The sequence below is a fragment of the Halichoerus grypus genome, chromosome 3, assembly GCF_964656455.1.
Source record: "Halichoerus grypus chromosome 3, mHalGry1.hap1.1, whole genome shotgun sequence".
Taxonomy (NCBI): domain Eukaryota; kingdom Metazoa; phylum Chordata; class Mammalia; order Carnivora; family Phocidae; genus Halichoerus; species Halichoerus grypus.
Window position 1 is genome coordinate 26,627,295 of NC_135714.1, and position 144,179 is coordinate 26,771,473.

Genomic DNA, 144,179 nt, shown 5'->3' on the forward strand with positions numbered 1-144,179 from the left:
GTGATCTACCCCCCAGTCTACTGAAATTACTACTCTTCTTTCCTATGTACATTGTTCTATCTCTTCTCAAAGCTTTTGAAATTGCTATTTATGCTAACTAGAAAGTTATTTCTCTCAAAACTTTATATAGCTTACTTCACATTGTAGTTTGTATTCTCTGGGAAGCAGGCTTGGAGGCAGAATAAATAATATGCAGGTTCAGCACTTGTGGAACAGAAAGGAAGACACAAAATTGGGCAGAGAGAGAGGTTGAGACTATCACAGTCTCAACAAATGCTTCATCTAACCTCATGGAGAGTTCAGAAACAGGAAGGGTCATTGAACAATCCCCCATGTTGGCCAGTCTTTGGATGCCCCCTTTGAAGGGTATGTGACCTTGGGTGAGACCACTCACTTCAGTTGAGTTACATCCAAAGAGACACAGGTGCCAGTGCTCCCAGGATCTGGCAAAATAAGTCCATCAGTCCTAAAGGGAGATCCAGGAGACACAGCCCAGCACCCACTACCCTCCATCACATCATAGTGTCTGCTCAAATGCTTCCTTTCAGAAAAGTACACCATTACCACAGTGGGTTTTATTTTATCTTACCTTGAGTTTTATTATAGCACTTATCACTACCAGACTGTCTAAAATGTATTTTTTTTTAATTTTTGCATTATATGTTTCTCCCTTATAATGTAATCCCCCAGGGGTTGACACTTTGTCTATAATATTTATTGCATTAGTTGCATTGCCAAAATTGTGCCTACTGAAAATATAACCAACCAGGTCTTTGTTTTGTTTTGTTTTTTAAGTACTAAAATAATGGTTTCGTTATTTGCATCATTCTTGCAAACATACACACTGAAGTATACTTTTTTAAAACCTATTTAATTAGTTATTTGAGACAAAACAGTCTGATTATTTTACTAACATAATTTTTTCATAAGTCTATCTGTTTTAAAATATCACATCAATTAACTATTAGTATTCCAGTATATAGTCAAAAATAATTACATAATATTCCTAAGCATTTTCCCTTCACATGCTGAATTATGTTTCTAATATGTTCTGAACCTTGTAAAAAGAAAACCATATGGATATTATAACAAGTATTTTTCATTATTTAGAAATCTTAGAAATATAATTCAATATATACCACCTTCAAAAAAAACAACCAGGGAAAAGTTGAAAATAGAGCAGAAGATTAATTGGTTACATACAGTTATTAAGGACATTCTTATTAGCAATTTCAGAAATATCAAAAATAATAACACTAGCTTGTTTATTAGAACAAGCAATAGCATGATTCAGGAGTTAATTTTTTTAATGTTTTTGGGGGATTTGTCAGTTTGCAAACAATGAATGATTGTGTACATGTGAAAGTATGGTAGGTGGACAAAGATGGGGTAAGAAATCAGAGAATTAAGGGCTAAATTCTAGGAAATTAAATTGTTATCTAAATTTGAAACACTCATTACTTGTTCTTGACTCTTTTTTTTTTATTCCACAAGTAGCTTTTTCACCACAGTTATGAAATTAATAAAAATAAAATGTATTTATTAAATTCAAAAATGCCAATTGTCTGGGTATTTGCTTATAATGTCTTTCTTTTCACAATTCCAAAGTATGGTGTCAGAAAAGAACAAGCATTAAAATAGAGCCAATTATTTCACATAAAATGTAAGGTGATATTTCTCTTTTAACAACCTATAGAACTTACATTTACAAGAAAAGCTTATATGACTTGTTTGACAGCATGTTAAATATGATATACACAATGCTAAGAACTAGTTTTTCAGACATTCAATAATAAAATAATTTCCAATAAATTTTGACTTTATAAAGACCAAACAAATGGTTACTTGATTGAGGTTTTTATTTTAAACCAGTGATTGTCTTAATATGCAGCAGCCTTAGCAAACTTGTTTCTGTACAGAGTGACATTGTAAATATTTGGGAGTTTACAGGCTGTGCAAAAACCAAGCATAAAAGCAACCACAACCATTACAGAAACAAAAGACTTGGCTGGGCTCCAATAATCTTTATTTACAAAAACAGGCAGAGACAAACCTTGACCTAATATCATTCTCCAATAAAAGGAGTGGAAGGTTTTCAGAGAAATGACTGATCTTAAGACCAGGTAGAAAATCTATAAAAGGAGCCTAGCGCATTATGCTACACTCGAAACTAAAGAACTGGTAAACACACACACACACACACACACACACACAAATGGGAATATGTCAAGAAACTAAGGAACCAACTAAAGAGCACCCCATAGGCAAAGCTGATAAAATTTGAGCAACAAAATAAAGTGGCATTAGATGATACTTCACAATATAAAATAAATATTCATAAGCTTATATTACTATAAAAATGCTTGACTCAGTAAATAAATGATGGGGAAAAACAAATCCCCCATAAAGAATCCTAAAAATTCGGGGCACCTGGGTGGCTCAGTCGTTGGGCATCTGCCTTCAGCTCAGGTCACAATCCCAGGGTCCTGGGATGGAGCCCCACATCGGGCTCCCTGCTCTGTGGGAAGCCTGCTTCTCCCTCTCCCACTCCCCCTGCTTGTGTTCCCTCTTTTGCTGTGTTTCTCTCTGTCAAATAAATAAAATCTTAAAAAAAAAAAAAAAAAAAAGAATCCTAAAAATTTATGTAGATACTGTAACCTCAAGGAGGCAGAGAGTTTAACTCCCTAACACTTAGTATGGACTGCAAATAGTGACCTTGTTCCATTCCTTCTTGTTTTTCTCAAGTAGGAGCTAAGATACAGGTCGTATCTAAAGAGAATTATCAGTCATTTATCTATTCAAATGCCCCATTTTATTTTTTAGAATATATGTATTGACTTTTTACACCCTTCTTAAAAAATAAAACCACTGTAATATAATTAATGGACTGTGAATATTATGGTATTTTTATTTTTCTCAAATCAAAATTAATTGCTACTATTACTAAATCTACATATATTCCCTAATGTTGGTTTTTAAATTTACATATTTATTTTTGGTGCCAGTCAGAGGTTTTGGTTTAAAAAATGATAAAATCACACTAAAAAATGATAAAATCACACTAAAAAAATGATAAAATCACACAGGCCATTTCCTTATATCATCTTACTTTCCACGTTTATTTTTTAATGGGATCATAAATTGTATTATAAAATTATCTAAGCACAATATATTTGCATATTGTTAAAAGATATGTTGGAATCCATATTATCAACTTTATCTTACAGCACTTTATATTTTATTATAATTAGAATGCACTTATACACTATTTACATTTTTTTTCAATTTTGCAATTTGAAACATATATTTTGAATTTAATTGTATATTGTAGGCCATATTAATGCTTTTTTCTGAAGCCATCATAATTCCAGGTATTTTGACATAATTTTGTGATGTATATTTGGATTTATGTAATGACCTTTTGAATGTTACAGTCTTTGTTTAATTCCATAATCTGAGATTATATCTTCCAATTTAAGGCTATTGAATAATAAGCATAATTGAAAGATTCATTTGTTAATGAAATATCTTAGCAGTGTCAAATCTAATTTTTGTATTAATATTTTGATTAATATTTTAGTATCTTTTCTTAAAATCTATTTGTTTAGCTTTAAATGTCAAATAAATTTCTTTCCAAAAGTGCTTTCACAGGAAGTAACAATTAAAACGAAGTTAATATTAAAATTATGTATGTCTTTTTATGATCATTCAAAATATATCACATTAAAAATTTTAAGCTCCTTAACTTGTACAAGAATAGCACTACTTATCTATGTGAATGTGTTTATTTTATATACTTTACTACTCACTATGTGAATACACATACATTCACCATGTGAATGTGTTTATTTTATATGCTTTACAATTAAATATAACTTCCATTGTATTTAGTAAGCTTTTAGACATATTGAAATTTAAGTTCAAATATTTAAGATTAATATCCTTTTGTTCCATATAGTTATCAGTCTAGTGCACTGCTGTAAAAAAAGATGTAGTAAACAATTTAGAAAAATCTAATATATCTTCCAAGAAGTTATGAATAATGGGTTTATTGAAATTAAAATTAGCAGTGACACTCTTAAGCTTTTTATATATCTATCTTGATGTAGAACTTCTCCAATATTACCTATAAAGGCTGTGATAGAATTCCAGAAATCAGCATTGTAATCATATTAAGGCAATTATAAATAATATCCTTCATAACAAAACAATTGGAAAGAGATATACAAAGAGAATGGATAATACTACATATATTTAGAAGGTTAAATTGCATTAGATTTTGAGGGACACTTAGCAGCAAGAGAAGACAAGAGTAAGAACTGCGGGCATATCTTTGGGTTCCTAAAAAGCAAAATAATTTTCTTACACCATGTAAAATCAGCTCAAATTATAAATGTTTTCTAAACAAGGCTCTAGACCAATTGAATGTCAAAATTACAAATTAAATTAAAGTTAAAAAATGTTCGATTATAGAGTTACGTTAAGTTCTACCCAAGAATTAAGGTCAATTGTGTTAACAATGATAATGTCACTGTGGTACTGTAAACAAATAACGAAGAGGGAGCATTGTATGTTAGAAATGCTTGCAGAGATGAGTGTGTGAGATGATATAATAGCTTGGACTTTAAAAAAAATCATGCAACAAAAAAGGGAAAAAAAGGGAAAAAAAACAAGTAAAAAGGAATTTGCTGAAATTTATATTCCCAAGAGCTAGTCTCTTAGATGGAGATTAGTATTTGTAATGTTTATTGTGTGCACTCTTGGGATCAGCAAATGCCCAGATAATAAAAGCATCTTATACTTTGAGACCATGGAAAAGTAATTGCATACTACCATTTTCTTTTTTGTCTAAAACATCAAAATGAATTTGTTTTATTTCTTTATTTTAAGTATTTGGTATTGAGTGTTGAATGCCTTGAAATATAAAAATGAATTCAGAAAAACTTACATGGGCTGTCTGTAAACTCTTCAGATTATTCAGAATCTACTTTTTAAATAATTTTTTATTGCTAAGCACTATTAATACCTTAATTAACTTGTTAATACTCATATGGCCATTTCTGTCATTATTTGCAATTTGAAAATGATTAGATCTTAAACAGTTTGCTAGGTTTAATGATTTCTTACTTGGTCTATTATTTTCAGTCATGAACCAAACTCATTCCTGACCCTTACTTAAGAAATGGTCCATCAACATAACTCAATCACCACCACTTCAGAGTGAACTAAAAATGTAGGATAGACCTCGGTACCATGTCATAATTTTTAAATGAGGAAATTCTATACTTTAAAAAAGAAGAAGGAGGAGAAGGAGGAGAAATAAAACAAGGGGGGAGGGATAAAAAATGTTGAAAAGAGAAGAGGAAAGGAGGAGAAAATGTAGAAGACACTTTGATGAAGGAGTCACAGTGTTAATATCGCAGTATTGTTTTTGTATGAGGCTTCTGGCTCTCAGCTGACATTTAGGCATGCTTAGGTTCATAGAACCACCAAACCCAGATGTGTATATCTATAGAGATACATATATACATTTCTATATACCTGACTTGATTTCAATGAGGAAAGAGATGTATGTAAAGGACAGCGGGAAGGAAGGCATGTAGCATTTATCACCAGCTCCATGAAGGTTATCTGTGGGAATACTGGTTCACTGAAATAATGTAGCAGGCATCAGAGTCAACAAAAGTTGGGTATAAAACATAATGTGATTTTATTTTTACCTACATGCTAATGAAGCTTAAAGTAAATTAGTTTTCATATATTCTCAAGATATGATAGCATGTTGAATCATTTTACTATGTTTATTAAAGAAAGGAATATAATTAACTTGCCCTTAAATCTTGGGCTTTTCGTATTTTCATATTTTGCATCTAAAGATATTTCCAAGTAAGAGAGCATTCTTAACATGTGCCCACATAGGATGTAGTCTTGACAGTTATTTAAGTAAGATACCAAAAATTTATTTCAAACATGTCATTAAAATTTCAATATAAAGAATGTCATCAACAATCGTAAAATATGAATATTATTTACAGAATTTTACACTGTTTTTTGGTACAAAAAGTACTTTTCCTTGATGTTAAATTATATTTTTTCATCCAGTATGCAGAAATTAATGATGTTATTATAAATGGTTTATATACATTTAAGTTCCATTTACTTTGTTTCTCTTGTCCTAAATTGAGTTGACCTTTTATTATATTTCCAAGAACCTTAATTTTGTCTTTTTTTCTATTACTGGCTATTTTTTCTATAACTGGATAAACCATGTTATCCACTCTGTAATAAAACTATTTTCAAGATGTTTTAAGTACTGTGAACATTATTTGGGTAACTATCTAAGCATATACTTTTCTCTCAACAAAGGAAGCACAGAGATAATTTTAAAAGATAATTTAAAAAATTGATATGTACTTATTTTTGATTTATGAAAACAAATAGAACCAATATACAATTTATATTAACAATAATATAGAGGGATTTACAATGTTTCATATACTAAAAGAAGTGTATATAAAGTTTAATTCCTGTAGTTTAACAACTGCTGAATTTCCAAATGTTCTTTTTCAAAGAGCATATTGTTTTGTTCAAGTAATTGTGACTTTTATTTCTCTACCACATTTGTAAAACTCCACACATATATATATACATATACATATCTTTTTCATTAATTAAATACAGCATTTTCATACAACAGGTTCATACAAAAAACATTTATGAACTCTAATTCAAGAATTAAGCGTGTAGTCTGCTATTTTAATGACATGATCGAAACAGAAATCTTGAATAGTAAGACCTAATAACGGGAAATAAAATAAATGTTTTTGGAATTGGGAGTCATAGTAATGAGGTTTAAATTCAGTCCTGGTCAAGCCACTTACCAGATGTGTGGCCTTAAACAAGTTCTTTATTCTATCAGCACATTAGTTTACTTATCTGCCAGATGGGTTAATAATATTTAGCTCAGAATGTAGTTGTAGTATTAGATCATAAAATAAAGCACTTAGAAAAATGACTAAACCTTTGTATTGATAAAAAATACTATTTCTTAACAATTTACTACAGTTAATATTATTTGACTAATATGGAATCCAGAAATACAGAGGACCCAAACTCAAATCCAGTATCGATTATGCCCTATAGCCACCTGTTATTCTTGCATTTAATCAGTCAGCAATGTTTATTGAGAAACATCTGTGTGATGAACTCTGGGTCAGTTGTTGAAATATAAGAACAGAAAGAAGCACACATCCTTGGTATACCTACAGCCTGACTAGTTAACTCCCCATGACTGCAGTTTTTTTTTACGTAAAACAAGCAGTTTCATAAGCCTACGGGTTCATCAGTTCAAAGGTTCAGGTTTCCAGCCAATAACAATAATGAGTAAAGCTGCGCATGTGCAGACTTGGGAAAACCAATCACAATAGTGAGTAAAGCTGCGCATGTGCGAATTTAGGAAAACCCGGACAAAGTGCAGGGCACAGGCCTATTCCAAACAGGGTGCATGAAGTTGGCACATGAAGGGCGGAAAGGAAGGGTTGATGGATGAAAATCTTATCAGACACTTGGCTCTATCTGCTACTTGTATATTCTTGGGCAAGTTAGTTCTCTTTGATCTTCAGGAGATAAAGATTATCCGAACCTGATATAATCGCGGTAAAGATTAAAAGAAACAATATCTATAATGGTTTTGGCATCAGGCTGTGAAAAATAGAAGTACTCTGGAAGTGATAGTTATGAGGAGGAAGGGACATGGATCCGGCAGTGCCATAGTTTCATATTATCCAGGACAATTCATTAGGATAACAGTTTCTCTATAAAATGTCCTCATTTTTGGGCGCCTGGGTGGCTCAGTTGGTTAGGCGACTGCCTTCGGCTCAGGTCATGATCCTGGAGTCCCTGGATCGAGTCCCACATCGGGCTCCCTGCTCGGCAGGGAGTCTGCTTCTCCCTCTGACCCTCCCCCCCTCTCATGTGCTCTCTCTCATTCTCTCTCTCTCAAATAAATAAATAAAATCTTTAAAAAAAAAAAAATGTCCTCATTTTTAACATTGATCACGAACACTGAATGTGAAAAAAAAAAAAAAAAAATGTTTGCTATGACCGGTTCTCCGCCAGTTAGTGACCTGCTCATTAGGTAACTGTAATGGCCTTTCAGTTCAAACACTCTGTCTTCATATGGTATTCAGCTGGAGTGAAAACAAAAATGCATTTATCAATAAATCATTGTGGAACGGAATCAAGTTGCTTAGGAAACTCAATGAAAAGAACCCCACCTCCTTTGAAAGAATAACAAAATCACATGCTGACTTTCTTCAAATGACCTACATATTTATTCAAATACCTCCGTTCAGTTTTTTACGGTGGATTGAAAATAGGAGACAGTATACGTGTGTACAACTGTCCCTGATAGCGGTCCTAGGTCATTCAAGTACTGCTCTCAATTTTGACAATTCCGTGGCATTTTCTTACAAGTTTAGCCTAGATCCAGTGACCCTAATTCACCCAATCATTCTGTAAGAAACAAACATTGCTTGATAAATATTTTCCATTGTCCGAAATTAATGATTTATATACTGCTTACTACTTTGTCTCATCTAAAAAAGTAAATATTATTTCTTCATTTTGATAATATTTCTGTACATGAATATTCTTTATTTCTTTCTGTGCCTGAATATTCTTTAAACAGATTTTGCATTATACCATAAATTTAGTCTAGTCCAGAATGTAGTATAACATATAAAAGGCATACTTTATAGTATAGAAAAATCATACTGAAACATCTTCCCTCATTAAAAAAAAATTCAGTTTGAATAACAGTACTGCTAAACGAAAATAGATTGATATTTAAATCCATTTAGAGCCAGTGTTTTTCCTGTGTTTATTCCAATTGCATCCATGAAAGAAGATTATCAATTTGGGGCATTAAAATAAATTTTACTTTTCTATGCTGAAATGGTTAGTACTAAAGTAATATAGCACAGCACTTAGGTACTGTAATAGTAAGGTTAGTGAACTGTAGGGGGAAAAATACCAAAGTAAAAGCACTCCCTTCAACACAACAACATTGAGAGAAATGGTTTGAGATGGTAAAATGAGTGTTTTTGACAGTAACACAAAAAGGTTGAAAATGGAGAGATTTTTCATTGTAATAATATTGGCTTAGTAACTTTGCACGTGTGTGTGTGTGTTTAATAATACAATTTTTATTAGTTTATTGCACTATGCTTTTAAAGCATATATGCATATTGCACTATGCTTTTAAAGCAATATACATATCTCATATATTTGTCAGAACAAATGCACACATAGAATATTCATTCCATTTTACAGAGAGGTAGACTAAAGCTCAAAAAGCAGTTGGTTGATTGCTGTACATATATTTAATTGTGCTTCTGCCTTTTTCCTCCCAGTCTGTTACTATTTTTATTGGACAAATTTTTAGCTATATTTATTTCTGGAGCAATGGCTTTTGGAGCATATAGAAATATGTGTACACATATAAATAAATATTTATAATATATAAACAACTATATATTATGTATTTACATACACATGTGTGTGTACTATCTATATCTATTACCTAGCTAACGAGAGAGACAGACACAGAGAGAGACTTATAGAGATGAGGCAGAGTGCAATTATTAATATTCACATATTAAACAAGATTTTTTTTCTTAGAAGTCAGTATCTGGCACATAATAGGTTCGTACTCAATAAACAGATACTTACATATCTACAAAAATAAACATATAATTTAAAATGAATATCTGTCCATAGCAGTTATGATAAGAATAGACTTCTTTTATGTTAATTTACTTGTTATTTTGCTTTAACATGAGTACGTATAGAAATTTATGTGAGGGAAGCATCACTGTGGCCAGGGTTAAAAAAGAAAAGTTTTAGAGATGAGGAAGGTTTGGACTTACGTGAAGGCATAATTTGAAAGAAAATAAATGGTATTATTTTTAAGGCGTGATGATTGAATGGAGCCAAATAGGTGGAAAAGTTCAAGGTTTTTTCTAAAGAAAGTTAACAAGTCATTGTTTTTTCAGCATGGACGCACTGAGAGATATAAGACAAGGCTCAAGCATAGTTTTGAAAGGTCATTAATCCAAGTTAAAGAGTTTATTTCACCGCAATGAAGAATCATTACGGGGAAGGAAAGGGCAACTCCAAAGCAGTGTTTAAGCTGGCTGCCCTGTGAAGGATGTGTAAGCTAGCCATTATAGAAGTGTTGGTGAAACACAAAAGCCTGCATGAGGAATTTAGATATATATTTTTGTGTATATTTTTTTCTGTGTATGTATGTGTGTGTGTGTGTGTTCATTAATGATCTACTAATTTTCCAAAATCACAGTATTTCCTAGAATTACGCCAAACAGTCACCAGTCTGTTTGTTAAGATGGGTGCCTTTTTTGTTTGTTTGTTTGCTTTTACTGTTATTTACTTTTTCTTTTTCTATTCATTCCCCCCCCCACCCCATTTCATGAGTTTGTGGATTGTGCAGAAGAAAGGAGTCATGCCCTCTATAAGTTATGGACGTAGATGATCTATAAAACAACTTAGCAACATGGAGTGACTTCAGCACAAAGGCACCATTTTTTCCCTTAGTTTTAGTGATTTAATTTTAATTTCTTTTTTTGTAGTTTCAAGTTTTTATTTAGATTCCAGTTAGTTGGGTGCCTGGGTGGCTCATTCATTAAGCATCTGCCTTCGGCTCAGGTCATGATCCCAGGGTCCTGGGATCAAGCCCCGCATCGGGCTCCCTGCTCTGGAGCTTCTCCCTCTCCCACTCCCCCTGCTTGTGTTCCCTCTCTCGCTGTCTCAATCTCTGTCAAATAAATAAAATCTTAAATAAATAAATTCCAGCTAGTTAACACACAGTGTAATATTAGTTTCAGAAGTAGAATTCAGTGATTCATCACTTCCATACAACACCCAGTGCTCATCGCAAGTGCCCTCCTTAATGCCCATCACCCATTTAGCTCATCCCCTGAGCCACCTCCCTCTGACAACACTCAGTTTGTTCTCAATAGTTAAGAGTCTCTTTTATGGTTTGCTTCTCTCTCTCTCTCTCTTTTTTTTTTTTTTTTGTCCCTTATGTTCATCTGTTTTGTGTCTTAAATTCCACATATGAGTGAAATCATATGGTATTTGTCTTTCTCTGCCTGACTTATTTTGCCTAGCATAATACACTGTAGCTCCATTCATAAGATTGCAAATAGCAAGATTTCATTCTTTTGTATGGCTGAGTAGTATTCCATTGGATATATATACCACTTCTTTATCCATTCATCAGCCGATGGATATTTGGGCTTTTCTATAATTTGTCTATCATTGTTATGTTGCTATGAGCATTGGGGTGCATGTGTCCCTTCAAATCAGTATTTTTATATCCTTTGTGTAAATACCTAGTAGGGCTGGGTCGTATAGTAGCTCTATTTTTAACTTTTTGAGGAACCTCCAAACTGTTCTCCGGAGTAGCTGCATCGGTTGCATTCCCACCAACAGTGTAAGAGGGTTCTACTTTCTCCACATCCTCTCCAACATCCATTGCTCATTTAGGTCTTTCATCCATTTTGAATTTAGTTTTGTGTATGGTATAAGAAAGTGGTCCAGTTTTATTCTTTTGCATGTTGCTATCCAGTTTTCCAACACCATTTATTGAAGACACTGTTTTTTTTCCCATTGGATATTCTTTCCTGCTTTGTTGAGGATTAGTTGACCATAGAGTCGAAGGTGATATATGTGTCTGTTTTTGTGCCAGTATCATACTGTCTTGATCACTACAGGTTTGTAATATAACTTCAAGTCTGGAACTGTGATGCCTCCAGCTTTGGTATTCTTTTTTAAGATTGCTTTGGCTACTCAGGGTCTTTTGTGGTTCCATACAAATTTTAAGATTGTTCGTTCTAGTTCTTTGAAAAATGCTGATGGTATTTTGATAGGGATTGCGTTACATGTGTGAATTGCTTTAGGTACTATAGACATTTTAACAATATGTGTTCTTCCAATCCATGAGCATGGAAAATTTTTCCATTTCTTTGTGTCATCTTCAATTTATTTCATAAGTGTTCTATAGTTTTCAGAGTACAGATCTTTTACATCTTTTGTTAGGTTTATTCCTAGGTATCTTATGGTTTTGGGTGCAATTATAAATGGGATTGATTCCTTGATTTCTCTTCCCCCTACTTCATTATTGGTGTATAGAAATGCAACAGGTTTTTGTACATTGATTTTGTATCCTGTGACTTTACTAAATTCATGTATCAGTTCTAGCAATTTTTTGATGGATTTTTTGGGGGTTTCTGCATGGAGTATCATGCCATCTGCAAATAGTGAAAGTTTGACTTCTTCCTTAACAATTTGGATGCCTTTTATTTCTTTTTGTTTTCTGATTGCTGAGGCTAGGACTTAACAGTACTACGCTGAACAGCAGTGGTGGGAGTGGACATCCCTGTCTTGTTCCTGAGCTTAGAGGAAAAGCTCTCAATTTTTCCCTATTGAGAATGATATTCGTTGTGGGTCTTTTGTATATGGCCTTTATGATGTTGAGGTATGTTCCTTCTATCCCTGCTTGGTTGAGGGTTTTTATTAAGAATGGATGCTGTATTTTGTCAAATGCTTTTTCTGCATCTATTGAGAGGATCATATTGTTCTTATCCTTTCTTTTATTAATATGGTATATCATATTGATTGCCTTGCAAATATTGAACCACCCCTGAAGCCCAGGAATAAATCCCACTTGATCATGATGAATAATTCCTTTAATGTACTGTTGAATTATATTTGGTAATATTTTATTGAGAATTTTTGCATCCATGTTCATCAGGGATATTGACCCATAATTCTCCTTTTTAGTGGGGTCTTTGTCTGGTTTTGGAATCAAGGTACTTATGCTGACTTTGTAGAATGAGCTTGGAAGTTTTCCTTCCATCTCTATTTTTTGGAACAGTGTGAGGAGAATAGGTATTAACTCTCTTTTAAATGATCTGGTAGAATTCCCCTGAGAATCCATCTGGCCCTGGACTTTTGTTTGTTGGAGATTTTTGATTACTGATTCAATTTCTTGGCTGGTTATGGGTCTGTTCATATAATTCTTATCCTTTCTTTTATTAATGTGGTGCATCATGTTGATTTCTTTGTGGATATTGAACCACCTTTTCAACCCAGGAATAAATCCCACTTGACATGGTGAATGATCCTTTTAATGTACTATTGGATTCAATTTGCTAGTATTTTGTTGAGAATTTTTGCATCTATGTTCACCAGCGATATTGGCCTGTAATTCTTTTTTAGTGGGATCTTTGTCTGGTTATGAAATCAAGGTAACGCTGGCCTCATAGAATGAGTTTGGAAGTTTTCCTTCCATGTTGGGGTTAATGTGGAGCATGAAATCATCCATAATACCTGGCTTGCTAAAATGAACACAGAGGCTGCTGGGGGTGAGGGAAGGTTTCAGAGAAGGACGTAGGCCTTTGGAATGGCGGGGCCTGCGTGACCACTCTGCCCTATGAATGTGGTGGGGAGTTGCCTTCCCGAAGCTTTCTTAGCCCAAACAGCCACCCTGTGATCTAAGAGATGTATGCATTGTCCCTTAGGCTATGTTTAGCAGAACTTGTAGAACATGCAGATTAGCATATTGTATCTTTCCCGTAAACAGATCCTCCTAGTTCCAATAAGACCGCTTGTCACCTATCTTGTGCTTGAGAAACAGTGATAAGGATTTGTGATTTTCCTAAAGGACCAATAAAAGCAGGAGCAAGGAGAGCAAAGGGTCTTCATCTCTGAGTGTTGACCCCCTTGCCTTCTCCTCTCTTTCACAGCAAAGTTTGGAGTTGTCTTTCATCCGTCAGTACAGAGATTGCTGGACATTCCCGGCAATTCCATTTCTATTTTTTGGAAAAGCTTGAGAAAAATAGGTATTAACTCTTCTTTAAATGTTTGTTAGAATTCCTCTGGGAAGCCATCTGGCCCTGGACTTTGGTTTGATGGGAGAATTTTGATTACTAATTCATTTATTTTTGTTGTTGTTAGTTATGGGTTTATTCAAATTTTTGTATTCCTTCCTATTTCAGTTTTTAGTAGTTTACATGTTTCTAGGAATTTATCCATTTCCTCCAGATTGCCCTGTTTATTGGCATATAATTTTTCAAAATATTCTCTCATAATTGTTTGTATTTCTGTGGTATTGGTTGTGATCTCTCCTCTCTCATTTGTGATTTTATTTATTTGGGTTCTTTTTTCTTTTTGATGAGTATGGTTAGGGGTTTATCAATTTTATTAATTTTTTTTTCAAAGAACCAGTTCCTGGTTTCATTGATCTGTTCTACTGGTTTTTGTTGTTGTTGTTTCTGTATCATTTATTTCTGCTCTCATCTATATTATTTCCTTTTTTTGCTGGCTTTAGGCTTCATTTGCTGTTCTTTTTCTAGCTGCTTCATATGTTAGTTTGCATATTTGAGACTTTTCTTGCTTCTTGAGGTGGGCCTGTATTCCCTCTTATGATGGCTGTTGCTGATTTCAAAGGTTTTGGACTATCATGTTTTCATTTTTATTTCTTTCCATGTACTTTTTATTTCTTTGTTAATTTCCTGGCTGGCCCATTCATTTTTTTTAGTAGGATGTTCTTTAACCTTCATGTATTTGTGGTCTTTCCAAATTTTTTTCTTGTGGTTGACCTCAAGTTTCACAGCGTTGTGGTCTGAACATATGTATGGTATGATCGCAATCTTTTTGTACTTGTTGAGGGCTGATCTGTGACTCAGTATGTGGTCTATTCTGGAGAATGTTCCCTATGTATTCAAAGAGAATGTGGATTCTGCTGCTTTAGGATGAAATGTTCTGAATATATCTGTTAAGTCCATCTGGTCCAGTGTATCAGTCAAAGCCATTGATTCTTTGTTGATTTTCTGCTTAGATGACCTGTCCAGTGATGGAAGTGGGACATTAAGGTCAGCCCCCTACTCTTGTATTATTATCAGTGAGTTTCTTTATGTTTGTTATTAATTACTTTATGTATCTGGGTGCTCCCAAGTTGGGGGCATACATATTTACAATTGTTAGATCTTTTTGTTGGATAGATCCATTTATTATGATAAAGTGCCCTTCTCTATCTCTTCTTATAGTCTTCGGTTTAAAATCTAGTTTGTCTGCTATAAGTATGACTACTCTGGCTTTCTTTGGATGTCCATTTGCATAATAAATTGTCCTCCATCCCCTCACTTTCAATCTGCAGTTGTCTTTAGGTCTAAAAATGAATCTCTTGTAGACAGCATATAGATGGGTCTTGCTTTTTTTTTAATCCATTCTGATAACCTATATCTTTTGATTGGAGCATTTAGTCCATTTACATTCAGAGTAATTATTGATATGAATTTAGTGTCATTTTATTACTTGTATTTTTAATGTTTCTGGAGATTGTCTGTGTTCCTTTCTAGTCTTTGTCACTTTTGGTCTTTCTTTCTCACTCAAAGAGTTCCCTTTACTATTTCTTGCAGGGCTGATTTAGTGGTCATGAACTCCTTTAGTTTCGCTTGTCTGGGAAACTCTTTATCTTTCCTTCTATTCTGAATGACAGCCTTGCTGGATGGAATACTCTTGGATGCAGATTTTTCCCTTTCATCACATTGAATATATCATGATGCTCCTCTCTGGCCTGCCAGGTTTCTGTGGAGAGATCTGCTGCTAACCTTATTTGTCTTCCCTTATAAATTAGGGACTTCTTTTGTCCTGCTGCTTTTAGGACTTTTTCTTTATTTCTATATTTTGCAAATTTAACTATGACATGTCTTGGTGTTGGCCTGTTTTTGTTTATTTTGATGGGAGTTCTCTGTGCCTTCTGGACTTGGAAGTCTGTTTCCTTCCCCAAATTTGGGAAGTTTGCAGGTATAATTTCCTCAAATAAACCTTCTGCCCTCTTTACTCTCTCCTTTTCTCCTGGGACTCCTATGATATGAATGTTTTTACATTTCATGGAGTCACTGGGTTCCCTAAGTCTTCTTTCATGATCCAAGATTTTCTTTCCCTCTCTTGATCAACTTCATTACTTCACATAATTCTATCTTCTATATCACTTATGCGTTCCTCTGCTTCTTCCATCCGTGTGGTCATTGTATCCGGTCAGTTTGAATTCAGTTTTTTCATTATTCATTTTGGCCTGATTGGCTTTAAGCTCTTTTATCTCTGCAGTAAGGGTCTCCCTGATATCTTCTATGCTTTTCTCTACCCCAGCTAGTGTCTTTGTGAGTGTTGCTTTAAATTCTGGATCAGGCATATTACTTATATCTGTTTTAATTAGAACACTGGCCGTGATATTTTCTTTTTCTTTCATTTGAGATGAATTCCTCCATCTTGGCATTTTGTCTTCTTCTGTGTGTTAGGAAACCCTGTTATGCTTCCTGCTCCTGAGAGTAATGGCTTTATGAAGAAGAGGTCATAAAGTGTCCAGGGCCTGATGCTTTAGGAAGTGTTCGTGGTGTGTGCTACATGCACTCTGCTGCTGTGTTATGGCTGATTTATCCCTCAGGTCAGTCGTCTGCAGAGTTTCTCCTGGCCTGCAATGGGGAGTGTTTGGATCTTGGCCAGAGTATGGCAAGTTTTAACTAGGTGTGTTCTGTCTGCTTGTTAAAAGATACCTGATGCTATTTCCAGTAGAGCTGAAACTTACAGAACTTTATGGTCAATAGCTATGGTGTGGTATGTGTTTGTGCTGGTCTTCTGGGGGAGGACTCACTGTGTTGCTTCTCATGCACAGTTGCCAGAGAAAAGCAGTACCAGCAGAGTGCAGGGATTCAGAACTTGATGTAAGCAGGTAGGCTGCCAGTGTCTGCCCTGTGCTGTTTACTGATGCTAGTTTATCCTGAGGGGCAGGAGAAGGAAATGGTGCCAGCCAGCATCTTTGTCCCCTGAGACATGCTTGCTGCTATCAGGGAAGCCCTCCCAGAAGAGCAAATAATTTCCCCTCCTGCATCCTAGGCATTTTTCAGATCACTGCTACACACTGTCTGTGTCTGAGTTTCTTGCCTACCTGGAGTAGCACAGTGCACTTTGGGTTCTATCCCACCCAGGCTGACTGTTTTAAAACTCCAAACTTTAAGGACCTGGTATTGCAGGGATCTTCACTGGTCTTCCAGGGGATGGTCTCACCGCACTGGGATTAGTGCAGGTTTGACCCAGAAGGACAGTTGCGTCAGAGCACAGGAAATTTGGGTTTGGAGCTAAGCACACAAAGGAGCCAGTGTCCAGGTTAGCTGCCCTCAGCAGGTGTCTCTGCACCTATGCTGAGGGGTGGTGAAGGGTAAGGCACACTCCAGCTTCTTTGTCCACAGAGAGACAATGCCACTGCTCTCAGATGTGCTCCAAGAAGGGGGAATGGTTTTCCCAATGCAACTCAGGTTATCCTCAGATTGTGTTGTGTGCCCCCAGGTTACCTGACTGCCTCCTCTTTAGGAACACTGCAGTGCCCTCAGGACTCCATATCAGCCACACCACAGACCTCTAAAACTCCAGTCTTCAAGCCCCACTGGTTGCAAAAACACAAAAATCAGCCCCACTTGTTTTCTCAGTCAGTGGCTTTAGGAAGTGTTTTCCTTGTATGATCCCCTTTGCACTCTTTTCTCTCTCTCACCTTTTTCTGTGACCAGTGCTCCCTCCCCTCTGCAGCACCCATGATCTGTTTCTCCCCCAAACCACATCTCCACACCTTCTACCTTCCATGATATGACCTCCTCTTTTCCTCTAATTGTGCAGTTTGTTCTGAGTCCTCAGATCAATTTCTTGGGTATTCAGAATGATTTGATATTTATCTAACTGTGTTCAAGGGAGGAGGCAAGCCTAGGGTCTTCCTACTACCCACCATCTTAGCTCCTCCTACCCTCATCCTTCTCTTTTAAGGAGGCTAAGGAGGAGGCAGTGGTTAAGAGTGGTTAAAAATGAATTTTGTATTTTTTTTTAATGGCCTGATATCACACCTAGTTGGTGTTGCATAAGGAACAAGTAAATAGCCCATTTTTGCTTTTAAACATCTGGTGATAATGGACATGAGTTTTGTAGACACGGAGGTCTGGATTTGAATTAAGTCATTCTTATCAGAGTGACCTGGAGCAAGTTATTCAATCTTGCTAAGAATTGTTTCTTCATCACCACCTCTCCTGATGATAAGATTCATATAGTAATAATATATATGTATGCTTTGTAGAAAGCCTGGGACATAGTAATTTTGCATTTAAGAAGAGGCAATGATTGTTAGTAAGCTTGGCAAGTTCAAATCTATAGCCAGAAGTGGCTAATGATATTCAGGTATTTCTGCAATTCCTCAGAGGAATTCATAACCTGTAACACCTTGTTGGAAAATTTCCACCAAGTAAGAAAAATCACATGTATGGCGGCATGCATACTGGCAAAAGCATGATATAAAACAAGAATCAGAAGTAGAATTAAAGCCTAAGGAATCTAAAAGATGATAGATATGATGGATAACAAATCATAGTGATTCTTATACACTACGTAAGGAATTTGTATTTTATGATGTGTATACTGAGAAACACTTGAGTGCAGGCAAGAGAAGTGATAACAGGAAATTACTAAAAACCATGTAAGAGTGGATGAGAAAAAAGTTAAACATATTTAAGAAAGTAGGAGCAATAATATTCAGTAATCCCTTAGGTGTATAATCCACTGAACATATTGTAGTCCATTATTTTTCTCAGCATCTCAGCAGTACTTATTATAGCTACCAATCCTTCCTTTTTTGAAAACTTAAAAGTCTAGACTTCCAAGATACTATACTCCTCTGTTTTCTCCTTTATAGGGTGTTTCATGTTAGTTCTCTTTGCTATTGCCATCTCTTTTAATTTTTAAATGCTGAAAGAGCTCAAGATTTGGTTCCAAGCTCTTTTTTCTCTTAATCTATTTCTCCTTCTCTATGAAATAGTTCATTTTCAGGCCATTAATAGTTAACAAACAATTTATTAAAAAGAAACTCATGCTGTGGTGCCTGGCTGGTTCAGTCAGTAGACCATGTGACTCTTGATCTCAGGGTTGTGAATTTGTGCTCACATTGAGTGTAGAGATTACTTAAAAAAAAAAAACTTTAAAAAAAGGAAAAAAAAACAAAGCTCATGTTGTCCATAGCATTATAAAATTCTGACTCAGAATATTCCAGTTAATGTCACAATATACCTTTTCACACTCAGTTTAAAAAAAATAAAAAATAAAAATAATAATAGATAGATAGATAAACCTGACAATGCCAAACATTAGTAGGGATGTAGATAAAAGAAGACTTTTGACACTATTACTGGGTGTAAACCGATTCAACCATGGTTTGTAAGTTTCATGAAATCAAAGACATTTTTCTTATTGTTTACAGCTATATGCCTAGAATCATGATACATGCCTGCTTAGCACATAGTAAATGTTCAATGCATATTTATTGAATAATCTAAAATAAGTACAAGCAATTTGAACATATCTAGTTAATTAAAGTTATGTATTTCTTATCTAGCAATTCAAATCCTTGGTGAATTCCTGAAGGACACTACAAATCATATGCCCAAGGAGATTAGGTCTATCATATTCATTGCAACATTGTTGTAATGGCAAAAAATTGAAAGCACAGAAACATAGAAAAAGTAATAAATACATCATTGATCTTTGGCAAGATACAAAAGAAATTGGGATGGGGAGGGACACATAAAATTTTGAATTGTATCTGTAATATTTTACTACTATGGAAACAATTCAAAGGAATTATGACAAAATATTAAGATGTAACTAAGCCTGATGATGGGTAGGTTTTAATTTTATCATTTCCTATAATTTTCCTCTGTAGTTGAAATATATCATAATTACAAAGGTGAGAAAGGCACACTGAACTGACAAGCAAGAGCCCTTATGTTATAGTCCCAATTCTGCTACATTCTGGGCCAATTTATATACAAGGTCAATGCTAGAAAACATTTTATTAACATAGTATGCTTTTTTTTAATCAAGAAAAAATCTGAGTGGTTTTCTTATTCATAATTCTCCATACATTTAAGGGAAGCAATAAAAACATTTTTCTTCATTTTCTGCTTTTCTTCATCTGTGCCTCATCTATTATCACTCTCTAATTTTACATATCATGTATTCTTTCCTCTGTCCTTGCTTCTTTAGTCTATTTTTTTTGGTAATTACACCTTATTTAATAAGTTGGTGACAAAATCTGTAGATGCTGTCAACTTATTTTTATCTCTATCATAATAATAAATGATGAGATAAATACAAGAAAAATGGGTACAAAATTTATTTTCTTATGTGTTCTATCACAGTAGAGGTCATGTAATAAGGCAGAATCTTACCAAGACCTCAAAGTACAACTGTAAGGTCTATTTGCTAAGTGGTAGCTGCTCAATGAATATTGGTGGGAGTTTTGAGAAAATGAATGAATTCACCAAAAAGTTACAAAAATCTTAAATTTGGGTGCCTGGGTGGCTCAGTCATTAAGCGTCTGCCTTAGTCTCAGGTCATGATTTCAGGGTCCTGGGATCGAGCCCCACATTGGGCTCCCTGCTCCCTGGGAAGCCTGCTTCTCCCTCTCACACTCCCGTTGCTTGTGTTCCCTCTCTCACTGTGTGTCTTTCTGTCAAATAAATGAAATCTTTTTAAAAAAATCTTATATTTGTGTAGTTCAATAGTTCAAGATTATCATGGAATAGTGTAAGTGGGATTTGAATTCACTTTAAGTTTTCCCATAAGGATAACCAAGTGTAACATCTATCTCAAGTTATCGCATCGTCACCTTTCATCACCACTAAATGTGTGGTTAGACATCCCTTCATACCAGCAATACAACAATACAATTTCCTGAAATGTATCAATAAACTAAACTAGTCTGAGTCTATCTAAAATGTTAGTTTGCCTCCAGAAAAACAGAATGACCTAAAATGCCATCCTTAATGAGACAGACTTTATCAGAGGCTCTTTAATTTATCCACTCTTAGAATTTTTACCAAGTCTAAAATGCAGTCAATTTACCTCTTAATGCTCATATATGTTCAAGTTTTGCAGAAAGGAATAAGAATGGCTTCTTATCCCTTACATCTTGCCTCCTGTCTAATCAAAGCATTTTCTAATTCAGATTGCATTAAGTAGTGCACATCAGATGAGTTCATCTAGTCATTGAATGAGGAAAGCATCCCACTGAGGGCTGAGCCGAGGAATCACTTAAAGCATTTAACTATCAAGCTGTTTTCAACCTATTTATTTTCCATGACATCAATTATCATTTTCACAAGACTGGTTTCTCAATACTTTCTTTTCCTGGTGAGGTAGCATAAAAGATAAAAAAAAAAAAAAAAAAAGGGTAATCTTTTTCAATTGCATAAATCTTAATACCTAACTCCCATCACATTTCCAAACAACTAGCTTACCTAAATTCACTCACATATAATATTACAAAATACAATACTCCAATTGAAGTAGACTTTTAAAGTTTTGCTTCCTTTATGAGTAAAATGTTGGTGATGCAAGGAGGCTTTGTTTGAGGACACAGAGGGGTCCCGTATTTCCAGCCAAGAGGGTCCTTTGCTTTGCACAGGATGGAAATCAAACATGAGCCAGCAGGAAGTGAGAGCAGAATTTTTCGAAGATATAGAGAGCAGATACAGACAGAACATCTGGGACACTCAAAAAGGAAAAAAAAGAGTGAGTCTCATCTTTGCTAGGAATCTGGGATTTTTACTGAGGATGGTATTCTGGTGTACATGTCTTCTTGGGTATCCAGGAACTGATCAAACAAGGACAAATGCTCAGGTGTCCTCCATAAATCACTTATACTCTGGAGCCTGGGGTCTTGGCATCAAGGTGTCTGGAGTCAGTAGTCTTGGAAAACATACGTGCAGACCTTGCCTGCTCTCTGCTTAGATGTTATCTATTGTGCTGGAATACTCCAAAGAAATCGTTAACTCCTTGACCTTGACAAAGAGGACATACATTAAGACATGGATAAGGTGGGGGTGCAGGTCCTAACAAAAAGAGAAGCAGGAAAAGGAGCCTAGGGAAAAAAAAAAAAAAACAGCTTTCTTTTATGGGTTCTCTTCGGTTTCCCTGTTTCACTGGGACTTGTTCAGCTAGATACAAATAAAGTCAGATCATATTAGAATGTAATCATTCACAGTGTGTTTTGACTACAATCATTCATTTAATAATTAGAGGACCAAAATCTTAAGACCTGTTTCTGCTTAATTCCTTGATATCAGGCCATTTCTTAGTATACATTTTTTTTTTCTAATTGATTACAGTAGCCTAAAAATCAGTCTACGACAATTGTCTATTTCTCAGGAATTTATTAAAAATAAAAGTTACATTAAAGAAAAACCCAGTGCAATTTTAAATTAGAATCTGAAGAAATATTTCACAAACATTTCACCAGTTTCCCCAGATATGCACAATTCAAAGCTGCATGACTTCTGGTAGAAATTCTTTAATGATATTTAAAACAATTTTTAAAAAATCACATTTTTGTTCTAACTAAACTTAAAGTACACACCTTTATTAGGGAAATTACCCTCTGCATAACCATGCCAGCAGGTCTCAGGAATTTTTATTTATACTGTATGATATTGCTATCCTCTCAATGAATGCATGAATAGGAGATGAACATCTGAACAAGTGTTAAAAGACTAACTATTCTTTCTTGACAATCTGGAATTTTGGTGATGAAATTGAAAGATGATTTCTACATGGGACTGAAGCTGAGGCATAGAGATGTGCAATCACCTGATTATGAGGACTAGAGAAGCAGGAAGCTATTCTGCCACAACATTGAATAAAGCTGATGCTTGGAAAGAGGCACAGACTAGAGAAAAGAACCCTAATTTCTTGATAATGTCCACAAGAATTCAGACCTCATCAACATAATTCTTTTTTTTTTTTTAAGATTTTATTTATTTATTTGAGAGAGAGAGAGAATGAGAGACAGAGAGCATGAGAGGGAGGAGGGTCAGAGGGAGAAGCAGACTCCCTGCCGAGCAGGGAGCCTGATGCGGGACTCGATCCTGGGACTCCAGGATCATGACCTGAGCCGAAGGCAGTCGCTTAACCAACTGAGCCACCCAGGCGCCCAACATAATTCTTATAAGAGAAAGATCAGTGGTTAAAATGCAAACAACATCTGTGTGAATGTGTGTGATTTATTGACAGACATTAATTGAAAAAAAATTTGACTGATTAAAAGGTCTCAGTGAAAAGAAATCAAAGTTATTATTTTTGAAAAAATTTCAGGTAAGAAGGAGAAATAGGTACTGTATATATTATTGTAATATTATGATAAGGGTATTACAAAGATTTTATGATAATATAAAAGAAGCCTAAAACCGGCTGGTTAATATCAGAAGGTAATAGAGAGGTTTTATTTTATTTATTTATTTATTTATTTATTTTAATTTTTTTAAGATTTTATTTCTTTATTTGAGAGAGAATGAAAGAGAGAGCGAGCATGAGGGACGGAGGGTCAGAGGGAGAAGCAGACTCCCCGCTGAGCAGGGAGCCTGATGCAGGACTCCATCCCAGGACTCCAGGATAATGACCTGAGCTGAAGGCAGTCGCTTAACCAACTGAGCCACGCAGGCCCCCAAAAGAGAGGTTTTAATCAAGAAGATGGACTTCATGGGGCGCCTGGGTGCCTCAGTTGTTAAGCATCTGCCTTCAGCTCATGTCATGATCTCAGGATCCTGGGATTGAGCCCTACATCGGCTCCCTGCTCAGAGGGAAGCCTGCTTCTCCCTCTCCCACTCTCCCTGCTTGTGTCCCCTCTCTCACTGTGTCTCTCTCTGTTAAGAAAGAAAGAAAGAAGAAAGAAAGAAAGAAAGAAAGAAAGAAAGAAAGAAAGAAAGAAAGAAAGAAAGAAAGAAGAAAGAAAGAAAGAAAGAAAGAAAGAAAGAAGAAGATGGACTTCAAAGTGAATGACAAATAATTAAATCAAAATAAGGAATCTGTATATACTTTACTCAATGTGATGGGATTATGTTCAATATTTCCATCTATGGATCCAGTTAATTATTAATCATTTTCTAATTACTAAATACCTGAAAAGACTATCTTTTCCCCATTGAGTGGCCTTGGTACTTTAGTCAAAAATCATTTGACTAGGGGCTCCTGCTTGGCTCAGTCGATTAAGTGAATGCCTTTGGCTCAGGTCATGATCCCAGGGTCCTAGGATTGAGCCCTGCTTTGGGCTCCCTGCTTGGCAGAGAGCCTGCTTCTCCCTCTCTCTCTGGCTGCCGCTCCCCCTGCTTGTGCTCTCTATCTCTCTGTCAAATAAATAAAATCTTTTAAAAAAAATGTTCTGGGAATAAATAATGGTGATGGTTGCAAAACAATATGAATATATTTATTGACACTGAAGTATACACTTAAAAATTAAAATTATTGAAATGTTAAGTTTTATGTTATGTATCTTTTATGGCAATAAGAAGAAAGTTTAACAAAATACCTCTACTGAGGTTTTTACTTTCTTTTCAAGTTCTCTGAGTTGTGAAATCCAGTTACTTCCCAAGTCCCCTTTCTCCAAGGACATTTTTAAAGGTTGCCCTCCCTCTCTACATCACTGCAGAAAACAACAAATAACTCTTGTGCAGATGCACAGACATGATATAAATTAAAAGAGAAGCATACTTTTAGATATTCCTGGATTTTTTAGTAGAAAAAAATGAATAGAATTATTTAGAACTATTTATAGTTGATAAAGACTTTATACTTAAAAGTTTGATCTTTGAACAAATGCAAAAAGAGAAAAATCACTAGCAAGATAATGTATTATGGCCTGTATATTTTCAAGAGTGTCACTCTTATACAAAATATGTTTGAATACAAGGAAATATGCCATTGTTCTGTGATTTTTCTATAAGAGTATACAATAGTACTCACAAAGAAGACGATATATTTGAATTATGCAGTCCTATAAAGTGGTGGCCTAATGTAAACCAAAACAAGTTCTAACAAAAGATGTGGAGGAGAGCTGAAAAGTTTCACATTTGAGAAATATATGAAAGGTCTAAGTTTGAATAAATAGCAAATGTTAAGAATAGTCCAATTCACAATAATGGGCAATAAAAAATGAATACATGGAAAAATTAATATCATGTGATTACACGTAAATCAAGATGAGAATCAGCATTTGGGATAAGAAATGTGTAAGGATCGTATAATTTTGATTGTGGAATAACATGACATGTTCTACTCTCCATTCTTTTTTTTTTTTTTTTTTTTTTTTTTTTGAGAGAAAGAGAATGAGAGAGAGCAAGCACATGAGAGGGAGGAAGGTCAGAGGGAGAAGCAGACTCCCCGCTGAGCAGGGAGCCCAATGCGGGACTCGATCCAGGGACTCCAGGATCATGACCTGAGCCGAAGGCAGTCGCTTAACCAACTGAGCCACCCAGGCGCCCTCTACTCTCCATTCTTGTCTAATTCCATGTGATGCTTTCACTTCAGCCCCACCAAATTTGTTTCAGTACATCTAATACACTCTTTCTCTCCTGTAATTCATGGCAGTAAATCAAAAATTTTCATATTGAATGGCTTTTTCAGAGGAAAAAGTAATGAAATCTTTTATTTTAAGTAACTTTCTAAATCTGAAATGTATTAATTGTGATGTCATGACTACAGCTAATTTTCAAAAAGTTATGGTTATGTGCCACAAGGACTACATTAGGTAAGTTAATTAAACATTCTGTTAGCAAGATAATGTATCATGGCCTGTATATTTTCAAGTGATATGTCCATTATTGTTTCAGTGTGTTGAATGTAGTATACATATCTTATGTTTTTATGGATACTTTTTTTTTTCTATTAAAATTTCAATGCCTATGTCTGGGAGGAAAGGGGTCTAAGTTGATTGTTTCAAACATAAAATAAATCTAAAACACCTGATCCTGATTTTATTGTAGATGTGAATCTAAATGTACAAAGACAAGACAATTCACAAGTATGATGATTTGCACAAACAGCTGAAATGGAGTATGATAATGAATATACTAACAATTGAACTAGTGACCCAATGATTCTTAGTTTGGTTTCCATTATGAAGTATCATCAAATGGTCTTATCTAGTTATTGATTGAATCACATTATGTTCAACAAAAGCACAGTAACCACTATGAAAAACCAATAAGGATGTTCTGAAACAAGTACTTTGTGAAACATAATTAAGAGGTGTAATATGTGTGGGAAAACAAGAATGCGTTATCTTGTTACTGGGATTCTTATAAATCCAGTTAAAATATTGATAACAATATGCCCACGAAGAAAGCAGAAACCATAAATACAGAGAACAAACTGATGGTTGCCAGAGGGAAGAGGGGTGGGGGAATGGGCAAAATGGGTGAAAGGGAGTGGGAGATACTGGCTTTTAGTTAAGGAGTGAACAAATCATTAGGAATAAAAGGTACAGCATAGGAAATATAGTCAGTGGTATTTTAATAGTATTGCATGGTGGGGCTCCTGGGTGTCTCAGTGGGTTAAGCATCTTCAGCTCAGGTCATGATCTCCAGGTACTCGGATCAAACCCCGAGGCTGGTTCCCTTCTCAGCTGGGAATCTGCTTCTTCCTCTCCCTCTCCCTCTCTCTCTGCCCCACCACCGACTCATGCTCTCTCACTCTCTCAAATAAATACATAAAATCTTTAAAAAAAAATAGTGTTGCATGGTGACAGATGGTAGTTACACTTGTGGTGAGGGTACCATAACATACAGAGATAATGAATCACTATGTTGTATACCTGAAACTAATGTAACATTATGTGTCAACTACATTTAAAAAAAAAAACGCAAGAGCAACAATAGGAAATTTATCTAATTAAACAAAACATATCAATGACTTCTAATATTGAAAAACAATAGCATGGCCTTTGTGCAGGATATTAGATGCCCTTTTTACAACAGGGTAGAAATATTGACAAATGTGTACAAATCTATACTTAGCTTCTATGTATTATATATTCAAAAAAGATTTTTCTTTGCTAAACTAAAAATTATTTTGTGAGTTTTGATGATGACTAGAAAAGATAAATAATACCTGCATGCCAATCCATCTTCAATCCATTCAAAGAGAATTGTAGAGATTAAAAATAACTATGTAATTTTGATTTGGTATTGAAGTAAATTTTGAAAACTTTAATATGAATAACTGCTTTGTATAATTTTTCAACAACCAAACACACAAAAAAATGGACAAGAACCACAAGACTTGGCATTTCCATTCTAAGTTTAACTGTATTAGGACAAAATGAGACAAAAGGCTATGATTTTCTTTGTTTTAAGTAAGGGTATGAAAAATATTTCTTCACAAAACTGGAAATGTCAGAAAAGACTACATCTGTGACTATAAAATCTTTATCAAGAGAACACAATGGAAATGTTTTTCAATATCTTTAATAGCCCTTAATTAACAGTCATAACATCATATTTGTATGTAGAAAGATAAATTTTTCAAAATAAATTTGAATATTTAGTACAAGGTAATAGGTCTTTTTTTTTTTTTTTTTTTTTTAGATTTTATTTATTTATTTGACAGAGAGAGACACAGCGACAGAGGGAACACAAGCAGGGGGAGTGGCGGAGGGAGAAGCAGGCTTCCCGCGGAGCAGGGAGCCCGATGCGGGGCTCCATCCCAGGATCCTGGGATCATGACCTGAGCCGAAGGCAGACACTTAACGACTGAGCCACCCAGGCGCCCCGGTAATAGGTCTTTAATGATAATAACTGGCAAATGCACAGCCTTGGAATGTGTTATGCCTCTGTTCCTAGTGAGTAATTTAACCTTAATCCTTAAGAAGGACTAAATCCATAATTCCTCATTGTATAATTCATCTCCCATATCAAATCGTTTCTGCTATTTTTGGATATTTATAGTTCTTTGATGGGAATTTTTAATTTACTCCAGATAAAGCATAAGAAAAACTCAGGGCACCTGGGTGGCTCAGTCGGTTAAGCATCTGACTTTGGCTTAGGTCATCATTTCAGGGACCTGGGATCTAGTCCCGCATCTGCCTCCCTAATCAGCTGAGAGTCTGCTTGTCCCTCTGCATCCCTCTCCCCATTCATGCTCTCTCTCCCAAATAAATATATAAAATCTTAAAAAAAAAAAAAAGAATAAGAAAAACTTAACTGTTGGTATATGTAACCTGATTGACGACTTCAGCCATTTACTGTGGAACAAGTAATTTGTGCTAAGGTGGAAAACTACAAATCTTGCCATTTCTTACAGTGTTATTAAAAAAAAAAAACAGTATTTTTAAAAATGATGATTTTATTTCAGTTATTAACATTTCTGAGTATTCAAGATGTAATTTAAATTATATTTGGTGGGCTAATGTGTAGCAATGTTGGTAATTTGAAAACTTTCCTCTATGATAACATGTCTATTCTCCTTCTGGGAGGATGAATGGCTATATGAGGAAACACCAGTGTGTTTATGTGCTCAATCTTATATCTTAAAATATTTCTTTGAAATACCTTAAAATATTTATTTGAAATGGCAATATTTGATCCATTAATTTGATGTTTGAGATAGATTTTAACTCTATATGTATATCTGAAATGTGTGATAAATTTTATTTACAAACAAAGTGAAAATTTTGTGTCTTCAATATTTTAAAAATCAGGATTAACTGGATGCATCAGGACCTTACATAATTCATAGAAGACTATGAATCACCAGTATTATTTTCTTAGAAGCCCTTGACTTCTAGGAAGTTGACTGGTTCAGGGATTTATTGGCCCTCTAATAATGTCAGAACAATTTCTGACATTCACTTAGAGGGGAAGTTGCTCAGAAAAAGATGCTTTCTGAGATTTGAACATTATGACTTTCTCTAATGCACTCCCACTCTTTTACCTAAGTATTTTCTCTGTATTATTTCAGAGATGAAATTAGTGTTATTGTCAAGAGTTCATAATTGAAGTGCCATTGTTATTCAGTGTTTATATTATACCTAAAACAATGATGAAAGATTAACTAAAGGTCAAGGCATAGTAGTTTGGAAAACATACACACACATACACACCTGGCTATTAAAGTTAGAAGCACATAATAAGTGGCAAAATTCCTTCTTCCTGATGAAGTATATACTGCAACTGAATGTAAAAATCAAAAGCAATAGTGACAGAAATTAATTTTGTTTATATCATGAGCATTTATAGTAAACACAGCACCAGGAAAGTTCATAGAGTCACAAAAACTGAAAACACAAAAGACTTTTTAAAGCCCAAGTTCATCTCATACCCGGGGAAAGTTTGTTTAGAGCAAGAATGATGGATGGTTCTTGTTCTCAATCTTCTCTAGTTTAGAATATTTTGAGAAGCAAGGCTTTTGTTCTTCCTCATTTCAATTCATTACAATCTCAACCTAACACATCACTTTCATCACAAACATGTTCCACGTGTATCTTAGGGCTCTACAAAAAAAAATTGCCCTCCCTCAAGCATAGTCAGTCTTGTCTTTTTGTGTGCATGTGCCTTTGCATAGCTTTTCACACAGTTGCCATGGCCTCCCCATATTTTCCATAGCAGGTCCTCCAATTTTTCTAGATCATCACTCAGGCCATCACTTTCATGAAGCCTTTCCTCATCTCGATTTTTATCATTTTATTTTTAATTTTAACTATTATTTAATCTAATTTTAGAAATAGAAAAGTTACAAAATGGTAAAAAACAAAACAAAACTTCTTTTATATCTTTGTCCCCCGTTTTCTCCAGTCATAATGTTTTGATTAGCCATAGTACAATTATCAAAAGTAGGAAATTAATATCATGACAATACTATTTAAAAACAGCAGATTATTCAATTGTTGCTAGTTTTTCCCACTATTGTCCTTGTGTTGAATGCCAGTAGCTAGATATATGACACTGGAATTTTGAAGGACATCATGAAGGAAGTGAGTCCAGATAGAAAATAAGATATTGAAATATTAAATACTGGGGTGATGGGTATTAAGGAGAGCACCTGTTATGTTGGGATGCTATATATAAGTGATGAATCACTAAATTCAACTCCCAAAATCAATATTATATGATATGTTAACTAACTAGAATTTAAATACAAACCTGATAAAAAAAAGAAAAAATAAACACTAACTACAACTATTGGAGCATCCATCATTTAGAAACTGGGAAGATGGAAATTCTCCAGAGACAGAAAAGAGACAGCACTCTCATGAGTGCTGGTGTTAACATATCAGATATACAGAGAAATATTGATGATTCAGGAAAGGACTGTTAATTGAGAGAAAGAGGTCCCTAAATAGGATATGTGTTATTTGATCTTATTTATACAAAGTATAACTAGAATGTTTAATTTTTTTAAAAAAAGAAAAAGTTGTGTTTAAGGGTACAGACCCAAAAATGTCAGTAAATAATAGTTTTAGTAATGTGAACATAGAAATTCTCTTCTGTTAGCTTTTATTTTTTCACAGCAAAATAAAAAAATAAGATTATCAACTGAGAGTACTGGGAAGGAGGTTGTGAAAATAAAGATATTTAATACAAGCAATTTTAATGATCACACTCTAATCTCAGAGGCTTAATAAAGGGAAAGGGCTTTTTTTTTTTTTTTTTTTTTTACCGGTTGTCTGGATAGTCTTGTTTAAACTAATCTACTGGGTGGATCTCTTCCAAATGGCTCTTGGATCTAGCTGCCTAATACTTAGCTCCATAGACTTCAACAGGAGGCTTCATCTAGATTGTAGGAAGAGTCCACAGAGAGAGTGTAGAGAAGGAATTTAAGTTCTTAACTGCCTTAATCCTCAAGGGATTCATAATCCTAATCACATTTCATTGTCAAGAATGAGTCATTTGGAATGTCTCCACTGGACTGTGACAAAGCCAAGCAATATAGTTTAGGTCTATAACCTAGACCTATGGGAAATGGCTTTTGTGAGCAAGTAGCTTATCTCTGCTAGGATAGAGTTGAAGGGTTGAGGAGAAAAAAAAAGTGTAATATACAAATTTAAGTCATTAGGAAAAAAAAACTGCTGAGCAGAACTAAAGTCTTCCTTGAGATTTATAGTTTTAAAGTGAAAATTTTTAATACAGTTTGATATTAGTTCTTAAAATTATGTTTCATGGTTTTGAAGTTAGAGTAGCAGTATGATTGCAATATTTTGGCCTTGGGGGAATAGGAAGAGAGTTGGATGTGATCATATTAGAGTTTTGCTTCAAAGTTTCTAGTGATGGAGGAAAAAAAAAATTGAAGGAATATGTAAAGGACTGATTATAAAAGTGATCATGGAATTCAAGGAAATAATGTAAGAATAGAATCTGTGACAACAAAAATATTGTAGAGTTGACAGATTGATGGTACCATTGTGATTAAAAAAAAAAAAAAAAAAAAGTTTGAAATAGAGACCAGAGGCAATGAGATAGAAATGCACTTGTGGTCAAGTAGTGATTATAATTAGATAATGAGAAGGCGTTCAAGGAGAGGATCATCAGAAGTGAAGATATTGGAAATGTTTCTACAAGAATATTGGAACAGTATGAATTATGACAGGAGAAATAGAGTGGTAGTGATATGGGGGGTCAAAATCTTCAAGTTATGAAGAGAAATAGACTGGGGACTGGAGATAACCCTGATTTTCAAAGGAGTTTGGAGTTTTATACACTAGAGGGGGTCATCCAGCAGTGACAAAAATGGTGAGGAAGATGTCTATTCCACTCCTAAGTAGTGATATGTTTGAGGGGAAAAACAGCTACCATCAGAGACTGCAAGGAAAGCCCAGTCTCAGGGCATAGTAACAATTTTGTTTACAAGATGGTGAAAGTACACTGTAAATAAGAAATTTTCTGATGAAAAAGCATGAAGTTCAATGGACAAATGAAAGATTCATTATTGCTCAGAGGAGTTAAATTGGGTCAGATGAGGGGATTTGCAGAGTTATTTCAGGATGAGAGCCTTGTTGATGAGGGATGGATATTAGGGAGGTAATTAATTCTAGCAGCTTTAATCAGTTGATTGTTATTTTATTATTTTTTTTTACCAACTATCCCTGGAGCACAATCCCTTTCATTAGACAATGGTTTAACCTCACAAAGCTACACACATAGTCAAACACACACACACACAAACACACACACACACACACACACACACGAAGAAACAAAGGAGATATGCCCTGAGATATAAATTACATGTTTAATACTTGAGAGACCACAATGTAAGTCAATAAAAATACCAAGTGCATCATAAAGGCCAAAATATTTTAATAATCAACGGGAAGAAATTTAATTTATATAAGTATTAGAGGATCTTTGTGTGTGTGTGTTTTTATTTTTGTCAATGGTCTTATTGTGAAGGAGGATAAATTATTATCTAAAATCAAGTGAGTCCTTTTCTTGTGATTATAATCATCAGTATTTGGAAATACTAAGGGATCTTCACAGTGATTCAAAACTTAGGAAATTATCATAGTCCTGTTAAATTTACTAACTGCTATCATAGCCAAGAGGAGACAACTATGGTTCAAATAAATGAAGGACTGGTATCACGGATATACAACCAGGGCTTTAATTAATGTTTGTGCTACTTGATCTTTACTAATTGAGATGATGAAATATTGTGTGGTAATTAGATAGAATATGAATAAAAATATATACATATTTTGACACGATTTAAATGTGTTGTAGGCTTTATGGTACTAATCATGGCCTGTTCTCTTTCCAGGTATAATTGGTTGTGCTAAAATGTTTGTTTAAAATGCAAGTGGTTCCAACTTGATTGATATAGTAAGGAACTGTTTGGCTGCTGGGCTATGAGCAAGCATTAGTAACAGGTTACTCGTGGGACAAAGTATAGAATTGCAAGCAAGCAACTCTCCAACTGTCTCTTATCCCCCCTCATCAACATGAGAAGTAAAGTGTTCCGGACAGTGCAGCTGCAGGAGGGTGGACTCTGTCAATGACATCATTTTGTCTCTGCATGAAGGCCATTTTCTTTCAAGAAATTTTGGGACAGCATCAGTCTTTATATGAAAGAAAAATAAGCATTTATAATGTAAGGCACTGAGATTTTGAGCTCATCTCTTATTGAAGCATAACTATAGTGTTTTGACTTTTACAGAAGTAAAAATCAATTGCATGAGCTTCATGTGTAGAATGTTTCACCATAGGCTTATTTAGAAGTTTTTAATATTTGTTTATTAATTTTATCTTGAATGTGTATGAGGTGCTCTGTATCAGAGGTGTTCTGTCATTCTTAATAAAAACATCACAGTAAATATTAAGCATTTCCCCATCCTGCCCTTCTTAGCTCTAGTCCTTACTCTTAAATAAGCACTAAATGAGAACAAGATCAGGCATCCTGTGCAAATCACTGGACATCTTATAGGTGAGGAATGAGGAAAATTATTTTATTTTGTTTATAAAGAAAAAGAAGCAGCTGTCCCTCTCCCTTCCTGAAAATCTACTCCTCACTCCAGCTCCTTGGTAGAAAAATAAAATCTCACCAGAAGCCAGATAGCCTCTAGTTCCCCTGCTTTCATCACCTAGCAAGGTCTCTAACTTCCCTGACTTCATTCCTCCTTGAAATACAAATACCCAGAAGGATAGCAGTTCCACTCTTCCTGGCACTTTGGAAGTTTAACCTAGGTGCCTCCTCTGAGATGTAAACATGGTCCCTCTCCTAGAGATAAGAGAAGTTTTATTATCCTTTTGGATAAAAGCAATTAACTAGACAAATGGCTACAGAGAGAATTCTCATGGTTTGTGAAGTATCTTAGGAGGTTGAGGCTTTTTACAGAAAACACAGAAATCCAGGAATTTTTTTTTATTTCCTCATACTTATTAATGCAGCAAAGAGTGTTATCTCCTTTTTTTATTGCTTGTTAACAGATTGCTACAATTAATTTTAGGGTCCAAATTGACTTTTATAGTTGCTTCTGATAAAGTTGACAAATACGTTTTTACTAAGATGAAGTTAATAATTTTGTGCTCCAGAGGAAAGCAAACACTACCAAGGAATTGCTTCTAAATTTTCAAAGAATAACTTCTGGTTTATGAATTAATATTAGTATACATAGCTAACACATTTCAGACATGAACTTTGGGGCAGGTGCTGTTGTAAATGTTATATTAACTCCTTTATTTCCCAAAACCCAATAAGGTAAGTACGGTTAACAGCCTTATTTTACATGTAAGGAAACTGAGGTACAGAGAAGTCAAGAAATTTTCCCAAGGAGACACAGCAGGTAATGTAGTTGCAATCTGATCCTAAGTCTAAATCTAAGACTCCATTCTCTTAATTATCATACTCAACCACTCTTATTATAGTGTGGTAGTGTGCACCACTTATTCTCTCCCATGGCCATCCAATGCACAAGGTTTCATTGAAATGAGATGGATATTAATAGATTAGTTCAGTTAACAACAATTTTGAGAGTGGCAAATAAAAACAATTATATAAAGGTATAATAGTTGCAAAATAAACTTAATGAATGGATTCAAGAGCAAGACGAATACAGGGTGAAAAAAATAAATCAGTGAGTTAGAATATAAGCCTAGGAATTCAATCAGAAAGCATTAAGAGTCCACGAAGAGAAGATGTTAATGTAAAGTAAGGTGACTATGGAGGATAGAAATAAAAGTATTCATTTACATGTAAAACAAGTTCAGAACAAAAGAAAAATAAAATATATGCTCAGGCACATATATTTGAAAAAAATCATGGCATGTTATTGCCAGAAAAGGAGAAAGGTACAAGTCTTCATATTGAAAAGGTTGAAGACATGCCAATGAGTGTAGATAAGAAAAAATTCATGGCTAAAAATAATAGAAGCCAAATTAGAAAATATAAAATATATATATATATATCAAAGGCAAGGAGTAAAAACTATAAATAATAAGAATTATATGACACTTCTCAGCAAGAACACTGAATATACAAGGATAATGGAATAATATTTCCAAAATGTCAAAGGAAAATAACTTAAGCCTAGACTTTTATATCCAGTAAAATCATAATTTAAATAGGAGGAAAAGATGAATATAGTGAGTATTAAGGATCTAGAAATTTAACCAAAGAATCTTTTTTGAAAATACACTTCAAGAAAATATCTTAACAGAAGAGGGAAAAAATGCATAAGGATATTATAAAATATAGGTAGTGAGGGTGACTAAGTAGCTAATCAAATTTGCTATTATATGAATAAGCAGTCATAAAAAATAATATAGGTGTATTAATGTTATTCAGAGAAACAGAACCAATAGGATATATATTACATATTAAATAGGATATATATTATATATATATTAGATGATAGATGAAAGATAGATAGATAGATTATATAAAACAAGGTATTGGCTCACATGATTATAGAAATTGATGTTCAGCTCAAGTCACCAGGCAGAACAAGTGAATTGTCCCTTTTTGTTCTATTAAGTCATCAGTGGATTGGATGACGACGACCCACATTGAGGTCTACAATTTCAATAAATTCTGTTCTTGGAATACCCTCCTTCACAGACACATCAAAAAATAAATTTATACAGACTTCAGGGCATCCCATGATCCAGTCAACTTGACACATAAAATTCACTATCATAATAAATACAAAAATACTGAAGATAGATTTTATGTGATAACAACATAACGAGTTTGGGGTTTGTCTTAGCCCATTTGGGCTGTAATAACAAAATGCCACAGTCTTGGTGGTTTAAACGAAAGTTATTGCTCACAGTGCTGGACGCTGGGAAGTCCAAGACTTAGGTGCTAGCAGATTTAGTGTCTGGTGAGATCCCTCTTCCTGGTATGCAGACAGTCACTTTCCTTCTGTATCCTCTTATGACAGAAGGAGAGGGGGCTCTGCTCTCTCCCCTCTTCTTATAAGGACACTAATCCCATCATGAGGTCTCTACTCTCATAACCACATCTAAACCTTCCTAAGAAACCCATCTCCAAATACCATCACTGGGGCTGAGGGGTTCAACATACGACTTTTGGGTGGGTCACAAACACTTGGTTCATAACAAGGTTAGAGTTGGTATAGGGAGGGAAGAATATGATCACATAACATGCTTATGGAGCAAATGTAAATTAATATAGGATAATTACAAATTAACTTTAATTCCTATTTAAGAAATTAAGAAGTAAATTAAAAATCAATATGTATATAAAAATAAATATATAATGCCAACTTAATCACATCTCAAGAATAAAATTTAAATATATTGATATGAAACAAGCAAATAAAAAACTAAGAAAGACACAAAAATAAATTACAGCAATACTTTTAATAATAATAGTGATAGAAAACATGACTTCAGATGGATGAAATCTCTGACCAAAGTATTCAATATAATAAATGTAAATGTTTTAAACTCATTGTTAAAAAAAGAGAGACTCAAAGCTTGGGATGTATCAAACAAGACCCAATAATAGGATTTCCATAAGAGACTAATTTAAAAACAAAGGATTCATAAATTATGGAAAATGTATCAGGTAAATATTATGGCAAAAATGCTGTGGTGGAATTTTAAATTAAAAAAATCTAGACTCTAAAAAAAGCCCCCAAAATGGGCAAAAAGAGACCCTATTTACCATCAATAGGAAAAATAAGTTAAGAAGGTATAATCACCATGAAAATAAATATACCAAATAAGATATCTTCTAAATATATCAAGCAACAATTGAACAATCATAGGGAGAAGCAGACAAATGTAACTGCAAATTTTAGCATAGCACTCTCAGTAAGAAATATAGGAAGCAGGCAAAACCAAGCAATTAAAAAGATTTGAAAAATAGGAGTAATTTGAAGTTCTTCTCTAAGTCTGTCTATGGTATGTCTGTGTGTGTGTATTCTTTTCAATAAGAAATAATCATGACAGATTTTTCTACCAATAACATTGCTCCTAAGCGAAGTTCATCTAAAGTGTTACCTTCTTATAACTAGGGAACTCTTAATGATTTACGTATGTGAGATCTTAAGAAACAGTGGTGATATTTTTACTTTCAAGTCAATCTAATTAATCACAATGAAAGAAATCAGGTAAAGGCTTTGAAGCAAAGGACATGTATTATGTACCTAAGACAACCAAAGTAACAAGAAAGAACGTCAAAATACTTGAGAATGATATACAGCTCCTCCGAATCTGATGATTAATTCTTTAATGTATCTGGTCCTGAAATGCCTGAGTATAAAATTATATATTTTTATTTAAAGTGTTAATTTTGTTAGAGTGTTTCAAACTCTCTCAAATAAAAAGATATATAAAAATAACAACTGGCAATATAAATTTTAATTTCAAGGGATTTGGGGACATTTTATCCCTCCACAAAATATAAATAAACAAAGATTTTACTTTTAGCATAAAAAATGTGGCTTGGCATCCGTAGTTTTAAAAACTGTCATTGTTTATAAGTATGACAATAGATAGGACCCATGTTTCTTCCTTATTTTTGACTTCTTTTTGACTTGGCTCCAGTTAACCTTTGCAACTTGTTCAATGAGAAACTCCAGTGAACTGTATCACCATACACAATTAATGGTTGAGAGGTCTATAATAAATGAAAATGCCATCACTACTTAGCAATTAGCTTATGGATCATCTCCAACCACTTAGAACCTCTTCTGTCTGCCCCATTTAAACATGCTGGGTGATTTACATTATACTTAAAGCGAGCAGCAATATTCAATTACCAGTGGGTTCATTGTGTGGAATTGTCACCATTATGATTAACAGCCCTTATGAAAAACAATTAATTTGGTGTCTTGTTGCTAGGTCAACTATAAAAGCTAATTCCCTTGAGGAAAAAATTATGTTTATCAGTTACATACCCTTTTATAATGCTTTGATCTAAAACATTAAAATGATCCCTTTAAGGAGAAGTTGCAGAACTTAAATGTGAAAATGTATCTTCAACATTAAGTTAGGGGGAAGAAAAACTTAGTCATTTATTTTTCTTGTTAAAAGAACATAGTGACAGGTGAAAGGAAACAAAAGCTTCAATTTACACAGAAATTAGGTATATTCTCTCATATTTTAAATCTATCTTTGGGAACTCAATTACTCACATTCAAAGGAGGAATGGCAACTAGACAAAGGCATTTGACTTCTTATAAAAGAGTTCAAGTACCAAGGAGATATGTTTCATTTCAAATGCAGTACAAAAAAAAAAAACAAAAAACAAAAAACAAATAACGATCTCATCCGACTAAACCACCGAGTTAAAAAGATAACAAGAAACAAAACAACCAGCCTTTTTCAGCAAATGTTTTCAATAGGTAATATAAAATAACTGTTCTTGACTTCTTTATAATCTCTTGGATGAGCTGAGAGAAAACACCACTGTGTTCTTCAAAAAAATCACTGTTAGTATTTACACTCTTCCCTGAAAGATGTAGGATTTAATACCATTCTGTTCTATGAAGCCCTTGGAATAAAGCCAATGAATCATATGGATTTATAGTGGTTGTATTTGTTATATTTATATGTGTACTTATTTTTTTTGAAGGCAATTATATCTACATGCAATCTCAATGGGTCTATTTGGGCAATGTCTTAACCTCCTTTCTAGTGTTATTTTCCAAAATTATTGTCTAATCTTGTTACTTAACCCTTTATGGTATATCTCCATCATGACTAATTTTTCTTTTTCCATTAATTAAATTCTTTATTTGGGTCTTTGCAAAAGTTTCATACATCGTGAATTGTTATTGGTCTGGGTTTCTTATGTATCTTAATAAAAAAGGAAAGATAATTTAAAAATTCATAAAACTACCAAATTGGAAGGAAAGTTGAAGGACATTGGGTTTATGCATTACATAAGTGACTATCTAATACCACTTTGGGGAAATTTTGTGATGTAATTTCACATGGCAATTTGTTGTCTGTCTTGAACTTATTGAGCAATCTAATCATGAACAAGCCAGTCTTCACCATATATATATAAGTGTATATTTTGCCTTTCCACATTGCATTGTAATTATATCTATGAGTGACTCTGCATTCCATTAGGAGAACTTAAGTAATTGTTTTTATTTATTTATTTATTTGTTTGTTTGTTTGTTTGTTTGTTTCAAGTTTTTGTTTAAAATCTAGTTAGTTAACAGATGGTATAATCTTGGTTTCAGGAGTAGAATTTAGTGATTCATCACTTATATATAGTGCTCATCACAAGTGCCCTCCTAAATACCCATCACTCATTTAGCTCATTCCCCACCTCCATCTTCTCCATCAACCCTCAGCTTGTTCTCTATAGTTGAGTCTCTTATGGTTTGCCTCCCTTGCTTTTTTTTCTTTCCCCTATGTTCATCCGTTTTGTTTCTTAAATTCCACATATAAGTGAATCATATGGCACAAAGCTGTAGCCAACAAGACAGTATGGTATCGGCACACACACACACACACACACACACACACACACACAGATCAGTGGAACAGAATAGAAAACCCAGAAATGGACCAACTCTATGGTCAATTAATCTTTGACAAAGCAGGAAAGAATATCCAATGGAAAAAAGACAGTCTCTTCAATAAATGGTGTTGGGAAACCTGGACAGCAACATGCAGAAGAATGAAACTGGATCACTTTCTTACATCATCCACAAAAATAAACTCAAAATGGATGAAAGACCCAAATGTGAGACAGGAAACCATCAAAATCCTAGAGGAGAAAACAGGCAGCAACCTCTATGACATTGGCCATAGCAACTTCTTAATAAACACATCTCCAGAGGCAAGGGAAACAAATGTAAAAATGAACTATTGGGACCTACCTCATAAAGATAAAAAGCTTCTGGGGGCATCTGGCTAGCTCAGTGGGTTAAGCATCTGCCTTTGCCTCAGGTCATGATCCCAGGGTCCTGGGACTGAGCCCAGGGTCGTGTCAGGCTCCCTGCTGAGTGAGGAGTCTACTTCTCCCTCTCCCTCTGCTCCTCCCCACCATTTGTGCTCTCTCTCACTCACTCTCTCTCCCTCTCTCTCAAATAAATAAATAAATAAATAAATAAATAAATAAAATCTTAAAAAAAAATGATGAAAAGCTTCTGCACAGCAAAGGAAAAAAAAATCAACAAAACTAAAAAGCAACCTATGGAATGGGAGAAGATATTTGCAAATGACATATCTGATAAAAGGTTAGTATCCAAAATCTATAAAGAACTTACCAAACTCAACACCCATGAAACAAATAATCCAGTTAAGAAATGGGCAGAAGACATGAACAGACATTTTTCAAAAGAAATAACTGTATTTATATTTCCTATTTTTATATAGTATATGGCCTACAAATATTTGCTAAATGAATCAATGAGTGAATTCATAACTGTTATTCATTTTATTCAGCGAATGTATTGAGAACAGAATTGTTCCATGAGATGTACACACAGTGATAAACTTAAAATATCATGGTTCAATAATACTGCACGATAACACTTTCTACTGATAATACTAGGATATCTGAAAATCCAAATCAGTATGACATAATAAGACTCCAAAGCCACATGGCTTTCTCATAGACCAATTAGTCTGACCAAAATCCAAAAATAGATTCTCAGGTATTTGTGGATGTAAATCAGTCAGAGATAGCACTAAGTAGGTTACTAAAAATATAAAAAGCTCAAGAAAAAAAAAAAAAAACTACCCCTTTCTCTAATCTATATAGAACAATATGGTTTATATAATATATGTGGGAATGATATTTTTTTGATGCTCAGAACTTTATAAAAATAGTTTGGTTTGTTATACCTGGTTTACAGTCAAAGAAAGTAATTCTCAAAAATTTAAGGGACTTCCACAATATAGTACAGAAACTTGAACCAAGAAAATTCTACAGCCTTGTCAAAGGCTGGACCAGTGACATCAATTAGCATTATCTGGGACCTTATTGGAAATGCAGAATCTGGACCTTAGACATATAGAATCAAAATCTGCCTTGGGGCGCCTGGGTGGCTCAGTTGTTTAAGCGGCTGCCTTCGGCTCAGGTCATGATCCCAGGGTCCTGGGATCGAGTCCCACATCGGGCTCCTTGCTCAGCAGGGAGCCTGCTTCTCCCTCTGCCTGCCTCTCTCCCTGCTTGTGTTCTGTCTCTCTCTCTGACAAATAAATAAATAAAATCTTTAAAAAAAAAAAAAAAGAATCAAAATCTGCCTTTAAATATGTTTCTCAGGTGATAAATATAAATGTATAATGTAACATTTGAGAAGCACTGGCTTAGTTCTCTTTGTATTATATCATGCCTACCATTACATCAACTTATTAAATATTATATAAAATACTGTGACATATCTAGAAATAGCAGAGACTGAGGGGTAAAATGCAAATCTGCACACATACAGCCTGGTGAGCAGAAGTTATTTGGGAATGATTGTTTTACCAGTTTTACAAAGAAAGACGTTTTGGGGTGGAATAAGAGGCTCAAAATGAGTGACAAAAAATAATGCAGGGGAAAGTTAAGGTTCAGTGTTTTGATGAATTGAGTATATAAAACTAAGACAAGGATTATAAGCTTAGGTGATTTGTGAACTCTTTAAAGATGCTGAATGCAGCTTCCTTTCTGTCATTATATACATTCAGACATTTATAGCAAGTATTATATTTGTTTGAAGAGAATTTGCTAATTGTGGCAATTAATTAAAAAGACAAAAATGAGTGTCAGAGAATATCATTCTGTAGCATTCATTAGAAATTGTAATGTACACGATTGCCAGATTGCATTAGAATTTTTGTGTCACACCAAAGATAGAATACACTGAAGTGCAAGGCCATTTATGAGGCTTTTTTTTTGTTGTTCTATTTATTTTGTCATTTATGTTGATTATTTTTTCTTTCCCATGCTGATTCTTAATGTCAATATCGTATAACATCTCAGGAGAATATTTTACATAAGAAAATATAAATAGGGGCGCCTGGGTGGCTCAGTCGTTAAGCGTCTGCCTTCGGCTCAGGTCATGGTCCCAGGGTCCTGGGATCGAGCCCCGCATCGGGCTCCCTGCTCTGCGGGAAGCCTGCTTCTCCCTCTCCCACTCACCCTGCTTGTGTTCCCTCTCTCGCTGTGTCTCTCTCTGTCAAATAAATAAATAAAATCTTTAAAAAAAATTAAAAAATTAAAAAAAAAGAAAATATAAATAAATATAGAAACATGTACTTTAGTTGTAGGTGCCCTATACTACCTATAGTTCTCAAATTCCTGTCTGAACTCAAACAAATGGTTGAATTCCATAGAAGGTGAGTAAAAGGTTCATTTTATTCCATTTGGGTGGGGAAAAAAAATTCAGAGGTCTAAAATGTCTGAATGTTTAAATGTATATACATTTAATGTATAAATAAGAAGCTCCTCCTTTGGCTACAAATTAATACTAAATGTTCCTCTGCCCCCTTGAGACTCATTCATTCTTGATATTGATAGATTGTACTAAATCTCTAGTGAAAATTCAGTTCTCAGACAGAATACAGTGTGTCCAAGGAGACAAGTTCTGACTCTCTCTATACCACCGTCACCAGCCTTTAATGGTCTAAGGTTGAACTGATCGATCCACAAACAATAATCTAAAAAGTACCTGGTGCATCACTTTAAAGGGGGTTTAAGAAGAAATGCTTCTTGAAGACACATGCTTCAAAAGAAATACAGTATTTTAGAGCAAAAGTCATTTCAGGATGCTAGCTTTCACTTGTTGAGCATGGACTGGAACATTGGGAAATTTGCAAGATTCCCATGTCCCATTTTAAATGACAATAAAACCATTTCTTCTTTTATCTACTTCCTCAAAAATTGTTTATTGAATGAACAAAACAAAGAAAATGTTTACTTTAATGGAAGGTGGGCAGTTTAATGGAATGCTAACAAGTAAAATACATGTTAATATCTAGTAAAAAGGTCTATGAAGAAATTAAACCAAAATAAAGTGATAGAGACAGAGATTATTGAAAATTATTTACATATGGAAGCTAAAAAAGCCACCTCTGAGAAGGTAGAGTTTGAGTCAGGAAATAAACGATGACAAGGCAGGGGTACCTGCGTGACTCAGTCAGTTGGGCATCTGCCTTGCTCAGGTCATGATCTCAGGGTCCTGGGACTGAGACCCACGTGGGGCTCCCTGCTCAGCGGGAGTCTGCTTCTCCCTCTCCCTTTGCCCCTCCCCCTGTTAGTTCTCTCTCTCTCTCTCATGTAAATAAAATCTTAAAAAAAAATGACAAAGCATGAATCACTGGAAGAGCCAGGAAATAGTATCCAACTTACATAAGATAACTCTATTCAGAGGTGTGCGGATTATGACACACACATATACACAGACACGTTAGGTATCATTTATTGAGTGTCAGGTGGTTAGTCTTTACTTAAAAGTTTGTATCTTTCCTGCAATATTATCTCATATATGTTTTAAACAACTCTGAGAGGTATGTTTATTATTTCCATGAGCTAATTTCACAGAAGAGAAAACAGAGTTAAAAGAATTTAAATAACTGACCTTACACAAGTAAATGATTGAGATGACCACTGATCCTAGATCTGTCTAAAAACGAAAAGCCTCTCTTTCTCTTACCAAACAAGTTTCAAATAAGCATTGTATAAATTGTAAGTATTATAGGAAAGTAGTAAGGAAGAAGTTTAATGCAATTCATCCAAATATTTCTCTAAATCAATCAAAGTATTTGTAAAACATTTCTCTTTTAGCTTTAAAAATTATAAATAGGAAACCATATATCAAACCAAGTATTAAACATTATTTTGTTATTGTTGTATGCCAATTCCCTGTTATATTTATAAATCCTAAAAATAATTTTTGATCTTTGCATTATATTTTAAGTATTTTTCCTGTTAAAAGAAAAAGGATTTAAAAACAAACATAATACTAACAAGTAGCAGTGGCATTGATTATACATCCCTTTACATACAAAAAATTGTCAACTAATTTCTCAGCATTTATTAATTTAAAACCTATATGATTGTCACTTAATCATGAGGGCACACAGAAGTGGCATGCCCTCTGTTGTAAAATATACATTTACAAAACACCAATGTAGGTGGGTGAATACCAGTAGAGTGAACAGAATGTTTACAAAAAAGTACTGACTTTATAAACTTGACTATAGTTTAATTAATGAGATTGATACTGCCAAACATTCAATACATAATATCAAAAAAAAGAAAAATATATAGCATCCTAAAGTACATACATTTCTTCTTTTCTTTTAAAGATTTTATTTATTCACTTGAGAGAGAGACAGACAGACAGAGAGAGAAAGTATGAGCATGAGTAGGGGAGAGAGGCAGAGGCCGAAGCAGACTCCCTGCTGAGCTGGGATCCCGACGTGGGGCTCCATCCCAGGACCCTGGGATCATGACCTGAGCTGAAGGCAGACGCTTAAACATCTGAGCCACCCAGTCTCTCCTAAAGTACATACATTTCTATATAGATAGAGAAGACAAAATAAAGTTAGTCCTATAGCTAAGTTTTGACTCTGTAGCAGTAATCTTCACAAAAACAGGCCTGCCCACTAGTATTTATTGATTTACAATTGCAAGATACACAATTGGATGTTATGGGATTATTCATTAACTGTTAAACCATCTTTATTTGCTTGGCAGAGATGGCAAAGACTATCTAGTCCACTTTCTTAACTTAAAGAAGATTGATTAAAAGATCTCACATAGATGTATGTATCAGTCAATGATATTACGGATCTTGAGGTCCCTAAATTCATACTGGACAACTGTTTGCCTTTAAGGACCAAATAATTTAGTTAAACTCAATAAAATTATTTAATGTTATGCTTAAAATATTAAAAAATAATATGTATTTGCTTTTAAGCCTCAATATTTTGTGTGAATACTTTAAAATAGTTATTTTGCAACATCACACTATAATATAGGAAACATTAATAAGACACCATTAATTTCAGATAGCTGGTCATTATATATTAAAGAAAAAGCATAATAAAATTAAATATAATTATTGACAATGGAAAATAAAAAGAATGTTTACTCTGGGAATGTGAGGAGAATGAGAGGAGAATGCTCTGAAAGAGAGGCTTATACAAGGATGCTTATAAACTGTTAACAGTGAAATTGTGCCTGATTGAGGAGAGACTCCATACAGATAAAATATATATATCATGTATAATTTATAGAATTCTGTAATCTATGTTTTCTTTCTCTTGGAATTTTCAGAAAAAGAAAAGATTGACAATTTTCTTAATTTTGGATTTTACTGTAAATGGTTAGGACCTGGATAGAGAATTCCTTTGTACTTTTGGGAAATTAGACAATATTATCTGAATAATATTTTTTTCTGTAGTCAAAACATATCCAAAGTTTTTGTTTGTTTTTTTATTAGAGTCAAATTATTTTCAATATCATCTAAGATGTGTTATTTTCAACAATGGACTTCTGGAATTTTATTATGGCTTAAGGCAACAATGTAGCACAGTTTATTGATTTTTACTGCATGCAGAACATACATTTACACTCTATTCATTAACCTTACAAAGATATTTGACTTAATGAAAACACTTGGAAATGTTTGTTGCTGCATTTGTTATCAACATATCATCCAATGGGAGGACTCACTAAACCCAAATGATTGCTTGAAATGAGGCAGAACATAAATTGTAATATTTTATTTCAGGAGCATAAATTACTTCATTTGCAAAGAAAATGTGTCCACATTATAGGATGTATCTGTATTAACCGTGTCTTTTATTTTCTGCATTGAGACTTTGACATCTGGGGTCTTGTTGACCTTGGAGGGACTACCCCTCCCAAGGTTAGCCAATTCCTTGAGATAGTAAACAACCCACCCATGAGAGTTCTTTGCAAATCCAAACCAAACCAGAGTTCCATGCCCAGCTACCTCCTTTATCAGACTCTCACACTCTGGGCACAATCCACTAGCCCTAATCACCCCCAAGCAGCCAGAGGACAGTCCCTATACTCCAGAGGCCACTGAAATTATTCAAACTAGCCAATACTAAGCCTGCTTACCCTGCCTCACTCCTTCATTCCCATGGAAAACACAATATAGGCTCTTACCAAATTACTCCCCTTCCCCTGACTTCCTACTGACTTGATGCTTCCCATGTGACCCCTTAAGTCGTGGAGGGCCCTTTCCTCTTGGGATCCATGAACAAAATAAACTGTATTTTCAATGACAATCACATCTCCTGATCTGTTGACCTTATCATACCTAAATAATAATAAAACCTGTATTAAAACAGTATTATGATTATGTTTTGGGGCTATAAAACTATATTACTATATTTTTAAATTTAAAGAGGTCCCGAGTTACTAAAGTTGTGTTGATATTGCTGTGTTTCGATAGAAATATTTAAGTAATTTTTGTTTGTTTGTTTTGGAGTGTGAAAAAGCTAAGTGAAAGATACATGTTAAAACTGTTCATTTCTTAAATTCTTAAATTCCACACATGAGTGACTGACACTTATTTCACTTAGCATAATACTCTGTAGGTCCATTTAAGAAACAAAGCAAATGAGCTAAGGGGAGAAAGAGAAAGAGAAAGAGAGGCAAACCAAGAAACAGACCCTTAACTATAGAGAACAAACTGATGGTTACCAGAGGGGAGGTGGGTGGGGAGATGGATTAAACAGATGATGGGATCAAGGAGTGCACTTGTGATGAGCACCAGGTGTTGTATGGAAGTGATGAATCACTATACTGGACTCCGCTGAAACTAATATTACACTGTATGTTAACTAACTGGAATTTAAATAAAACTTAAAAAAAAAAATTTACCTCAAATTAAGCTAAAATGCCCCAGTATACTACAATTTGAGGTCAAGAACCCAGATCCTATTAAATATATCACATACCATGGAGGATCTTGTTCCTTTAAGCTTAGTTTCAGAGGTTTTTTCCTCTATTTGTTTCACTTATCTGTAACTTCTGTCTTTATTTATGTACCTTTCCTAAGTTTCCATCTGTTCTGTTACTTACTATCTGGTGGAAGTTCAAGAGAATGAGGATATCATTTCACCTAAAATCAATGCATACCAGAGAGAATTCAAAATGGAAATCTGGAATAAGGCATTGTATTCACAATCTCCAAATAGAACATATTCTTCTTGATCCTATTTCTGTAAATCATGGGGAAAAGAAAGAAAGGAAAGAAAGAAAAAGAAAGAAAAAGAAAGAAAGAAAGAAAGAAAGAAAGAAAGAAAGAAAGAAAGAAAGAAAGAAAAAGGAAGAAGATAGACTATTTTTTCTTTGAACTTGTCTAAAATATAAATTTGTTAAGGCACTTATCATTTACAATCAAGATTTAATTATCTACAAATTAATATTCTTTTTTCTGTTCCATAACATAAAGCAAAACCTCTTTTTCAAAATTTAATAATTTACCTTTAAGGATAGACCTTAACATTTATTGGAATGTTAATAGAATGCTTTAGAATTAGGAAAGTAATAATTATTCAATGTTTTGGCCTATTTGTTACAGAATCACAGTGGTTTTAAAATACCTTTCATGTGCGCCTGGGTGGCTCAATCGGTTAAGAGCCTGCCTTCAGCTCAAGTCATGATCCCAGGGTCCTGGGATCAAGCCCCACATCAGGCTGATTCTCCCTCTCCCACTCCCTCTGCTTGTGCTCTCTCAAATAAATAAATAAAATCTTTAAAAAGAGGGCGCCTGGGTGGCTCAGATGGTTAAGCGTCTGCCTTCGGCTCAGGTCATGATCCCAGAGTCCTGGGATCGAGTCCCGCATCGGGCTCCCTGCTAGGCAGGGAGCCTGCTTCTCCCTCTGCCTCTGCCTCTCTCTCTCTCTCTCTCTCTGACTCTCATGAATAAATAAATAAAACATTAAAAAAAAAATCTTTAAAAAGAATAAATAAAAATAAAACATGTTTCATAAGTCTATTGGTTCTTATTTGTTAAGAAAATAAGTAAACATTTCTTGACATTTGTTATTCTTACAAGAAAATTGAATCTTCCAGCTATTAAAGGGTGCATTAAAACATTAATTTGCCAAGTAAATGCAAATTTCCTAAGAAGGATATACTTAGGAGAAATAAAGTATAAATTTTATCATTTGATAATAGATGTGGAAGTTAAAAATCATAATTTTAGTATAAAATGTTAATTAATAACAAAACAGAAGATTATTTATAAGCGTAGTCCTAGTGGAATATTTTACAGCATCTTACACATGTAACTTTCCCTCACAACTCAGCCAAGAAATGTATCATTTAGCTGAAATAATTTACAGGCTACTTACTCTTAGTAGGTCTTAGAAATATTCAATTTATTCATAGGAAGTCCTTTATGAAAGTGGCTAATAATCTCTTGCAAGGCTTCATTAATTCTGAACTTTCAAGGCAAATTTATGAGTTTGAATTTTAAGGAGCAGTACCTATGATTTCTAATTGTATTTTGTACAGAAACAACATTGTAATATTCATCTTTTCTTCTGTCCCACTAAATATTTGTACTTCCGGTATTGATGAAGAAATTTATCTTTGTCTGGAACTACCTAGATGTTTCTATGCTTTCGAATAAAATGGCCCTAAGCACAGCAAGACATTAGTATTTATTATAATCATGTACTTTTAAAATCACCAATTTTTTGGTGGTTTTACTATGGTTTTTACTCTGACTGCTTTGGGAAATCACTTTGGGTTTTCATTATGAATTACAATATCTTCTCTTATAAAACAGTATATTCCTTTTCTTTTTTTTCTGTAAGTCAATATTTAACCCTAAGGTCACCCATAAAACTGAAGAATTCAAAGGCAGAAGAGATCTCTAGAACCAACCTGGAAACTGCCCTCTTGCTCTAAAGCAGTCCCAAGTAAGGAACTGATACATGTGGAATGTTTCAATGGTTGTTGTTTATTATAATATTCACTTAAATTTAACCCTGAGCACTCTGGATACAGGTACCTTCAGGATAATAAGAGGAATGCCAAAAGATACTAAATTAGGAGAACACATTTGGTGTATCTTAATGAAATACATATTTTACTCTGAAATTTTTTTTCAGTAAGCATTTAAATTTGCAAGTGATTTAAAAACATGACTGTTAGATTCCAGTTTCCCTTAAAACATGTAAAGAGCTTGCAAGTCATTATTTCTACTCACAACAAGAAAAAGAAAACTGAACAAATTGAAATACAATAACTTTCCTTAGATCCATTGGAGAATTGAGGTCATGGTGCAAGCTGCCACCTGAAAACTGGAGAGAAAGGTGAATTCAGGGAATACAGATCAGCTTACCTGAAGCAGATGTTACTGGAGCCTCTGAACAGAGACTTTAATGAACTGCTGGAAGCTGAGTGTGGACCTGCTTAAGAGTGAAAAATTCCTGGTTGCCCAGCCGAAGAGGGTGCCCTATACTTGAAGTTTTAATCCAAGAACTCTACCAAATTCTCCCAATGAAGAGTAGGGGAAAGTCCTTTTTTGTTTTGCCAAGGAAAGGGGAGAAATAACCATTCTGCAGTATACCCACAGGAAAGGTAGCCATTTTGAGATAAATCTCAAGTGTCCTCCTTAACAAAGACCTACCCAGGAAGAGAAAAGAACTTACCAAAGCGTTATCCAACTTGGGGGAACGGAAATTACTCAACTCCAACCCCTCTAGCCTTCCTATCTCACCTAAGGAGTGGAATGAAAGCTAAGAAGCATTTATAAGACAGGGACATAGATACACTAAGAGACTGAAACTTAATCATGGGTTTACTGAATACTTCCCCTCCCTTAGTATCTTAGCAGTACATCAACAGGGCTCCTGTATAATAATAGGGGCACACAGCTCAAAGTGTTTAAAGGCTCATACTCTGTTTAAGAAGGCGTGCCTAAGGAAAACCAAAGACAACAGGAAGACAAGAAAGGATATTGAAGAAAATTGAAGCTCTGACATCTACAGGTCCAGCAAACAGTAAACATAGTTTACTAGTCAACTCCTAGTCAAACAAACATAAAGCTTCACATTAAAAGACTATCTATCTCAGTCCTTATGAGATCTTGCCATTTGCAATGACGTGGATGGAACTGGAGGGTATCATGCTGAGTGAAATAAGTCAAACAGAGAAAGACATGTATCATATGACCTCACTGATATGAGGAATTCTTAATCTCAGGAAACAAACTGAGGGTTGCTAGAGTGGGGGGTGGGGTGGGAGGGATGGGGTGACTGGGTGATGGATACTGGGGAGGGTATGTGCTATGGTGAGTGCTGTGAATTGTGTAAGACTGTTGAATCTCAGATCTGTACCTCTGAAACAAATAATGCAATATATGTTAAGAAAGAAAAAAAAAAGAAGAAGAAGAATGTAGCAGGAGGGGAAGAATGAAGGGGGGGAAATCGGAGGGGGAGAAGAACCATGAGAGACGATGGACTCTGAGAAACAAACTGAGGGTTCTAGAGGGGAGTGGGGTGGGAGGATGGGTTAGGCCGGTGATGGGTATTAAGGAGGGCACGTTCTGCATGCAGCACTGGGTGTTACACACAAACAATGACTCATGGAACACTACATCAAAAACTAATGATGTAATGTATGGGGATTAACATAACAATAAAAAATTAAAAAAATAAAAAATAAAAGGAAAATATATCTAAAAAGATAGAAATGTAAAAAAAAAAAAAGACTATCTATCTCAGTCCTTATTACTTGATACATCATGTACAGTTTCAACAAAAAAAAATCACATCATGAAAAAAGGCAGAACATGCACATCTACACATATATACACATAAATCCACATGAAAGCCACATACAATTGACTTTATTTTTTTTTTTTAAGATTTTATTTATTTATTCGACAGAGAGAGAGAGCACAAGTAGTCAGAGAGGCAGGCAGAGGGAGAGGGAGAAGCAGGCTCCCTGCTGAGCAGAGAGCCCGACATGGGGCTCGATCCCAGGACCCTGAGATCATGCCCTGAGCTGAAGGCAGACGTCTAACCGACTGAGCCACCCAGGGGCCCCTACAATTGACTTTAAAGGGAACACTTTTTGATCTTGGGAATTATTTGAATATTTAATATCACTTTCCAGAAACATGGGAAAAATTAAAATAAGCAAAAAATCTGTGGGGATTGCTACATTTTTTAAAAAAGTCCAACCAGTACATTCGATTTTTTGTTTTTCATTTTTTTTTTTTACTTAACATATTTGAAAAATACTTGGCAGTTGTAAGTAATACATCATTCAATTTTAATTTATTTTGATACAAGTTATGCCAAATCTTTTTGGAATGGCACATCTATGTAATTATTCAATGCTTTATAATTAATAATTTCTCTACCATCAGTATAACTATTATGATAGGCAGAAAAAAATAAAAATCATCTTCAACACTGTCAAATGTATAAAAGCTATAATATTGCAGAGACATTTTCAATCTAAATTTCCATCTTACTGTTGCTTTTTGTTACAATATCCAGATATACATCTTCCAGATAAACAATTTGAAACCTGGCAGTCAAAACCAATAAATGTTTTGAAATACTTTTATTTTAATGTTATACAGTGAGCATTAATATTTTTCAGTTTAAGTTCATTGAAAAGAAAGTTTTGAAACCATTAAGGAAGATGAAAAAGCAAGCCAGTCAGGCTGACAAATATAGCCAAACAGTACATTGAAAAATATCTACTATCTACATTCGACAGAAACACTGAATAATGGGCACTGTTTTATTCTCATGCTTAGTTTCATGGATGATAAAATATTTAACAGATTGAGAATTTCTAGTCACATTTTGATTTGCCTCACAGTTAATTAGAGGCTACCACTAAATCAGAGTGTAAGGGAAAATAACAGTTTTTGTAGTTGTTTGGTTGATCTGTTTTATTGTGCTTTTCTAGGAAGGTCAGAAAGGTTTCTCAATTGCAAAGTACATTTTATAGAAAATAATGAAAGTCAACCATAAGTTTTCTAAGAATTTATCGAACATCTTTCTGTTGCCTATCATTATGTATTGTGTATAAAAAACTCAATTCTTTTCACTCTTCATCCCCTTATCAAGGTCATATTCCTGATATGTACATAGTCATGTCACAGATTATTATTTCAAGTATTTATACAGCTTTGATATTTTTGACATGCTTTAGTTATAGTAGTTATCAAAATATTTCTTTGTGAATGATACATATGGGCTTTTAGGTGTCTTTGGGCATGCAGAAATTCTCTGCCCTCATGAAGGCATCTGTAACTTTCAAATTGCTTGTATACTTTTACAAAATTAAGTATGTCCTCCACAAAGACTTCATTGTCTGCGAGTCTCGGGTGGTCAGATTTGAGCTTAGTGTGTCCCAATGAAGTACAATTGTACTTTGAGTGTACAAATGCATTTTTAGATAATGAGGATAAGTACACAGTGGTTTTAACCTCAATTCTGGAGTCAGGGAGACCTGAGTAAAATTCGAGATCTGCCATTTGAAAATTTATCTTTTGAAAATTCTTCAAACTTTTCAAAAGTTTTGAAAATATTTCTTAGCCTTACTTCATCTGAGATGTTATGTTTTGTAAAATATAAATAAAGATAATGCCTCATAGAAATGTAAAGAGAAGGGGCCGGTAAAATTTTTCCATAAAGGGCTAGATAGAAAATATTTTAGGCTTTGTGAGCCATAAGGTTTTTATTGCAATGACTCAGCTCTGCCATTGTTGCACAATAATGCTCGGATAGGTACGGTTATGCTCCTATTAAAGTGTATTTATAAAAATAGTTAGTGAACTAGATTTGTCCCATGGGACATAGTTTGATAATCCTGTCTAGAAAAAGAAGTTGTTTAGAATTATAACACGCACCTCCCACTTCCAAACATACACTCACTAAAAAACAAAAAAAAAATACCAAAAAAAAAAAAAAAGAGAAAAGAAAAGAAAAGCTTAGAAAAGTAGACTATGTTATGGGGGATAGGGAAGAAACTACTACAAGTGTCAAGAAATGCCATGAGAATAATCAAAGGCAAGAAAAAATTAGAAAAATTGGTTTGAAACACACATCACAGTAGTAATTGCTTTAACAATCAGAGCATATCTATTAAAAAAAATAAGCAAAAGATCTACTCAGTAGAAAAATCAGCAAATTATACCCACAGATGTTTCACAAAAAAATGAGAAACAATGTTGCCCTTAAATATATGAGAAACTCTCATTTCATTCATTATAAGATTTTAGTTTGTCAAATTATCAGTTGGTCAGTATAAATCAGTTTAGTTTTAAACTAAAAAAAATATTTATCTATACATATAGTATAGAGATAATACATACGTACTGTATGCAGTCAGTTAGTCTCATAAAATGCTAAAAGCCATAGGCGTGGCTATGGACAAATAGGCACTTTGATTTATTGTTGACTCAAAAATAAATTGTCACAAAACTCTGTGAGTGACAGTTGGGAATGTCTACCAATTACACTCCTAAGAATTTAGCTCACAGATACAGTAGATATGTGTAAAATAATGTATAGTTGAAACTTTGTGTAGTGATTTTTGCTATTGTTGTTTGTTTTGGAGGTTTTTTGCTAATAGCAAAAGTTTATAATACGAATGTATTCAATAAATTATGTTATATCAACACAGCAGAATGCAATCATCTTAAAAACTAAAAAAGCTTCCTATGGATTGATATGGATAAATTTATAATACAGAGTTAATTTCAAAAAGCAAGGTATAATTTAAAAGAGCAAGAACTGTGTGTATAGAACGTAATTTTTCTTAAGAAATAATAGAATATAATTCTTCTTAAAAAAAGAAAAATTATATATACTTTAAAAGTTTCTAAAGAGGGGCACCTGGGTAGCTCAGATGGTTAAGCGTCTGCCTTCGGCTCAGGTCATGATCCCAGGGTCCTGGGATGGAGCCCCATGTCTGGCTCCTGGCTTGGTGGGGAGCCTGCTTCTCCCTCTGCCCCTCCCCCTGCTCATGCTCTCTCTTTCTCTCTCTCTCTCTGTGTCTCAAATGAATAAATAAAATCTTTTTAAAAAAAAAGTTTCTAAAGAGACATGTAATTGGTAATAGGCAGTGATTACAAGATCAAGGGTGGGAGGAAGATATTACTCTTCACTGATTACCTTTTAATTCTTATTGAAATCAAATTATAGGCTGGGCATCAGGGGTGAGAAGGAGGCATTATTTTTCACGAATTAAATTTTAACATTTATTGAATTTAAATTATGTAAATATGGAACAAACTAAAATATTAAATTAATTAAAAATAAAAGTCTCTATATATACATACACAACTCATCAACATAGCAAGTTAATTATTTATTCACCTCTGTGTCTAAAATCATATCTTAGACACTGATGTGAACAAGTAAAGAAAATTAGATGTTAATAGATTACAATTTTTGAATGGAACAATTACAAATTCTACCGTACTGGAAATTTTCTCATGTATTTCTATGTAGCAGACAGATACGTAAAAAAATGACCTCTTACGTTCTCCCAAAAAGCCTAACTTTATCAGTGGAATTGATAGGGGAAGACAGATTTTATTCCATTAATTGGCCGCAACAATAACACAAGCAGTACGTTTTTAGTCTTATGTTCTGGGACAAAAATGCACAGCTTATTTGACGAGTGAATAATAAATAAAGTGGCTTAAATTTAAGAATGTCTAGGTTATAAAGAAAATGAACAAAGAATATATTTTCTTCTCAATGCTAATAATTACTTGAAAAGTTATTAGGTAAAAGAATAAACCATGATGTCTATTATTACTTTAATCACTGCAAAACCTAAGGAAATTTTGTGGTGGAAAGAGTACAGAACTGAAATCCCTAAACCGTGATTAAAATCTTAGCTCCAGCATGTGGGAAGCGCTGATTAACTTTTCTAGTTTATTTTAATAATTTATAACATATTAAAATATTCCTTTTGTCACAGAATCACAGTTAGATTTAAATGCATGATGGATATAGAAGTGCTTATCACCACACGATGCACTCTGCAAGCATTAACTGATACTAGTTGACTCTCGATCAGCATCTATATACAGGTAAAAATGGCTTTTTTAGAAACCACTCTAATGTTACAGTTACTATCTAATCAGAAACCAAGATTGTATAACCTGAGAGATTATTTGGACATTTTTCTTCGACAGCATCCTTTACTTTTGATGACTATATTTCATTAAGCTTTATTCACGACAATACTAATACTCTCCTCAAAATCAATAGGCTTACATTTGAAATATTTTCTGCCACTTGAAATTCAACTTATTCTTATAATTCTTAAACATAAATATCTGTTCAGTTTGCTAAAAATAATTACTACAATAACAACCACCACAAAGAATTATACTTTCTTTTCCTAAATCAGAAAGTAAGTCTGATAAATGGCCCCTCTTTATTCTCCATCTATACCCACCACCTTGAAAATTTCACCTATTAGATAAAAATATATGATCTGTATAAATAGTTGACTTTATATAATATAATTATGTAGAGTCAAGATAAATATAAATATAACTCTAAAATATCATCTATATAAAAAGATCTCTCAATGTCCCCCCAAAATTGAATTCTTAAAATATACCAGAATTAAATACATACAATAAGTACCAATCAATAAAGCTGTTTATTACTGGCACATAAGTAGACAAAATAATGGGAAAGGAGGATCACTTTATAAATACACCTAAATGCATCTGCCAATTTAGGATATATTTAAGGTATTGACTCAATATATGGGAACGGATGAGCTTGTGATGACTGATTGGTATTGTGGGGAAAAAAATTAGCCAAATCCATAACTTAGTCAGCAAAACTCTAAAACTAGTCAAGTATTTAAACTAAAAATGATGAACTATAATAGACTAGAAGAAAGTTCGAGTGACTTCATTTATACTGTTAGAGAGAGGAAAAAATCTCAAAACCATAAAGAAAAGATTGAAATGTTCTTTCAATATCTACAGATATAGATATAGGTACAGACATTGGCAGAAAAATGTTACTACACTAACTATATGCAAAGAGATAATATATCCCTAACATATAAAGATCTTTTAAAATTTGATTTTAAAACATAGAGAACAAACAAAGAGTATGAAAAGACAGGCTTTGAATAAGGAAAGATCCATTAAACTTAGAACAAAGCATAGTATATTACTCAGAATAGCACAAAGACACTTTAAAAGTACATTGAGATACAGATTTTCACCAATCAGCTTTGTAAAAGCCACATGTTTAAGAATACTTAGCTTTTGTGAAGGATGAAGAAATAGGCTGATAGGAACATAAATTGGAAATTAGTGACAGAAACTTGGTATCTTTCCATATGTAGAATAATTTTATTATACATGTGTATACATATCAATTTATATACCTATCTCTATATTTATATCTTTACACCTGTATCTAGATTTAGGTCTGTATCTAGGTGTATATCTACATCTATGTCTATGCATACCTTCTAACTCCACTATTGGGAATTTATTCTAGATAAACTAGATACACATTTCACATACGGAAAGGAGAGAGATGCACAGGATTGAAATGACAAGGGTACAAGTTTATATATCCCAGGATTGTTCACAATAACTAAAGGCTGGAATCTCCTTAAATGCACACCCCTGGGTACCTGTTAAATAAATGGTAGCATATCTTTAAGATCCAATCGTTTTTCAAACATTACATACAAACACAAATGCACAAATAAATGAAGATCGAGGATGTTCTTTATGTACAGAAAGGTAAACAACACCAAAATGTACTGTTAGGTTAAGCAAAGTGACCCACAAAGGGTACACCATCCTATATTTTACACAAAACAGTAAATGCATAAATATATACTTTTGTTATTTAAAAAATACTCTTGGAAGTTTGAACAAGAAACCAACACAAGTGTTTATCTGTGTTGGTGTGATTCTTGGTTAGACGGTAAGGATCCGGGAGTACTGAGAACAGGTGTAGAAGCAAGCACTCTTTATACCTTTCACCTGGTGGCTTTATTTGGGTCATGTGATTGCACTATTTACTTAATGTATAATTTATAGAAAAGAAAATCGATTTAAAACAAAACTGTACAGCTGATTCTGTTGCTGTAAGTCATTAGCTGCAGAACAACCCGGAGGCCTTGGTGGTTGCCCAAGACTATCACCTGCACCTTTTCAGGTTCAGTTGCATAGCAATGGCTGGCCTGAGGGTGTTTTTGTCTTTTCCTTTCTGGACCATTTTTCCCTGGAGGCTTTTTTCAGCTAATGTACAAGAATTTAAACTTCTTCAGTCACAGTCACTATAGATAGAAACAAAAAATTGTTAACCATTTTTTTTTGAGCATCATTTTAAGGTTAATTTATATCCTTTTAGCATTAATCCTGCAGGACAGTGGCTCCCTCCAAGCCCTGGAATAGAGAAATAATGCACAGAGAAGGAGAAACAATGTTCACGAACATTATCTAATTTAATGTTCAAATAATTACTAAGTCAAATTATTACTCCGAAAATAAAGGTGAGACTAGAGGACGCAACTCATTAAATTCTCTAAGGTCAGTAAATAAATGATTCAGGCTGAGAGCTACTATATTATTAATTTCTTACAACATTCTTGCTCTAGTATGCTGCTAGCACAGAAGTCTTTACACAGACACTCTCTCTTTAGTAGATTAAGTTGGTACTATTAATCATCCACAGTCCTAGATGCTTCTATGGAAATAAATGCTTCTGTGGAAATAAATGAAGACCAAACAAATGAGAATGAGCAAAGGCTATTTATTAAAGCTTGTTATAGCAAGGGAGTCAGCCACCATCACTCGTGTGTGGCAGAAGCTCAAAGGCAGCCGGAGTGGGAAAGCTTTATAGTGAAAAAAGGGAAGGCTTCAAGTCTGCTCTGATCAGAGCTGGTTGGCATGGGAAATCTGCAGCTGGCTAACAAGAAGCTGGGTATCCTATGTGATGGGTTAGGGGAGCATGCTTCAATTTCTCTGGTTGGCACCAAGTTGGAAGTCGGGGCAAAAATTAGGTAAGCTGTCCGTTACTGAGCAAGTCCTGATCTGGCTGCTGCAGAGACCATGGGTCAGAGTACTGGTTTTATACATGATCTGGCTTTTGTCTCTTTGCACATTTAGTCTCTCACTGCCCTCAGAGAGGCCAATGTCTACTGCAGGAAACCTATGACCAAGAGGGACTAAACTTTAGATAGCGTTCTGCCTTACTTACCTTAATTAGAGCATTTACTTCACAAATTTATATTTGTAAATTCTTTCTTTGCTCCTTTGATTCTAATTCATTTAAAAATCTTCTCATCAGTTTTATAGCCCAGGATTCTTTCTCAAGGGCTTGGGAGCAAATAATGAATCATGGAACACTACATCAAAAACTAATGATGTAATGTATGGTGATTAACATAATAATAAAAAAATAAAAATAAATAAAATCATCCAGAAGATAATGCCCTATCTCTCAGTCTCTGTGGAAGGGTAGGAGCTTAACTTCTAACTTCCTTGAGCACCTTATTCCAAATTGTGAAACTACCTTACTTTTCTTCTGGGTAAGGCCAATTAGCAAACACAGATGATCTGTGATTTCCCCCAACCTGCTCTTAAAACCTGTCCCACCCTTCATTTCAAGGGAGTTGAATTCAGATTCTCTCTCTCCTATTTCAGTAGCCTTGAATAAAGTCTTCCTTACCTCTTTGACTTCATCTGATGCAAATGTTGCTTTGTCACATAACTACATTTGCTTTGCCACATAGATTTGTTACATAACTTGATTGTCATAATCTTTTTCTATTCCGTATTTTATTTTTTTAAGATTTATTTGTTTATATTAGAGTGAGAGAGCATGAGCAGAAGGGGTAGAGGGAGAGGGAGAGAAAATCTCAAACACACTCCCCATTAAGCAGAGAGTCTGTCACAGGGCTTGATCTCACGACCCAGAGATCACCACCTGAGCCAAAACCAAGAGTCAGATGCTTAACCAACTGCACCACCCAGGAGCCCCATCCATATTTTAAAGAATAAAATAAAATAAATAGTTAAATGTGGAAGGTAGAAAGACTAAAGCAAAAAACAACTTAAAATGTTAACAATATAACAACGCATAAATGAACATTAGATAAAACTCTTAACTAGCAAGTTGAATCTTATTTGAATAACCATTTATTTAAAAAGAAAAAAATAAACTTTGCTTAAAAACATTAAAAAAATTATTAAATGATAATTAAATGTAGGAGTACAAAAACCTCAGATCAATGAGCTCAAGTTAAGCCAAGTAGGGTCTTTTTTTTTTTTTTTTTTTGACATCTTTCTCAAAAAACTATTCATTATGAGGCTTTCTTTTCTGATGGTGTTATGGTATTATCCTAGGACAGTTTTTTTTTTTTTTTAATACGTAATTTTTGTTTAACATGACAATAGTTTTTCTAAGATCTGTCATTCCTTACAATTCTCTTAACATAATCATCAACAGAATATGTTGGGTTAACAGTTGGCCCGTACAAAACAGTTGGTGAGTTAAAATGGCAGCCAAAACAAATAAAAAGGATAAATGATTAGCTGGTCTAAAATTGAACATGTGAATATAGGTTGCAAATTGTTAGTAACATTCTTTTTTTTTTTTTTAAAGATTTTATTTATTTATTCATGAGAGACAGAGAGAGAGAGAGAGAGAGAGGCAGAGGGAGAAGCAGGCTCCCAAGGAGCAGGGAGCCCGATGCGGGACTCGATCCCAGGCCCCTGGGATCATGACCTGAGCCGAAGGCAGACGCTTACCCGTCTGAGCCACCCAGGCGCCCTGTTAGTAACATTCTATCATTATATTTAGATAATTATCTTGTACAACCTCTGGAAAAGTCTTTAACTGTGGATTTTATACAGACAGTTAAATATCTAAGGGTTACTCAATCACACCAACATTTATATTATACTAGCAAAAACTTTAACAAACCTACATGTAGAGAGAAAAAATTTACTAATAAGGAATCATTAACAAGCATTCCTGTATTGGTAGGGGGATGGTGATATTATTAGCCACAGTGTCTACTTTATTTGATCTGACTTGTTATTCTTTGTCTTTCAGAGTTAGTGAGATCTCTGTCTATATATTTATTTAATGCCTGGTGTTCTTCATGGCTCACAAAGTCCTACATCAGAATGGACACATACTCCTTTTAGGAATTTAACATCAATAGAAAAGACAGTTTTGTCTTTTTTGTCTAGAATTTCATAAAACCATAATCTAAATGGAGACTCTTCATCAAATGTTTCAGTAGCCATAACAATCTATCTTCTTAATTGTACTAGACTAGCAGAGGTCTGAGTCCCTTTAATTCACTCTGCCAAATGCTTGCCGCTGTTGTCAATTTCCCAGAAAAATAGATCCTCTGTATATAATCTGTGTCCTTAAAACTGCTGCAGTTGGAAGGTTCATACTTCCTAGCTGGGGAAGAAAGAGAGAAATTTCCAGAATACTTACAATCTAGGAAGAATTCTCTCAATTAAAAAAAGACAAATGTTACTAAATGTTTCTCAAGTGTTGAAAATTTGCACTAACTACAAAACATACAATTTTAATTTTTATAATCCTGTGATACAGATATATGATATAATTATTATTGTTCCTCAGATGAAGAAGATAAGTAAACAGCAGAACCCATACCCATTGCCATTATTTAATACTGACTTCCCACTTACCTGATGTCCCGTGAAGTAATACCAGTCACTGCTGTGGCTGAGCCAGAATGGAATATGGCCCTAGCTCATAATAGCCATGGCCTATGTGTCATTTTTAAAAGTATAGGGGACCTACATTCAATCTCCCAGTCTAATGAAGTTACTGGAAATACAGCCCTATTATTATACAATGTAATCAATATTATAGCATATATGTATCAACTGTTACAAGAGAACAGAGTTAGAATCTCTCAGCAAAAAAAAATAAAATAAAAAACTAAAAATTAATATGTGGACTCTAAAAGACCAAATGAATAAACAAGCAAAAAGCAGAATCAGATCTATAAATACAGACAATAAACTGATGGTTGCCAAAAGGAAGAGGGATGGAGAATAACCAAATGGGAGAAGAGGAGAGGGAGATATAGACTTCCAATTATGGAATGAATGAATAAGCCAGGGGAATAAAAGGCACATCATACAGAATATAGTCAATGATACTTTAATAGCATTGTATTGTAACAGATGGTAGCTACACTTGTTGTGAGCATAAAATAACTTATAGAGAAGTTAAGTCACTATGTTGTACACCTGAAACTAAAGTATCATTGTGTTTTTCCTATACTCAGATTTATTTTTTTTTTTTTTTTTTTTTTTTTTTAAAGATTTTATTTATTTTCTTGACAGAGAGAGACAGCGAGAGCAGGAACACAAGCAGGGGGAGTGGGAGAGGGAGAAGCAGGCTTCCCGCAGAGCGGGGAGCCCGATGTGGGACTCGATCCCAGGACCCTGGGATCATGACCTGAGCCGAAGGCAGACGCTTAACGACTGAGCCACCCAGGCGCCCTCCTATACTCAGATTTAAAAAAAAAAAAATAAAAACAACTAAAAGTTAATATGGTATTTATATTGTCTTTTGATTTGAATCACTATGAATGACTAATAGTTCTAAATGAAAATATACAATCTAGACCATGTCCTTCTTTATTATTTTAAGGGCTTTTCATGTCTGAGTATTTCTTTGGTATTTAATCTCCTCATATGTATCATATTATAATAGATTTCTCTCCAAAGGCCCACTTAGATCCTTAGAGAACATCTAAATTTATTTTAAGAAAGAAAGCATATTTAAACATATTGACAAAATAATATATATTCAGTGTTCCGACTATTTTAAATCTGTGTGAATAAAATGTGCAGCATCACAAACCCTGCATCATCTCCAAACTTTTGTTAAAATGCTGTTCTAGTGGAACTGGTGTTTTCCACGTTGTGCAATTATCTAAGGCTTCTTGAACTCACTTTCTGGTAAAATTACATCTTGTCCTAGGAAGTAAAAAGACTGTTGTTCTTTGCCTCATGGCCTCATTCTTCTTTATAGAAGACTTAGGGATTCATCATCAGACCTTTGAAAAAATACAATGCTTATTAAACTTCTTGTCCATAGTCCAGGTCTGAGAATCATACATAAGAAGGCTTGGTTTATAAGGAAGGAAGTGATACTGATTCAAGCAAAGCTGAAGAGTAACTGACAAGTAACATTAAACCCATATAGACAAGGCCAACATGAGTGAATAATCCAAGAGAGAGAATTACAACTTGCTGGGCTGAATTGTGGATGTTTAGATGTTGGAAAGAAGATGGACACCAAGAAATTCATGTAAGTTAAAAAAAAAAAAAAGTTACAACTGTGTAAAAATCTGGGCATACATATATAGAATGGATTGGCACATCCAATCTGTGCCTTAGAGGGCTGGTTGTTCCTTTAATATTGCTCACTAAAATGACTATTGTTCCCATCCTTGGGCTGATGATATATAATAATGTTCTGCAGATTGTTTCTCTTGGTTGAAACATTACATTGGAAATGGGAGATTATATAAAGATTTTAATGTTTAATATTATGCTATCTCTTTTTATTAATGTTTTCATTGGAAATATTCTCATTATATGTTTATCATATTCCTAATGTTCTTCAGTGAATATGTATGACTTTTTTTAATCAGGAAAAATACATGCTACTAAAAATTAGTTAATATATACTTACATTTAAACCTGATAGATGAAGCAAATACTGAAAACGAAAGCATTAAAATAACCTTCATTTTTTTCTTTTTCTTTTTTTTTTTTTTTTTAAAGATTTTATTTGACAGAGAGAGACACAGCAAGAGAGGGAACACAAGCAGGGGGAGCGGCAGGTAGAGGGAGAGGGAGAAGCAGGCTCCCCCCAGAGCAGAGAGCCTGATGTGGGGCTTGAAACCAGGACCCTGGGATCATGATCTGAGCCAAAGGCAGACGCCTAACGGCTTAAAGACTGAGCCACCCAAGCACCCCTAAAATAACCTTCTTATTTGGGTAATTTAAAAAAAATGATTAGTGCAAAGTGAAGTTAACCTGGTGATTGTCCATATTTTATACCCCAAATAGTAATTTTTCTGTGTGCCTGCATATGAAGTCACAATAAATGTGGACTGTTACAATTGTTGAAGAGTTCTATATCTTTATTCAGTAAAATATTGTGGGATGGGTGAAAATTCTTAAGAAGATGTGGAAAAAAAAAACCTGACAAAATGAATAACTAAGTGACTGCACACATGAATGGATAATGTATTCTGGTTATGAATATTTGACTTGAAAATAAATGATGTCATGTATGGGTAGCACAGAAAGAAATGTTCCAAATGATTGCATGAATTTAGGGTGTCCTTGTGACTGATCTCAATTATTCTGAAGTGAGAAATATCCCCCCCAACACCCACAGAAGGTAACTTGATAAAGCCATTGTACTTTACTTCTTAAAGTTTGGGAAAATCCTGTATCTTTTGGCATGCCGCAGAGTTTTTAGTGTATTTTATGGCATATAGACAGAATTGGTAAAGTTATTAAATTAGACCCATAAATATACAATTTTGAGGCCATAAGTGTTTTTTAGAGATCATTTAACCAAATATTCTTCACCTACTGGATCAGAGAACAGAGGCTTAAATGCTATGAATAACTCCCCAGTTCACACAATGACTTCACATTGGAACTGTGCTTGGCATCCTGGATTATCCCTACTCAACTCTTGGCCCCTACACTATAGTAAGACTTTTTCTTAAGGACACACAGATACACATAGCCAGGGTAAAAATGTATAAACTTTAGAAATTTTGATTACAAAAATGTGAATTAATAAACACAGTGTTTAATCAAACAAACCAGAAAAAAGTTACAAAAAATTAATATCTAGTGTGAAATTACTAGCCTTTGTTGTGTGTGTATTAGCAAATATATTGCCTTATGTTTAATCCACTACCACCTTCACTTTATGTCTTGTAGTTGTGACCCCCTAACTAAAATCAAGGTATATCAGTCAAATAAAATGTAATGAAAGGAAAAAAAAAAAATCTAACAAATGTTAATATTGAAAACTGCAGAACTCTAAGGGAAAATGATTGTATTCTTTGCACTAAGAGACTCAACTAAGTCTAGCCTGGCTTCTAGTAGCCTAAGGCCCTGAGCCTAGGAGGATCCCAGACCCTCTTAAAATGCCTGCCTGAGGGGTACCTGGGTGGCTCAGTTGGTTAGCATTTGCCTTTGGCTCAGGTCATGCTCTCAGGGTCCTGGGATGGAGTCCTGCATTGGGCTCCCTGCTCAGCAGGGAATCTGCTTCTCCCTCTCCCTCTGACCCTCTCCACTGTTCCTGCTCTCTCTTGCTCTCTCTCTCTCTCAAATAAATAAATAAAATCTTAAAAAAAAAAAAAAAAAGCCTGCCTGAGGAAGTTCAATGCTACCAGGAAAATTTGCTGTCTGTTCCAGCCTCTCTTAGACCAGTTACTTTAGAAATCCTGCAATTTTAAATTCTTCTCTGCCCATTGAAATGTAAATCTACCACCAAATACTGTTTCCTTTTGGACTTGAGAGCTAGTTCTTTGAAATGCAAATAGGCATGGAGCTAACTCTCAGCCTCTCTCCCCCAATCCCTGTGGGAGAATCAGGGCCTGACTTCAATGGGTGCCTAGCTTCGACTTACACCACTGCCTCTTGTCATAAAGATAAAAATGTATTTCTTCTCTGGATAAGCGCCTGTCAACAAATACAGGTAGCTTAGTCCCATGGACTAACCCTCCTTAACATCCTCAGTACCTTTGTTGGGTACATACCAGTCTTAAGAAGTCTCCTGTCTTTTATGAATTTGAGTTCGATTCATACTGGACCTTATTCCCTATTGCAATACCATTATTGAACAAAACCTACCCTTATCACTTTAACTGGTGTCGATTTTTGTTTATCATCAACAGTATGTTGCTAAGGTGGCCAGAATCAGCAGATCAAGCTCAGACCATGAATGACTGAGTGAGGTCATAATCCATGGGTGGTATCACGATCTACACCTCAATATGATGCCATCCACATGAACTCCATTTCACACTATATTCTGAGATTAAATATTTTAAACATGGATATTACATTGCTGAATAGCTGCAGGGTGGACACAGGACTCTATGGTTGATATGTGGAAGGACTGACTCCCCAACCCTGTCAAAACAGTTTTACTGAAGAAAAAAAAAAAAAGAATTTTCCTTAACTTTAAGGTGCATGTTACATACTTTTAAGTCTTCTAAATTCAGGTGGATTAAATGTGTGAAGTCTTTGTTATAAATTATGGGAGTCCAGGAAAATATAGCTAGCCAGAGTATATAGGTATTTCAACAATATTTAAATTCAGAATAATTTAAAAAATCCTGACTAATGCATAAGTTAATTTTAGGTGTCCACTTTTGCAGCTCTGGTTTAAAACGATTTTATTATATGCACGAAAAATATTAAGTATTTGGGTTACACGTACTTATAGGCCTATTTTACTCTATGTCTTTTGTATGTTTAGAAAGTGATTTCCCTCTTAATTAAGGATCAAATTGACTCGTTTAAAAGGCAATCATTTTTTTTCTTTTTTTTTGAATCTAGTATGCTTTAAAACTTAGCTTTTAGGGGCGCCTGGGCGGCTCAGTCGTTAAGCGTCTGCCTTCGGCTCAGGTCATGATCCCAGGGTCCTGGGATCGAGCCCCGCATCGGGCTCCCTGCTCGGCGGGAAGCCTGCTTCTCCCTCTCCCACTCCCCCTGCTTGTGTTCCCTCTCTCGCTGTGTCTCTGTCAAAGAAATAAATAAATCTTTAAAAAAAAAAAAAAAAACAACTTAGCTTTTAATCTAGGATATATTTGAAGAGATCATTTGTTACTTTATTTTAATTATATCTTAACATAATCAAATTGCAGTGTTTTTAAAATTATTTCACAGGGTTTTCAGAGGTCATCAAAGCTATGACCATATCAGGTGTGGAAAATGAGTGCCTGGTACAATATGAGAGTTTTGAATATGTCAAATACAAAACCAAGGAGAGCAAAAATTTTTACTAAAAATCTCAGAAATTTAATTTATTTGCTTGCTATCAAAATTAAAACCTATTTCAAATATTGAGTCAGCTTTCAGTCTCTCCACTTTTTGTGTGAATTAGTTCATATAGATTTATTTTTCTAAGAGTTAAAAAGAAGGACTTGTGAGGTTTGTATGCATTTATTTTTATTTTTGTATGGAAAGGACAACTGTTGAACTTGAAGTTTGTACTGGGAAATGCGATGTTAGGAGAAAGACTGTGCCAAGATTGAAGAGATAGACTGTGTGAACCAAACACAGGAAGGAGCCAAAGACAATCTACTTGACAATTTCCCAATGAAAAGTCCTAGATATAAACTTGGCCTTGTTATCTATACTAAACAATATCAACAGAATGACTAGGGAACCTGAAGCTCATGGTAATTTCACACCAGTTAAGGTGAAGTATTTACTGAGTGCGCCTATTCATTCAAGATCTTGTACTTTGTATGAAGTCTGAAAGGTGCTATTAAAGAAGCTAAAACATTACACAAATAAGTAGGATGAAGGGCCATATGTGAATAATTAGTTTTGTTATGTTTATTTCTAAATCCATCCACTTTCTTTCTCCCATGTAGAACATCCAAACATTGAAAAAAAAAAAAAAATTGGAAAAGCATCAGAGCTTTGGTAAACAGGTTGCACAGTTGCTCATTTTTAGCAGGAGCTGTAGAAGTGGTATATCTGAAACAATTTTTAAAGGCAGCATTTAGATGTAAAGGTTCTTAAAACTTTGATAAAAAATTAAAAGAAAAAATGTAAAAGAAATATACAGCAAGCAGAGAGGTCCACAGAATTAACATTCTATTTGTGTCTTCGGACCTCAAATCTTACTGCTCTATCCTACTCTATCTTCTTTCTCCTGATAGATGATTTTGGCTACCATTTATGCATTACTTATTAATATGGAATATCTTAAAAACTATGTAATACACGTGTGCTCTAAACCTTTCAGATGCTTAAAAAGAAAAAGCAAAAGTGAAAAAAAAAAAAAGGACTTTATCTAAAATAATAACAGGCTGGTTCTCCTTGTGGCACATGCTTCTTCAGTCACTGTGAACCCACCCGTCTCTACCCCCATACCTCACAAAAGTAAATTCATCTTCCCCGGAAGCAGCAGCAGATAATGGAGAGTAGCTGTGAAACCATTATAGGAGGCAGGCATGAGGAAAATGCTGGAACCTGAGGGACATTTAGTTTCAAAGCAAGACTCATATTTAGATTACCCAGGAAAATATTGAAGTGATACAAAGCTTTAGTAAATAATGCTATCTAAACTGAAAAATCCAGTATACCTCTAAACAGATACCTATCTTCTAAAAAATGGAGTTTAAAGAGGGAGATAATTTTGTGACTTTAGGAAGAAAAGATTTAGAAAATATTCAAATAATAGATATAGTGTTACGGAACATGGACTGGATCGCCCGACGGAAGAACCAAGCGGCACTTGGAGATCTTGGAGGATACGAGGTTTATTTAACGCCGGCGGGCTCAGAGGAGAGTGGTCTCCAAAGGTCTGAGCCCCAGCACAAACAAAGGCGGCAATTTATACACTTCTACTTCTGCATACTTGGCACTTTTGGCGCATGCACGAAGCGGGGTAGGGAGAAGCACCTGGATTGGTGTGTGCAGGAAGCAGAGCAGAAAGGAGAACCCGGAAGAGACCCGGGGCAAGTACTAGGACTCTCTCGCTGGCTCGGTTGGCCATCTTAGGACACAGATTTTCTTTATCATTTCTCCCTTTGATGCCCCTTTAAACACCTAGTTTGGAGGGCATCATTCTGTTTGACTCTGAGGGTTGACTTGCAAGGCTTGGGGCGAACACTGACTTAATCATAAACTTAATAGCACACCAGAAGACCAGGACTGACTGGGGCCAGGAAAACCATGGTGAAATGTGCTCAGGAATAGATAGCAGAGGGCCAGTAAAAGTGGGATCTATGACCTTAGGTAGAAGCCTCTGGGGGAAAGTCCAGTCAGGAGGGGCATCAGTGTAGAGTCTGACTCCTAAGATGAGAGAAATCACGCCGATGAGAGCCAGGGACCACGGTGAGCAGGTATCCATCAGTCGGTCAGGTCTCGTCAAAGGTGAAGTCGGAGTGGGTTGGTGAAGTCTGGCTGGACTCTCCACTGGCTCAGCTCCTCATCCAAATGATGAGCTTTCTTCTTTTTTCCAATCTTTGACCCAAACTGCGTCCCCTGTCTGGAAGGAGTGTACTTGAGACCTTAAGGAGATTGGGGCCCTCTCAATGGTGTACTTTTGTAATTTATTTAGAGTGGCCCCCAGGGTCTGAAGCTGCTCCTTTATCCCTTTATCTCCAACCTGATGCAAGTTTCCTGGAAGGCTTCCCAGGCACGGGGGAGGCCATCCATATATTAATTCGAATGGGGAGAAACCTGATGTCCCGGGAGTGCGTTGAGCATGCCGGAGAGCTAGGGGTAGCAGATCCGGCCATGGGAAGTTAGTCTCCTGACAAAACTTTGCTAAGGTTCCCTTGAGGGTGCGATTCATTCCCTGAACTTTGGGGCCAGCAAGCAGTGTGGAGTCTCCAGGTGATGTTGAGAGATTTGGTCAAGACCTGTACAATGTCTGCTACAAATGTGGGTCCATTGTCACTATGGATTGTTAATAGTGGCCAAACCAGAGCACAATCTCCCACAAAGGGACTTTAGCTACTTCCTGGCTTTGCTCCATCCTGGTCGGGAAGGCTTCAACCCACACAGGGTATCTGCATACTATTACTAGGAGACATCTGAACACCCTGCTCGGCTGCACATCTGTGAAGTCTACCTCTAGATCTTTGAAGGGAGTTGCTTCCATCCTCTGGACACGTGGCGGGGGCCGTGGTGCAGACCAAGCATTATTTTTAGCACATGTTCACTTGTTGCTCGGCCAGTGCTGGCAGCTGCCTGATGTAGCAGTGCTTCTTGAGAAGGGCCTCTAATGCAGTTTTTCCCAGATGAGTGAGTTGGTGGTATTCCTTGACTAGATGCTGTCCAGTTGCTGTTGGAACAAAGATGCACCCATCTGGCATCATCCACCATCCCTTTTCAGTCAGAGTGGCCCCCTCAGCCATGGCCCATTCCTTTTCTTTTTTAGTGTAACTGGGTGGAGGGACTTCTTCTGGGGGTGTTAGGGCCATGGTGAGGGAAGGGGCTCTGTCCATGTCCTCACTGGCTGAGGTCTTGGCTGCCTCATCTGCCAGACAATTTCCCCACGCTATGGGATCGTCTCTTTTCTCGTGTCCCTTACAGTGCAGGATCACACCCTGAGAACACAGGGATCCAGATGTGGCAGAATCCTGAAGCCCCCAGGAATTCTTGTAGGCCCCTTTTCGTCTGGAGCTGTGGCAGGGAGATGATGACCCTTTTCCTCTCCGGCCCTAGTTCTCTTTTCCCTTGGGTGAGGAGAAAACCAAGGTATTGGACCTGTTGTTGGCAGATTTGTGCGTTCTCCCATGAGGCTCAGTATCCCGAGTCTGACAGGAGCTGTAGGACGGCCTTGGTGCATTTTTTGCAGTCTTTTTGTGTGTCACTGGCAAGGAGGAGGTCATCCACGTACTGGAGGAGGGTGCATCATGTGGCCTCTCTTGGGAAGCTAGGGAGGTCTGCAGCCAGCGCTTCTGCATAGAGGGTTGGTGAGTTTTTAAACCCCTGCAGGAGGCATGTCCAACTTGGTTGCATCTGGTGCCCTGTATCATGTTCAGTCCATTCAAAGGCAAACACTGGCTGGCTCTGGGGAGCTAAGCGGAAGCAGAAGAAGGCATCCTTCAAACCTAGGCAAGTGAACCATCTGGCCGACCCTGGGAATGGCCGAGGAGGTTGTATGGATTCGGGATCACTGGGTGCAGAGAGATGGTCACCTTGTTGATGGCCCGCAGGTCTTGAACTGGTCGGTATCCCCCTCCTGGCTTCTTGACTGGCAGGAGTGGGGTATTCCAGGCCAACTGGCACTCGACTAGAATACTTGCTTCTTTGAGTTTGGTCAGATGTTCTTGGATTCTGATCTTAGCTTCTTGTGGAAGGGGGTATTGCCTTTGCCTCTGAGGTTGGGCTCCTGTGATCAGTTGTTCAACAATGATAGGGGCCCGATTCTGGGCTAGTCCAGGTGGGTTGTTTTCAGCCCATACTGAAGGGAAGGCGAGTCTGAACTCCAGCGGGCTGCTCGGTTGTGCCTGGGCAGAGAATAGCCTCCATTCTTCTTCCCTTGGTGTGGTAATTGCTAGTATTAGAGACCCCCATCTCCTCTTGCCCTGGGTTCAATTGGAGGCTAGTGTGTTCAGTGGGCTCAAAGGTTATCTGAGCCCCAAGCTTGAAGAGTATGTCTTGTCCCAGGAGAGGGATAGGGCAATCAGGCAGATAAAGGAATTCATATCAGACCTTGTGGCCTCCGAGTTCATACTGGCGAGTCTGGCAAAAGGGCTGTTGCATCGACCACGTCCCGGTGGCCCCAAGGATGGTCACAGTCCTTTGGCTGAAAGGTGCCACTGAGGAGGTGACAACAGAGTGCTTGGCCCCAGTATCAACCATAAAAGTCACTGGTTGGTCCCCCACTTTCATTCTGACTGTGGGCTCATGGGGGCCAAGGAAGAAAGAGCCTGGTCCCCCTCATTCTGAGTCTATTCCCACAAGGCCTATGAAGTCCTCCTTTCGGGGTTCTTTCTTGTAGCAGCTGGGCTTTTGAGCCTTTCCCTGGTTGGGACATTCATTTTTCCAATGCCCTTTCTCTTTACAGTAGACACATTGAACCGTTGCCAAGGGGGTTCTGGGCTTCCCCCCTTTCGGTGGTTGGGGTCTCCCTGTCTTTGTGTTGTCCTTTTCTTTCAGGGCGGTGGTGAGGAGGCTGACTTTCTTTTTCATCTTTTGTCAGCTTCCCGTTCATCTGTGACCTCCCTCTTCATGTAGACCTTATTGGCAATCTCTATTAGTTGGGTGATGATCATCCCGGCAAAACCCTCTAGTTTCTGAAGTTTTTTTCTGATGTCTGTGGCAGCCTGAGCCGTGAAGGAGGTGTTTACCATCTGTTGGCTTTCCTGTGCCTCGGGGTCAAATGGAGTATATATCCTCTAGGCTTCACATAGTCTTTCGTAGTAGTCCCTGGAGGACTCCCCTGGTTGTTGAGTGACTGAGGATACCTTGGTCATGTTCATGGGTTTCTTAGCTCCTACCCAGATTCCCCGGAGGAGGGCCTCCTAGTACCAGTGGATTTGGGCCTGTCCCTTAGTTGTGGTGAAGTCGCATGCTGGGCACTGTTTGGGTGTGGCTGTATTAGCCCAGGCAGCAGGGTCAATGACTCCCACTGGTGCATGATTTTCCAGGTACTGCCACGCAATGTTAACTGTGTGTTAAACAGGGTGTGGAGTAACTGTTGGCAGTCTTCCCAGGTTGATGGATGAGTTTAGAAGAGGGATTCCATGCTGTGCACCTTTCATTATTCTCCTCCTTTCCTGTGTGTTGAACAGGGTGCAGAGTAACTGTTGGCAGTCTTCAAAGGTTGGATGATGAGTTTGGAAGAGGGATTCCATGAGGTCTACCATAGTCTGTGGTTTCTTAGAATAGGATGGGGTGTTATGTTTCCAGTTGAGGATGGCGGTGGTAGAGAAGGGCTGATAATACATCATGGAATGGCTGGGTTGGACCGTCCCATCTTCATTGTGCCTCTTGGGTTCCCATATCTCTCATACCGGCATTTGGAAGGCGCTTGCACCCGGCCTGGGGCGAAGCTTGGCTGCTGGTCCTGGAGAAAGTGGATCCTTTGGTCCTGGGGGCACCGGTAGATCTTCTGTGCCTGGGGGCACCAGTGAAACTGATGGTGGCGGGTGTCTGCAGCTGAAGGGCCAGGTGTAGAAAGTCTTGGGGATATGTATGGTGGGGGTAGGATTGGTTCATCCTCGGGATCTCCAGCTAGGATTTGTGGAGACTGGGGCTTTTGCTGATTTTCCTTAGGTCGCTTGGATGAAGCAGTTAAGACCCTGACCTGTCCCTGCCTATTGCAAGTGAATCTTACCCGGGGGGGAAGGGTCTGAGCAATTCCTAGCCAGTAGTCAATGTACGGAAGCTGGTAAGGGTGTCCTGGTTCTCTTGTTACGACTCGCCATACTCAACGAATCATTGGGATATCCAATGTCCCTTCTGAAGGCCACCTAACATCAAAGGTGAGCCATTCCAATTCACATAGGTTTCTCAACTTACCAGGGTTCATCCTGACTCCATAGTCTCCCGAAAAACCCTTCTTGAAATTTTTGATCATGGTCTCTAGAACCATAGGTTTACTCTGCCCTGACCCCATGGTGATGTCCCCGTGTGCAGGGGCACAGAGACAGACAAAGGGGGGAGGTGCCTCCTGAGGTGAGGAGACCAATCAGATGCCTGTCTGGCCATGTCCCAGAGGAGCTTAGGTGAGGCTTAGCCATAGCCGTCTCAGCATTGTGACTTACGATCAGAAACTATTCTAATGCCGCCGTAGACTGTATGCTGTTCACCACAGAATCACAGAAGGGCCCACTCAGACTCAGTAGGCTTCTGGGGACCTTAAGAGTGCCCACCCATGGAGTCACAGAATCAGTCCACTTAAGCAAACCAGGTCAGACTGCACATTCACTCACACATTCACTCCAGAAGTTATTATATTCCCTCCGTGGGAATCCCTACCTGGGAGACCTTTAAGAGGTCTCTGTGAGGTGATCAGGCTCCCCTTCCACCCCAGTGGGGGTGGGCCTGTCTGGGTCCTGGGGCCCCAGGCCTTACAGGAATCCGATGTTGGGACCAGGTCCTCACCTGCCAAGTCTCCTTGAGTCCAGCAGGAACAGCGGAGCAGGGCCGGCCCAAGGCGACTGGGTTGGGAGACTGCCGACAGTTAGGCAGGGTGCGCCTTCTCTGTTATGATCCCTTGTTCCATCACTGCCCCGCCATTGCCCCAAACAGGTGGCAACAATGGGCCAGCGTGGTTGGGTTTCCCAGTCAGGGAACCAAGTTTTACGGAACCTGTACTGGATCGCCGGACAGAAGAACCAAGTGGCACTCGGAGATCTTGGAAGATAGGAGGTTTATTTAACGCTGGCGGGCTCAGAGGAGAGTGGTCTTCAAAGTTCTGAGCCCCAGCACAAACAAAGGGGGCAATTTATACACTTCTACTTCTGCATACTTGACACTTTTGGCACGTGCACAAAGCGGGGCAGGGAGAAGAACCCGGAAGAGCCCTGGGACAAGGACTGGGTCTCTCTTGCTGGCTCGGTTGGCCATCTTAGGACACAGATTTCCCTTATCAATAGTAGTGAACTTTAGAGAGGGTTTTCATTAATAATTTGCCTGAAAAAAAAAAAATTTGAGACATCAGAAATAAGTATGTTGGAGCAATACAATTATCATATGGAATTTTAATAACATAATGTAATTGGACTGAAAGTGGCTTTCACCACTTATATGACTCTCAGATTAACCATGGGGCAGAAATTTGCCATGAAATGGATGGATGTAGAGGATATGATGCTAAGTGAAATTAGTCACGCTGAGAAAGACAAATACCATAATTTCACTCATACATGGAATCTAAAAAAAACAAACAAATGAATAAATGAACAAACAAAAAGAATGAGATCTATAGTATAGAGAATAAACTGATGGTTGCCAGAGCGGAGGTGGTGGGGAGATGAGCAAAATGGGTGGAGGGGAGTGGGAGATACAAGCTTTCATGGAATGAATGAGTCATGGGAATAAAAGACATAGCATAGGGAATATAGTCAATGACACTGTAATAGCATTGTGTGGTGAACTACACTTGTGGGAAGCATAGCATAAACTACACTTGTGGGAAGCATAGCATAACGTATAAAGAAGCACTATGTTGTACACCTGAAACTAATGTAAAATTTTGTGCCAACTCTACTCAAACAAAAAATTAAAAAACAATACCAAAATATCTCCAAACTTAAAAGAACAAAGAACTATGATTAAATAATTTTGTTTAAAAAGAACCAACAACCACCCCTGCCCAAAAAACAAAACTCTGGAGCAAAGGCTGAGTGATGATTTATTCAATTCACAAACAAATTAAAATGTATAGAACCTATGTGCCCTAAAAATAATCACACCAAATTAACATTTAATGATTTGAAATCAAGGGTGGCTTTTAAACAGAAAAATCTGCATTTGGTTACTAAAATGGAACACATCTAGGTGACTTAGTTATTTTCTACTGAATTACACTGTTTACAGTATTTTCTATTTTCTATTGACTCACAGAATTAAGAAAGCCAATCCTGTGAATGAAAAGATGCAGAAAAACAAAGTCATCATTATTTCACCAATAAGGGTCCAAGATAATAGAGCAAATAAAATAGAGCTCTAGTAGGATGAACTATTGATATGATTAAGGTCTGTAAAAATGGATGCAATCAAGGTATGAATAAACCTATTCTCTTAATTCACCTGGGTGCCATTTGCACCATAGAATGTTCTTTCTTTCTTTCTTTTTCTTGGAAAAATAAAATGTTCCAATATTAGTTAAAAAATTATAAATGAAAAAACAATAAAGCCTATGTGATGCCTCACTGCTATATTTTATTATATTTTATTTTATTAAATATGATATTTAGACCTGTGATGTCACTATTATAGCCAATTATCGCATGGCTGTTGAGCCCTCAAAATAGGGTTAACCCAAATTATATGTTAGAAGTGTAAAATACATACAAAATATCAAAGATTAAAAAAAAAATATAAACTATCACTGGTGATTTTCATATTGATTACATGTAGAAAGGATAATATTTTGGCTATATTGGGTTAAATATGTTATTAGATCAGAATTACTTATCTCTTTTTACATTTTTAAATGTGGCTATTAGAAAATTTTATTTTATTTTTTTCATAGTCTGCACAGCTTTTATTTCAGTCAGAAAGTATTCAAACCTATAAATGTCTAGAACATTCTAAATTATATATGTGGCTCACATTCTATTTCTACTGGACATCACTGCTTTATAGTGCTGGGATGTTAGTTAAGATATGTTAGCAGAAATGGAAAAAAATGAAAAAAGTTTTTTTTTTTTATTCTACAGTCCTTTTGATGTGATTCAGGACATAGATCTAATCTGATGTCTGGAAATCTTTAGTAATATAGCAAAACATATGGACAATGGTTTGTGTAAGAATTTATTTTGAAGTTACATATAGGGAAACATGCTTGTAGCATTATATTTCACTAATGTATATATTGTATGAATAGTAGATACAACCAAAACTAGAAATGAAGGATTTTTTAGCATTTGCAGTTTAAGTGAAGTATAGAATTTTACAGAAATATCGATGATTTCAAAATCTGTGAAGCATTTTCTTCCCAAACTTGGCTTCTTAGTTCTTTTCTTCTTCAATGATCTTGTCCTCTATTCTCATGTCAACCACTCACCATCTTAGCCATAGCTCAGATTTTTTCCCTGAAATCATTTCATTACTCTAACCCCATAATTTCAGTTTCACACCTTCTGCTCTCTGACCACCCCCTTCGTCTGCTTCAGTTTCTCCCTCCAGTATCCCAATTCCTACAGCCATTAAACACACTAGAAACTAGAATCATGGATCTTTCCACCCTTTTATACATATGCACTAGCTTTATTTCTTCCCACTTTATACAGATTAAAGTTCATGATAAATCATTAAAATCACTCTCTTGTTGTGACTTTTTTTTTTTTTTTTCAATAACAGTGAGGAAAACAAAACCTCCACTACCATAATAATCCCTTATCTGGAAAGCAGCATAATCTAGAGCTTTCTATATTACTACTCACTTAAGGGCTTTAGTTATTGAAAGAAACATTTTACTTACACATCTTTGATTTTGCTTTTCTTCACTAAAATAGAACTTAAAAAAATCACATTTATTGACATACAATTTTCACATTACTTCCAGCACTAAGTGGTAAATATGATTTCCTTCTCGTCACATGGTTCATAATGAGCTTTATAAATTAAAAATCAAAGTCCTTGAATTACTCAATGTAAGAATTTGCAGAGAAATTAAAAATGATATTTTATACTTTCATTGAAATATTATGTAACAAGTTGCATTTATTGAAAGGTTGCCACTGATTATTTCAAAGGTGGTTTAAATGATTTTAGATAGGGAACATAGCTTTAATGATTTTAGATAGGGGAATAGATAGAGGACATAGATACAGACATACATAGGGCCCATAGACACAGATACGGGACATATCTGATGATTTTAGGTAGGGGACATTCTAATGATTTTAGGTAGGGGACATAGCTTTAATATTATTTTGTGTTTCATTAACACATATGGAAACTGCCCCCAAGTGGGTCCAAAAGTTACTAGCACAAATCATGCTGGGGGTTACATCCCATAAACTCAAACCAATGTTCTTGCACTGACAAACTGTTGTTACAGAGATCTTCATTAATCAAGAATTTTATTTAAATTCTTTAAATAGCATTCTTTTAGGACACATATGCCTAACAACCAAAAGGTGTTAGCATATTCTTTAATTCAATATAATTAAACTGGTATTTAGAAAGGGATTCTATGTGAAAGTTAATAGGCTAAGTGCTGAAAATGAAGAAAATTACCCTGAACACCCTGGTTTCTCCTCTCAAGGAGTTTATAACGCAGTTTGGCCTGGAAGAAGGACACATTTACAATTAGCCCTTGACTTTAAAAATTAAAATACACTGGCTATGTTCAATAAAAAGAAAATGATTTGCCTTAAACTCCTTTATTTGGCAATGCTTTGAGACTATGCATTCAGTTTTTAATAGTGACTCAATTTCAGTGTGGTGCAGAAGAAAGAAAAATAACTTTTGAATTTGGCAGATCTGAGTTTAAATTGGTTTCTGCAAATTGATGTCTGACTCTAAACAAGATTTTAACTTTCAGTCTTTGTTTGTTAATTTTTAAAGTGTAAATAGATACCACTCTTTCAGGGTGGTTGTAAGTATGTATCATGCACAGTGCTTGGAAGACATTTGGCACTCCAAATTAGGCAAATGCTTTTCTGACATTATGTTTAGGTAGTAACAGATGCCTATTGTTAAGATTCTTAGACACGTAGAACTTAATATAGGAAAAAGAAAGAAGGGGCGCCTGGGTGGCTCAGTCGTTAAGCGTCTGCCTTCGGCTCAGGTCATGATCCCAGGGTCCTGGGGATCAATCCCTGCATGGGGCTCCCTGCTCGGCAGGAAGCCTGCTTCTCCCTCTCCCACTCCCTCTGCTTGTGTTCCCTCTTTCGCTGTGTCTCTCTCTGTCAAATAAATAAAATCTTAAAAAAAAAAAAAAAAGAAAAAAGAAGAGAAACAGATAATGCTTCTAAAATCTAATCAAACTGTACCAACGATTACTCAGTATTTGAGTGTCTAAGAATACTAGGGTAAAAACTACTCAAGTAGTTCCAAAAGAGGAGAGGGAAAAAAAAAAAAAAAAAGGCTTTCTCGAGGGATTCTCAACGACTTTCTTACTACCTAAAGAATGAAATATAAATCCATAGAAGTCATAGAATTGTAAAGGTAGAAATGACTTCATAAATTATGTAATACAAATTCTTATTTTACAGCTGAGGAAACCAAGGTCAAGAACTTTTGGATTAATTGTTACAGTCAATATAGTGAGAAAACTGAAGACTTGCAGTTTTCCTTTTTGCCAAGACATCTTATGAGAAAACAAACCACTTCCTTAAAAAAGAAAACACATACTCAAACACAGATATATAACATAAATTGGAAAAGAAAGAGTAAGAATGCTATAAAAAGCTGAAATAAAGAAGCCTAAAGAGAACTTACAGGTAAAATACAAGTGATTATAAACTCCATATTGTTTTATTTATCTTTACTACTCTTTCCAAATGGAATTTACATAATATTCATCTTAATTATTTGATTAAGATCATTCTATTTTTAAAAGTTATTTACTCTTTTATTTATGTGATATTTTTCAGGTCATTTAGTTGGTAACTGCAATTATTTATGCTTAACATATAATCAAAGAAAATCTGACAAAATCTCAGAATTGCTAGTGATAGCCAACCTCTCCTTAACAGTCTTAAAACAATGATTTGCCACACATGTATGCCGTATTTGTAATTAAGCTATACACAGAAATCTGGGTCAACTTTGTTAATGATGTACTCTATTCAAAACTCTTAAACATGATACTGAGTATCTGTTATGTCTGAACTATGAAAGGAGTAAAGTTCATATTCATATTCAATTAAAAATAACATCTAAGCTAAATTTAAAAAAAACCTCCTTTTATCATATTTATTTATAACTAATAACAATGGGATATTCAATCATCAGTATAATTTTATTGGTTAGAAAATATTATTTAAAACATATGGGTATATTTGATATGAAATCCTTTATAAAATTTTACTAGATTTAATTTTTAATTTTAAATTTTAGCGTAGTTTTAGTTTTACAGCAAAATTGAGCAGAAGGTACAGAGATTTCCCATATATATCCTTCCCCTAGATATACACAACCTCCCCCATAATCAACATCCCCCACCAGAGTGATACACTTTTTATAGTTGATGAACCTTCATTGACTCATCATGATTACCCAAAGTCCATAGTTTACATCAGGGTGTTATCATTCTGTGATTTTGAACAAATGTATAATGTCATGTATCTACCATTACAGGATCATGCGGAGTATGTTCAGTGTCCTAAAAATCCTCTGTATTCCACTTATTCATTCCTTTCTCCCTCCCAATTTCTGACAACTCTCTTCATTGTTTTGCCATTTTTAGGATGTCATATAGTTGGAATCGTGCAGTATATAGATTTTTTCAAATGGCTTCTTTCACTTAATAATATATGTTTGAGTTTCCTCTATGTCTTCGCATGACTTGATAGTTCATATCTTTTTAGCACTGAATAATATTCCATTATTTGGATGTATTACAGTTTACTAATTCATACACCTACTGAAGGACATCTTGGTTGTTTCCAAGTTTTGGCAATTATTAATAAAGCTGCTCTAAATATCTGTGTGCAGCTTTTTGTGTGAACATAAATTTTCAAGTCCTCTGGGTAAGTGCCAAGAAGTGTAATTGCTAAATTGTATGGTAAGAGTATGTTTAGTTTCATAATAATCTTTTAAGTGAAATAACTTGGGCTTTATCAAAGGAATCAAAAATAGCATCTTTTAGAAGAGGAGAAATATTTTCTTTTCCTCTTTCTTTTATTCCATCTTATTAAAAAACAAAGACAACAGAAAATGAAATACCTGCTTTCCAGAGATGATGAACTTTTATGGTTGACAAAAAACACTTGATCTCCTGTCAACCTTATGCTAACAACCAAATTGCTTGGCATTAAAATTGTACGCTATTCTTTTTCTTAGATATAAATCATTTGAATAGTCTCATGGATTAAATAATATTCAGAAGAAAATAGCCTAAAGATGATATATTTTCACCAGGTCCTACTGAAATGTATAAACCAACTATATATATTTTTAATCTAGCACATATTATACAACAATCTATTCTAATTGAATTTAATACATCTTAATTTTCAAGAGAATTTTAACTTACTTCAATTGATCTTTGATATATGTGGATATTCTCCAAACTACTCACATGATGTGTACACCTTACTGTAGGTTCTTTTAAGGGAAAATAACCTAGAACTATATGAATCATAATAAAATTTCATGTATGATAAGTAACACTCATAAAAGATTAACTGAGGAATATATAATGCATGTATTCCTGCAATTGTCTATTTTTATTGCATAACCTCACTGGACCAGAGATTTATATTATTGACTATGTTATTTTTTGCATCTTTCTCAGATCTGAATCATTTTAAATCCAGTTTTTAAAAAAATATTAGGCATCCTTTTTCAGATGCAGAGCCATTAAAATATCCATAAAACTAAAAACTACATCTGCCTTTAGTATTGTTATTCAAGATATCGGCCAATATAAGTATATTTTGGTTTGGAAGATTTATGGAGGGCGTTTCTCTCAAAGGTCAGTAATAGAAAAAGTATTGTCTTCCCAAGAAACTTATGATTACTGGTTAGTATCATGTATTGTCAACATATAACATTTTACTTTCTAGATTTGTTCTGGAAATCAGTAAGCTCATATTCAGCTTATTTTTCAGCTCAAAAGATATATATTGTGTATCACCAGATATTTCGAACTGATTCATATAATTTACAAATTAATTAGTGATTATTTTGTTTCTGAAATAATTATATTTCAATACTGTGATTTTGTAAATCATCTTGATTTTTTTCTTTATTCAAGACAAGAAAAATATAATAAATATAATATCAAAATCAAATGGTTTGATCAAAATGTGCTTACTCATTTAGTGTCCACAGTAAATATTTTAAGACTGAAAATATCATATATTTTATTTTATCCTTTCAGTATATATCCACTGATAATTTTGACAAATTTATTAAAAATGTTGGACTATTAATCAAATGCTCCTTTTCAAGAAAATAGGACTGGTAGATTAGTCCTCAAATTCGTCTCACGCCTGTGTGCCAGAGACTTACATTGACTTATTTAAAAAATCTTGAACTTGCTGAAGCTATATATTCAGTAATGTTTTGCACAAATAAGTGCTTCAAATATTTACTGAATGTAAAGTCAAAGTGACAAGATAAATTATCTATTTTTGGTTTATTTTAAGATGAGTTTTAGAGATAGTAATCTGTGATATGTGAATACATTACAAATTTAGCACAAACACTTTACTGGCATATTTGCATATGTTATAAAATTTATATAACATATAAAATATGTTATAAAATTATTATTTACAATTTCACCTTACAAAGATTCAAGATGTGTTAAGTGCCTAGTTACATAGCATTTTCAACAATGAAGTTACTTATTTCTTGATATATTGTAATATGGTAGCTTTTACTTCGTGGATATAATAATATATTTAATGTTTTATGATTATCTTAGCTTTCTTGGTTTTGTATCAAGATAATCGTAATAGTCAAAATAAAAAATATATTATGGCAATTATGTATCTTTAAATGGTCAAACTGAAAAATGTTGTGAGAATTACGATGCCTTAAACAGTTTTATAGAACTGTATCAACTTCTTTGAGCTTAGTCCTGGTGACTCTGACCACTAATCTGTATACTGTGAAAATTGAGCTTGAATGCAAAATTTTAAACCAAATAATGTATTAATAAACACACTACTAGTATCTAACCCTCCACTCAGCTAAATAGATGAAGTTTTAAACATTATGAAGCAATTATACAACTTTTGAAAACATTAAATGACTTTACACAATTTTGTTGAAATAGCAATCATTCCAGCACATGAATCTGGTCAAAAAAACGTCAAAGGGCATGAGGATAATAATTTGTATGTAAAAAACAAAAAACAAAACAAAGCAAAACAAAACAAAACAACAAAAAAAATAAGGCATTTATAATAACCCCAAGTGAAATAATCAAGAAATTTCATCATAATATCCCTATTTCTTAAGGTAATAGATTTGTGAGGAAAATATATGTTCAAAAGCATTATTAATTACTCAAGTCTCTCAGAATTTAGAAAACAACTTGGTTTTTACCCATAGTTTGCTCTGAAATTCAAGATTGTAAATTTTCAATAAACTTTCAAGAGACAAGAAACTTGAAGGGGTAAAGCCTGAGAACAAACAATATATTTAATTATCACTATTCTGGAAAAGCTAAAGTAAACAAAGATCAGAAACCTGGAAGACACTTCACAGAGGTCATTGAACAGGTTAGGATGTAGCCTCTATAGTGAAAGGAGTCATGGACCATGTTTTTCCTAGAGTGTAATATTCACTGAAATTACCATAGCTCAAAACATCTTAATTATAGATGTGGACTCAGTGATTATTTTTCATGGTGTTTTTGCTGAATTTATGGCATATGATTATTTTTTGTGAAATATGCTATAAATCCTATAATTAATTAATGTAATTTCAGATATATGGAGGGATAGAGTGTATTGTACCGTGTAGAGAAGTATAGAGAGGGGATATGTCATAAAAGAGGTAGGATATTGCCTTTCTCTTAAAAGATGAAGAGAAGGTAAAAACAAACCATTAATGCAAAAGAAAACCCTTGGCAAATGTACAGAATTTTAAAAATAAAACCATATAAAATAAAATAAAATAAAATAAATGCATGGAGTTTAAATCTACTATTTGGAACTGGAGAATAAAAGTAAGTCCAGCATGAAGAAAGATTTAGATGTGCTTCAAAATCAAACTATTTAAATCATGTTTGAAGAGATCATTTCAAAGGTTTTAGGAGATTGGTCTTTAACTAGTCCTTTAATCTAAGTCTCAAATTATTTTTGAAGTAGTTGAAGTGCTAATTATAAAGATATTATTTGGTTTGTGTAGAGTAGTGTTGAAAGGATACATATTAAAGCAAGTTTGGACCAAATTATAAAAAAACCTTAATGCCTGGGGAATCTTTCTTTTAAACTATGTTCAATGAGTTCCATTGAAGGAATTGACCATGTCTGTGGCATGATCAAAGTGAAATTTGAAATTTAGTTCAAAGAAGAATCTGTCAGAGGCAAATATGTTAAGTGATAATAGAAACTTAGAGAATTAAAAACAAAAACATTTTAATTAGAATCTGAAAGTCTGTGGTTAAAATCTGATCAACGTGCTATCAGTCAAATTACTTATACTACCTTTTATATGAGATTACCTTTTTAGCTATTTTATGTTAGCCTCAAATGGGACAATATATCAGAGTACACACTGTACAGTTCATGTTCTTATATAAATACAATATATAGTTTATGGATGTGGAGAATATATGGATGAGATTTAGAAGATTAGATTGTTAGAGGGCCCATACCAATGAACTTAATAGCTGACAAGATAAGGGGAAGGATAAAAGGAAGATGGATAGAATATTAGCAAATCTATCCCCAGATGTAAAATAAGATCTATAGTTAATACAGTTAGTTGCTCAGTCATCCCTGACTACTAAATATAATGTAATCTGAATTCAAAGTCATATGACAAAATGAATGAGATTGTCATTTCCATCAATATGGTGAGGACATTACTACGGTCTGGCCATAATCAGAGATTTTCAGAAAGTAGCTTCCTGGAAGGGAGAAAAATAATTTATGCTGGCCCTCTAAGAATGCCGAGTGATTTGGGGGTCATACTGGACTCTGTAGTTCATTTGACTTGCTTACTCATTGTTTCAAGGTGACCTCTTCATGCAGATTTCCTTGATTCACTTTTATTTTTTGTCTGGTAATGTTGGTTTTGTTGAAAAAAATAGTTTTTTTTTTTTTAAAGAGAATTATGAAGAATTTCTTATATTTTAAAAACAACTTTGAATTGTGAAGAAGGTACTTAAATTGGAAAAGTGGCAATGTACAACAAAAAGAAGATGAAATGCTACAAGAGTAATTAAAGGAAAAGGTCTCTTAAGTGTTGCTTGGGAGCTATGGGTACTTTGGTTCCAAAACTATGAAATTTCTTGCCAGTGAAGAAGGAGGCTTGGGAAGCGGGGCGGGGAGCAGATGGTGCTGGAGGCAGGCTCAGAGAAGACGGGCTTAAACTGAATGCCCTTTATGATTTGCTGCTACTTGTACAAAACTAGTTTAGTGGATCCACTAGGTAAGCAAAAAGAGAAACATCAAATTTTATAACAGATTAGTATAAAATTATAGACCTATGGCTATAAAAATAATGTAGAAATATATGAAGATAATTGCAAAGCTTGCACTTTGCTCTTAATTTCAACAAAGCATATAATTATCATAATCTGTGAATTTAGAATTTCTTATTTAATAAACCTACCATCAGAAGAAATATATATTGAAGCTTATACACACATACATGTATATACACAGTGCACGTATACCAAATAGAGCATATTGTCGTCTTAAAGTGTTACAGTTTGCTCTGGTAAAATATTACTATCTACTTCACAGTCAACATTTATCTGACTATAATATATAAGGATAGGAAAATATATTTTATTATATAAATAGTGATAGAGATTAAAAATATAAAATTATTAAAGAGGTTAAAAATATATATTTGTGGAAAGTGTCAAAGCAGAAAGTTTGGGACAAGTGTTGCCTCTCACAGACAAAAGTAATAATCTCGTTGGATAATCAAAACAATCTTGTTATGTGATTGAATATGCCCGATTTACTTTATAGAAATGATGTAGGTTTCTTTTCTGTTTTGAATGAATGATCAAATCAGATAACTGCTGGGTAGTTTGTTTCACTTTGCTGGTCCAGGCAAAAGATATGCAAATATGAGGCCTCTATGTAAAACAGCAAAGTAAATTATATCTCTGGTTAAATATTTCATATGTAGTTAGTAGCAGAATATTATCACAAGCATTAACTCAGGGACATAATACATATTTTGCTACACAAGAAATAAAGGGGTAATCATGCTCAACACTGAGAATGTTCTAGTTTTGTCATTGTGGAGGATTCTCCGCTGGGGAATATGTGTATTTGGCACAATCATGTAAATATATTAACCAGATGTCAAGTATGAATGACTATTTTTGCAATGACACTGACATTTAAGCAACTAATGTAAAGTATTTCGGAGGTGCTAGCAGTAATTACACCAGAAGTGACAGTTATTTTTTTGCTTTTGTGGAATCTTCCTTATGGCTGCAGCAACACATCCTTTTAAGTTGCCTGTGAAATATTTGCACAATATCCCAGTTCTGGGCTTCATGAACCAACAAGCAGGAAAGTTCTACAGTCTCTTCTACCTTCTCAAAATCATTTACTCAAGCCAGCGTTTTCCAACACGTTTTTTTTTTTTTTTTTTGAATAATACTCCATGAAAAGAAAAAATAAAACAATTCCTAAGAATTCGAGAGGTATTCATACTCCTTCATCCTTTTGGAATGGATGGAACACACACACACACCGAACTATAGGTATTTCTAGTTATTGTAATTCTAGTTACATATAATTACATATCTGAAACTAACTGTATATACTAAGTTACAGTTATGGTTACATACATGACTTGTAGTAAGCAGGCCTCTGTATTTTCTTTCGTCAAAAATTCTCAGACTTCCTTTAATGACACATTATCTTCCTGCTACCTCAGAAGTGACTGAGAACTTTGGTAAATGTTCAAGTAAACATTGATGACAGTGGTGAATCCTTCCATCCTGATGAAAACAGCAGTTTATGTTAGGCCAAAATTAACCAAAGCGGCCTGGCTTGTGGGGGGGAAATCGTACCAAGAGACCGAGGTGGTGTCAGGAGCACATGAGGGAAAATCAGGACACTTTAGTGGTTCAGGAAGTCACATCCCGCTCCTTGAATCCTAGAACTCTGTACATAGTGGTCGCTAAATTTAATGAATTCCATTAAAGTAATTTAAAGTAATAAATGTAGGGGCGCCTGGGTGGCTCAGTCGTTAAGCGTCCGCCTTCGGCTCAGGTCATGATCCCAGGGTCCTGGGATCCGGATCCAGCTCCGCATCGGGCTCCCTGCTCCATGGGGAGCCTGCTTCTCCCTCTGCCTGCCGCTTTCCCTGCTTGTGCCCCCTCTCTCTCCCTAATAAATAAATAAAATCTTGTTTTTTAAAAAAAGTAATAAATGTAAATAGTCTCTTGAATTTAAGGGATTATTTGCACAATCCATATATTAAGGAATATATTTTTCACCAAAGATTTTATTAAGTATGAGCACCTGTCCTCAATAGATGAGTTTGATTAAGATCACAGACTACTAAAAAAAAATCCTAGTGGATGGATTTATTTCATTGTACCATAATACTAATAGCTAATATGTTACAATTCTAACTCTGCAAATTATAAAAAGTTTTTACATAATGAGTCCACTTTCTGGAATTATTTATAAACTCATTCTGTCATTCATGAAACGGAAGCTCTGTGGTTTACTGGTGTGAGGAGCTGCAGTGAGAGGGTACCCTCTGTTTTGGCCCCAAGCTAACTATTAAAATAGCATCCCTTGATAATATTATTCTACTTTGTCAACAGCTCTGTTGTTTCTTACATCATTTTGGAAAATAAACCCATGCTTTAGAGCTCCCCATGTGGATAATTCCCTCAACAACCATAGAATCTCAAGATTTGACCATGTATCCCTAAATATAAGCCTGAATATTTGTCTGTGTATATATTTTAGGAGAAAATAATTCTTTTCCCTGGGTACAAATGCCTTCCCTTCAAAAACAGAAGGTGTTTTAGATTTCAGCTTCCATTTCATAAAGATATGTTACATATGTCATTCTTATTTACAAGAAGTTTTCTTTACAGTTCAGTGTGTACTCTTCTCCTGACTACACAGAACAGATGTTGATGAGTAAAGAATCCAAAGATGTTGGCTTCAGGGCAACTGAGATCAATCTCATTACACAATATTGTTAAGAAAGCTGTTAGTTTTATACAGGGCAACCATTTTATGTGGCATACAGTAGACAAAAGGTTAAATACATATTGTAATTTTTTTAAAAATAAAATTGTTTCAAATTAAAATAGATTCATGAGAGAATGCATGCTGTCATGAATTTAAAAAAAAGAAATAAAATTTACAAGCAATTTGTGCTTTAGTTTAATTCATTTCACCATATTGAACTTTCAAGATGGAATAAATAGTATTTTTAGCAAATTTAAAGTAAAACATTAACTCTATCACAGCATTCTTGCTGTAGATTAACTTTCATTGCTCCCATTCATATTCTGAAAGATATGAAATCATCATGGCTCTTATCACAACATGATTACAATAGAATATGATTTTGTAAAAAATCAGAAGCAATTTTCTTTTTCTTTCTCTCTTTCTCCCTTTCTCTCTCTCTCTCTTTTCTTTCTCTCTTTCTTTTTCTTTCTTTCTTTCTTTCTTTCTTTCTTTCTTTCTTTCTTTCTTTCTTTCTTTCTTTCTTTTCTTTCTTTCTTTCTTTCTTTCTTTCTTTCTTTCTTTCTTTCTTTCTTTCTTACAGTAATCTCTACCCCCAATATGGGGTTTGAACTCATAACCCAGAGAGCAAGAGTCACATCTTCTACAGACTGAGCCAGGCAGGCACCCCTTAGAAGCAATTTTAAAGCAGTTTTTAAAATGTTGAGTTTTATAAGAATCTGTATCTTCACTAAGTTGTCAAATTGTGAAATGTGGAATTATATGGGTGAATTATTTCATGTATTTTGTCTCTTTATATTGACCAGATTCATACTGATGAGAGTAAGCAGAAATCAGTTTGACTTTGATTTTATTGACAGTTTCAATACATAACTACATTTTTATAAAAATAGAAAATTATTCTGAGCCCAAAATATGGTGTGTTACATATAGTATATTATGCTAAAATATATTAATATACATGGTGGATAACATATATGAAAATACAATGAATTATTATACATTGCAATTACTTTAGGAGCATATAGCATTAAGGGTGCCTTAATTTTGGAATTGATGTTTTTAGATAAAACGAAGGCATTTACCCTTAAAAAAAAAAAAAGTCTTGTCAAGGATGGGCATTTCACATTTTTTTTTTTTTTTAATCTCTTGGCTTGCATTTAAACACTGCATCACACCTGTTTTTGGCACCTGGCATCAGTTTCTTTGTAAAATTAAACTACCTATCATTTTTAAACAAGCAAAATGAAATGATTTATTAAGCACGATAAAATTCTGTATTCTGTATCTAGATTCATCATAAAATTATAGGTATGTCAATATAAATTTCATGTTGTGAGCTGAAAGGTTTAAATGCCATAAGCTATCTTCTTGATGTTGAGAAAGAATAACCATCCAGGTGTGGTGATATTTTCAGTTAATGTTTCTGCAGAGGTAATTAAAGGCTTATCAAATTATGACAAAGATTTAATCATATGTTAGGTCACAAAGAACTAATCCAAATCTTGCTTCAAAGAAGTTTGTTAAGTCATTTTGAATGTGAACTAGTGTTTAAAACTGAGGTTTGCCGTCTGGGCCATGTCTATTACCATTTTTTCTTAAGTTCACCAAACTCTTCTCTATCTTTGCTGGCATTTAATAGATATGTGATATATATGCTAATGCAATGTGCAAGTTAATTCATGGAAACCAACCAGTCACCTACTTCTTTCATATGACTGAAGTTTATTTTCAGTCTGAATATGTACCTTTTTGTTCTCATTGAATTGCAGAGTGAAAATGCAAAATTCTGCTTTGGCTTGATACTTTCAATGGAAGTTCTTATAGAAGGGAACAAATTACTGGGAGTTAAAAAGGATTAGAGATATTTGAGATATAATTTGATACTAACATAGTCATTTAAAGCACACTTTTATTTTTATTCTTTAACAAAGATTTTACTTGTTTATTTATTTTAGAGAGAGAGAGAGAGAGAGAATCTCACACAGCCTGCACTGAGCGAGAGCACCAAGGTGGGGTTTGATCTCAGGACTCTGAGATCAGGACCTGAGCCGAAATTAAGAGTCTGAGGCTTAACTGACTGAGCCACCCAGCCACCCCTAAAGCATACTCCTACAATTTTGGTTTTATGTTAGACTGCTAGAAAATAGCAGACAGTTCAACTGGACTTGATCCTATGAAAGCTCCCTGTGGATAGGATTTGTCACGTATCAGATAGAGATATTTAAGTAATTTGTGTTAAATAGAGGAGTGAGGAAATTGACATCTAATATAGTTTTAAAGATGTCTATGTGATGACAAAGATCCTGATTATTCCAAGTAATACTGTAAGACTCAGTTAATTTATCAGAATTTTTCATTACTTGGTATAAAAATACATGTTTTGGGAAACAGCCGTTTATTTTACTGTTTTTTTTTTTTTTTTCAGTCTGGATTTGAATGTTTACCATCATGTGACTGTACTCCTATAACAGCATAATTAAGCATTTATATAATACGAAGCTCTGGAATTAAAAAAAAAAGGAGATAAAATCAATGATAATTTCTGTTGGGGGATTTAGTAATGATTGGAAATTTTACTTATATATCTTCCACTCTAGAGAGCATTCTTGGGAGCTGCAATAATTCCCCAAAGGCAAAATATTATAAGAAGGATGCTCAACTTGGATCCTGTTTGAGTCAGAGTTCGATCAACAATATGTCAGAGAGGAGGTAAGTGAGTGGACTTTTCTTTGCCTCTCTTCATTTGTAGTTGGAAGAAATTATGTTGTGTGAATTCTTAAATAATATAACAGAGATGAGTGTTTCCTAAAATTTTAGTGCATTAATGTAAGTCCTGAGAGATGCTTTATGAAATATATATAAAATGTATATATATATATATATATATATATGTATATATGTATACTTGTCCTCAATGAGTTTAGGAGACACTATATGCTATCCTACTTGAAGATTTAAATACACATTAGCATATTAAGGACTCACTGAAGTCCTTCAATAAATTGTTGAAATGCACTTGGGAAGTACTGATGTAGATAATTACACAAAGAATGCAGTTTTTTGGTCAATATTAACTTATGACATTTATTAAGAAATCATTAGTATTCTAATCTTTTTAAAGTAGATGTCCCATAAACAGCTACCAATTTATAATTATTCAGATAGCAAAGTACCACCTTGAGGCTATATCTTAAATAAAGCCTCCAATGGGGAGTAATACTTGATTTATCTGAATTACACCTGAACAGCTTGGAGATCTCCCATAGTTAAGCAACTGTAACAGCTTGCAGACCTCCTGCATAATATAAAATAAAATATCCAGAGTGCTGTAAAAAAGCGAAATGATATAAGTCTGTGAACTTCTTCCTATTTGTGTTTTATTTATACTGTTTATAAAAGTAAATTACTTGTTTGAAGTACTACTCTTGAAGCTGCCTGAATCTCTATGGGGAAGTACTCCTGTGAATCCTCTTTTATTAGTACTGGTTGATCTTTAGCTCTGGAGATGAGATCAGCAAGGTTAAAAAGCTTTGCTTTCTAAGGGGAGAGTCAATCTGATTTGAGAATAGAGGGAGACCTAGTAAGAGCCAAACCTGATGGAAATGATCTCTTTTAAAAATGACCCTGAAGAGTGTACCCAGGGCAGCCGCATTTCTGTAAATAGCTGGATAATGCTATCCTTTACGCTTCGGCTCCAAAGACCACCTGAGAGATAACATCTAACAGGAGTTTGGAACCATTTTGCCATCAGAGAGAAAGTTTACTTCTTTTCTTTTTTTTCTCCCACTTTCAGTTTTGGTTAAAGAAACACCGATGATGATTATTCTGATGAGTTATCTTAATTCACGAGAATAAATCATTTTACATTTATAAATAATTATCCTATTTCTCTTATGTGATGAGAAAACATACCTTATTTTCTAATCATCATTTTAATTGGGTCAACAAACAGAATGGCGTATCTTCTCCTAGCTAATATCACTGGTTTTTATGTCTTTAATAATACTGAAACAGTAATTTTTAGCCTTGTTGGAAAATCCTTACAAGAACTGGATGAAGGTTATGATTACTCGTTCCAAGGAAAAAAAAATAGATTGAAACCCAAATAATGAGTTACCAAGACCTCAGATTAGGAAACAGGAGGGGAAGAGGAGAGAGGGTGGCCTTAATCCTATTCACCTATTCTTTCTCTTTCTCTGATGAAAGAGGATAGATGATGATATTAGATGATAGATAGATAGATAGATAGATAGATAGATAAGGATCAATGCACACATACATATGTACTGTCCATACTCACAAATTTTCTAAATAATATTTATATTACAATGTTAATTATAAATACATAGCAGAATACTCAGGCCATTTTAGTGTCTAGGATTTAAATGACAGAATTCAACACCTTCAACCAATCATCAGTATGAGTGAGTTTTGTGAAATTGATCGTTTTAAGGGCAAAATTCTCTTCTATGTGACCAAATTGATTAGTGGGTTTATTTATTTCTTTATGTATGCCCTGTTTTTTCTTACCAAGATTTAATGCAGACTATACCAGATTGGAGAAAAAGCAGAATGATATCATAAAAGATTTAATTAAAATGCACAAATTTTCACTTTTCCTAGGAAAAAAATGTTTATCAATTAATGCTTTGCACATTTACCTTGTTTATAAAAGGAAATTATTTGTTGAAATACTACCTTTGAAGATGCCTGGGTCTCCATGGGAAGGAGTCCTGTGAGTTCTCTTTTGCTAGAAGTAGTTGATCTTTAGCTGGAAAGAGATCATGTAGACATGGCCTTAGAGATAGAGACAAGGACAGGTCTAGCCTTTTCAAATGAGAAGCATGAAGGATGGGGATAGTATTCTAGATTTTTATTAGTCAAATGCATCTTAGCATCACCCTCAAATGTCATGTATGAGTAGTTAGTACATGTGCATATCCATGTGTTAGGTCACCTTACATTCTCCTGATTCTCTGCTTATGTTCTCTCTTTCCCCCCTCTTTTTCTAACTCCTAATTTCCACCTCATCAAATCCCAGGCTTTATGGATCTCAGTTTAATTTGAGCCACTTTGTGAAGGGTTTCTCTGACAATCCAAAAACTCAGATCCTAATTTTCAACTTATTTTCTGTATTTCTACATAATAATCTTAAAATCTGATTCTTTACACCTATGTACATATATTCACATATTTTTAAAACAATTTTCCTGAGTGTAAACCTTGTCTATTCAATGGTACTATAAGGTTTAGTAGAGATTTTGATAAAAATTTGCTTTCTAGCAATGACTTTGTCACTTTTTGTCACGTAAGTGGCTGATTCTAGAATGCGACTATTGCTATGAACTAAGCAAACCTATGAAATCAAAGTCCCTATTCCATTTTCTGTAGTGATGATCCAGTTGGAAAAAAGTTAATGTATCTATTTTTCTTTTATTTTTTATTATTTTTTTAAAGATTTTATTTACTTATTTGATAGAGAGAGACACAGCGAGAGAGGGAACACAAGTAGGGGGAGAGGGAGAGGGAGAAACAGGCCTCCCCGCTGAGCTGGAAGCCCAATGTGGGGCTCGATCCCAGGACCCTGGGATCATGACCTGAGCTGAAGGCAGATGCTTAATGACTGAGCCACCCAGGCGCCCCTCTATTTTTCTTTTAAACATTACATTTCTATTCAAATTTTTATATTTAATATAAACTCAAGTACCATGCAGAGCCATTTCCCAGTATAAGTTGCTGATTGGAATTTGATCTATGCTATAGAGGTATCTCACATTCTTTAAGGACTGTTTTGTTTCCTTCTCTTCAATATTGTTGAAGAGTGTATCAAAATGTCTTAGTTTGTTTAAGGATGTGAAATGTGCATTCAACATACTATATAGCAAAAATGAAAGAAATAATGAGAAATTAGATGCAGGTATCTCTATAAAACTTACCATTTTTAAAGAAAATCTAACACAAGAATTTATTTGAAGAGAAAGTAAAACATAATGAGGTATTATGAAGGAAGTATAGAATTCAGCTTTTCAGAGATCTATTTAAAAACTCAATGAGACACTTATCCTTTTTTAATTTTTTTTTTATGAGAGACATTTATCCTTAAATGATGATTTAGAGTAATCTTCTGTGATAAATGACTCATTTCGCCTCTTGTATATAGTTGATATAAAGGACCTTATTGTTTACCGACTAAATGTCTCAGATACTTATAAAACATATACAATTTATCACTCTCTCAAAAAACAAAAATATTTCTGGGGCACCTGGGTGGCTCAGTCGTTAAGCGTCTGCCTTTGGCTCAGGTCATGATCCCAGCGTCCTGGGATCGAGCCCTGCATCAGGCTCCCTGCTCAGCGGGAAGCCTGCTTCTCCCTCTCCCACTCCCCCTGCTTGTGTTCCCTCTCTCGCTGTGTCTCTCTCTGTTAAATAAATAAACAAACAAACAAACAAAAAAAGCAAAAACATTTCTTAGAATAAGTACAAACACATATTTTCTACTAAGGTGAGTAACAGTGAAAGCGATGTCAGCTCTTTCAGAGGTTGCAGAGATGATGTCTCCTAATAACCTTCTGCCAGATCTATCATCTTGCAAGAAATTATCTCCTTTCAGCTCACCTACACAGTGCCAAAGAGTTATGCTTGTTCAATTAAAGTCATTCCCTAAAACAAATCTGATTATCCTCATCTGCTTCTTTTGGCTTCCTGTTAATTATCCACATAGATGTTGAGAGTATTCTTTCTTTTTTTTTTTTTTTTTAAGGATTTTATTTATTCATTTGTCAGAGGGAGTGAGAGCACAAGCAGGGGGAGAAGCGGCTCCCCCCGAGCAAGGGGCCCAATGCAGAACTCGATCCCAGGACCCTGGGATCATGACCTGAGCCAAAGGCACAGATGCTTAACCAACTGAGCCACCCAGGTGCCCCATGTGTTGAGAGTATTCTTATCACAATTGTCACTTTTTGTCCCAGGCATCGAGTTTTCTTCCTGCACCTGTGTGCTTGATACCATTCCGTGTTACCTTCTTCAGTGCCTCCTCTAATCCAGCATGTCCTTTCTCTCATCTTCCTCAGAGCCTACCCACTCCCTAGTCCTTGATTCACTCCTTTCCTTTTAAAAAAATGCACTCATTTTTCGTCTACTTGGGAAAAAAAAACTAAACAAAAAACTACTCTTGATTCTTCTTTAACATAGAGCTACTCTACGTTTTTTCTTTCTCTTCAATACTAGACTCCTTAAAACAGCAGTATCTAGAACTTCTTTTTTTTTAAACCTCCCATTTATTCATTATCCCTCTGAATATGTTTTCCTCTCATCATTATAGTTCGCTTTAAAACATTGTCAATCACATCTTAATTTAAGTCAAATTGAATGTGTTCTATACATGTGACATGACCTCTCTCAAACATTTGACCAATTTAGGCCAGACTCTAAATCTTAAAGTTCTTTTGACTTCAGCATCACTGGTGTTCCAGTTCTTCAATTTGTCTGCTCCTTTGCAGTCTCTATTTAATATTAATATTCCCAAATATTCTTATTTTAATTCTAACTGTTGTCTTATCTCTGGGTGACTTTTTACTCTTATAGCCGTTTGTATTAGATCAAACATGGAATTTATCTCTCTAGTTTATTATTTCCACAGCCTTGTCCTTTCTACATTCTGGGTTCTTTTTCCTAAAATGCATTTACTTACTTCAGTCACCTATAAAAACCTCTGTTTATAACTCAACAGGGATTATTTTAAGAAGTGACTAGAGTGATGAATATGTTATTAGATTGGTGTTATATTTTTCCTTTACTGTTCTTTCTCCCAGAGACTATAACAAATATTCTTCAAAAGTTCATTGAAAATATAATCTCTTCATGGATATTTTCTCTATTTTAATAGGGCTAAAGAATCACATTTTTTTTATTTCATCCTTTAAATGATTTGTTACTGTTTTGTAATTGTAAGCTTCAAGTGATGAGCCAGCACAATAAGTGTGTATTTTGTGCATTGTATCTGGTTAAATTGTGAGACAGTATTTGGTGCTGAGGATTGAAGAGAAGTTGATGATAATCATAGTAAGTCATTGACTAACTCACTTTCTTATTTCTCTGAACAAGCCCCAGTTATCTGTTCCAGATTAATAAATTTAAAATGAAGTAAAATTTAAAACATATAGAATTTAATAAGTCACCTTTTATAATATTCACATATTCTTAATTATTTTTCAAGAATTTTATAATTGTGATGATATATATGAAATAACTATATCAAATTAAAATTCTCAATTAAATTAAGTGAAAACTTTAAGTAACTTTCCTCAGTGGTGGCAAGACTCTCTTTAGAGGGCAACTTCATTGGCTTTCCCTGAATCTATGCCTGTGCATGCCCCTTATTACAGATCTTCATTTTATTCCTTAAAATGTATAATGAGAAGGTAATTCACCTTTAATGAAATGCCAGAAAATGTATCCAGAAAGTATTACAAAGGAGAAAGTGTCATTTCAAATAGGTACACCTGCTTTCTAAATGACTAACAGTAGGGAGCTTCTAACTCTCAGGTAAATCAGAAAATATGCGAATTGCTTTTTTAAATTCTTTTCTTGTAAAATGGATAGTAAATGTCAGGATAACCTTGTACTTGGAAAAAAAAAAAAAGATACAGGGATAAAGTGTTAACTTTCAAAGAAACTTGTTTCTAAACATTTCACAGTACATCAGCATTTGTTGGCTTAAAATATACCAACTGATATTTAGTTCTTAATGATACATAGAGTACACTAATAGCAAAGGAACAAAATAATGCATAGAATTAAATGTGATTACAAGGTTCTTTTTTTTTTTTTTTCTTTTTGTAAATAAGAGTTAAAATGCTTAGGATTGGAAATGACCTTTAGAGCCAGATAAATAATATGGATTGCAACCCTGTTTCTACCATTTATTAGCCATGTCGTCATGGGTTAATATTTCAACTCTTGGAGACTCAGTTTCCTCATTAGCAAATATGCATAATACCTGTCAGAATCGTGTGAAAATTAGATATTATATATGCAAAATATGTGCATGTAGGTCCTCAGAAACTTTCAGTTATTATTATTATTGTTTAGTTAATAGCAATTTCAAGAATAAGTATTTGTTAGTGCAAATACATTTTTAAAGAATAATGTGAGCATACCATAAAATTGACAGATGTAAAGATCACTGTTTGAATGCACGTAGGTATACGTATGGCGAGCAATGTGTGGTTAAAATAACATTCTTGCCTTAAGGTTTTAGGAAAAACTACAACTAATAGTGTCAATATTTATCTTTGAAAGGCATTACAGATTTCAAGGTAAATCATTACAAGTTCTTTAGATCAAGGAAAAATGAAATGCCTGTTCAATCTACCCATAGATACTTGGAATGAAATAGGTTTTTAACAGGAAAAGGGTACTTAATAAATGAAATTCACATTGTTTACAATATTCTTACAAAAATGGATTAAACTGTAAATACAGACCTTGTTGCATGTTTAGGGAAATATATGTTATTTCATGTGCTGGCATATGGGGAATCTAATATAATTATAAACTCAAGCTAGCAAAGTATTCTTGTCAGATGCTGGTGGGGCTTTTCTGTATCTCTACCACCCCCAACCCCAGTATAAATTACAAATATAGGAATCGAAGGAATGCCAGTAACCAGTAAAATCTAATGACTACACCCTTACTGCATATGTTCATCCATGTTCTTCTACATTATGGTCAGGCAGGAACAAAATATAACACACAGGATTCACATACTCTGGTCAAGAGGTCAAAATCTGCATACTTGAAAATGCTGATTTTGAGTGCTAGGGGTCAATGCAAGCCTGTTTTGCGTGTATGTGGGTGCAGATGGTATGAAATGAATAATGTGAGCATACCATAGAATTGACAGAATTTAGATACTGTACATGTGTAAAAAAAAAAAAAAAAAAAGCAGTAGAAGCACTTTTTAGACTCTTCCTCAAGTTATAATGTGCCTTGGAAAGTGGGATCCAGTACCTAGGATACTCGATGTTACTGAAAGATCAGAAGATAAAAGTTGAGGTTTAGATAGTATTGGTTAAACTTCCTCGTTGGTGGATGATTAAGGAGGTGGAATACTGACTTCAGAGAGGGATAAATCTACCTAAAAACAAATATATAATTGAAGAATTCAAGTATAGGAAGAGAATGGAACATATGGGATGATGGGGGAATGATTTCTCTCATAAAATTTCTGGGGGAAAAAAACATCTGCTAAATCATCTACCCATCAAAATACATATCCAAAAGAGCATTTTTCTGTCCTTATAGCAATGTAAAGGATAACTTAATGCTATTTGTTTAGGTAAACAGAAATATGCATCTTACAAATAAGGCATAACTTAATTATTGGTATGTGAATTTAAATTCAAAGGTACTGAAGAACTAACTTGAAGAGGGGAAAAAAAAAGCGCGTCTGTTTGTAAGCTTCTCTTGTACCAATACAGTGCTTCCAAATTAATTTTGTACTTCTGAGTGATCCAATAAATTGTGAAATTGTGACTCAAAAGGAAATTGCTAGAGATAGACAAATTGTGGCTTAAAAGGAAAAAAGAAGGAAGAAAGAAAAGAAATGCTGTACATAACATTGGCAAGTTAGGACAGTTTACTAGTTCAGTGCAACTTACAATAAATTAACCAAAATGGTGGAAGACATCGGATATGTAAATTCAAACAATTTTGAAAAAAATCTTTGCCTTTACCATTATTTATTATGTAAGGATCAATAAATTTGTCTATGGTTTATTGGATTATTATGAACTGCCACAGATGAAGAATAATACAACTACTTAAAGGGGTTTACATTTTAATTGCTAGAGCTTTTTCTATGATGACTTGGAGTGCAGTCACCATGGAATGAAAATTGGGAAAAGTAGATAAAAAATATATCATGGAAGAGAAATTTGGATTTTTACACTCAAAATCAATTGATCTGTACAATTTTGCTTTTGGGTTTAGATATGAAAAATTATATAACTAATTGGTTTTTATCCCATTGGACAATATTATGACCACATGAGTTGTGATATTAATATGAAGTTGGCGTAGATAAACCATGATTGAATAAATATTCTAGAGCTGGAATTTCTAAAGCTGTGGATCATCATACTTTTATTCTTTTATTTTTTTTTTAAGATTTTATTTATTTATTTGACAGAGAAAGACACAGCGAAAGAGGGAACACAAGCAGAGGGAGTGGGAGAGGGAAAAGCAGGCTTCTGGTGGAGCAGGGAGCCCAATGTGGGGCTCGATCCCAGGACCCTGGGATCATGACCTGAGCCGAAGGCAGACGCTTAACGACTGAGCCACTCAGGTGCCCCTGGATCATCATACTTTTAGACAAATGGAGCATATACTTTTGATATATTCCATATGAAAGTTGTCCATTGGGACACAGAGTTATACTCTTTTAAATTTCCAGCTATAAAGTAGACACTATGGTCACATTAAAAAACATTTGGAAATAATTGTATCTTGGATTGATTTTTACATGTATTATAGGTAATTAGAACTGTGCTTTTATGATTGTTAAAGATAATGAATATTTTTATTGTTACTGAACAACATGATGGTAACTGTATGTTGTATGTGATATTATGTGGTATGTCATATGAAAGAGAAGTGAGGCTGGAAGCTAAGAAGACAAAGGAAAAGTAAAGAGAGATCTTCAAAGAAATAGATGATAAAAGATATATAAAGCAGGTAGAAAGACAATCAGACTTAAGAAAACTGATGGCATTTGGAGAAAACTGGAAACTCCATAATGGAATATTCAATATGTGTAGGAAAATGGTAGCAAATATGGTCAAAATTGCATAATGCCTCAAATACTGTGTCACTCTGTTCTAAACAGATCATTTTTGTTGGCAGTTGGTTCTCCTTTATGTGGTGATGCAAGAACAACAGATTCTTTCATCTCAAGTGGCTATTATTCCTTTTTTTTTTTTTTAGGATTTATTTATTTATTTGAGAGAGAGAGAGAGAGTGAGTGAGCAGGGGGAAGGGCAGAAGGAGAGGGAGAGAGAGAATCCTCAAGCGGACTCCCCACTGAGCACGGAGCCCGACACAGGGCTTCATCCCAGGACACTGAGATCGTGATCTGAGCCAAAATCACAAGTTGGACGCTCAACCAACTGAGTCACCCAGGTGCCCCTTGAGTGGCTATTATTCTTTACAGCTTTGTTATTATCTGTGTCCAGCCCATGGAAGGGGAAAGAATGTGTGAAGGAGCCACACCTATTTCTTAAAGCTTTGGGCAGAAAAAGCACATCACTCTCTTCGTATTCCTTTGGCAGAATCCAGTATATGATCACATCTAACTGCAAGAGAGGCTGGAAAATGCAGTCTAAAGTTCAAGAAAACAACTGGATTGTTGGTGAAAATCTAGCAGTCAGAGCCATAGTGACATAAAAAGGGCACTTGCTCTGAGATATTACAAGGGTAAAACTACATCAGTGAAGATCACGTGTACCTCTATAAATAAAAAGGGGGAGTATCTTTCTGATATGAACTGGACAATTTAAAAAATAACACAGGTAGAAACAGTAGTAGATTTAGAGTCTGATGATCTGAGTTCAAACTTGACTGTTCAAATTGTTATTTGCTTTTCTGGGTCTTAGTATCTATATGTAACAAAAAAGTTTTTCTATACTTCAGAAGTGTTATCCAAATTAAAACATTCATAAATTCAAGTGTGTTTTTCTCTAAGTTAAACAAAAAAGTGATATATAAAGAGAAAATCTTTAATGAAAGTGAGGTTTGTGGAAAAATTAATCATCAACAATATAAGAGCTTGAAGAATTCTCCCTGTCCTGCAACACCAATATTTCCTAACTAATGGCCTTGAAATAGTCCTGCTTAATATGGATAAATCAGAATGAGAGTAAATTTTGCCTTGTGGTAACATGTACTCTCAGTCAGGGGTTTAACCAGTAACATGATATAAACTTAAGACATTCTATTTGCTTGGTTTCCCCTGTGCCTATAATTCAGGTCTTTATACTATTCCTCACCAAGGAAGCCAAGGGCTTCCTGGGGAGTAGCAAGTCCTGGATTTTGGGGCAGGGAAGAGGATGTGACTGGGACATCCTATTTCCAGAAGGCAATGTTGCTTTAAACAAATATCAAAAAAAAAAAAAAAAATGGAATGAGGAAGATACTGTCTAGAAAAGAGATCTGAAATGTGACGGAATAGGCCAGGTCTAAAGTGAAAAATGAGGTTCAATGATATGTGCTTGAAATATAAGATAGATTCAGATCAAACTGAGATCCACAAAAATTAGAATCCATAATATTTTATGTAAAACATGATGTATCAAAATACAGAAGTTGAATAAATGTGTCTGTAGGTGTGTCTGTGTGTTTAGCAATAAGTAAACGTTGTTGAAATAAAGCTACTCTTTGTCAAAAATAGGCTCTAAAGTATGTGTTTTCTTAGGAGATGAAGTTAGTGGAACAGGGCCCTTTATTCCATACAGCCAACTCAGGACCTAGGCTGATGGGCCATCTTCAATACATGGCTTTCAAAATTTCCCTAGAGTTCATCTCCATCTCAGTTGGTGATAAGGGTAAACAAAAAATGGAAGAGCACATATGGGAAGCTTATAGGATCCATACCCATCAGTGGTAGACATGATTTCTACTCCCATCCCATTGACTAAAACACTGCAAGGAAGCTGGGAAACAGACTTACTCTGTGCCAGGGAAGAGAAAGACATCATAAACAGCTAACAGTCTCTACCATATAATGACTTATAAATTGTAATAATCATAATACATATGTGGTTGGTGCTAGATAGGCAATTAAATATGCCATTGCTAATTATTGGTATTATAAAGAAGTGTTGAATAATATTTCTGGATTTGAGGTTATCAGGACATAATGCTTATAGTTGGAACTCCACAGAGTTAATGTGCCCCATCTATAGGAGCATGAGATGCAAGACATGGTTTTTCAGAAACATATGACAAAGCCTTTAAATAAATTAAATTGTACCTTTCAGAATATAAACACCCAAGATGAAGCAATTTCTGAAAGCAAGCTATGTATTCTTCATCCAATATAAACAGGTTAATTGTAATTAGGGAATTTCAGATTGCTCATTTTTGGAGAGCAGATAATGTCTTGATATGAAGATCGGGGTGTGGGTGGTGGGTGTTTGCCAGATGGATATGGATAGCTCTTTAAAATGTAAACTGATAAACTTGCAAGATTCATTTTTGTAAAAATCCTGAAAACTTTAATATGCTTTCATCCTTATGTTTTTATTTTAATAAAAATAAAGTTTAAGAAGAAGATATACTTTGAATAAATACTTGCAGTATCAACATCTGAACCATGTCTATCATCATTTCTGCTTTTACGGAATTTTTGCATACACAGAATGCCTATAAATGACACTTAAACATACACATCTGATCAACTATGAAAATATAGTCCACAGTATTCTATTCATTCTTTTTGATATTTTCTGTTCCTTCCTCAGACTGACAGCATAATCCCTAAATCCCCTTCAACTAACCCTTGTTATAACTTGTTTTTACCTGCACACATTTGTGTTGATCACTGAGCTCTCTTGTATTCCTAATTAGACCGTAATCTCCTTTAGGCAAAGAAACGCATTTCCATATTAATGGATGGTCCAACTATCCAGTAAAATGCTATGAATCCACAATGATTCCTCTTTATTCTAACTCATTTTTTATAGTTTCCACTATCATATTATTGACTCAGATTTTTCTGCCGTATTTCTAAAGCCAGTTCATTTTATTTTATCTGAAGAGAGGGAAAAATATGAAGCCCTTGTCCTAATGGTAATTATGTCTATCCCTAATAAGGCAAAAAAGAAAAGCTTATAAAAGAAAGAAGTATACAAATGACCCCTAATGAAAATCATAAGTAAAAGTACTTTGTCCTGCATACTGTCAAGAGAAAGTCATATTGCTCCTTGGTCTTATTACTATGCCATCTCTGACAAACTTTTATCATTTTACATCTTTTGATCATTATATTTGACATAGTTTGATTGACATTGAACACAGCATCCACATTTTAGTCAAAGAATACTTGGAATTATTTGAAATCCAAAAACAAAACAAAACAAAGCAAAGGAAGAGTAATTGAATCCAAAAAAGCATTTTGTAATTTCTTTGTAATATATGTGTGATAATTCTATGCCTTCTTTGGTATGTAAGTTTCCATATTTAATTGATATATTATTAGAATTGATTATCAAATTTTTTGATTATCAAAAATTAAATTATTAACTATTATTGAAACAAGTCTTAGTCTTGATTAGATAATTTTAATCAATTATCCTTGCAAAAATTCATCTATAATATCTTACCAAAATGTTTCTTTCTTAACAAATCCAGATGTATGTCAGTCAGTGTCCAACAAGGAGACAAAGCTATGTTAGTAATTTAAAGATGTAAAATTTAATATAAAGAAGCTTAACAATAAAAGGCGGCAAACCATTAAAGGGACAAAAGAGAACTCCCGGGAATAGCAGCTACTGCCTCAAGAGCTAAGGACAAGTATGGAAGGAACTGAAAACTGAGATTCAGATCTCATTTTAGAGGGCTTGGCTGACCCAGGAACATGCCTCCTACCAGTAACAACAAACGCAAAGAGGGTGTGGTCAAGGGGTCCATAGTTCCTGTTTCACTGGAGGCAGAGAAATTAATTGGAGGTGGCTAGCAGGGCGTAGTCTTTTCACTGTGCGGTTGCTAGGTAAGTACCCATTGCTATATGAAGTACCACTTAACCTCCTACCCTACACCCTTCGTTGACAAACTGCACCGCAGGAGAAAGGTCATACAGCCCACGATTTTGCTCTGGCCTCGGAGTGTCCTTCTAGCGCCCTCTATTGACAAAGGCTAACATTTCACAAGTAGGGCAAAGAGAAGTGCGGATGTGAAACTATGAGGAAATAAGTGGAAAATTGGCACAGATCATTCCTTTGGCTGCTAAATTACTGCACACACTCCTGCATACCCGAAATTTAAGTTGCACGAAACGCTGTCCTTCATACAGATGAAGAAGCTCTCACACGTCATTGCCCAAGATGTGAAGACACAGTCCCAGCAGTGACTGAATCTGTCTGTGACTATGTTAATTACTCTTCAAATCCAGAGTTTCATTGATTTAAAGCTAAACTCCAATAACTTCGTTTATAAAGGAGTAAGGAGAAGAAAGAAAAATAAAATAAAATATTTAATTTGTAAATATGTTCACATAACAAGAAAGAGAAAATGAACAAAACTATTAGTCTTTGTTTCTGAGTTTTTCTACTCTCCGTTCCATGTTTCCCTTGCCCAGTTAAGACTTCAGCTGGGTTGAACCCAAACTTTCATTCCCAAAGATTTTGAGACATTTATAATCCTGAATTTGAGATTCTGTAGTTTTTCATTAATTGATTATTGGACATGGAAGCACTGAGAGGACGTCCATAGAGTTACTTGGGTTCCAGACATTATCCTCCTTTTCTTTGTTTTATAACAAACAACTCATTTCCTTTGGTAATTGTGGTCAATCCAGCCAGTTGAGTGGTCTCTATTTTGCCAGTTGTTTCAGTAACATAAAGATTTGCAAAAAGCCTGATGGCAGTCTCATTTTAAAATTCAATGGAATTGTTCTGAAAACTGTATTGGAAAAATCTCCCCATCACCACCACCATCATTGGGAACTAAGTTGTCCGAGCCAATGGAATGAAAATTTACCAGGACAGGGATTTTTAAAAAAGGTGTGTGAAGGAGTTATTATGTTTAGTAGCTAGGGACACCACTTCCACTTTTATTTCTTGATTTCCAGACTTCTTTATTTGGCTGTAGATGGGACAACCCAATGTTTCTGATTCAAAGTAGGTGATGCATTCATAGAATGATATTTTTTCAAGGTCTTATCCCCCAACTGTTTTCACAACTGAGTTTTAATAAACCAGTAAAACTTTGTGTTAATCCAGCAGATTCTGGATTATGGGATTCAAAGAAGAATTTGTTAATCCCATGGACATGATCCCATCATTGTACTTTTTTTTTTTTAAAGATTTTATTTATTTATTTATTTGAGAGAGAGAGAGAGAGAAACAGCATGAGAGGGGATAGGGTCAGAGGGAGAAGCAGGCTCCCCGCTGAGCCAGGAGCCCGATGTGGGACTCGATCCCAGGACTCCGGGATCATGACCTGAGCCGAAGGCAGTCGCCCAACCAACTGAGCCACCCAGGCGCCCCTGTACTTTTTTTTTTGTTGAGTAATAAATTATTGCTCAGAAGCAATGCTGTGCAGATGCCATAATGGTAGAAAAAGCAGTCCATGAGCCCATGGAGGGAGCTTCAGGAAGAAGTATGTATTAGCTGTCTATTACTGCTATTGAAAATTACCATAAACTTAGTGGTTTAAAACCATGAGATTTACCTTACAGTCTGTAGGTCAGAAGACTGATATGAATTTCACTGGGCATAAAAATCAAGATGTTAGCAGGTTGTGTTTCTTTCTGGAGGTTCTAGAGGAGAATCCATTTCTGTTCATCCTGGTTGTTGTCAGAATTTGGTTCCTTGTAGTTCTTGGACTAAGATTCCTTTGAAATATTAAGAAATACTCATATTTCTCAGTAGGACCATTCTTTGTTCTAATGAGGCAAGACTAGGTGGGTTCCTGGATGGCTCCTGGATGGTCGCTGGTCACCAGAAAAATCAAGCCATAATTAGAAGCTTGAAATTTTCAGCTCTCCACTCCCAACCTCTTCAGAGAAGGGTGAGTAAATGAAATGTAGTTAATGATCAATCGTGCCTATGTGGAAGCCTCCATAAAATTCCAATAGTATGGAGTTTGGAGAGCCTCCAGATTGGCAATACATCCACACCAGGAAAGTGACACACCCCCAACTCCATGGGGATAGAAACTCCCATGCTTAAGAGGCTTCTAGACCTCACCCTATATAACTCTTCATCTAACTGTTCATCTGTATCCTCTATCACATTAATAAATTGGTAAATATTAAAGAAGTATTTCTCTGAGTTCTGTGAGCTGCTTTAGCAAATTAATCAAACTGAGGATAGCATTGTTATGGGAACCTTCAATTTGTAGCCAAGTTGTCCAAAAGTTGTAGGTAACTTGGGAACCTACTACTAGCTATTGGCATCTGAAGTAGCTTGGGGTGGTCTTGTGGAACTGAACCTTTAACCTCTGGGATCTGACACTATCTCCAAGTAGACAGTATTAGAATTGAGTTAAATTGTAGGACACCCAGCTGGTGTCACAGAGAATTGCTTGGTGTGGGGGACAAACCTCCACACATTTGGTGACCAGAAATGAAGTGTTTTGTGTGAGTACTAAATGAGACACTAGGAGAGTAGTAAACGAGACACACAGGAGAAAGACTCACAGGAGGGAAAGACTGAGTTTTTCCCTTAAGAATCCCATTTTCTGGGGCACCTGGGTGGTTCAGTTGGTTGAGCAGTTGCCTTCAGCTCAGGTCATGATCCCAGAGTCCTGGGATCGAGCCCCACATCAAGCTCCCTACTCAGCGGAGAGCTGGCTTCTCCCTCTCCCTCTGCCTGCCACTCTGCCTGCTTGTGCTCTCTCTCTATCTCTCTGTCAAATAAATAAATAAAATCTTAAAAAAAAAAGAATCCCATTTTCTTTCTAGCTATAAATTGAGGGTTATTTCCATGTTCTAGAGGCTGCCTCATCCCATGACTCATGGTCTTGTTCTTCCATTTTTATTTTTTTTTTTTTTATTTTTTTAAAGATTTTATTCATTTATTTGACAGAGAGAGACACAGCGAGAGAGGGAACACAAGCAGGGGGAGTGGGAGAGGGAGAAGCAGGCTTCCCGCTGAGCCGGGAGCCCGATGCGGGGCTCGATCCCAGGACCCTGGGACCATGACCTGTGCCGAAGGCAGACGCTTAACGACTGAGCCACCCAGGCGCCCCTGTTCTTCCATTTTTAATGCCAGAAATGGCCCAATCCTTCTCCTATCACATCTTTTTTACTCTTCCGTGGTCTCATACCTCTCTCTAACCACAGCTGAGAAGGTTCTGTTTTTTTTTTTGTTTTTTTTTTTAAAGATTTTATTTATTTGACAGAGAGAGACACAGCGAGAGAGGGATCACAAGCAGGGAGAGTGGGAGAGGGAGAAGCAGGCTCCCCGCGGAGCAGGAAGCCCGATGTGGGACTCGATCCCAGGACCCTGGGATCATGACCTGAGCCGAAGGCAGACGCTTAATGACTGAGCCACCCAGGCGCCCCGAGAAGGTTCTGTTTTTAAGGACTTATGTGATTAGATTGATTCCATCAAGATACTCTCCATCCAAAGGCCTATAACTCTAATCACATCTGGGCATTCACTTATGACTGAAAATCCTACCATGATCTAGTAGTAGGTTGACTTTTGTTCAGTTCCTGAAGTAAACTTGTATGTTTTCTTCTTTTTCTTTGAAAGTAATATTTTTTTCTCTCACTCTACTTACAATCTGAGACCTTTTTTATATCACTGAGAAAATAGAAGCCATCAAATACGATTTTTTTTTTCATTTAATCACTCACAATACTACAAAGCCAGCAACTTTCAAAGACACTATTTTGTACTTTTTTTTCTTCCTCAGGTATGATGGAGAACATATTCTTCATCCTAGCAAGACATGACCTCTACTTGTACATTATATTCAGAGACCCAGTGTGGACTTTAGATGGTTCCAATGATAAGAATTTATTGATCTACTTTAAGGATCATATTTAAGAAATTGTTAGTGTTCCACTGTTTTGTAACCAAGTGTTCTAAATCATGTCTCTATCTCTATATCTGTCTTTAGTTTCAGTTTTCTGCATCCAGTTTGTTGTATATATTTTCCTGTTTGTACCCAGCTTATCCCCAAAACACAGTTTCCATCTTCCTATGAGGTATGCTGGTCTTCCTGATTTTCCTTTGCTGGGGAATAATATAGTTACATGAGAAACTCAGAAACTTAGTGTCATTCTAGATACTTTTCTTTCACCTATTACATTCAATCACTCTCCCTCTTGTCCACCTACATCCAATATTAATTCTTGTTCCAAAATATTTCTTGAATTTATCCCTTTCCAGCCATCAATATTAAAATTTAGCTAGCAGTCTCAATACTCTCCACTAGATTATAAACAATTTTTGATTAAGGAACATGTCTTTTTATATTAATAGCCAGCACTTACTTCCCGAAAGTGTAGAGAAATATTTGCTTTGTTAGCTTTTACATATGAAGTTAAAACAAATTGTTGATAAGCTAAACCAAGCAATGGTTTTCATGATTTGAAGAAACTTAAAACCTGTGACTTTCCAGGAAGATCCATAGATTATATAAGACTTGTTTTTCTAGCTCCACATCTGGATTGCACATTTTACAAAAAAATAAAATGTTTCTTTATCAATTTAGTGCCTTGTAAATATGTAAACAAATTTATTGTTAATGTAAAATAGATACTAAAATGCACATCAGCTCTCCTCAGAAAAGATAAACCAAGACTGTATTTTTTAAATAATTCCTAATCTTATAAAATATTAGAAAAAGGATTGTTTCAGAATTCACTTTAATATAATTTGATTGGCATAATTTAAATATCAAAATTTTGTTTAAATATTGCAATTCTTTTGTTAAAACTAACCATTGTGATAGATAATGAGTTGATTCTCTCTCACCTTTTTATTTTTCTTTTTTAATGTGTGGCTCACCCAGTGATTATCTCGAGTCAAAATCAAGCCTTTGCACAGAGGACTTTTAGGGTAGTGAAAATACTCTGTATGATATTATAATGATAGATATGTGTCAACAAACGTTTGTCTAAACCCATAGAATAACAACAGCAAGAGTGAACCCTAATGTAAACTATGGACTTTGGGTGTTTGTGATGCATTTATGTAGGTTCATCAGCTGTAACAAATGTACCACTCTGGTGGGGAATGTTGATAATGCAGGATGCTATGCATGTTTGTGGGTAAGGAGTATAGAGAAATTTCTGTATCTTCCTCTCAATTTTGCTATGAACCTAAAACTGCTTTAAAGAAAGGGGGAAATTCTTTTTTTTTAAGATTTTATTTATTTATTTTAGAGAGAGGGAGAGAGCACAAGCAGGGGGAGTGGCAGAGGGAGAGGGAGAAGCAGGCTCCTCACTAAACAGGCAGCCTGAGAGAGGGCTTGATCCCAGGACCCTGGGATCATGACCTGAGCCAAAGGCAGATACTTAACCAACTGAGCGACCCAGGCGCCCCAAGGGGGAATTCTTTTTAAAAAATGGAGAGAATGCGCTAATATGTAAAGAATGAATATATGCCTAAACGAACATTTCTCTAAAGAAAATATACAAATAAATACATGAAAAGATACTCGACATCATTAGTCATGAGGGAAATGCAAATTAAAACAATAATGAGATACTACTTTAAACCCACTAGTATAGTGATAATCATAAAGACAAATAATAAATGTCTGGGAGGTAGAGAAACTGAAACACTCATAGATTGCTTTTGAAAATATAAAATGGTGGAAAACAGTTTGGTAGTTCCTTAAATGGTTAAACACAGATTACTATATCGTTATCTCCTAGAACAATGCAGCCTAGGTCGTTGGTCTTCTCCAGGGAAAGAATTCACACAAGAGAGCAGAAAACAGGAGCAAGCAGAGCTTATTAAGTAAACTCACAAGAGGGGTAAGTGGGCAGATTGAGAGAGACTCAGGTGCCCTGAACAGAATTGGTCCTAGGGTTTTTAGTTGTTAAATAGGGGGTGGAATATTCATTACTTGGGGCAGGAAGCAGGGTTTCTGTCTTTTCCTCCTAATTTATTCAGGTGCTTCCAGTCATGGCATGTGCAATCTTGGTCTGTCTGGTCTGATCTGACTTCTTGCAGAGCACTGCCTGGACAGGCTTCTGAACTTCCCAGTAACTAGCTAGTGAAGGAAGCTCCTTCCTTGTCGAGGTGTCCCTGTGCAAAGTTCTTTTGTCTTGTTGATTACCTAGCATCCCCTAAGAAAGCCAAAGGTTAGGGGCAGGCCAAACCACAATGCTAATTGCATTTTTTTTCTTTCTGTGCATGTGTGTCCTATGGCTTCTGTATTGGAATTTCCCTTGGCCTACTGGCAGGATATGCCTAATTTCAGGTCTCTGATGTCTCCTGTCCAATATTTGTCCCCCTATCCCCTTTCCTGTGGCACCCAGGTTTCACAAAACTATCTAACTGCCTACGACAATATGACGCAGCGATTCCACTTGTAGATATAAACCCAGGAGAAATAAAGTGTATGCCCACATGAAAATTTATACATGAACGCTCTTAGCAGCATTATTCATCATTGCCCAAAGGTAGGAACAACCCAAATGTCCATCAACGGATGAATAAATGAAATGTAGGGTGTCTATCCAATAGAATATTATTCAGCAATAATAACAAATGAAGTACTTGACACAGGCTACAATATCAATGATTTTGACAACATTATGGTAAATGAAAGAAACCTGATACAAATGGCCACATATTGTATGATTCTATTTATACGAAATGTTCAGAGCAGGCAAATCTATAGATACAGAAAGTAGATCAGTGGCTGCCTAGGACTGGGGAAGTTTGGGGAGAAATGAGGAATGACAGCAAATGGTGAATATACACAACTCAGTTAATGTACTAAACACCACTGGATTGTTAAATGGGTGAATTGTGTGGCAAGTGAATTGGATCTCTTTGGAAAAAAAAAAAAAGGGTTTCTCATGGTCCCATGTCTTTCATTGCCTAATTTTAGTGTTTCAAGCCATGGGATATGATAAATTCACATTTATTTTCATATTAATTCAGGCCTGAAAACTGTGTATATTCACAGGAAGTTGAATTTTTGCCTTCATTTTGACTGACCCATAATTGTCATCTACATTTGTGTCTGTCTCTGAGTTCCCTTCTATATCATATTTCAAATGTTCTTTGAATATAAGTTTCAGAACTCTGCGCATTTGACAATGTTCAGATCTCCTACTTGGCAGGTGTTCTCAGTACAGCCAACCCTTCAAAAACTAGCAAACTCCTATCACATACAGGAAGGATTTCCCCAGATGTCAGCCTCTTACAAAAACTTAAACTCTTATATCATCTCAGTTGGTCTTACTTAACTGACTTACCTATTTGATTAAAACTTTATTTAAAAAAAAAAACAAAAAAACCTTTATTTTAAATAGTGATATAATCTTCCCTTTAGCCCCTGATTGTATAAATGTATATGCCATTGGATATACTGTAACCACTTCTGAGCTTTAAAAATAGAAACAATTTGCATAAAAGTATCACCAGATTTTTTCTCACAAGAATTTGACATATGCTATCATAATAAAAACAGCATGAGAACAAAGAAAAAGGTTTGTATAGGTCGGAAAACAAAACAGAGGAAAATCTCACTGGAGACTGACATCCAGCTAACAAGTCCCTTCAAGTCTGTAAAGACCTCAGTCTTTTGGCTTGCTGATTAAGAGTCAGTAAAACTGTGTTCAGTCACTGTGCCTTCTAACAAAGTTATTTCAAGCAAAGTACCCAAAGGAGCCAGAGAAACAATAAGGTTATTCTCATAACAAGACTGACTATCAAACCCGAAAGAAAAGGTAAAACAATCTAAGTTCATACTGCAAGGACTCTTTCCACAAGCATGTGTACTCCCGGTTGTCCCCTAAATGTCCTCACTATGCAGCCTTTTTTTTTTTTTTTTTTTTTTTTTTTTTAATAGCAGGATTGTTGCCATTATCCTGTCAGCCCCTGAAGACCCTAACTTTGCTTTTCTGTTTACCCTCTGAGTTTTTATCAAGGCAAATTAGAGCAATATATGTGCTTAAATTTAACCAATTCTTTTCTATTTACATTGCTTTAAATGTCACTCAGGTGAATTTCACCTTTTTGTGACTATTAAAATCTGCTTTCTGGGAAGATTTGCAACACCCACTCCCTTTCCTTCATTCCCTACTATAGAGATGTACATGTGCGCATTGCACACACACACACACACAAGCACACACACAGACTTATATTTGGAAATTAAAATGAAATGTGTTGAAAGTAGGGCCTCTCCTATTTATAGTATTAATTTTCCAGCCACTAATATAAAGCTATGCCAACAAGAATGGAAGAAGGTGAAGGAATACATCTTCAGGTAATTTGTTTGAAATATATATATTCAGGTAATTGTTTGAAAATAATATTTGTTTATATATATATGATTTTTTTGCATGGCAGAAGATTGTTATGAACAACAGCTGAGTCAACATCTTCACTTAGCTAAAAAACACATAAACTTTATTTCTTTTAAGTTTTTTTTATTTATTCATTTGACACACAGAGATACAGAGAGAGAGAGCATGAGCAGGGGGAGAAGCAGAGGGAGGGGGAGAAGCAGGCTCCCTACTGAGCAGGGAGCCCGATGAGGGGCTCAATCCCAGGACCCCGGGACCACGACCTGAGCCAAAGGCAGACGCCCAACCATCTGAGCCACCCAAGCACCCCATAAAACACATAAACTTTAAAATATATTAATCTGCTCAGTTAGTCTCCACAAATACCATAGACTAGGTAACTTAAACCACAGAAATTTATTTCCCAAAGTTCTAAAGATGGAAAGTCCCAGATCAAGGTGGAACAGAGTTTGTTTCTGGTGAGGCCTTTCTTCCTGGTTTTCAGATGTAAGCCTCCTCTCTGTGTCCTTACATGGCCTCTCCTTGGTGTATGAGCATGGAGCGAGATCTTTCTCTTGCTTTATCTTCTTCTTCTTCTTCTTCTTTTTGAGATTTTATTTATTTATTTGACAGAGGGAGACACAGTGAGAGAGGGAACACAAGCAGGGGGAGTGGGAGAGGGAGAAGCAGGCTTCCCGCTAAGCAGGGAGCCCGATGTGGGGCTCGATCTCAGGACCCTGAGATCATGACCTGAGCTGAAGGCAGACGCTTAATGACTGAGCCACCCAAGGACCCTCTTGCTTTATCTTCTTATAAATTAGGACCCCACCTTTATGACCTCATTTAAACTTAATTATCTCTATCCCATAATCTCTATCCCCAAATACTGTCACCTTGGGGGTTAGGGTTTCAACATATGAATTTTGAGGGGACCCAATTCAGTACACAGCAATGTCTAAAAATGAACTTCTGGTCTTCCCACAAAAACCTAGGTGCTCACTATCTTCCACGTATCAGTTAATAGCAGCTTTAGACTTCCAGTATTCTAAAGCTGAAAACTTTGATCCACTATGATTCTCGCTGTCTCTCACACCTTGCATGCCCTCCGTGCAACTCTTCTACAACCTTCCCTCAGCTCATTCTGTTCCAACTGTATTGGCTGTCTTGCCATTCCTTGGATATGTAGACAGACTGTTTCCTTTAGTCATTGCACTAAACTATTGCTTTTTCTGGAAGACATTATCCAATATTCTTAAAATACATGCTCAAAGGAAGTTATCCTAGACATAGTACTTAACAGGGCAGCTTGTATCCTCCCATGTTTGTGATCTTGTCTTCCTACTTAACATTTCCTTGGGACCATGGTACTTATCGTCTTCCAGTATACTATATAAATTACTAATTATTGTCTTGTGTTTCTCATCTTTATTATCTAATTATAATCTTTATGAAGATGTCTACCCATCCAAGATATAAGTTCCATATTACTGATATATTCCAAGTACCTAGAACAGTGCTCAGTACATTAGAGGATGTTCATAAAATATTTGTTAAATGAATGAAAGGTATCTGAGCTCTGGATCAAGATGTTCTGCTAACAAAACCCAAATAATTCACTTCTAATTGAAAAGCTATATTCGTTTTCTATGCTGTATAACAAATAACCTCAACTATTGTGCCTTAAGACAGCATACATGTTAGGATTGCCATGGGTGAGGAGTTTGAGCACAGTTCAGTTCCATCCTCTGCTCAGGGACTCAAGGTTGGACTGAGTTCTCATTTGGAGGCTTGACTGGGGAAAGATCTGCTTCTAAGGTCATGCAGAATGGGGGTAAAGTTCATTTCCTTGCAGTAGTATGACTGAGTATTCCCATGTATTGCTTGTTTGGTTGAAATCTGCTCTCCTGTCCTAGAGGCTGCTCACAGTCATCCACCAGATGGCCTTTTCCATAGGCAGTTCCAACTTTGGAAGTGTGTCTCTTCAAGGCCCCGAAAGATAATGTCTCTCACCTCAGAAAGCCCTAGTCCCTTTTTAATGAGCTTCCACCTTATGTTGTGAGGTCCACCCCAAATAACATCCCTTTTGATTAATTCAAAATCAACTGATTGGGGACTTTAATTACATATGCACTATCCTTTTGTTTTGTCACAAAGGTAAGTTAATCAAGGGAGTGACATCCCATTACCTTTGCCATTTAACATACCTTAATCACAGGAATGACATCCCATCATAGTTGCCATATTCTCTCAGCTAGAAGCCAGTCACAGGTACATTTACCACTCAAGGGGGAGGAGATTAATCAAAGGTGTGGACATCAGGAGGCAGGAAATTACTGCGGGTCCACGTAGATTCTGTCTACATGCAAACTAATTGGTTTTTATAAACCAGCTACAAATTAAGCCATTTGTTCTATGTTAGAAAATCTTTTTTTTTTTTTTTTTAATTATTTATTTATTTTAAAGAGTGGGGAGAGAGAGAATCTCTAGCAGATTCCCTACTGAGTGCAGAGCCTAACACAGGACTCTATCCCAGGACCTCGGGATCATGACCTGAGCCAAAATCAAGAGTTGGATGCTTAACTGACTGAGCCACCCAGGCATCCCTCTTGTTAAAAATCTTAAATGTTTTTAGACACAATGCTATAATTTGGGTTATGTACTTGGAAATTTTAGTTTTTCCCTTTCACACACCCACAGATGCACACAACTAAGTAAAACAAAATAAAATTCAACAGTGTATACATTAAATATTAAAAAAAAAACAGTTGTGTTCTTTAATTCAATTTCTCTGCTTACAAATATTCTTAGGCATCTCTACATACACTTATGAGTGTTAATTGTTTCCTATTTTTTACTCCTCCTTTAAATTGAATTTTCTATTTCTATGAGCATTTTATCTACTCTACCCTAATTTTTGGTTGGTTATATTGTTTCTATAAATATCTCCTTGAATTTGGTGGCTTTTATTTTAATTTTATTAAGCTTTTTTATTTTTTGTTTTAAATGTAGTCAAATTTATTAATTTTCTTCATCAGTTACTGCACTTGGCATCTTTAATTTTTTCCCTATCCTTAGATTGGAAAGATATTCACATTCATTTTAATGTTTTAAAGATTTGTTTTGATACCCTTCAATTTTCTGGACTTGATTTCTTTGTGTGTTATGAGTTACAAGTTTTTTTTTTTGTTGTCTTTTTTTTTTAAGATTTTATTTATTTATTTGACAGAGAGAGACATAGTGAGGGAGGGAACACAAGCAGGGGGAGCGGGAATGGGAGAAGCAGGCTTCCCGCCAAGCAGGGAGCCCATGAGTTACAAGTTTTTTTATTTTATTTTATTGCACAATGATAATCAATTTTTCCAGTTTCATTTACTGAAGGGTAAATTTTTATTTTTCCAATGATCTGCAATGGTACCTATGTCATAAATCAAAGTACCATATATATTTGGGGCCATGTCTCGGTTTTTATTTGTTCTATTGGAACTTTTGTTCTCCCAGCACCATGTTACTTTAATAATTAAATCTTTGTAATAAATGTTTATATCTGTTAGGGCAGTTTTCCACCTACATTTGTTATTCTTCAAAATATTTTACCTGCACTTAGCAATTAAATTTTTTGTATATATTTTAATACAACTTTTCAAGAGCAATAACAAAATAGCAGTATAACCTTGGTGGTATTTTGATTGGAGCTGTATTGACTCTATAGTTCCCTTTGGTAAAATTCTCATCCTTCTATTGTTGTCTTCATACCTACAAATTTCTCAATTTATTTAGATTTCTCCATTTATTTAGATTTTCTTTGTCTTTGAGTAAAGTTTTAATATATGCCATGCACAGAACTTGCATATATTTTTCCTTGATTAATTCCCAGTTACACTATATATTTTGTTGCTATTCTAAATAATGCAATTCCCATTATGTTTCAAATTATTTATTTCTGGTTTATTAGTTGAAATCGACTGCTATAGTTTGAACCTAAGTCCAGTTCTCTTGTTAAACTTTCCTGTATTTGTTGACATTTTTTGTTATATTCTTTTTAAGTGTAAAAAAATTAATATAAATTACAAACATTTTTAATTGATTGTACATTGAATTTAATCATGTCTAAGTTGAGATAGCATTTTCAAAAAACACTTAAGTAACAAAAAGTAAGAGCCAAGATATCAAATGTTCAGAGAATGTAGATCATCTAAGTTCCTTAAATTTTGATGCTAAAATTTTAAATTAGTACAGCTCTTTTGGAAACATTATTCCACTATCTTAAAAAAGTTATAAACACACATCCAAGAATTCCATAATTGAGCATATTCCCCCCCAAAAATTTAACATGTGAGCTTAAAGACATGTGTAAGAGGACCCATAAAAGTACTGTTCATAATAACAACAAAAAAAGCCCCTAAGGGCGCCTGGGTGGCTCAGTTGGTTAAGCGACTGCCTTTGGCTCAGGTCATGATCCTGGAGTCCCAGGATCGAGTCCCGCTTCGGGCTCCCTGCTCAGCAGGGAGTCTGCTTCTCCCTCTGACCCTCCCCCCTCTCATGCTCTCTCTCTCTCAAATAAATAAATAAAATCTTAAAAAAAAGAGCCCTTAAGTTCTCACCAGCTGTATGAAAAAAATCATTTTATAGTCACACCATAGATTATAGAGTAGTAAAATTAATGAACTAAATATGGATACAGTAACATGGATATACCTTAGAAACATAATATTGTATGGGGGAACAAAAAGAAAAAAAGAAAAAAACCTTCAGAGAGCAACATCAGTATAATCATTTTCAAAATTTTACAAACAATTGTAATTTTGTAAACACAAAAGTAAACAAAATACAGGTGAGAACACTTGAAAAGGAGCAAGAGAAAGAGAGAGAGAGAGAGAGGTGAAGACGGAGAGAGAGAGAGAAAGGGAGAGAAGGAATGTGTGAAGATGTGACGTTGTATCTACCACTTAATAACTGACCAATTAGTTGAGCTTTGTTCCATACATCACCAGTATAAGCTGACATATCTAGCTCATGGTGGCCTAGCAATGGAGAAGAACAAGCACATTTTAGTCCTAGTCCCTTCTTACCAGAAGAAATTTCATCAGGACAGTAAGAATAGATTTCTAAGGAAGAATATTATTACTTGAGTTGAATCTCCTGCCATAGCTCATGTGTTTCATGATTTAGGTAGCTTAACTGGGAAGAGGTGTGCAAGACTGCTACATGGCTGTTCAATGAAGAAAGCACATCTTTAACACATTATTTGGCTTGTTTTGTAATTAAAGAGAAAGTCTGAGTCAACAGAGCTTGTGTGATTTAAAGAATAAATTCATTCGATTCTGTTCAAACCATATAAATTGAGCATCTTTATGTGCCTAGCACTCTGTGCAACACCCTGAATGAAACACCGCTATTTGAACTTCTTCTCCTTCCCTAGGAAACTACAGCTCATTTGGCGACAACAAAACATCAATATATAAAACAATCTGAGTTGACCATGGAGCTGCTTTTAATCAACCTAACACAGTTGCTGGAAGCATCTACAGAATTAGTTTTGCTCAGCCATAAGTTCAATCCTAAAGTTAACATCATTGCCCTTGCTGATGTGGTTCTGGGCCAAGGTAGGCAAGAGGCTAACAAAATTTGTCCAATTTACTCTAAGCAATTTGATTTAACTGGCAGTTGTTACCTTTGTGTCCCATCTCCTGACAGGCAGATTTAGAGCCCTGCAATATCCAGTCAGGCTCCATGCCAGGGTGTCAGGACCTAAATCTATCTGCCCTGGCTCTCCTTACTGTAATCTCTATCAACAGCAAACGGATTAACATTTCACAGTCAAAACACAGGGCAGTGGCTAAAACTCCAAGTACTCTTTTGTGTGTGTAAAAGAAACTCTTCACTCATTTGGACAATAAACTAAAAAGACCTCACTTGTGCCCCAAACCTGGCAGGAAGCAACACATTTCTCCTTGAATTCAAAAGGATGGATACAATTTATAAATCTAAATGATTTGTAATTTCCAGTGGGTGATGTACATGCATACATACAAAAATCTAAATCTCGAATCACCAATTGTGATGGCTCTGAAGTGGATTATGTTTATCCAGAAGGCATTTGGCTACTAGTACAAGCCTGAAAGTGTACTTGAAAATGTTCAAATGAAATAGTGCATGGTTGGTTATTTTTTTTGCTTAGAAGTATAGTGCTAATTTATGGTTGTCTGTATTTGCAATAAGGGTGGATGTTTTGTTGTATTGTAAAAACATGTATCTTCTTTTAGGGATATCTCTGTTCCACATGCATAATTCACTGATGAAATGATGATAAACCAATACATGCTCTGTGGAGCCATTCTTTTTTCCAAAAATTAAAATTGGCTTTCTCATTGCATCTGACTATCATAAGAATTTGGTCATAAAGATCTATGGATTGGGAACATAGCTACTCAATACACAATTGTTGAGTAAATCACTGAGTAAAGATTTTGCAACTGCATTTTCAACAGGTTTATAGCATAAACTATGAGAGCCTATTCTGGTATGTTTTTCTTTTCTGACTTTCCTGAATTTTTCTGGCTCAGTCCAGAATTCATATAATTAAAAAATTTTCAATGCTTATATAAATATATGTATTTTTTACTGTCCTAACCATCAAATAACTGAAAGTTAAAATACAAAAGACATTTCAGAAACAGTTCTTCATCAAGAATTATGGTCTGAATTTTGGTCATTATTTTCTTTATTATCTTTACAATATACATTCAATCACAATCATTCAAAGACTCTTTTTTTTTTAAAGATTTTATTTATTTGTTTGAGAGAGAGAGAGAATGAGAGTGGGGTGAGGGGCAGAGGAAGAAACAGACTCCCCACTGAACAGAGAGCCTGACTCAACCTGGGGCTCGCTAGATCCCGATCCCAGGACCTTGGGATCATGACCTGAGCCAAAGGCAGATACTTAACCGACTGAGCCACCCAGGTGCCCTCAAAGACTCTTTACAACAAGTGGCAGTGTAATAGTGTCCTAAGGCTTCCCACAAATTTGGTGCAGTTCTAAAGGAGACTTAAAATACAAAATCAAAGCATTATGGGAGTCACGCTCTCTCCAAAGGCTCTGGGAGGAAATCTTTCCTTGTCTCTTCCAGCTTCTGGTAGCTTCATGTGTTCCTTGGCTTACAGCAGGATAAGTCTAATCTCTACTTTTGTTTTCATATGGCTTTTTCCCCTGTGTCTCTGGATCTCAAATCTCCCTCTGCCCTTCTCTTATAAGACATCTGTCATTGGATTTAAGACCCACCCTAAATCCGAGATGATCTCATCTCAAGTACCTTAATTTAGTTACATTTGCAAAACCATTTTTACAAATAAAGTCACCTTCATGGGTTCCTGGTAGACATATCTTTTGAGGGGCCACAATTCATCCACTATAGGCAGTAAAGACCATAAAGGGACATCTATTTTATTGCAGGAAGAATTTTAGTTAGTAGCAAAAAATGGGCTATGCTAGTAAATTTAGGAAACATCTGTAGGTCAGCCAGACTATGAAGGGAAATGAAGGATGAAAACACTGTGGAGAGGGCCATAGCGGATTTACATTCTTGCAGCTCTAAGAATGAGGTGATCCAAGAACACAGTTCAAGTTTGAACAGATGGAGGAATTCCAACGGTCATTGCAGCAGGAACCATTCTTGATTATTTAGGTTATAGGAGCCCTCCTCACTTCCTGATCATAATTATATAAAGAGAAAAAGCATATAGAATTAGTTGTAATTACAAGAAAAGCAACACGTGTTTTAGCTATCTGAAACATGCAAGCAAATCCCGAGATGAGTTTCAGAGATATGGGTACAGCAAAATATGAGGTCACACAAGAAAGGTTTTGAATAATGAATTTGCTATGAAATTGCAAAATTGACCAATCTCTTATTGATTTGGTTTATATTGGAATATTCCACAAATGGAATATTTGTGGATCTAAGTTGCCTTCCTTGTCTGATGTGATAATGGACAGAAGAAAAAAAAAAGCTAAAGGAAGATGATTAACTATATATGACAATATTGAACCTGAAAGACCGATTACAAACCTAGGCCATCTGATAATTTCAAGACTAAGTGTTTAGACAAGTAAGTAGACTTGCGCAGCAATCTTGCACTTTCCTTGTGCAACTTGATTCATTTGAGGCAAGGCTAATTTTACTGAGAGACATGTCCTTTTTAAAAGGCATTGTGGGGGCGCCTGGGTGGCTCAGTTGGTTAAGCGGCTGCCTTCGGCTCGGGTCATGATCCCGGGGTCCTGGGATCGAGCCCCACGTCGGGCTCTCTGCTCAGTGGGGAGTCTGCTTCTCCCTCTCCCTCTGCCTGCTTCTCTGCCTACTTGTGCTCTCTCTCTGTCAAATAAATAAATAAAATCTTAAAAAAAAAAAAAGGCATTGCGACCGTCAGATTTATTTAAGTTTGCCACAAGAGTTGACCCTGCTCCTCCACCATTCTGACTGACACATCTATAAGAGTTTCTTAACGCAATGTTAGTTCCCAATTCTATCTCAGGGCCTGTAGACCCTTCTCAGAGGTAGGTATTGTGAAAAAGAGAAAAGTGAACTTGTTCTAAATAAAGTACTGGACTGCATCAGAAAAATTCAAGGAAGTCCAAAAAGGGATAGAGATCACAGCAGTGTTTTCTCTTATAGCTCAGGATATAAAATCTGTTGAGAAGTCAGTGATCTCAATCTTTGCCCAATAACTTGCTCGACAATCACGTAATGAGTTACTACATACCCAGCCTATGGTGACTGTAAATTGTCATGATAGTCGAATAAAGGGAGAAAGCCAAAATCTTTACTAAGCCTTTGATCATGGACTAGGTCATACTCATATAGGAGAACCAGAATTGATATTATTAGTAATTTTAAAAAGAGAGAGGGAGAGAAATATCAATAAACTTCTATAAATTGCTTATTGCTAAAAGAACACCATATAATATGATTTATACCATGTTAAAAAGACTTATGATATCCAAGTAAAATGAGTGAAATTCATTTAAATAAATCAGGATTAGTCATGACTTTTAAGTTTTCAACAGATTCAGTAATAAACATTATATGATTTGGAAATGTGAGTTAAATTCGCTTTTCTTTAGGAGACTCTCATTAAAAGGGAAATGTGTAATACTATTTTTTTTTTTTTTTTAAGATTTTATTTGACAAAGAGAGAGAGAGTCAGTGAGAGAGGGAACACAAGCAGGGGGGTGGGAGAGGGAGAAACAGGCTTCCCGCAGAGCAGGGAGCCCAATGTGGGACTTGATCCCAGGACCCTGGGATCATGACCTGAGCCGAAGGCAGATGCTTAACGCCTGAGCCACCCAGGCACCCAGAAATGTGTAATACTATTAATCAATTTATTTGAGGTAGGAAATAGTTCCTTGATGAAAATATCCTCTTTAAAAAAGTGAGAACAAAATATGATCCTGATATCATTTTGTGTTATTAAAATAAATGCATTAATGTATTTATTCATATAATTTCATTCAATATCTTTATTACAGATAAGATTTTAGAATCTACTATGCTGAAGATAATTGCATTAAGAACCAGGGAAAATGGAAGTTAGAATTTGGATAAAACTTCTACATGAATATTCCAGTATCTGAACTGCTCTGGAAATGGAATAATTTATTATTGGCAAATGAGTAGCATGTATAGTTAGATACATAAAAATGTGATGATTGCCTAAAGAAATAGAATAAAACATGTTGTCAGAGTAAGACACAGATGTCTATTTTTTGAAAAAAAAAGTTGCTTTTATAATTCTGAGAAATAAAGTGATTTCTTTCATATAATTAGCATGACGGTGCTAAAACATATCAAATGCAATACATGATGGTTAATTTCCAAATATTTATCTAAAAATTACTAAGAACTCATTCTCGCCAGGTGCTGTCTTAACTGCTTTTCGATACTAGCATGTTGCTGAAAAAAACTCTATGAAGTAAAATTATTTTCCCTCTTTCATAAATGAGGTTACTGAAACACAAAAAGAACTCATTTGCCCAACGTTGCACAGATAGCATGTGGGACAGCAAAGAGAGGGTGACAAAGGAAAGAAAAAAAGAACACATTTGATAAAGCGCGGTGAGATACAACGAAAAATAGGATTCTTTTTTTTTTTTAAGCTCTCTTAGACATTCATGAAAAATCAGATGCACTTAAATAAATTAGGTGGGTTTTTCAGTATCTTGTAGGTAGTTATGTTTCTACATGCCATTTATTTCTAAAATGAATCCAGCCAAATCAACTAATATAAATAATAATTAATGTAAAATTTTTTATAGTAGTATCTTAACAGTTTGTATGTACCAGACATCTTTTAGAAACTGAAATAAAAATAATGTTCATGGTCAGATATCTGTTAAAATATATGCTATTCAAAACACATCAAATAAAATTATGAAATTTTCTCAGGGGTATTTATTATAAAGCATTATTTTTAAGAATTTTAAAACATTTCTTCTATAGTTATTGGACCTTTTTGCAACACTCCTATAAACAAACTGTTTTTTGTATTCATTTAAAAATTATAAATCTAAACTTAGAGAAGGTAAGTGCCTTTCCCAAATCACACAAAACAAAACAAAACAAAGAAAACAAACAAGGAAGGACCGAAATGCAAGATCCTTGATTACATACTTAATCCAGAATCTTTTACACTTAATTCTTTTGAGGGAAAAATGTCTGGCTTTAGCCATGGAAGCTGCTACAGTAATTGCTTTCAGTAGGCTGCATAAACATTTGGAAAATTTATTGTGTAACAAATACTTACTATAAGAGGGATCAATGCAAGGTGTATTCTACAATGTATTGTAATTTAGGGTTTGGAAAAAAAAAATATGAGCACTAGATAGTTTCCTTAGGGGGAAAGTTAAATACAAGAGAAAAAAAAAAAAAAAACATAGCAAATGCTTCCCTAATTTAGTTAATTTTGGAAAGGTAATCCTTTATATATGATTTATAAAATATGTATAAATTCATAGGCTTGGCAAGACACAGTACCAGAAAATATACCCACTCTCCCGCCACATGCTATAATATTGTACAGAATGTTATAAAAAAATGTTAAATCAAAGCAGATTTATTATTGTCTAGGACTCTGGGTCTTTAAATTTTCTAATATGCTTGTGCCTAAATAATTTACTAAGCAGTTTAAAACCCAAGATTATATCTCAGCTCCAATAGATGTGAACCTCTCCCTGTCCATTTGTAATGAAGAACAGATTAAAGATTTCACTAATGAAAATGATTGAGATTAATCCAGAAAAGCTAGGACAGACCTTCCCAATAAATAAGCCGGCTTTAAACACTTAATCTGATGAGGCTAGGGAGCGTTTAATTAAAATTCTATCTCAAATTTATCTAATATTCAAGAGTAAAATATCTGCTAAAACAGCTTTCTCTTTAACATGATTTTTTCCCCCTCCTCTTCGGCGCTGACTAAAAAATCATTTAAATTGGAATAGACAAAAATGATTCCATCAACTTTATTTTCTTTGGTAGGACTCACAGCTGTGAATGAGTAATAAAGATAAGACTGCTCACTGACTTTTGGAAGGTCTCCCACTTGAGATTGAAGATAACATAGTATAAGTGTTGTATACCTGTTTTATTCTCTGGGTGACTATTCAATTCTAATAGCTACATTAAAGGCTGTAACATTTAGAGTTAACAACGTTGACTGTTACTTTATACTCAAGCTAGTGATGCCAGGGGATGACTTATAGTAAGCAAGCAAAATGAAACTAGTTATTATGCTTACATTCAAACACACACTATTAAGTTGAAAGATGAGAAACAGAAATATTTCATAACTAACCCAAGTCTACAAAGATAGTAAATTCTAGTTAAAAGAACAAAACTCAGATTTTTACTGGCTGAACTCTCTAGCTGCTAAATACTATACTCTCTCCTAAGCCACTAACAATTTATTTTAATCTTATATTATGTTTATAGAGTCTGTGAATGAACAGTGTTGATTCATGATAACACTTTTCAAATTTGGGAATCCCAGAAATTTTCTGGGGAAAAAAAAAAGTGTGAACTTACTGTTTGTTTACTGTCCCTAAAACAAAGATATAATATGTTTGTTTTTGTTGAATTTGGCATTTAGATATGATGCATTCTACATTAAAGAAAATATTTATACATTAATTACAAATTTACTGCAGCCCTTAGACAAGTCAGGCAAATAATATGAAAACATCCTTTTAATCTTTCTGATGAACATTTTCCCTCTATTCAGGTGCAGTTCTTCATACTATAGATACAGATCAATATCCCCATCCATTATCTCTTCTCTCTGTTACTAAAGAATGTCTTTATCTTTACCATATCTGCTAAATCACTACAAATGTTTGAGTGAACTTAATTAAAAACAAACCCAAGCAACCAATAAACAAGTCTAACAAAAGTCCTTCCTTGAACCTGTATCTTCTCTAATTTGTATGCTGTCTCTTTCCTTCCTTTTTAAGGCAATCTTCTTGAAATGTAACTTAAAGCCATTTCTCTTTTTATTCTCTTTATTTTTCATACTTTTTTTTTTTTCATTCTTAATCCACTGCAATCTGGTCTCTTCCCCTACCATAGTACTGAAACTGCTGTTAAGAGTCACCAATATCCTCCTGATTTACAGACAGGTAGCCATTTTAATTACTGAGCCTTGCTTTAAGTGCAGGGTTCCATATTCATGATGTATGATTTGTATTTACTATGGCAGACATAAGACTATGTGATTTTCTTCGGCTCTGTCTCTTCTGAGTCTACTTCTCAGCCTTCTCCTCTGTCCATTCTTTAAGTTGTTGATATTCTTTTCGTTTCTTCTCATTCTGTACATTTTGACTTACAAATTGATTCATGTTTATGGTTTTGACTATAAACATGACTCTGCTCAGTATAGTTATTTGGATCATGTGGAGATAGCTCAAGTTCCAATAAACATTCCAATAATGATATTCATTAATAACATTGATACTAAAAACCTAGCAACCATTTATTTTACCCATAATATGTGTCAGACCATGTTCTCACTTTTATACATATATCTTTTAACTTTTACAATTATCCACCTAATAGATTGCCATGAGTTTTAAATGTGATATTTCTGGCAAGAAGTAAAAACTAGAATAGCGACAGCTTTATTATAGGAGCTCAACACATGAACATCTACTAACATATAAATATTTTCATTATTTTTTTCTTAACTATTCTTCAACTAAAGTTTTTATTTTCTCTTTGACCCAAGAGAGTATGAGTGTTTACCTTAAGTCCTTTTTTGAAGTGTTGATAGTTGTTTTACTACATAATCAAACTATTATGAAGAATTTATTGAAAACTTCTGTGCATCTATATCTGTGTATTATCTATTATCTATCTATTTATCTACTATCTATCATCTATCTATCTATCTATCTATCTATCTATCTATCTATCATCTATCTATCTATCATCTATCATCTATCTATCTATCATCTATATCATCTATCATCATCTATCTATCATCTATCTATCTATGATATATCATCTATCTATCATCTAAGGTTTAGTGAAACCTTGAATAGGAGGCTTGCTTCCCAATTTTTTTTTTTAAGTTTTATTTATTTAAGTAATCTCTGCACCCAGTGTGGGGCTCAAACTCATAACCCTTAGATCAAGAGTTGAATGACAGCCAGGAAGCCCTCTTTTCCTAATTTTTAAGGTAGAGGGTATAGCAATCTTTTTTTTTTTTAAGTTTTTTTTAAATTTTTTTTTTTGACAGAGAAAGACACAGCAGGAGAGGGAACACAAGCAGGGGGAGTGGGAGAGGGAAAAGCAGGTTTCCCTTGGAGCAGGGAGCCCGATGTGGGGCTCGATCCCAGGACCCTGGGATCACGACCTGAGCCAAAGGCAGACGCTTAATGACTGAGCCACCCAGGCACCCTTCAATAGTTTTTGATCAAATAAAGTAAATTAGTCTAATGTGTTTTGTCTATACAGTCTGTCAAAAATTGAGAGATGTGTTAGAATTTCTTTCCACTGCTATTTTTTTGAAGTATAATTGGCATACAATATCTTATTAGTTTCAAGTGTGCATAATAGTGATTCAGTATTTTATATATTATGAAATAATCCCCATGATAAGTCTAGTTACCGTTTGTCACCATACAAACTTATTATAATATCATTGCCTATATTCCCTATGTTGTACATTAATTACATCGCTGATTTATTTATTTTATAAGTAGGTGTTTTTACTTAATTCCCTTCACCTCTTTTGTCAGGTCCCAACACCACCCCTCTGGTACCCAATAGTTCATTTCTTGCATCTATGGGTCTGCTTCTGTTTTGTTTCATTTGTTCTCTGTTTTTTAGATTCTACATATAATTGAAATCATGCAGTTATCTGTCTTTTTCTGTTACTTATTCCATTTGGTATAATACTCTCTAAGTCATTCCATGTTGTCACAAAAGGTAAGATTTCACTTTTTTTGGCTGAGTAATACTCTATTACTACACATGTTCTTTATCCATTTATCTATTGATGGACGCTTAGATTGTTTCTGTATTTTGACTATTGTAAATAATGCTGCAATTAACATAGAAGTGCATATATGTCTTCAAATTGGTGTTTTCATTTCTTTCAGATAAATACCTAGAAGGGGAATTGCTGGATCATACAGTATTTCAATTTTTAACTTTTTGAGAAAACTCTATACCGCTTTTCATAGTGGCTACACCAATTTACATTCCCACCAACAGTGTTTTAAAAGAGTTTCATTTTGTCCACATCCTTGCCAACACTTGTTATTTTTTGTCTTTTTTGATAATAGCCAATCTGGCATGTGTGAGGTGATATCTCATTTTGGTTTTGATTTGCATTCCCTGATGATTAGTAATTTTGAAAATCTTTTCATGTGTCTGTTGACCATCCACTGCTATTTTGGTTAAAGCAATTACTCTAAGTATCTCCAAAAATAATCACAGTATATTTTTAATATTTTATTGAGATTAAATTTACTGAATATAAAATTAGCCATTTAATTTTATTTCTTTATTAAGGTATATTTGACATACAGCATTAAATTAGTTTCAGTTGTATAACTTAATGATTTGATATTTGTATATACAGTTGACCTTTGAGCAACATGGGTTTGAATTGTGCAAGTCCACTTACATGCACAGATTTTTTCAATAAATACAATACAGTACTATAAATATATTTTCTCTTCCTTATGATTTTTCAATAACATTTTATTTTATTTAGCTTACTTTATTATAAGAACACAGCATGTGATAAGTATAACATACAAAGTATGTGTTAATCAGCTGTTTATATTATTGGTAAGGACCCCAGTCTGTAGTAGGCTACCAGTATTTAAGTTTTGGGGGGAGTCAAAGTTATTGTGGGTCTTCAATTGCACAGGGATTGCTGCCCCTACCCCCTGCATTGTTCAAGGGTCAACTGTGTTTCAAATTGTGTTTCAAAATGTTCACCAAAATAAGTCCAGTTGATACCTGTCACCATACAGAAGTTTACAGAATTTTTTTTATGTTGCGAACTTTTCTTCAAGATTTTATTTAAATTCAAGTTAGTTAATATATATTGTATTATTAGTTTCAGATGAGAACTTTTAAGACCTATTCTCTTATCAACTTTCAAATATGTCATACGGTATTACTAACCATGGCCACCATGCTGTACATTGCATTCCTGTGACTTATTTATTTTATAACTGGAAGTTTACCTTTTGACTCCCTTCACTTATTTCACTCACCCCAAATTAACCATTTTGAGGTGAACAATTCAGTGGCATTTAGTACATTCACAATATTGTGCAACTACCCCTCTATCTAGTTCTAAAATATTTTCATCATATCAAAAGAAAAGCACATACTCATTAAGTGGTCACTCCCCATTTTGCCAACACTCAGCCCCTGGGGACCACCAATCTGTGTTCAATCTCTATGGCTTCATCTGTTCTGAATGTTTCATGTAAAGGGAATCATACAGGATGTGACTTTTTAATGTGACTTTTTTCACTTGAAATGATATTTCTGAGATTCATCTACATATTGGCATTTACCAATACTTATTTTTGTGGCTGAGTAATATTCCATTGAATACATGTATTATAGTTGGTTTATAAGCTTTTTATTTCATAAATGCTCTTTATCATGTTGAGGAAGTTCCCTTTTTATTTATATTTCTAGCTTTCTGAGGTGTTTTTTTTTTAATATAAAAGATAATTGGACTTTGTTAAATGCTTTTTAAACCAACAACTGTGATGGTTATATGTTGATTTTTCCTTTGTTATATTAACATGGTGTTTTACATTGATTTATTTTCTTAGTTTTGAATCATCCTTACATTCTTGAGATAAATCCCACTTGTCATGGTATATAGTCCTTTTAATATACTGTTTCATTTTCTAGTATTTTATTTTTTTGCATTTATATTCATAAAGAAAATTTGCCTACACTTTTCTTTTCTTCTAGTGTTTTCATCTGGCTTTGTATGAGGGTAATACTCCCCTCCATAGAATGAGTTAGGAAGTATTTCTTCCTTTTCTAGGTTTTGGAAGAATTTTAAGATAATTAATGTTAATTCTTTAAATATTTGATGTAATTCACTAGTGAAGACTTCCTGGTTCTGGACATTTCTTTTTAAGACATTTTTGATTACTGATTAAATCTCTTTACATGTTATAGGTCTATTCAAATTTTATATTTCTTCCTGAGTCACTTTTTGTAATTTGTGTTTCCAGGAATTTGCACATTTCATTTAGATTGTGTAATTTGTTGGCATTTGGTAATTCATGGTATTCCCATATAATATATTTATACTTTTTTCTGTGAGGTTGGTAGTGTAACTGAACTAATGTGACTTTGCTCTTTGGTGAATTACAGTAGAAACTACACCAGGTAGAGTTGTTGCAAAGTAAACTTTATTTGCAACAAATAAGGACATCAAGGGAAATAACTTGCAAAGGGGAATAACTTCCAAAGTCATGACTCCTCAAGCAAGGGTGGATGGGTTTCTTTTCTTTAGGGTAGGATGAATAGGTAGGGGAGCCTTGTCATTGTATTTATTGGCAGGCATAGTGTGTCACATATGCTTTAAGGAAACATACTTATACATATACTGTATGTTATGTAAATGAGTCCTTGTGCTCCTCCTTGGGAAAGATTTTAGTATTATAATGAAGCAAAGGTAACTGTCAGTCACTCCGTGGGTCCCTTCCCACTCCATGGGTCTGTCTACTCAGGCATGAGTGAAAGATTGAGTTCAAACTGGTCTAGGTGGTCTGGGCTGGCTGGAATTCTTTGTCCATGTAGTTGGTATTCCTTGAAGGGTAGCTTTGCTTTCCATCAAGGGATGCTTTGCTTGAGTTAAGAGACAAGCTGCAAAGAAGAGCTTAAGGAAAAATTTGGGACAAAGGTTGGTGGGTACAAAAGGTGATTGATTTATTTGATTCACTCAATTGTTTCTCTGTTATCTATTTGTTTACCTCCACTATAACCATTACTGTTTCTTCCATTCCGCTAAATTTTGGTTTTATTTGTTCTTCTTTTTCTATTTCCTAGAGTTGTAAAGTTATTACTAATTTGAGATCTTTGTTCTTTTTAACATAGGAGGGAGAAAGAGAGAAAGAAGGAAGGAAGGAAGGAAGGAAGGAAAAAAAGAGAAAGAGGAGGAAAGAAAAAAGAAAGAAAGAAAAGAAAGAAGAAAAAGAAAGAAAGAAAGAAAGAAGGAAGGAAGAAAAAGAAAGAAGAAAGAAAGAAAGAAAGAAAGAAAGAAAGAAAGAAAGAAAGAAAGAAAGAAAGAAAGAAAGAGAAAGAAAGAAAGAAAAAGAAAAAAAGAAAGAAAGAAAGGAGAGTAAAAGAGAGAGAAAGAGAGAAAGAAATACAAAACTTGTATATTAGCTCTGTATGCATTCAACACTGCCCAGCTATTTCTGTCTTAGCTTTTACCTACGCTGAGCTTAGTGATCAGACAAAGGTGAAAACTTAGGGTCTTCTAAGATCTCCACAGAACATGCATTCTGCCTTGGATGTGTGCACAAATTTTTTAAATTTTCCAGTACTCAAGGGCACTTTTGAATAACCATGAGAAAGCCTCTGCCAACCTTTTCCTCTCAGGCTGTTGTTTGCCTAAATTTTAATCTTTTCTCCTAAAGAGACAGCTCTTTCTTGCCTTACAATGATTTCAAGAAGTATCTACCAGTTTTCTTCCATGATGAATTCCAAATTAGGTGCAAGAAGAGGAGCACCTTGTGTCAACTTTTCAGACAATTTCCAAATAAATTAAAACAAACACAAGTCTGTGTGGGTAAGTTCTGCTCTGTTTTGCTTGACTTTTGATGTTTCTGTGAAATGGGCCCTTGGAGAAAACTACTCCACCATTTTTGCTGATGTCACTCTTGATCACTTTGTAGCTTTTGATGTCTTTTATTAAGTTCAGATGCAATACATCTTAATAAGCAGCTATGTACTTTGTGTCATATAATTTATTTACTCTAAAGCATTATTTGTCTATTTTTAGTGTAACTTCAAAATTCTACTTATTTTCTTTTACCTTTTGCTAATTATCAATTCTATTGCTTGTTTTATGTGATTTTTTTCTCTTACTATCAGATATATAATCACTTTAGATTTTGACAAAATGCAATATTTTTTCTTGAGTTTATTGCATTTAAATTGCATATAAAGTTTTTTTTTATCTCACATTTAGCATTTTATGCTTAGCATTTCCCAAATTCCATGCTATTTCATTTTGGTAGCAGTTATAAGCTACCAAAGCAATTTCCTGAAAGTATTGCATTTTCTTTTTCACTTTCTTGACAAAGCTCTTTACGTTGTTGACAAAGCTCTTCCTAATCAATCTATAGTCCCCAGTTCTTTAGCACTCTACACTGTAATACACTATCTCCTGAATATCAGGCATACAGACACACACATATACATACATAAATGTATGCATACACATATGTTTATATTTAAATATACATTATATCATATATGTTATAATATTTATATCCATATATATGTATACAAACATTTTATTTTCAAGGAATTCCATTTTCCTCTTGTTAATCTAAATAAGAGGCACAGAAATAAAAATAAAGAAATGAAAATATCCAACTTATCTTCAATTTCTCATTTAATATGATGAAATAAGTCCCTTAAATTTATAGGCTATTGAATCTACCTTAAAGACAGTGCTCCATCAATCACACTAAATACTTTTTTTCTCAAAATTATATTATCTTATACTTCCAAAATTAAAATAATTTTTGATATATGACACCATCAATCTGAAATTTGGGGCTGTATGATAAATCTTTTCTTTAAAGATTTTATTATTTATTTGAGAGAGAGAGAGAGAGAGCACAAGCAGGGAGAGCAGCAGAAGGAGAGAGAGAAGCAGACTCCTCACTAAGCAAAGAGCCCTATATGAGACTTGATCCCAGGACCTTGGGATCATGACCTGAGCCGAAGGCAGATGCTTAACCGACTGAGCCACGCACGTGTTCGTGTATAATAAATCTTATAATGCAAGTTGGCTAGCACTTATATATGTTGTTTTATTAAGAACATTGTGTTTGAAAAACAAAACAAAAAAAACAGTATATTTTCAGTGCTCTTAAACAATTTACTTCCTTTCCTTTATTTTATATCTTAACAAATTGACTGCCATTTAATATTTGTAGGCATACTTCAGAAACATTATGGGTTAGGTTCTAGGCCACTGCAATAGAGCAAATATTGCAATGAAGCTAGTAAAACGAATTTTTTGAGTTTCCATTGCATATAAACATGCTTACACAATACTGTGGTCTATTAAGTGTACAATAGCATTATGTCTAAAAAACAATGTACATACCTTAATTGAAAAATGCTTTATTGTTAAAACATGTTAACTATCATCTGAGCTTGTTTTTTAAATTTAATTTAATTTTGTTATGTTATGTTAGTCACCATACAATATATCATTTGTTTTTGATGTAGTGTTCCATGATTCATTGTTTTCGTATAACACCCAGTGCTCCAAGCAGTACGTGCCCTCTTTAATACCCATCACCAGGCTAACCCATTCCCCCACCCCCTCCCCTCTAAAACCCTCAGTTTGTTTCTCAGAGTCCATAGTCTCTCATGGTTCATCTCCCCTCTAATATCTCCCCCTTCATTTTTCCCTTCCTTCTCCTAATGTCCTCCATGCTATTCCTTATGTTCCACAAATAAATGAAACCATATGATAATTAACTTTCTCTGCTTGACTTATTTCACTTAGTATAATCTCCTCCAGTTCCATCCACATTGATATAAAAGTTGGGTATTCATCCTTTCTGATGGCTGAGTAATATTCCATTGTATTTATGGACCACATCTTCTTTATCCATTCATCTGTTGAAGGGCATCTCAGCTCTTTCCACGGTTTGGCTATTGTAGATATTGCTGCTATGAACATTGGGGTGCATATGGCCCTTCTTTTCACTACATCTGTGTCTTTGGGGTAAATACCCAGTAGTGCAATTGCTGGGTTATAGGGTAGCTCTATTTTTAATTTTTTGAGGCACCTCCACACTGTTTTCCAAAGTGGCTGTACCAACTTACATTCCCACCAAGAGTGTAAGAGGGTTCTCCTTTCTCCACAACCTCTCCAACATTTGTTGTTTCTTGCCTTGTCAATTTTTGCCTTCCTAACTCATATAAGGTGATATCTCAATGTGGTTTTCATTTGAATTTCCCTGATGGCTAATAATGATGAACGTTTTTCCATGTGTCTATTAGCCATTTGTATGTCTTCTTTGGAGAAGTGTCTGTTCATGTCTTCTGCCCATTTTTTGGCATGATTATTTGTTTTTTGGGTGTTGAGTTTGAGAAGTTCTTTATATATCTTGGATACCAACCCTTTATCTGTAGTGTCATTTGCAAATATCTTCTCCCATTCTGTGGGTTGCCCCTTTGTTTTGTTGACTGTTTCCTTTGCTGTGCAGAAGCTTTTTATCTTGATGAAGTCCCAAAAGTTCATTTTTGCTTTTGTTTCACTAGCCTTTGGAGATATATCTTGAAAGAAGTTGCTGTGGCTGATGTCAAAGAGGTTACTGCCTATGTTCTCCTCTAGGATTTTGATGGATTTGTGTCTCACATTGAGGCCTTTCATCCATTTTGAGTTTATCTTTGTGTATGGTGTTAGAGAATGGTCGAATTTCATTCTTCTGTATATATCTGTCCAATTTTCCCAGCACCATTTATTGAAGAGACTGTCTTTTTCCATTGCATATTTTTTCCTGCTTTGTCGAAGATTATTTGACCATAGAGTTGAGGGTATATATCTGGGCTCTCTATTCTGTTCCATTGGTCTATATGTCTGTTTTTGTGCCAGTACCATGCTGTCTTGGTGATCACTGCTTTGTAATATAGCTTTAAATCCGGCAATGTGATACCCCCAGCTTCAACCTTCCCTTGGTGATTCGGGATCTTTTAAGATTCCATACAAATTTTAAGATTGTTTCAGCACTTTGAAAAATGCCATTGGAACTTTGATTGGGATGGTGTTGAAGGTATAGTTTGCTCTGGGTAGCATAGACATTTTAACAATGTTTATTCTTCTGATCCATGAGAATGGAATGTTTTTCTATCTTTTTGTGTCTTCAGTTTCTTTCATGAGTGCTCTGTAGTTCCTAGAGTATAGAACCTTTACCACTTTGGTTAGGTTTATTCCAAAGTATCTTATGGTTTTTGGTGCTATTGTAAATGGAATAATTTCTCTAATTTCTCTTTCTACAGTTGCATTGTTAGTGTATAAGAAAGCAACTGATTTCTGTGCATTGATTTTGTATTCTGCCACATTACTGAATTGCTGTATGTGTTCTAGTAATTTGAGGGTGGAGTCTTTTGGATTTTCCACATAAAATATCATGTCATCTGCGAAGAGAGAGATTTTGACTTCTTCTTTGCCAATTTGAATATATTTATTTCTTTTTGTTGTCTGATTGCTGTTGCCAGGACTTCTAGTACTATGTTGAACAATAATGGTGAGAGTGGGCATCCTTAACGTGTTCTTGGTCTTAAGGGAAAGGCTCTCATCTTTTCCCAACTGAGGATGATATTCACTGTGGGGTTTTCATAGATGGATTTTATGAACTTGAGGAATGTTCCCTGTATCTCTATACTCTGAAGAGTTTTAATCAGGAAACGATGCCATATTCTGTCAAATGCTTTTTCTGCATCAATTGAGAGGACCATATGGTTCTTCTCTCTCCTCTTATTATTGTCTTCTATCAAAATGATTGATTTGTGAATGTTGAACCACCCTTCATCCCGGGGATAAATCCCACTTGGTCGTGGTGGACGATCCTTTCAATGTATTGTTGGATCCTATTAGCTAGGATTTTGTTGAGATTTTTGGAATCCATATTGATCAGGGATATCAGTCTGAAATTCTCCTTTCTGATGTGATCTTTGTCTGTTTGGGGATTAAGGTAATGCTAGGCTCATAGAACGAGTCTGGAAGCTTTACTTCTGTTTCTGTTTTTTGAAACATCTTCAGGAGAATAGGTATTATTTCTTCTTTGAATGTTTGGTAGAATTCCCCAGGGAATCCATCAGGCCCTGGACTCTTGTTTTTTGGGAGGTTTTTGATCACTGCTTCAATCTCGTTACTGGTTATTGGCCCATTCAGGTTGTCAATTTCTTCCTGTTTCAGTCTTGGCAGTTTATAGGTTTCCAGGAAGGCATCCATTTCACCCAGGTTACTCAGTTTATTGGCATATAGTTGTTGATAATAATTTCTAATAATTGTTTCTATTTCCTTGGTGTTAGTCGTGATCTTTCCCCTTTCATTCATAACTTTATTAATTTGGGTCTTTTCTCTTTTCTTTTGGATAAGTCTGGCTAGTGATTTATTGATCCCATTAATTCTTTCAAAGAAACAGCTTATAGTTTTGTTGATCTGATCTACTGTGTTTCTGGTTTCTAATTCATTGATCTCTGCTCTAATCTTATTTCTCTTCTAATGTGTGGCTTAGGCATTGTTTGTTGCTTTTTCTCTAGGTCTTTAAGGTGTAGAGTTAGTTGGTGAATTCGGGATTTTTCTATTTTTTTTTAGTGAGGCTTGGATGGCTATGTATTTCCCCCTTAGGACCGCCTTTACAGTATCCCATGGGTTTTGGGCTGATGTGTTTTCATTCTCGTTGGTTTCCATGGATTGTTTAAGTTCTTCTTTGATTTCTTGGTTGACCCAAACATTCTTGAGCAGAGTGGTCTTTAGCTTCCAAGTGTTTGAATTTCTGCCAAATTTTTTCTTGTGATTGAGTTCCAGTTTTAAAGCATTATGGTCTGAGAATATGCAGGGAATAATCTCAGTCTTTTGGTATTGGTTGAGACCTGATTTGTGACCCAGTATGTGGTCTATTCTGGAGAAAGTTCTGTGTGCACTTGAGAAGAATGAGTATTCTGTTGTTTTAGGGTGGAATGTTCTGTATATATCTATGAGGTCCATCTGGTCCAGTGTGTCATTCAAAGCTCTTGTTTCTTTGTTGATTTTCTGCTTAGATGATCTGTCTATTGCTGAGAGTGGAGTATTGAGGTCTCCTACAATTAACATATAATTATCAATATGACTCTTTATTTTGGTTAACAGTTGGCTTATGTAGATGGCTGCTCCCATGTTGGGGGTGTAGATATTTACAATTGTTAGATCTTCTTGTTGGATAGACCCTTTAAGAATGATATTGTGTCATTCTGTGTCTCTAACTACAGTCTTTAGCTTAAAATCTAATTTGTCTAATATAAGAATTGCTACCCCAGCTTTCTTTTGAGGTCTGTTGGCATGGAAGATGGATCTCCATCCCTTCACTTTCAGTCTGGATGTATTTTTAGGTTCAAAATAAGTCTCTTATAGATAGCATATGGATGGGTCCTGTCTTATTATCCAATCTGCAACCCTGTGCCGTTTTATGGGAGCATTTAGGTCATTCACATTGAGAGTGATTATTGAAAGATATGAATTTATTGTCATCATGTTGCCTGTGAAGACCTTGTTTCTATAGATTGTCTCTATAAATTTCTGTTCTATATCACTCTTGAGGTCTTTCTCCTTTTATAAATTCCCCCTTAATATTTATTGCAGGCCGGGCTTAGTGGTCACATATTCTTTCAGTTTCTGCCGGTCTTGGAAGCTCTGCATCTCTCCATGCATTCTAAATGACAGCCTTGCTGGATGAAGTATTCTTGGATGCATGTTCTTCTCGTTTAGTACCCTGAATATGTTTTGCCAGCCCTTTCTGGCTTGCCAGGTCTCTGTGGATAGGTCTGACATTATTCTGATGTTCCTCCCTCTGTACGTGAGGAATCTCTTCCCGCTAACTGCCCTTAAGATGGTTTCCTTGGTTCTAAGATTTGCGAGTTTTACTATTACATGCTGAGCTGTTGGTCTGTTTTCCTTGACCTTGGGAGGGGTCCTCACTGCTCTAGGACATGAATGTTTGTTTCATTCCCCAGATTAGGGAAGTTCTCAGCTACGATTTGCTCAAATATATCTTCTAATCCTCTCTCTCTCTCCACCCCCTCAGGCATCCCAATAATTCTGACATTGGAATGTTTCATGGTGTCATTTATTTCTCTGATTCTATTTTCATGGGTTTTGAGTTGTTTTCCCCAACTCTTCTCTTTTTCCTTCTTTTCTATCAACTGGTGTTCTAGATCACTAATTCTTTCTTTTGCCTCGCTTACCCTAGCTGTTAGATTATCTAGATTAGATTGGATCTCATTGATAGCATTTTTAAGTTCTGCCAGTTCACCTTTCATTTCTGCCCTTAGAGACTCTATGTTGCCATTAATCAATTTCTCCATTCTAGCTATTGTCTTCACAATTGCTACCCTGAATTCCATTTCCAACATCTTGGTTATATCTGTATCCATTTGTAAATCTGTGGCAGAAGTCACAATCTCTGAGTCTTTCCTATTTTGGGGGTTCCTCCTCTTAGTCATTCTGTTGAGGGGTGGTTGAGGGAATGTATAGAGTCCAAATTATTGACCACAACCCAAGCAAGATGCACCTGTTTTATAGGGACCTTAGGGTTGCTGGCCTCTTGTTCTCCCAGCCTGTCTTCTGGGGGAGGGGCCTGCCATGCTGTTACTCAGGCAGCCCTGTTTGGGCAGAGTTGCCCTGCCCTCTGTTGGGGGAGATGGGCTCAGTGAAAAACAGTTTTTTGGGGCTTTTGTTCTCTGGCAGCTTTCCCTGGTGGATTTCCATGTCTCTTCCGAGAGTCAGAGCAGAAGAAATCATTTCCAACCCTCTGCCTCAGAGCAGAGAGATCACAGTCTGTTCTTCAGTGAGCTCTCCAGGCCACACTATCTCCATTTCTATCTGTGCTGCTATAAACTTCAGCATCCTGGGTTGTGCGCCCCTCAGCAGCCCTTCCTGTCTTCTCCTCTAATTCGGGGCATGTGTCTGCCCTTTGTGCTTCTAAAACCACCAGCCGTCCCCAGTTCACACGCACAGTCCAGCTGCTCCAGGTTTCAGTCTGGGGGGCTGCCCTAAAGTCTTTTCCCCCGTCCTTACCAGTCTGCGAGTCTGTGCCCAGTCCCCAGCGCTGGAGGCTTTTGTGCTCCTGTGTTATTTCACCTTCCTGGTGCTAGCGCTTATGGCCGCTCCCTCCCCCTTTCGGTTTATCTTCTAATATCTGCCCACAGAAGCATGGCTCCCCACTTCATACCTTAAAACCAACCACCTGCGATATTCTGTTTGTAGAGATCCAGATCTATCTTACATCTCAGGCTGATTTTGTGGGTGTTCAGAGTGGACTGGTAGATACCCAGCTTATTTCCAGGACCGGTTGGAATAAGGTCCCCTACTCCTCCACCATCTTTTCCTGAACCTTTAAAAAGTATTTTAATAAAGACTTTCAGCTTGAAGGATACTCTCCTTTATCCAAGGACAGTTGACTTTCAAAGAGGTCACTGCAGGGCTCTGGGAATAACCACCTGATGACCTCAAAAAAGGAGAGAGAGCTCCACCGCCGCCTCGCACCTTGTGCCCTGTGGGATGGTCTATCATCTGAGCTTTTAATGAGTTGTAGTATTTTTGCTGGTGAAGGCTCTTGCTTCCATGTTAATGGCTACTGACTGATCAGGGTGGTGGTTGTTGAAGGTTGGGATTTCTGTAGCAATTTCTTTTATTTTCTTTTCCTTTCTTTTATTTTCTTTTCAAAGAGGGAGAGAGGAGGGGAGGGGCAGATGGAGAAAGAAAGAATCTTAAGTAGATTCCATGACCAGCACAGAGCCTGATCCGGGGCTCGATCTCACAACCCTGAGATCATGACCTGAGTGGAAATCAAGAGTCAGATGCTTAACCAACTGAGCCACTCAGCTGCCCCTGTAGCAATTTCTTAAAAGTTGCTTCCATTCTAAACTCTTAAAATAAGTTAACACCTATTGCTACACCTATTTACTCTTCCTTTAATAAACTTTTTGTAGCATGTGATGCTGTTTGACAGCATTATAGTCACAGTGGAACTTCTTTCTAATTTAGAGTCAACCCTCTCAAAACCTGCTCCTGCTTTATCAACTAAGCTTAGGTAATATTTTAAATCATTTGTTATCATTGCAACCATCTTCACAGCATCTTTACCAGAAGTAGTTTCCATCTCAAGAAACCACTCTCTTTGCTGATCCTTAAGAAGCAGCTCCTCCTCCACTCAAGTTTGATCATGAGATTGCAGCAATTCAGTCCCATCTTCAGGCTCCACTTTTCATTCTAGTTCTCTTGCTATTTCTACATCTGCAGTTATTACCTCCACTGAAGTTTTGAACCTCAAAAAGTCATCAGATTCAAAAGTTTGAAATATTGCAAGAATTACCAAAATGTGACACAGAGACGCAAGTCAGCAAATACTTTTGGGAAGATGGTGCCAACAGACTTGCTTGATGGAGGGTTGCTATAAACCTCAATTTGTAAACAAAACAAAACAAGCACAGTAATTGTGAAGTACAGTAAAGTGAAGTACAATAAAAGGAGATATGTCTGTATTGAAGACGAACTCAGGAGAAACAAAATTGCAGATAACTTTAATACCAAGACTGGTGGTTGCATTTTAGGAAACTAAGCAGATTTCTGCCATTATACTCTTTACTTACTATGTACAATTAAAACTAATTACTAATGCAGCATCTCATTTTGTCTTATAGCTTTTACAAACAAATTTTAGTATAAATATTGACTCTCTTGGCCTAAGAGGTATAAGAAAAAAGGAAGGGATTTTTGAATAGTAGAAGAATCTCTGATTATTGGAAAACTACCGTTGATGCAAACATAGAGGGATATGAACCATTAAAACAATAAGCCCATTAATGATTATCTGTTATGCTGAGACCTGGTTCTTAGAGAATTAGCCACATGGCTGGCCACTAACTAGAACTCAGTGGTATTCTGCTAAACATATTTTTCTCTGTTATTTAAAGAACTATATCCCCTTTAGTCAGATTTTTTCCCCACCTTAACACTTATTGATAATTGATAGGAAGGTTAGTTATGCTAAAGCATGTGAAAGATTTATTTTATTTTATTTTCCAAGGATTTTATTTATTTACTTGAGAAAGAGAGAGAGAGTGAGAGAGAGAAGGAGCAGGGAAGGGGCAGAGGAAGCGGGAGAAGCAGTCTCCCTGCTGAGCAGGGAGCATGATGTGGGGCTCCATCCCAGTACTCTGAGATGATGACCTGAGCCAAAGTCAGATGCTTAACAGACCTAGCTGCCCAGGCACACTGAGAAGGATTTAAGATATCTTCTGACTCATCTAAAACTATATACAATTTGTTTATAGATTTTAAGTATATCTTTTTTTAACATTTATTTATTTATTTGAGAGGGAGTGAGAGAATGCATGAGCAGGGAAAGGCAGAGGGAGAGGGAGAGAGAGAATCCTAGGCAGACTCCCCACTGAGCATAGAGCAAGTCACAGAGCTGGATTCTTGGACCCTGAGATCATGACTCTATGGATATCAAGAGTTAGACTCTCAAAAAAAAAAAAAAAAAAAAAGAGTTGGACAGTCAACTGACTGAGCCACCCAGGCACCCCTAGATTTTATGTATATCTTTTTTTAGGTTTATTTATTTATTTGGAAGAGAGAGCATGATTGGGAAGAGGGGCAGAGAGAGTGGGGAGCAGACTCCATGCTGAGCAGGGAACCCTACATGGGGCTCGATCCCCAGACCCTGAGATCATGACCTGAGATGAAAAGCAGACACCTAACTGACTGAGCCACCTGGGCACCCTGTAAGTATATCCTTTTTTTTTTTTTTTTTAAAGATTTTTATTTATTTTCTTGACAGAGAGAGACATAGCGAGAGCAGGAACACAAGCAGGGGGAGTGGGAGAGGGAGAAGCAGGCTTCCCGCAGAGCAGGGAGCCCGATGTGGGACTCGATCCCAGGACCCTGGGATCATGACCTGAGCCGAAGGCAGACGCTTAACGACTGAGCCACCCAGGCGCCCCCTGTAAGTATATCTTAAGACAAAGTACATTGTGTTGCCTCTGATTTTTTGAAATTAATTACATATGGATGATATGCATGGCTTCATCATTAGTCAGAAGATGTCATTGTATTCAATTTTCTATACCCTGAATATTCTGAATAAATAGATGTTGAATATGCATGCATATGAAAAACATGCTTTATCATGATATATTTTCCTGTAAGAAGAATAATCAATGATAGAATGTTACCAACTCTTATTCTATCTACTTATCAGACAGCTGTAATCCTATTTAGTGCTTCAAATATAAAACTTACTGACTGAATCACTCAGTGGAATGCACTGAGTGAATCTGTTTTCCTTTTTTTGTTATTATAATTATATAAGGACCACAATATCAGACAGAAGAAATGTGTGGTAAATCTCTGGGTTGGGCACTCTGTAGCTCTAAGTAGTACACTGCTTTTAGACAACCAGATTAATTTAAGCAGAGAGAGTTCCCTGCTTAAATACATGATGTCTTCACCAAACCATTGATTGTTTTTTGCCTAGATAATATCCACTTCTCAAATCATATAAAACGTTTCATTATGAGCTGGTGGAGTCCTAAAGATAATCCATTATAAATCCCTCATTTTAGAGTTGAAGAAACAGTTAAGAGGAGATCAAGTTATTTGATCATGTACAAGTGTCAAGACTAGAGTCTTGAGCCCATAACTCCCAGTCCAATGACTATTCCAATAGGCCATGGAAATGACATGATATAATAAGGACACATAAAATAAAGTGTGGAATTTTACTGGAAAAACTTAAGAAAACTTGGAAAAATATAGTAGGAGAAATTTATGGGACACTTGAAACATGTTTCCTTTTAACCCTTTTAAAAAGTTGCTTCCATTCCAAACTCTTATTTTCTTCACTTATATTTTCAATTTCTTAAATATAAACATATCTAATTTCTTCTTTCTTATCCTCTTTCTATGATTATTCAAGGTTTATTAAACATCAGCTATGTCAACTACCCTTTATTCAAGTTTTTTTTCAAGATCCTTAAGGTAAAAATAATGTTATGCTCATTTTACAACTGAAGAAATATACTCAGAGAGATTAAGTAATTAGTCTAATGACGTTTACCTAATAAGTGATAGACTCAAGATATTAACCTGAAATTCTTTAGACATTGTCCTTAATTTTATCTCATTTTATTTTTTCCAGTTTTATTGAACTATAATTGAATATAACATTATATAAACTTAAGGTGTGCGACATAAAGATTTGGTATATGTATTTGTGAAATGATATAAAATCATTATGTCTTCAATTCAAAAATTTGTCTAAAATTCTTTTAAGGCACTGCTCTCTGCATTTTATTTTATTTTATTTATTTTAAAAAAGATTTTATTATTTATTTTAGAAAGAGAGAGAGCACAAGCTGGGAGAAGAGCAGAGGAAGAGAGAGAGAGAGGATCTCAAGCAGACTCCTGCTGAGCACAGAGCCCTACTCAGGGCTTGATTTCATGACCCTGAAATCATGACCTGATATGAAATCCAGAGTTGGACTTAACTGAGTGAGCCATCCAGGCACCCCACTCTCTGCATTCTAATATACTATCTCTGTTTCCTGATTTTTATATCTAGGCTCATGAGGCATCATGGGAAGTGAAGATTTTTCGAATCAATAGATGCATTTGTCTTTACTGTTGCACATTAAAGTTTTATAAATATTTAAGCAGGCCTAAGTCTCTGGATATATTTTGTGAGTCAGTGTGCTTTTCTTTAAAGATTTTATTTATTTATTTGACAGAGAGAGACACAGTGAAAGAGGGAACACAAGCAGGGGGAGTGAGAGAGGGAGATCCTGGGATCATGACCTGAGCCAAAGGCAGAGCTTAACGACTCAGCCACCTAGGCACCCCCCCTCCTTTTTTTAAAGATTTTATTTATTCAGTGTGTTTTTCTTTAAACACCTTATTTAATGTTGAAATTATTATCATGGGTCTTCTAAAATGGTGCTTCATGAATCATCTACATTGAAGGACCAACTTTTTTAAATTTTCAGACCTTTGAAGAATGATACACTCATAAAATGTGGCAAAAATTTCATGGTCATGCAAAATTGCTATAACAGTTTCCAAGTAATTGTTCTCCTTACCTGTACTCATGCCATTGCAGACTAGTGCCACAAAGCTATATAGAGCAGTGTTGTGTCTGAAGAACTTGTGTGTACATATTAGCTGAAGATCACTTAACACTGCAGATTCTATTTTAGTAGGCATATGGTGAGGCCAGAGATTCTGCATTATAGCAAGTTCTTAGGTGGTGCTGTTCTCCATTCATATTTGGAGTAGCAATTCCTGCAAAGCAGAGCCTGCAGCAATGATTAAAGTGCCGACACTTTATTTGGGAGTTCTAAGCCTACAGGAGTTTGAGTGAGAAATAGTGGGTAATGAAGGAGAAAGGAAAATAAAGCAATGAGATATTGTTCTTTACCACATTCACTGCAGGGAGTTAAAAGTCAACAAGTTGCCATGAAGTGTATTCACAAGGCACCAGCTTTTTCATGAAGATTGCAAGGAAGAAACAAATTTTTAAAGAGAAAAAGGAGAAAGGATTATCTTCAAAGCTGGTCAGTTTTTACCCCACAGACAGCTGTCTCAACCATGCTTTTGCATATCATCTCTGACCTCTGAGTGGCCACTCAGAATTCCAGATCCTTAATCTCATGATGGGGTATTTCAGCAAAGACCAAAATTGGAGGGGGCCATCTAAAACAGGTAAGGTATTGACTAAGAAAAAAGAAAACAGAATGATGTCTAAGAAGGCCCACAAGGTTGTGCCCAATACACATTCCAACAAATAAATTATTTCCTTCCAAGCTTTATTTTCTTCCAGAATATATGTTACCATCTGATGATATATAAACAAGTTTTTTTTTTTTTTTTTCTAAGATTTTATTTATTTATCTGAGAGAGAGAATGGGAGACAGAGAGCATGAGAGGGGAAGGGTCAGAGGGAGAAGCAGACCCCCCGCTGAGCAGGGAGCGCGATGCGGGACTCGATCCCGGGACTCCAGGATCATGACCTGAGCCGAAGGCAATTGCCCAACCAACTGAGCCACCCAGGCGCCCCCCATCTGATGATATATATAATGTAAAACTTGTTTTCTCTTTATGTTCTCTTATTACAGTGTATGGTATTTAAGGTCAAAGACTGTCTATTTTTGTTCTCTAGCTCAAGAATAATGCTCAACACATAGTTGCTGAATAACTCTTTAGCAAATAAATGTTTCTATGAATTAAAAAAAAAAGAAAGTATTATATAAAGAGATTAAGTCCAAAATTGAATAGTTAAAATGACCATTCTTTAATCTTTTTTTTTTTTTTTTTTTAAAGATTTTATTTACTTGACAGAGCGAGATACACAGCGAGAGAGAGAACACAAGCAGGGGGAGTGGGAGAGGGAGAAGCAGGCTTCCCACCGAGCAAGGAGCCCGATGCGGGGCTCGATCCCAGGACCCCGGGATCATGACCTGAGCCGAAGGCAGACGCCCAACGACTGAGCCACCCAGGCGCCACCTCTTTAATCTTGATTATATAATTTTTCCCTATGGTGAGGCATTACTATGCCAATTTTTCAAATCAGGGAGTTACACAGAAATTGGCCTGACGAAAGCTTTGGGATTAGCATTTCATTAGCTATTGCAGTTTAACTAAGCAAAGCCAAAAATTAGCTAGGTTTGTATTTAGTGCAATTTGTAACAAATTATTGAGCTTTGGGAAAGTAATGCCTCCCAGTCTAACAGAAAGTGTTAAATTTTGAAATAAATGAACACATATATTTTACTGAATTTTGACATTTTCTTGTGATTTAAAAAGCAATTTCAATCATTTTCAATATTGTCAGTAGAAAGATTAGTATGATTAATGTCCTTGTATATGAATTTTCAAAAACAGGAATATTTTCATTGGTTTCAGATAGTTTAATATCATTCTACGCCCAAGTTTACAAACCTTTTCCCACAGGGTAGATAGAAGCTGATTTTAAGATATTTTATCTGGCACTTTAAAGCACCTTATTTTGACATTTTATAATGGCATTAGCATACTGGACATTGTAGCTTTATGCCATTATGAATCTCCTTTTCATTTTGTTTAATAACATACTTAACTAGTTATTTCATTTACGTAATTTCTTCTTTTTAAGATTTTATTTATTTGAGAGAGAAAGTGTGTGTGAACACAGTTGGAGTGGGGAGGGACAGAGGGAGAAGGAGAAGCAGACTCCCAGCTGAGCTAGAAGCCAGACATGGGGCTCAATCTGAGGACCCCAAAATCATTACTTGAGCCAAAGGTAGCTACTTAACTGACTGAGCCACCCAGGCACCCCTCATTTATATAATTTCTGTTTCCCAATAGAGTGACAGAAAAATCAATTAAAATGTTTCTATGTTTTCAGTTTTTGTGCTTATATATTCCTTTTATCAATTTTAAAATGTGGTTAATTTTTTCAATATTCTAGAAAACAGGATAAAATCATAGATCTTATTTCTGTATTTTAAACTCCTCTTAGTGCCAGACAGATTTATTCAGTCACTCACTCATTCATTCATTCATCATTAATTGAGTGATTACCATATAAATATTACAATATAAACTATTTCTGGACAGACTGAAAACATTTGTCACCTTACACCTAAACAAGAGATCATTTGGCATTCAGTAAGTACTGTAATATAGAGAGATACAGTGCTTATTACTGCCAAATAACAGAAATGTTTCAAAAAGTGAAATATTTGTAGTGAAAATTCTTCTAGCTTGCTAAGGAATTTCTATAACACATAATTGGTTATGTCTTTTCTTGTTAAGAGGATTACTTAAACTTTATATTTAGTTTCCTTTAATACATCTTGTGGTATAAGTAACCTATTGATATAAAATAAGCTGATTCAATATTTGCTTTCACAGTCCTTCATTAATTTACAGGAAGGAAATTTCAGAGATTGCATATTTTAGTCCTAGATATTTGCATTTGGGTATTAATAGCTTCTTTTTTTTTTTTTTTTTTTTTTATACAATTTTTTTTTTTTTTTAAAGATTTTATTTATTTATTTGAGAGAGAGAGAATGAGAGACAGAGAGCATGAGAGGGA